The sequence below is a fragment of the Zingiber officinale genome, chromosome 4A, assembly GCF_018446385.1.
Source record: "Zingiber officinale cultivar Zhangliang chromosome 4A, Zo_v1.1, whole genome shotgun sequence".
Lineage (NCBI taxonomy): Eukaryota > Viridiplantae > Streptophyta > Magnoliopsida > Zingiberales > Zingiberaceae > Zingiber > Zingiber officinale.
The window spans coordinates 122,987,491-123,108,512 of NC_055992.1; the positions used below are offsets into that span (position 1 = coordinate 122,987,491).

The following is a 121,022-nucleotide window of genomic DNA, read 5'->3' on the forward strand; positions in this document are numbered from 1 at the left end:
CTAAACTCCCCCTTAATAAAAGCCCTCCTTTTTGTTTTTTGAATTTTCCTACTTTTGAATTTTCCTACTCTCCCCCTTTGCCATATATCAAAATATACCAGTGTGAAAGAAGTTTGAATTTTTCAGAAGAGCAAGTTAGTTTGATGCTTAACTTTTTAAAGAGGGATAAGAGTAGACAAGATTTGAAAATTTATCACCTTTTTAAAAAAATCTGAAATTTTTAAACACTAGTAATACTTAGAAAAATTTGAAATAGCTTTTATAACACTTAGCTTTGTTATAATTAATTTTCATTGTTTAACTTTTTGCTAAGTGAAATAAAAATTAAAAAATAAGAATTTTTCTTTTGAAACATTGACTTTGCTTTTAATTTTCATTGTTATAGAAATCACTTAGCTAAGCCTTTTGCAAACTTGACTTTTGAAGGAGTCTTCAAGGGTGATTTTGAAAAGATGTAAAAGTTAGAAAATGTAGCTAAAGTTTTAAGTATTTTAGCTTAAAAACATTCTCAAGTTTGAAAGATATTTAGTTTAAAGTCTTTTGTTAGCAAAGAGGGAATAGCTAAATGTTTAGTTAAGTTAAATTCAGTTTGTCGTTAAGTCCAAGTATGAGTCAAGTTAATTAAATTTTAAATTTGATTTGATTAGGTATCAGAGCCCTAAATTACAAGCATGCTAAATCTAAATATTTCTATTTGAAAAGTTTTTTCAAAAGATATTTAGTTAAATTTGAAAAGCTCTTCAATAGAAACTTGATAATTAGTTTGACTCCGTTCACTCCCCCTTAACTAATGCAAACATGAATCCCTATAATGAGTCCTAGAGTCCTAGAGTCCAAAAATATAATGGGTATTTTATATTTTGTTGAATTTTTCATCTCACCCATTCTAGGTTTTCAGGCATGTTTGGCGTATGAGTAAGTGTCAGATAAAATAAACTTTGTCAATTAAGATTATTGAAAATATAAGTTTGAATTTCAAATTAGTAAATATTAAACTTGAAGACTATAGTGAAAATTAATTGGAGTTAACATTTGCAGTCATAATATGATTTGAGAAGAAAAGATTTTTAAACCCTTTTAATATTTTGAAATTAATTGAATAATATTCTGAAATTAATTGATTAATATTTTAAAAAAGTTTAAATGATTTTGGAATGATTTTTCAAAGATTTTGAAATAATTTTAAAATGATTTAGAAATGATTTTTCAAAGATTTTTGAAATTAAGTTTAAAATGATTTTGAAATGATTTTTGAAATAAATTTTTAAAAGATTTTGAATAATTTTAAAATGATTTTGAAATGATTTTTCAAATATTTTAAAAGATTTTAAAATGATTTTGAAAAGATTTTAAAAGAATTTTGAAAAGATTTTTAAAATTTTAAAATGATTTTGAAAGATTTTTGAAAATGATTTTAAAATGATTTTGAAATTAAGTTTTAAAAGATTTTTGAAATGATTTTTAAATAATTTTGAAATTGATTTTCAAAAGATTTTTGAAATGATTTTTAAATAATTTTGAAATTGATTTTCAAAAGTTTTTTGAAATATATTTTTTTAAATAAGCGGGGTCGTTTTGAATTGGTGCAACCACCTTTCAAAACAAATTTTTCGCAATTTTTTCCGTTTTCGGAGTTGAATTAGAATTTAGCCTTATAGCTATATTCTAATTTTTTTCCTTCGAATCGACTTTTGCTCGAAGTAGGTGCAACACCACTCGAGTTCGTATTTTTATTATTCTTTATTCCAGCACTACTAATCCAAGACTTAGTCTTGGAACATATTCTGTTGTTTTCTTTTGTTACATAATGGCCCAACAAGAGGGTTTCAGCACTGTACGTCCCCCGCTATTCTCCGGAGAGGATTTTGGCTACTGGAAGGGAAGAATGGAAACGTATCTAAAGATACAATTCGAAACGTGGATGATCATAAAGACGGGACTGAAACTGCCAATCGATGACGACGGCAAAACTACACCCTGCGAGAAGTGGGACGCTTCTTTAATAAAAAAGGTGGAAGCCGACGCCAAAGCTACCTGCACCCTCCAGTGTGGTCTTACCAAGGAAGAACTCAACAGAGTTGGCCCGTTCTCCTCTGCAAAGGAGCTCTGGGAAAAGCTAATCGAACTCCACGAAGGCACTGACGACACCAAGGTAAGTAAAAGAGATCTTTTACTTAATAAATTATATAATCTAAAAATGCAGGAAGGCGAAACGGCGAGTTCTCTTCACGCGAGAATACAAAACATCCTTAACTCTCTTCACGGAATTGGCCAGAAGATAGAAAATCGGGACGTAATAAGATATGCCCTAAACTCGTTTCCAAGGAATACATTGTGGGCATCAATGGTAGATGCCTACAAAGTTTCCAAGGATTTATCTTCTTTAAAACTAGATGAACTTTTTAGTGAATTTGAACTTCATGAGCAGACTAATGCACAGCCTACCGAGAAAGGTATTGCGTTGGTTGCAGGTACAAGCCGAACCCGGGAACCGAGACCACGACGGAGAACCGAACCAGCATCGGAAGCTGAACCAGGCTCTGATACCAATTGTTGGATCGAGACGCGCTAGAGGGGGGGGGAGAATAGCGCTCGTGGCTAAAATCGTTCAATTATCGGAATCGTAAAATCTATCGGAGAAGTAACACAGCGGAAAGTAAACAACCACACAAAAAGACAAGAGAATTTACTTCGTTCGGAGCCTGTGACGACTCCTACTCGAAGGCCCGCGATCCTTGATCGCTTTCCGTGGGCAACAACTATAAGTTCGACAAGAGTACAAGTATTACAGTTAAGTATAATGAAAAAGTACAGTTATACCGACGACAATATCGTAATCTGAAGATTCCGGAGCTCCGGGTCGTCGGTGTCTCGTAGCAGCACTTCGGGATCGTCTCGTGAGCAGCTTGTAGCAGAAAGATTACTTGGAAGTTGTTGTTGTTGAGCTGCTAGTCGAAACCCTTTATAAAGGGTGTTCAAGGCACCTTCTACTGTTCACCAAGGCGCCTTGAACAGCCGAGTCAGCCGGGGAGATGAGGAGCGAACTGGTCGAATCTTATCACAGACTCAAGGCGCCTTCCACTGTTCACAGGGCGCCTTCAGCTGTTCAAGGCGCCTTCCACTGTTCATCAAGGCGCCTTGAGCAGCTTCTCGCAGCCAGCTCCAGCCTTGCATCCGAGGCGCCTCCAAGATCCATGGAGGCGCCTTGGACACTGTTCATCCGAGGCTTTAAGTTGCTCCTTTGCACCTGCAAGATACGTTAGTCCCAAACACTACCCTGCAGCACAAAGTTAGCACATAATACAATAGATATTATAAATGAAGTATTAACAGTCTCCGGACTATCCGAGTCTGACTTTAGGTTTCCAACCGGAAACTCTAGGTCGACCCGACGCCTACTGTTCCCTCTACGGGGAACGCGTCCTCACCTACTCCACTCAGGAGATTTACCTGTTGCCAGTACGATCCTCCAGATCGACTTGCACTCGACGCTTCCGGACTTTCTGCTGGACATCCGCTTCCCGGCTAGTCCAGTCTTTCACCTGGTTCGCGACACCAGGACTTTCCACCTAAGGTTACCACCCCCTAGGACTTTTGCCTGAAGCCATCGACCTGCCAAGACTTTCCGCATAGGGTTACCACCCCCTATGACCTAGGGTTACCACCCCCTAGGGTTTTTCCCTTTGCCTAACCGCAGCTAGGACTTTTCTCCACCTAGGGTTACCACCCCCTAGGACCTAGGGTTACCACCCCCTAGGGTTTTTCACCTGCCTAACCGCAGTTAGGACTTTTCCTGAAATACTCATTCAACATGTTAGATCACAACACACCTTAACTTTGAATCTTTTGCCATTATCAAAACTCAGGTTCGATCGTTAGATGCTTCCCGCACCAACATAAAGGACAGATTAGGAAATTTTCAAAGAAATATGTTCCTAAAAAGTTCTTAATTAATCCAATTGGCTGGAACCTATATTGGGTTCCAAAGTCGTGTCTAACTTAAATTTTAATTTAGACTTAGCGCTTTCAGCGTGAAAATTAAACGCTTAATTTCTTTATGAGACTTTATCTAGAAAGTGGTTGTTGCTCCAATAACCAAGAAGGCTCAGTGCCTCGCCACTGCCTAGAAGCCAAGTATTGAAATAAAAAATTTAATTGACTAACCGATAAAGAATTAAATTGAAATTAAATAATACTTTAAAATGGTTACCCATTTTTTTTTGAAAATTGTCAACAATATTTTTTTTAAAGAAAACTTAGAAAAATTTCTCAAATTTTTTTTCTTCTTTAAAAAAGTTATTCAATTTTTTTTTTTTGAAATCTCTAAGTCTTTTTGCAAAATTGTCTAACTTAAAATTATTGTTTAAACTTAAGAAATTTTTTTTGCTTGATTTTTTGGTATATAAAATTATTGTAAATTTTTTATATCAAAATAATTTTCAAACTTTTTAAAGTTTTCAAAATTAATAAATTTTTCAAAGTTTTCAAAATTGATAAATTTTTCAAAATTTTGTGTTCAACATTATTACCTTTAGATTTTTCTTGGTACCCCATTTTTATGTAATTAAAGGGGGAGAGGGAAAAAATTAAGTCTTGGGGGAGATAGCGTCAAAATTTTATAAAATTTTTATCTTTCGCACTTTATTGCAATATCATTTGTTTTTAGATTATGTTGGTTTACTCTAACTTAATTTGGGTTGCTCACATCAAAAAAGGGAAGATTGTTGGAATTCCAAGGTTGTTTTGATGTGATCAAACAAGTTAAGTTAGATCCTGTGGTGTTTGACCGTGTGTCTAAGTGTGCAGGAACTTAGGAGCACAGGAAGTCGAGTGGAAGACAAAGCTAGCGAGAAGGACGACACGGGAGAGAGTCGACGGGCTTGGTGTGTCTGAGGGATGAGACGCTGCGGAAGAGTACACCGGCGGACGAGAAGGGAGCGTGCAGTGTTTTCGAGGGACGAGAAGCCGAAGTGGAAGATTGCTCAAGGAGCAAGAGACGCAGCTAGCGAGAAGGTCAGCACAGGAGAGAGCTGACAGGCTCGGTGCGTCCGAGGGACGAAGAGCTGCGGATGAGTACGTTGGTGGACAAGAAGGAAGCACGCAATGATTCCGAGGGACGAGAAGCCGGAGCGGAAGCTTGCTCGAGAAGGTAGGAAGTTCGGTTCGGGTGAGCCCTATTCCGGATGGCCTAAATTACCCAAGCAAGCGGAACCGAAGCGGAAGACTCCGACCGAGGTGAACGGAACCGGAGCAAAAGACTCGGGTGGAAAAAGTCAACGCTGTTCACTTTTCCCACCCGGGGTGCCCCAACCATTCCGGGGTGCCCCGACCAGTCCAAGGCGCCCGGACTGGGGGCGCCTGGAACATTCCAAGCGCTCAACACCCTATTTTGACCCTTACGTCGGGGATAAGTTTTTATCCCACTCCAGATGCTTGGAACCCTCCCAGGCACCTCGACCAAGGCTATAAATACAGCCTTGGTCTAGAAGCTTAACAATAACAGGTAATTTTATATTCAACACTTGTGCGTTTCTCTTGTTTAGTTTAGCTTCTCATGTTCTGTACGTCATTGCTGTAAGAGGCTTTTTCCCCTGAAGGAGATTTTTTGCGCTTCAACTTCTTTGGATTAACAACCTCCCCGGTTGTAATCAAGTAAATCCTGTAAGCATGGTCTTTCTATTTATTTAATTATTTATGCAAGTGTTTGTTTAAGTTATAAGTCGAGAAGGGCATTTTATTTTATTTGTGCAGGAGCTATTCACCCCCCTCTAGCTGGCCACCCGAGACCAACAATTTGCACAATGGTTATCATTGCTTACATATACTAATAGAATGAATTTATATTTTATGACATGTTACTTTTGATGAATCTCTATTCCCTTTTTCAGTAACTTCTTCGATCTCTCCTCCAGATATATGTGACACCTTGGTGCCACCTACTATTGTAAGAAGTGATGGCATCCTAGATCCTGCTCTGGAACTCTAATAACTCTCATATACTATCAAAATCACCTCAAGCTGTTGATCCAATCTCTGAAGTTTCACCAGTCAAAGATAATACAAGTCCATGATCAAAATCACCATGTCAGTCTACTTCCTCGTCATCATCAACAAGTAATTCAGATGATAATGCTCCTCGTCACATGCTTCCATTAAGTGACATTAAGTGACCAGTTAAGTGACATCATTCAAACAGAATTTCTCTATTTATGTTGAACAACTAGATTAATAAAAATATATATAGGTTGATGAGTTGAATAGGATTCAATAGAAATGGGAATTATGGTATATGTATTCGGGTTTTTGAATACCAACCATACAGGTTGTTCTTTGACCTGGTTCGACCCGCTCTCTCTGGGTCCTAGTACGACCGGGTTCGATCTGGTTTATCTGCCATCTACAAATCGGTCTTCCTCACAACGCAATCTCTCTATCGCATTCCTTTCTTCCAATTTCTCCGATTCTCTTCGGATTCTTCGATTTCTACCTACAGAATGGGCAAAGTTCAAATTTAGTTTAAAATTTAAGATATTAATAATAATTTCACTGCTTTTAAACAAAGTCGTTGTAGTATAGTGGTGAGTATTCCCGCCTGTCACGCGGGTGACCCGGGTTCGATCCCCGGCAACGGCGTTTTTTTAAAAAATATTCGTTCTATGATTATTTTCTTGCGGCACAGTTAATTCTGTTGGCGTCTGATAAGGAACTCTATACTCTCTTTTAAAGAATATTTTTAGGGTATAATCAATTGAATCACACATTAGATTAATACAAAAGTAGCATTCTTAGATTACCATCTTCCAATTCTGCTTTAGGGAAATGCAGAGGAGAAGTGGTCAAAAGTTGGTATCATTCCTAGAATTCATTGGAGCACTCGAAGATCGCCGGAGGAAGTTCCGGCGACGGAGCCTCAAAGTTGAGAGCACTGATAGCTTGTTCCATGGACGGCAGTGCTTTTGGATCAGGATGAGAGCCCACAACCATCGAGCATTCCATTTCTCTCCGATCACCCCACAACCATCAGGCATTCCATTTGTCTCCGATCAAATTCACCCTTAGCCTCGCATCCGCCGCCTCAAGACTCATCTCCCTCCTGTAAAGCTAAAGCTTGTATCATTTCTAGAATTCATTTGAGAATCCAAACACAACCTCGACCACCGGGCACCCTGTAGCCGAAGCTAAATACGTCCGATTTTTTACTTGCCTCGCCGGTGAAAATGTACTCCGGCGCCATGTGCCCTCTCGTGCCGGCCAACACCGTCGTCATCTGCGCCACGCCATCGTGGTCGAGGAGTCTCGCGAGCTCGAAGTCACCGAGTTTGGTATTGAACGCCGAGTCCAGCATGACGTTGCTCGGCTTGACGTCCCGGTTCACCACGCACTGCTCCCACTCCTCGTGGAGATAAAGCAGAGCCGAGGCCAAGCCCAGCGTCACCCAACTCGTAGACGAGGAGGAGTTCCTGGCGGTCATGGCACATGGGCACCAACCTAGCTATGAGCTGCACCAAGTTGCGGTGGCGCAACCGGCTGATGATCTTGACCTACTACATATACTCCTTCCTCCCCTGTTTTGAGCCCTTGGAGACCCTTTTGATGGCGACTTCAAGCTTGGGCTCTTTCAACACGCCTTTGTAGACCAACCGGAACTCTCCTTCGCCGAGCTTGCCCTCCTCGGAGAAATCCCCGGTGGCACGGGCAAGTTCCGGGTAAGGGAACCTCTTCGGTCCTCTCCCATTTTCGAACTCATTATCCATGGCTTCTTCATCCACGACCCAATCGTCGGTCTTCGATTTCTACCTGCATTTTTTCTCCGGTCGATTCCTTTATTCCCCGCAGCGGCCAGCTCGAGATTTCTCGACGGTGGCGTCGCGATCTCATGGTAGAAGAACAACGGTTTCTGCTTATTCTGTGATCTCTCCTCCTATCGATCGTGCATGTTTATCTGTTCAATGTCTAAATTGTTCGGTTCAACTTCCACGATTTCCTTACTGTTTTATTTTGGGCTTATCATCATGAATCTATTGCGCATATGTAACGAATTGAAGCAATAATCTGAAATAAGGCAAATCTTAGGTTTTGTTGGACATATTGATTGCTAGGTTTCGCAGTTCTCAAAGTGAGTCCTTTTTTTGGCCAACCTATTGTTTCTCAACATATGTGGAGTTTAGGGTTTTTGGTTAGCCATGGATAAGTGCATAGATTAGATTTTAGTGTAAGATTCAAAACTATTATTCATAAATGTGTTAAAGTCATATCTACCTAGTAAATTTCTAAAATAACTGATCCAATGAATTATTTAATAGTCATGCACATAAAAAAACTGAAGCAATCATTCTTACACATTGACATGAAGTAGTTAGTTGATACTTGAAGGTGTTTCATCCTTGCATAAAACAACATTCATTACAATTAACATTTTTTTTTTTTTGCATATTAACTAGAGCTCTCGAGTTTGTTAATTTATTGTTCTCTTTTGGAATGGAATGGGCATACCCTTTCTCAAAGTACATCAAAATATTAGGATTTGAAGAGTAGAATAAGACCTGCATGGACTTTTCCTTTCTATATTGTTCTCATTTTAGCTCAGTTCGATGTTAAAATGTATATCTGTTTCCAAACGATAAGAATTATCTAGCTAAAGTAGATGGGCTAGTAGGCTTCTTATGTTTTCTTTTTCCCTCGTAGCTTCTTACCTGAGATATTTGAATAATCTATTGCTTATGTCCTTTTCGATTGGAAGGACAAAATTGGCTTGGCATGGAAATGAATCCAACACATTCAACCAAACATTATATTAGCTTGCTTATAGTAGAGCTAGTGGAAGCAAACATAACTGTTAAAAAAAAGCTACCTTTGTTTGGCATTCAATTGTCCGTTGAGGATGAGGTTGAAAACATGAAAAAAAAAAAAAATTAAAGCAACAACCTTCGATGAAGTAGTTCGCAATAAAGATGTCTGTTGGTCAACCTCAATTGCTGAAGGATGAGGAATGGAGACCTCCTACGATTGAAGTCTTTCAACGAAGAAGCAGTAGTCTTTAGCGGTCGGTGTCCTCTGTAGAACACGCCAATGAAGAAGATGCCAAAGGAGGGATGCCAACAATGAAGTCGTCTACTGTGACGAAGGAAGCAAGGGAAAGGGAGGTGCGAAACACAGAGTTCTTTAACCCTAAATATATTGTATCGTAATGTTTTAATCGTGGTAAGTTGAATTAAGCCAATTCTTAGAATTGGAAATCACATAGTTTGAACCGAATTGATCAGATTCAAATCTATCGATTATTAATTGATTCTGATTCAACCATGCAGTTCTAATCAAACTGAGTATGAACTATATCAAATATAGTCAAATCTGAGTCGGACGAAGGCTGGTCGCGATGGCCTGATTGTTGACGGAAAGTCGTGGGTGATCCGGCTTCCACGGGCGGCTGACGATGCTGCAGGTCCCTGCACACACTCAGACGATCCCCCCTCACGTTAGAGACTAGAACCCAGGGAAAAAGTCTCCGGGTCAGGCCCTCCGACGCTCAAGTCAGGTACTTTTTCCTCAGAAAACGCAAAGAGAAGGAAAAAAATGACTGAAAGTGAAAAGTTGTGGAAAAAAAGTGACAAGAGAGCGTACCCGCGTACGAAGAATCCTCCTCCTTTTATGCATCGCCCCCGCTTCTAGAACCTGCCAGCATGTCAGAAAGCGTTAGACGCTGGGCTTTGTCGTGTAGTCCCGGACACCTGTCGTGCCGCTATTAGTTGTGAAAGCATCTTCTCGTTTAGGAACCTCCGCCTTTACACATGGGTTTTGTCTTGTAATGAAGGGCATCTGTCAGGCTGCTATTGGTTATGAGGACATCTTTTCGTTTAGAAACCTCCGCCTTCGCACATATCGCTGGTATGTAATGATTACCCCTTGACGGACAATTGTGATTCTCCGACTCCAGCACAGCTTAGCTCATCCGCTCTATTGTGGCCTGCGTCTGCCTTGCATCCTCCGATCAGATCCGGCCTCTAAGCGTCACCTGCGAGTTGGGCTGACTCTGAACAGCTCTGTCGATCTCGACCTGTACCCTGCGCTTTGTATTTCCTGGCCCTCGACCGTGGGCCTGTAGATCGAGCTGTCTCTAAACAGCTCTGCCGATCCCGCCCTGTGATTTGGCCTGCGTCTACCTTGCATCCTCCGATCAGATCCGGCCTCTAAGCGTCACCTGCGAGTTGGGCTGACTCTGAACAGCTCTGTCGATCTCGACCTGTACCCTGCGCTTTGTATTTCCTGGCCCTCGACCGTGGGCCTGTAGATCGAGCTGTCTCTAAACAGCTCTGCCGATCCCAACCTGTGATTTGTACTTCTTGGCCTTCGAATCGCAGGCCTGTAAGTCGAGCTGTCTCTAAATATCTCTGTCGATCTCGACCTGTACCCTGCGCTTTGTATTTCCTGGCCCTCGACCGTGGGCCTGTAGATCGAGCTGTCTCTAAACAGCTCTGCCGATCCCGACCTGTGATTTGTACTTCCTGGCCCTCAATCATAGGCCTGTAGTGTTAGAGTGTATACTAAAAGCCTAGCTTTTGGTATAAACATTTATCTAGAAATAAGAATCACATTGGTCAAATGTCTACATTTGTGATAAATGTAGTTGTTCAATTAATTTATATTGTAGATAACATGGTGTGTGGTGTCACACACAGAGGATCATGTTATCAGTACCTTATAAATTATAAACAGTAGCTCACGACCAAAATGGAAAGGAACAAACCATTAGAAGGTCGTAGTGTAATTAGGTATCAGTTTATCTTGACTGTATAATTACACTAGTACACTTAGAGTGTATTGAGTAGGACCATTTGAGGTCGTTTCTTTTATACTGATTTTATAAAGAAACAAAGACCTCGGTTATTATGGAAGTGTGTGCTCTTAATCCTAATATAATAACAAGCACATATATTTGATATTTATTTCTTTAATTTATCAATGGGTGAGATTTAGTTCGATGAATCAATAAGCCCGATAAGTTGGGAAATGGTATCACTTATAGTGTGTGTTGTTGATTATAGAAGGAAACTGTGTCCTAGAGATACTAGGTTGATAATGTCCTCAAGAGGAGCTCATAAGGATTGTCATGTTAAACCCTGCAAGTGGACCTAGTCCGACATGATGATAAGGTTGAGTGGTACTACTCTTGGACTAAGATATTAATTAAGTGAGTTGTCAGTAACTTACTTAATTAGTGGACATTTGTTATCTTAAACAGGGAGACTAACACACTCATAATAAGAAGGAGCCCAAATGTAATTTGGGATTGGTGCGTAGTTCAATAATAGTTCTCTAGTGGAATGAATTATTATTGATAAAATTGTTGTGTGTTCGGGCGAACACGGATGCTTAATTTTATCGGAGACCAAAACCAATTCCTCCTCTCGGTCCCTATCGTAGCCTCTAGTATATAGAGATTTATACCCACCGATACTCACCTTCTTACCCATCCAATGGGGCCGGCCAAGCTAGCTTGGAACCCAAGCTAGGGCCGCCAAGACCAAGTGGATGAGAAGTTGGTGGCCGGCCAAGGTCCCAAGCTTAGGTGGCCGCCACTAGAATATTAAAAAGGATTTTATTAAAATTATTTCTTATGTGGATATCATGTTTTTAAAGAGAGTTAAAAATTAAAATTTCCTTTTATAACTTTCTACAAAAGATTAAGAGAAGAGATTAATCTCTTTCCTTATTTGTAGTTTAAAAGGATGGTTTTAATTTTGGTAAAAACTTTCCTTATTTGTAAATCATCTACATGATTAAAGAGAGTTTAAAATTTGAAATCTTTCCTTATTTGTTGATTAAAGGAGGATTTTAAATTTTAAGAAAACTTTCCTTTTTAAACATGTTCATGATTTAAAAGAGAGTTTAAAAATTAAATATTCTCTTTTATAAGTTTCTACAAAAGATTAAGAAAAGATTTGATATCTTTCCTTATTTGTAGATTGAAAGAGATTTTAATTTTTAGAGATAACTTTCTTTTATCCACATGTTTAAAAGAAAGATTTTAATTTATTAAATTTCCTTTTTATAAACCAATCATGAAGGGATAAAATTATTGGAGAAATTTTTATAAATTTCCGGAAACAAATTAGGAAGTTTTAATTCTTGTTTAATTAAAACTCTCCTTGATTTGAGGAAATAAGTGTCCGGCCATGTTTTAGTGAGAAGAAAAATTATTTTAATTAAAATAAAATTTTCCTTTTCATGGCAAAAGAATTAAGGAAGTTTTTATTAAAATTTCCTTATTTGCCAAGACCAAGGATTATAAAAGAGGAGGTAGAGGAGCCTTCAAGGGTGAACAACCTCTATTATTTTCTCCCTCTTTTCTTCCTTGGTGTGGCCGGCCTCCTTCCTTTCTCTTCTCTCCATCTTGTGGCCGGACCTCTCTTCCTCCTTGAAGATCAAGTGGTGGCCGGATTTTAGCTTGGAGAAGAAGGAGAGAAAGCTTACATCCCTTGGAGCTTGATTGATGGAAAAAGATCTTCATCTCTTGGAAGCATAGTGCTTGGCCGAAACTTGAAGAAAGGAGAAGAAGGTGCTTTGGTGGTTTCTCATCTCGGAAGATCGTTGCCCACACAACGTCCGAGGTTAGAAGAGGAATACGGTAGAAGATCAAGAGGTTTTTCTAAAAGGTATAACTAGTAATTTTTCTTTCCGCATCATACTAGTTATTTTTGGAAATAATACTAAATACAAGAGGCATACGATTCTAGAGTTTCGAATTTGTTTTCGATATAGTGTTCTTTTGTTTTTCTTTTCCTTGTGATTTGATTGTTCCTTTTGGTTGACCTAAAGTTATTTTAGGAAATTAAATATTAGCTTTCCATAAAAGGTTTTGTCTAGTCGGTGGTGGTTGTTCCCATATCCAAGAAGGCCATGTGCCTCGCCACGTCAGTACTGGGAACCAATTATGGAAATTAATATTTAATGGAATTAATAACTTAGGTGATTTGGATCAAACGTGTTAAGTTCCGCAGGAGATCCAAGTTTAAACCTTAAAGAACAAATAGATTAAGTTTTGGATCAAACGTGTTAAGTTCCGCAGGCGATCCAAAATTTAATTTAAAAGAACACATGATAGCTAGGAAAAGGTTCAGACCTTTGTACAAAATTTTTGTACAGTGGAACCTCTAGGTTTTCCGAGTAGCAACCAACATGTAGATCGAGCTGTCTCTAAACAGTTCTACCGATCCCGACCTGTACCCTGCGCTTTGTATTTCCTGGCCCTCGACCGTGGGCCTGTAGATCAAGTTGTCTCTAAACAGCTCTGCCGATCTCGACATGTGCTTTGTACTTCCTGGCCCTCAATCGTAGGCCTGTAGATCGAGCTGTCTCTAAACAGCTCTGCCGATCCCGACCTGTACTCTGCGCTTTGTATTTCCTGGCCCTCGACCATGAGCCTGTAGATCGAGCTGTCTCTAAACAGCTCTGCCGATCCCTACCTGTGCCCTGTGTTCCGCCTGTCGTCTCCCTTTGTCTTTTTACTGCTTTGCCCCCTTGATCGACAAGTCTGTCTGGCCTCTGACTACCCCATATGCTTGACTTTGACTGCCCAGTCAGCTTGACTATTGACTGCCAAGTCACCTTGACTATTGACTGTCACCTCACCTTGACTTTTGACCGCTATATGACCTTGACCCTTCTCATCCTTTCCTTTTGGGCCCCTCCATTGCCAGCCGTATCACAAGCCTCCCCCACAAGTCTAGTCGAAGGAGGACGACAGTCTGACTGACTAGACCTCAGCACATCTCTAAGGTCTCAGCATATCTTTGTGACCTCAGCATATCTCTGTGTTCTACCATACCTCTGCGCCCTCTGCTTCCTGCCTCACGTACCAACCTTTGACCGTTGTGTCCCGTCACTTGGGATACTATGCCTCATTAATTACTTTACCCGTCGCTTGGGGTACCGTGCCCAAGTAGTTGCTTTGACTTAAAGACGAGCTCCCCTTTTTAAAGAACCTTCCATCCGCTTCTTTGTCATGTCGTTCTTTCCTCATACTTTCTTACTTTCGTTATCTCGCATTCCATTAGTTGCTCCTCAACCTGATGCATTCCCCTTCTTCTGATGAGGTTGATCAGCCATCCCCCCAAATGCGGCGAGATCAACTCACCTTACGCCTTGCCGAGAAGGAACGTGAACTGGAACGTATGTCCCGGGATCAGGCCCGTCTGCTGACCGCCTTGCAGGACATGAACGCCCTGTATCGTCTTGCAAAATCTCGCGTGCATGCGGAAAAGGCGATGAAGGACGAATACCAGTCTAGCCTGCAACACCAACTTAGCCTCCAAGAACGTCTGCAACGAGAGCATGAGACGTTCGCACGTGCCTTAACGTCAAGCAAGACACGATCGCTCAGCAACAAGAAGTCATCGAATCCTTACACGCGGAGCTGGCTCGAGCTTTGAACGCCCCAGAGGCTCCTGAGTCCCCAGACATTTCTTCACAAGACAGTGCTCATGCTCCATAACCAATTCTTTCCCCGAGTTAAAGCTAGTTCGGGTTTTAGTTGTCTCAGTGACTCCTGACCCACGGGACGTTCCTTCTTGTAGCCTCAGCTGTATCACTCACTTACCGAGCTGTGCTGCTATACTTGTATATTTGTCCTTTTCCTGCATAGTCTTTCCTGATCAATTTTCATCTAGCAAGCATTCTTAGAAACTGACCCGTATGTAAGAGACAAGAGTTGCGTCATGACTCATTTTTATGAATTGTGGATAATAAACAAGTATAATACTTGAAAATTAAAACTGTAATGAATGGGCAAAACCTGATTTCGCAGTTAATATCGATGCTTTATGGGTGTGACGGATGAACTCCCGTATTCAGTACCTTGCATATTTGCTGCATATTCGCAATTTGCATATAGGAACTAAAATAAGATCAGCTGTAGTTGACCTGATTATTTGAAGACGCTCGGCTCAGTGTGAGGCATATCAGTCTGAAAGGTCGTTAGGCGTGGGCGTCGGGTTCACTTTTGATTTTCGCAGGGGAGCTGATTTTTGATTCCCGCATGGGAGCCGACCTGAAAGGTCGTTGGGCGTGAGAACAGAGCTCACTTTTGGTTCTCGCATAGGAGCCGACCTGAAAGGTCGTTGGGCGTGAGAGCAGAGCTCACTTATAACTCGCACTGAGGTGAGAGTCTGGGGCAACCGACCTAAAAGGTCATTGGGCGTGAGCACAGGGCTCACTTATGATTCTCGCATGGGAGCTGACCTGAAAGGTCGTTGGGCGTGAGAACAGAGCTCACTTATAACTCACACTGAGGTGAGAGTCTGGGGCTACCGACCTAAAAGGTCGTTGGGCGTGGGCACAGGGCTCACTTTTAATTCTCGCATGGGAGCCGACCTGAAAGGTCGTTGGGCGTGAGAACAAGGCTCACTTATAACTCGCACTGAGGCGAGAGTCTCGGGCTACCGACCTAAAAGGTCGTTGGGCGTGGGCATAGGGCTCACTTATGATTCTCGCATGGGAGCCGACCTGAAAGGTCGTTGGGCGTGAGAACAAAGCTCACTTATAACTCGCACTGAGGCGAGAGTCTGGGGCAACCGACCTAAAAGGTCGTTGGGCGTGAGCACAGGGCTCACTTATGATTCTCGCATGGGAGCCGACCTGAAAGATCGTTGGGCGTGAGAACAGAGCTCACTTATAACTCGCACTGAGGCAAGAGTCTGGGGCAACCGACCTAAAAGGTCGTTGGACGTGAGCACAGGGCTCACTTATGATTCTCGCATGGGAGCCGACTTGAAAGGTCGTTGGGCGTGAGAATAGAGCTCACTTATAACTCGCACTGAGGCGAGAGTCTCGGGCTACCGACCTAAAAGGTCGTTGGGCGTGAGCACAAGGCTCACTTATGATTCTCGCATGGGAGCCGACCTGAAAGGTCGTTGAGCGTGAGAACAGAGCTCACTTATAACTCGCACTGAGGCGAGAGTCTGGGGCAACCGACCTAAAAGATCATTGGGCGTGAGCACAGGGCTCACTTATGATTCTCGCATGGGAGCCGACCTGAAAGGTCGTTGGACGTGAGAACAGAGCTCACTTATAACTCGCACTGAGATAAGAGTCTGGGGCAACCGATCTAAAAGTTCGTTGGGCGTGAGCACAGGGCTCACTTATGATTCTCGCATGGGAGCCGACCTGAAAGGTCGTTGGGCGTGAGGACAGAGCTCACTTATAACTCACACTTCGGCGAGAGTCTGGGGCAACTGACCTAAAAGGTCGTTGGGCGTGAGCACAGGGCTCACTTATGATTCTCGCATGGGAGCCGACCTGAAAGGTCGTTGGGCGTGAGAACAGAGCTCACTTATAACTCGCACTGAGGCGAGAGTCTGGAATACTCCGGTCCGAGACCGGTGGCGATGGCGCTGGTCCGAGACCAGTAATGATACTCCGGTCCGAGATCGGTGGCGATGGCGCTGGTCCGAGACCAGTAATGATACTCCGGTCCGAGACCGGTGGCGATGGCGCTGGTTCGAGACCAGTAATGATGTCCGAGACCAGTAATGATACTCCGGTCCGAGACCGGTGGCGATGGCGCTGGTCCGAGACCAGTAATGATACTCCGGTCCGAGACCGGTGGCGATGGCGCTGGTCTGAGACCAGTTGGACCCCAAATGGTAAAGGCGTAGATGAATTGCTCTTTTCCGCTTTCATCCATCTTGCCTATGCCGACCTAATTGCTTTTGTCGATCTGGTCGTTATTGCTAGCCCTGGGGCTTACTCCTTCGCACCACTCTTCTCCCTGCAATCGCATTATGTATGGTATAGGATTAAGAGTAAGGAAGGGAGCACATAAACCTTACTTGACCCTTGAGCCATAATGCCCTCGTAGTTTGCGATAACCCCGCAGCTCTCGCGATGCGCTTGGTTAGATGATCTAATCAGGCGATACCTACGTAAAACTACTTACTCGGATGATCCGAGCAGGCAACACCCCCACAGGTCTGCTCGCTACTTCTCTGATCTGACCCTTACTCCTGCCGACCTGCCCTGTCTCATTCTCGGCCCTTTTGAATTGCCTGGATTCTGCGGCTTTGCGAAACTTCCCGCTTAGTCTCGGGCCTTTCATGAAAAGTGCATCTTTTTTAGGCCACGCCCCTTCATGATTGCTTTGCCATGTCAATCCTTAATACACTTCTTCTCACGATGACACCTGTTCGAAGCCTTTACTGCTCACGCCTCCTGACGCCAGCCTCTGACCCTTTTTCGCACCCTTCGGCGCTTACTTCCTACCAGACGGCGCCGGGGCGTATTACCCAAAAAGATACTTGGCTCGACTCTCGATGTTTCCTAGGAATGAATGGGCTTTATAAACCCTAAACGCAGTCCGCCATCTTCACTTTGACGCTTCGCTATCCTCTTCCTTTCGTTCATGGCCGTTTCTGGCAGTGCAACTTCTCGCCTTCCTGCTTGCGCCCGATCTGTGACCCTTCTTGTCTTCGACCCCCTCACTTGCTTACTCCTCGTAATCATAGATGGTAAGGAAATCTTCTGGTATTCATGCTACATCTCTGATTTAGACCATCATGACCTATCTTCACTTCAATCCAACTTGGGGCTAGGCGCCGCATATGAGTTTCGTCTTCCTTCGCCAGATGAACATCCTTCTTCTCCTCCCGAAGGCTTTATCACTGTCTTTAGGGATCAAATCTTAGGCGGTCTTCGCTTTCCTTTACATCCTTTTCTCTCCGAGTTGAGTCAATATTGCGGTATTGGTATCTCTCAGCTTGCCCCCAATGTATTCCGAGCTGTCTGCGGAATCATCATCTTGTGCCGCATTTATCAAATTCCCTTGATCGCCCAACTATTCCACCATTTCTATTCCTTCAGGCGGGCTGAGCCGGGGGTGTTCAACATACAGGCCAAGCCGGGCTATAAATTTTTTGATGACTTACCTTCATCCAATAAAGGCTGGAGATCTTGCTTTTTCTTTCTTAAGCCCCCCGTTCCCTTAGCTGGGCCTTCCCAATGGCGTTCCATCCTTCCTTCGGACTTCCCTTCACATGTTCATGAATCTGCCTGCTCCACAGCCTCGGACAAGCTGACTGGTGTTGTTGTTCGCTTGTCCGTGCTGATGCTAGAAGACATTCTGTACGCTTTTGGTCTTAGCCCTGTTTCAACAAAAATCGGAGCTCCTTTTGGTAAGTTGCTATTTTTTATATGTCGTTCTTCGCTAACTGAGGTGTTTTTTCCTCTTATTTTTGTAGTGGCTGCCATTCTCCGTTCTTTTGCCAGCCAGGAAAAACCATCCGTGGCCGTTCTGCAAGCTCTGAACGAAGAGTTAACACAAGGCCTATCTTCTGATCCCTCTGCTTCCGTCGGTCTGCCGCCTTCGGAACCCCAAACTTCTGATGCGGTAGTCACCTCGACATTTATTGAACCACCTGCCCCCAGCCCTGCAGACTCAGCCCTGCTCCGAGTCTCTGATCGACCTGCAACTGAGCCATCGCCAGCAGGACAAGTGCCCTCTCCCCTTCCTACTATGAAGCTGCGTCTTGCACGCAAGGGCAAGAGAGTAGCACCGATCACCGCAACTTCTCCACCACCCCCTCGCCGTCAGCGTGTAGTTGGTATCTCTTCTCCTTCCAGGTCCTCGGATACAAGCTTCGCCCAGGGGAAGGCCTCTGATATGGAAATTGCAGACCTGTCATTGGACGTGACAGCTCCGGTGCCTATCCAGAGCTCATTACCTGCCCCGCCTTCGTCCTCTGGCGACTAGCCCAGGGATCGATGACTCCCCCAGCCTCTCCTCTTCTTATGCCTACAAGCTCGGCCTCACCGACCCATGAACTGCCTTCCACGGAGCTAGCTTTCGAGGCTTCCTGGAGACTTCCCTCAGAGACCGATCCGGCTTATGCACCCGCTGCCGCCCTATCTTCTATCCTTGGTAGGGTTGACTTCTATGGGGACTTGGCTACCTCCTGGCAATCAGCAAATCGTCAATTCTGGGAGAGCAGTTCCCCTTTGGAGGGGTTTGATCAAATTGCCCGTTCCTTGGTAGCGGTAAGCTCCTTTTCTTCTCCTGGGTATTCATGCGTTTCTGTAACCCCCTTTCCCTTCCTATGGCCATTTGCAGACCTGTTTCGCGAGTTTGAGTGTCGTTTAACAAGCGGCCGAGCTTCAGCGAGAGAATGTGGTGCTCAAGGCCCGTCTTCGGGAACTACAGCCTCCTGTGGCTTCCTCAGCCCCTCCTGAGCCTTCACTGGGAAACTTGGATGTATATCTGCATGCCGCTGGGGAATCTGCGGCCTCTGCCCGAGCCATCTCCCATGCCGCCTTCGATAAGCTACAAAAGTTGGAGGCAGCCTTAAAGACGAGTGAGTCCTCATTGGCTTCTGAAGCGGAGGGCCATCGCACGGCAGTTTCTGAACTGAGAAATAAAGAGGCAGAGCTGCTTTCCCTATCAGCTGAGTTGACACTGTTACGGCAAAGTCAGGAACTCTTGCAAATGGGACTGGCCGATGCCCAGGCTCTGGCTCTGGCTCTTGCTTCCGCTGCCCGGGAGGCAACCATGCGAACTCAATGGGAAACTTGCCAAGCTACTCTTCAGTCTTTGCAAGCAGATCTCTTGAAGGCCCAGGAAGCAGCATCTCAGGGCCAAAGCGACTTATCCGTGGCCCGCGCCGAGGCTGCCGAGAACAAGAACAGTTTGGAAGTGTACCAGGCTGGTGAACCAGAGCGGCTGAAAGCCTACAGACTGGCCTATATCCGCTCTTCCTTATTCCTCCGAAAGCTGGGGAGCTGGATGGTCTTGCTGCTATGTCACGGGGCCGCTGGCGGGGTCAGACAGGCATTCGAGCAAGGCTTTCTATGCTCGGCACCCCCTGCCACTTTTCTGGACACAGCTCGCTTATCTAGGGAATTGCCGCAGGAAACTTTTCCTTCTTTTGAAGCGGATGATGGACTCTTCCTTCTGGAGGCTCCTCCCCTCGCGGCCGACCAGACTCCCATTGATATTTCTGCCCGGGCTCTTCCTGCTACTGTTCCTGGAGCGTCTGCTGATCCTGCGTCTTCCTCCACAGTACTGGCCGAACCCGTGCTGCTTCCGTTGGTATCCAATGACCCTGCACCCTCTCTTCTGGATGTTGTGTAACCGGAAATATGCTGTAATGTTAACGTTTATGCGGTGATGCTGAATCTTTCATGACTGTACTTATCTGTGTGATCCTGCTAAACTTTTGATGACTATATTTATCCGCCCTTATATCTGGATGGTCACACTGCTTCCCTTCCATGCATCCTTAGCTTGCCTCTTCTCTTAGCAGGTCGTCCACGACTTTTGTTAATCCGCTGATCTCTAGTAATCAGCTCACCTTTGCTTATTGTGCTTTGCTACGCTGCTTTTCTTCTAATAATTGCTTTTATACTGAGAGCCAGATTTTACTTTTTGTCTCTGGTGCATGTCCACGAAGCCCGCTGATTTGATCTGCCTATCTTTCTGACGACCCTTCTGTACACCTTTGTCCTCATGAAATGCCTCGTATCTCGAGCCTCTGCCTTTCCTATAATGCCCCCTGGTTATATTCTTGAGGATCCTCACAAAGCGTTCCCTGCTTATCTCCGCCCCTACATCCACCGTCCGTGGTCGACTTACGAAAATATCCTTCCTCCGCAATACCTATAAGTATCTTTTTACTCTCTTCCTTCTGTTATGATTCGCCATTACCACGGAGCACTCAAATGTCGCCGCCGCAGACCGACTTCCCTTGAGACTTCCCCGAGATCCTTCCTTTTCTCCAGGCTTCTTCTTTTTGTTTGTTCTTTCTCCCTCCGGAGGTAATCTCTCTTGCAATGACCTCTTCTTCTTGGTTCTCCCTGTTAGCGGAGCACTTCCCGGACGCTTCGACTTTTGCTGAGTTGGATTGGGATGACCTACGGTATACTTATGAAATCCCTACTAGCTTTCGCCCCATCATCCCTACTGGTGCGAACCTATACTTCGATCCTCCGCCGGGTTCTTGTACTTTCTTCACTGAACAATTTGTATCTGGCCTTCGTCTACCCCCACATCTTTTTTTATCTGGAGTGTGCCGCTACTTTAAGATCCCCCTAGGTCAACTGACTCCCAATTCCATAAAGATTTTGTGTGGCTTCGTAATACTCTGCGAAGTTTGTGAGGTTTCCTGGTCAGCTCCCCTTTTTCACTGCTTCTTCGCTCTTGCTCGGCACGCTGACGGTCTTTTTTATTTCCAAGCTCGCAGTCACACTGCTTTCTTCTCTCCTCTTCCTCCTCCTAGCACTAACTGGAGGAAAAAGTTCTTTTTTCTCCGGTTTCCAGAGGAAACAAGCTGGCCTATGCATTGGCAATCTGAGCTGCCTCTACCTCCGGCACTGGAAGAATTCCATATGGACCTCCCCTTTACTATGGCTGCAACTCAGATGGAGGATTGGCGCCTGAATCTAACAAGACTGTTGTCCGGTGACCTACTTTCTTATTTCAGGCTGAGCCCCCCTTCTCCTGAAACACCGCACTCCTTAGGTAAGTTCGTGCTGAGCTCCCCCTTTCGATCATTTTCTCTGTTAGAATGACCTTTAGTGTTGGTGCCCACAGCTGAGGTTTTGTATCGCGTATCAGAGGCTCTGCCTTTGCCCCTCTGTGATCTGGAAATACTGCGGCGCGGTCGGGTGATCTTGGAGAGGAGGCTACTCCCTCATCTTGGATCCACCTCATTTGGGGCAGCGCCTCAGCCTACTTCCAACCCCGCCTCACACAACGCTTCTCCTTCACCTGCCGCCCCGAGCCGAGGTCGGGGTCGTGATCAAGCCGGCCGTCTGGCCAGACGCGTCTTCCGAGGAGCCCCCCGGGCCTCTAGACGTGCTCGCGCAGCCCTTCATCGTGTAGGTTGAGGCTCATCCGGTCGGGGCGCCACAGACAGGGGTGCTCCAACCTTTTCACGGGGTCAGCCTTGCTCTGATAATTCTGACTCTGACCACCAGCCCCTGCTTCACAGACGGCGTCGAAGACCAGGTCTGACTTCACAAACGCTTGATCCTGTTCCTTTTACTACCATATTGCTCCCCGCTGCCACCGTGGCTGGCCCTAACACCACTCCCCTCTTCATTCTTGTTTTATTTATCTGGCAGCCTCTCCCAACCCCTACAGGGGAAGACCAGCGGCATTCCGCTCTGCCCCTACCCCTGCTGAGGAAACTAGCTCAAGCGAGCATCATGACACAGTGCCAACTGAGCACATCCCAGAGCCACCTCCTGCTCCTCCTAGTTCTGTCGCCGGCCCTTCTCAACTTTCCTCCTCCGCCCGCTATCGTTACAAAACCACTATCCCTTCTGAAGCTGCTTTAGCTCGGCGACATGACGTCCCCACGAGCATTCTGATGATGAAAGGCTGTCTCGGCAGTTTATGGGCAGAGAGCATGAGTCAAATGGGTAGCGCGTCGCCATTAGTCCAGATGGAGAGGTTCTCGAAGTCCTGGGCTAAAGTAAGTACTCCTTACTTTACACTTGCTATTGGTTTGTTTAACTGAAGGTTATATCTTCCATCCAGACTCATGCTGAATCTTTAGTTCTAAATCAATCTTTCCACAACCTCCATCATGAAAGCAAAGAACTCCGAGAGAGAGTCTCTGAATTAGAGCTGCAACTGAATGACCCAGCCTAAGCTAGCTATGCATTGCGGGCAGAAATCCAAGCCTTAACCAATCAGACCAACCGGCAGAAAAGGTCCCTGGTACAGGTCAAAGATGAGCTCCAAGCTTTGAAGGAGGAGAGAGATGCATCTGAAGCAGGGTATTAGCAACAACTAGCCCACCAGGCTCAGGAAATACAGTCCAAAGATACCCTTCTACAAGAGAGGAACAATAAATTGGAGGTTCAGGCAGCTCAGTTGGAAACTCAAGGAGCTGAACTGAGGGCCCTGAGGGCGGAACTATCCCAGTCTCGGGCGGCTTTGACGGGAGTATCTACTGCCCTGGCGGTCTATCAAGAAGGAGAGAACGATCGTTGCCTGCGAAGTCGAATGTCCTATCTGAGTTCTCCTGAATTTTTATCTCAGGCTGGGGCACGCTTTGCTGTGACCGTACCCTACACGGCGGCTGGAGTTATCCGACAACTTCACGCACGGAACTTCTTGAACTCCATCCCTCCCGCAGACTTCTTGGATCAAGACAAGATCATTCAAGGCTTTCCGGATGAGATCTTTGCCCCTTTTAAATGATCTGTACCAACTGATTAAACTGATGAGATTTTTACATGTACATACGTGTCTTTGAGTTTCTACTTGACTATCCTGCTATCTGCAGGCCCTTCGCCTGACCTGGCTTACAAAGTCAGCCCCCTCAAACGCGATAGGGCCGTAAGTAATTAGCACTCCAAGGTCGGTCTAGCTTCCTTCCTTGAGCATCCTGCAAATAATAGGCCCCTGATGCCAATTTCTTGATAACTTTGTATGGTTCGTCCCATTGAGGCGCCAACTTTGTCACTTCCCCTAAAGGTTTCACCTGCTTCCAGACTAGGTCTCCTTCTCCAAAGAATCGGGGGATCACCCTTCTATTATAGTTATGTCTCATCCTCTGTCTGTAAGCTTCCAACCTAGCAGCTGTTTGTTCACGAATTTCACTGATGAAATCTAGTTCGGCCAACCGTCGCTCTGTGTTCCCTTCATCATACATCATTCTTTTGACGGATGGTATCCCAACCTCCAGAGGTACCACTGCTTCATTGCCATATACTAGATGGAAAGGTGTCAAACCTGTACTTTCTCGGGGTGTCGTACGATAAGCCCACAAAATGCTCGGCAGCTCGTCCACCCAATTGCCTCCCGAGTGATCCAGCTTGTATTTGAGCCCTCGCACTATTTCTCGATTGACTACCTCTGTCTGACCATTGCTTTGAGGATGAGTCATCGAAGTAAAGGCCTGAGTTATGCCGAACCCCTTGCACCAATTTTGTATCTTGCGTCCTTGAAATTGTCTGCTATTGTCCGACACTAACTTATGAGGCAAGCCGAATCTGCAAAAGATATTCTTCCACAAGAACTGGATCACCGCATCTTCAGTAATTCTGGCCAGAGCTTCCGCCTCTACCCACTTGGAGAAATAATCTACTGCTACCAACAAAAAACGTTTCTGCCCTGTAGCCATTGGGAAAGGTCCCACAATATCCATACCCCATTGGTCAAATGGACAAGACACTATAGAAGTTCTCAACAGCTCTGTGGGTCGGTGCATCAAGTTCTGATACTTCTGGCATGACAAACAAGTATTCACCAGCTTCTGTGCATCCTTTTGCAGGGTAGGCCAGAAATACCCGGCCAGTAGTACTTTCCGAGCCAGCGTTCTTCCGCCTGCATGATTGCCACAGCACCCCAAGTGTATCTTCCGCAAGGCCTGATCTGCTTCTTCCATACTCAAGCACTTGAGCAGAGGTCTAGAGAAAGACCTTTTGTACAGTTGATCTCCAATCATAACATAAGAATGGACATGTCTCCTGAGCATACGCGCCTCTTCTAAGTTGGTTGGTACAATTCCTTGCTGGAGGAAATTTATTATGGGCGCCCTCCAATCAATTACTCCTCCCAGGTTATTTTGTAGATCTATTTAAGCTATAAGGAAGGTCTGTGCTATAGATCTGTCAAGTACCCAAGTGGTCAGGGAACTGGCCATCTTGGCTAATTCATCCGCTCTTTTCAGCCCTGGGAATCTTAGTGACTGTGACCTCTTTAAAATCTTTCTTCATCTTCTCATAAGCTTCCTTGTAAACTTGCATCTTTTCGTTGTTTACCTCAAAATGTCCGGTTACTTGTTGAGTTACTAGCTGTGAATCTGAATATATTACGACTAGGCTCGCCCCCACATGTCGAGCTGCTTGCAGACCTGCTAATAGGGCTTCATATTCTGCCTCATTGTTGGTAGCTCTGAAATTTAGCCGCACAGCCAGCTGCATAATGTCTCCCTGTGGAAATATTAGGAGTGCGCCTACACCACTTCCACGATGGGTAGCCGACCCGTCTACATAAACTTTCCAAACCTCCTCCGAATCCGCTTGATAAACCTCTGTCAAGAAATCCGCCAGAGCCTGCGCCTTGATCGCTGTTCGGGGATGATACTGTATATCATATTCCCCTAGCTCGGTTGCCCATTTGATAAGCTGACTTGCTACCTCCACCTTGGTGAGAGCTCGACCCATTGTACTATTTGTCAGGACGGTAATAGGATGCGCCAAAAAATACGGTCGGAGGCGCCGAGCCATGAGAACAAGTCCGTAAAAACTTCTCCAGGGCTGTGTACCGAGACTCAGCCCCCTTCAATAGATGGCTGAAAAAATACACTGGTCGTTGTACATTGTCCTGCTCTTTAACCACGGCCTCAGGGGTGACTGATAAATAGACCCAAAGGGGTTCTCCAACAACAGGCTTGAACAGCGATGGTAAAGATTCCAGGTATTGCTTTAGCTCCTCAAAGGCATGTGTGCACTCTTCCGTCCACTGAAACTTAGCTGCTTTCCTGAGCACTTTGAAGAAGGGCGCGACTCGATCTGTAGATCTGGAGATGAATCTGGACAGCGCCGTTATCCTGCCTACTAACTTCTGCGTTTCCTTCAGATTCTGAGGGATCTGCATGTTTCGGAGTGCTTGAACCTTCTCAGGATTGGCTTCTATCCCTCATTCAGTCACCAGATATCCCAGAAACTTCCCTCCTTTGGCCCCGAACAGACATTTCAGAGGATTCAGCTTTACACCATATTATCTCAGGGTCCCACAGGTTTCTTCTACATCTTTTATTAGATTGGACGCCAGGGGGGACTTGATCAAGATGTCATCAACATAGACTTCAACGTTCCGCCCGATCTGACTCTGAAAGATTTTGTCTATCATCCTTTGGTAGGTGACTCCAGCATTCCTAAGTCCAAACGACATGACCGTATAGCAGAAAGTATCATCGGCCGTTATGAAGCTAACCTTCTCCTGATCCTCCCTAGCTAAGGGTATCTGATGATATCCTTGATAAGCGTCCATCATACATATCCTCTCACAGCCAGCAGTTGAATCCACCATCTGATCGATCTGCGGGAGGGGATAACAGTCTTTGGGGGTAGCTTTATTGAGGTTGCGGAAGTCTATGCACACCCTCCACTTGTTGTTAGGCTTCTTTACTAATACAATGTTAGAAAGCCAGGACGGGAATTGCACCTCCCGAACATGTCCCGCCTTCTTGAGCTGATCCACTTCAGCTCGAATAATTTTATTCTGGTCGGCAGAGAAATTTCCCTTCTTCTGCTTGACTGGCTTGGCTTCAGGTATTAAATGCAGCGCTCAGCTATCTCTGTTTGATTCCGGGTAGTTCTTCCGGGGACCAAGCAAAAACGTCCTTATTGCGGATCAGGCACTGTATCAGCTCCGACTTAAGCTCCGATGGTAAGTCACTAGCAATGCGAGTGATGCTCTCTGCTCTGTCAGTATGCAACTGAATCTCTTCCCAAGGGATAGGCTCCTCGGCAATAGGCAGAGGATCCTCTTGGATAGGGTGCACACCACCGTCCTGAGTCCTCCTGCTCTTGCGTGCCTCTACCCGGACCATATCAATGTAGCTACTACGAGACACCTTCTGCTCTCCCCTGACTTCTCCGACCCGCTCGCTGACCGGGAACTTAATCTTCTGGTGAAAAGTGGAGACAGCAACCCTGAACTCATGCAGAGCTGGCCTTTCCAGGATGACATTGTAGGAGGAAGGAGAATCTATCACTATAAAGGTGCTCCTCCTGGTGCGCACCAGTGGCTCAGTGCCCATGGATATGGCTAGCTTGATCTGACCCATGAGCTTGACCTCGTTACCCGTGAACCCGTATAAAGAAGTGGTTACGGGTTGGAGCTCAGCGGCATCAATCTGCATCTCCTCGAACGCGGCTCTAAACAAAATATTGACCGAGCTCCCGGTATCCACAAAGACCTGAGCCACTCGGCTGTTAGCGATAACGGCCTTGATTATGAGAGCATCGTCGTGGAGTAGTTCCAGACCCTCCAAGTCTTGTGGCCCAAAGCTAATAACAGGGCCAGACGCCTGCTCGTGGCTGCACCCCACAGCTCCCACATATAATCGCCGACCGTGTGACTTACGGGCTCGGCCTGAGTCCCCGTCAGTGGGCCCTCCTGAAATCATGCCGATCTCTCGTACAGCAGCGTTACTCCGGTTTTCCAGCTCCCCGACATATCTTCGGTCTTCCACGGACCACCGAAGGACCGCTAGGTCGGGCCGGGTCCGACGGCACGTCCCGGGTCCGCTCTTCCTCCATTCTCAGATGGGGCGCTAACTCCGGGAGGCAAGCCTCGCCTCGCCTCGAGTCACGGCGAATTGAAGAAGCATCGAGATCATGCGCCCGGACCGATGATATGTGCAATATGGTACTCCCCTTGGTCCAGCCTCGAGCGCTGTATGGCAAAGAATCATGAGCCGGGTCTCGACTCGAGCGGGCCGAGGGGGCCGGTTGAACGCTACCAAGAGGCCGAGCTGGGTGGTGCTCCTTTCGTGCCTGCCGTGAGCCACTGTCTTTTCGACCTTCCTCCTAGCTACCTGCGCTTTCTCCACTTTGATGTAGCAAGAAGCTTTCTCCACCATATCATCAAAACTTCGGGCGGGGTTTTTGATGAGGTCTCTGAAGAATTCCCCTTCTAGCAATCCGTGGGAGAAGACGCTCATCAATATTTCTGAGGTGGCGGAGGGGACGTCATTGACCACCTGGCTGAACCGATTGATATAGCTTCGCAGAGGCTCGGTCGGACCCTGTTTAAGAGCAAAAAGACAGTGGTCGGTTTTTTGATACTTACGACTGCTGGTGAAACGACGTAAGAAGGCCGTTTTGAAATCCAAGAAGCGATTGATGGACTCTGGGGGCAATCCATCGAACCACTTCTGCGCCGAACCCGACAGGGTATGTAGGAATACTCGGCATTTGACAGCATCGCTGTATTGATACAACATAGCCGCGTTTTTGAACTTTCGCAGATGCTCTTCCGGATCTTTACTCCCATCGTATTCTCCAATGTTCGGGGCTCGATAACCCCTTGGTAGGCTTTCCCTCAAGATCTGAGCCGAGAAGGGTACCTTGTCATCCGGGTCTTCGGGTAGATCTTTGGCAGAGATTATAGCTTTTCCCTTTCCTGAATCCCGGGGTGGAGGCAGAGAGCTTTCCGCCACCGACGCCTGTGGCTCTTCTTTCTTCGGACTATGCTCGCGAGGTCCAGGTTGATGATAGTTGCAGCGAGGCTCTCAGAATGAAGTACGAGGGAGTTCTTCCTGTTGCTTCCTTTTTGAGCCCCGGTTGGAGACAGGAGCTGGTTCTTTGGATGCTTCAGGCGCTAGGCGAGGTCGTGAAACTGTTCCTTGTTTTTCAGAAGCGGCTCGCTTTTTGACCTCCTTGAAGAGCTCGTACTCCCCCGCAGTCATGGTAACATTAATCCTCCTGCTGGAACTTCGACCAAAGTCCTCCATCTTCACACTTCGGATCAGGCTGTTGTGTTTCCCACAGACGGTGCCAAATTTGATCCTGTCCGAAAGCTAAGTCGAACGAAGGCTGGTCGCGATGGCCTGGTTGTTGACGGAAAGTCGCGGGTGATCCGGCTTCCACGGGCGGCTGACGATACTGCAGGTCCCTGCACACACTCAGACGATCCCCTCCCTCACGTTAGAGACCAGAACCCAGGGAAAAAGTCCCCGGGTCAGGCCCTCCGACGCTCAAGTCAGGTACTTTTTCCCCAGAAAACGCAAAGAGAAGGAAAAAACTGACTGAAAGTGAAAAGTTGTGGAAAAAAAGTGACGAGAGAACGTACCCGCGTACGAAGAATCCTCCTCCTTTTATGCATCGCCCTCGCTTCTAGAACCTGCCAGCATGTCAGAAAGCGTTAGACGCTGGGCTTTGTCGTGTAGTCCCGGACACCTGTCGTGCCGCTATTGGTTGTGAAAGCATCTTCTCGTTTAGAAACCTCCGCCTTTACACATGGGTTTTGTCTTGTAATGAAGGACATCTGTCAGGTTGCTATTGGTTATGAGGGCATCTTTTCGTTTAGAAACCTCCGCCTTCGCACATATCGTTGGTATGTAATGATTACCCCTTGACGGACAATTGTGATTCTCCGACTCCAGCACGGGTTAGCTCATCCGCTCTATTGTGGCCTGCGTCTGCCTCGCATCCTCCGATCAAATCCGGCCTCTAAGCGTCACCTGCGAGTTGGGCTGACTCTGAACAGCTCTGTCGATCTCGACCTGTACCCTGCGCTTTGTATTTCCTGGCCCTCAACCGTGGGCCTGTAGATCGAGCTGTCTCTAAACAACTCTGCCGATCCTGACCTGTGATTTGTACTTCTTGGCCTTCGAATCGCAGGCCTGTAAGCCGAGCTGTCTCTAAACAGCTCTGTCGATCTCGACCTGTACCCTGCGCTTTGTATTTCCTGGCCCTCGACCGTGGGCCTGTAGATCGAGCTGTCTCTAAACAGCTCTGCCGATCCCGACCTATGATTTGTACTTCCTGGCCCTCAATCGTAGGCCTGTAGATCGAGTTGTCTCTAAACAGCTCTGCCAATCCCGACCTGTACCCTGCGCTTTATATTTCCTGGCCCTCGATCGTGGGCCTGTAGATCGAGCTATCTCTAAACAGCTCTGCTGATCCCGACCTGTGCTTTGTACTTCCTGGCCCTTAATCGTAGGCCTGTAGATCGAGCTCTCTCTAAACAGCTCTGCCGATCCCGACTTGTACCCTGCGCTTTGTATTTCCTAGCCCTCGACCGTGGGCCTATAGATCGAGCTGTCTCTAAACAGCTCTGCCGATCCTGACGTGTGCCCTGTGTTCCGCCTGTCGTCTCCCTTTGTCTTTCTACTGCTTTGCCCCCTTGATCGACAAGTCTGCCTGGCCTCTTATTACCCCATATGCTTGACTTTGACTGCCCAGTCAGCTTGACTATTGATTGCCAAGTCACCTTGACTATTGACTGCCACCTCACCTTGACTTTTGACCGCTATATGGTCTTGACCCTTCTCATCCTTTCCTTTTGGGCTCCTCCATTGCCAGCCGTATCTTTAATTATTTAAAGCGTGAGACGCCCAAAAATGCATAGGTGCTATGGGGCCTAAGATGCACGACACAAGGTGACACACATGTCTTATCGAAGTAAGGCGCTCTAGTATAAATTTTACAATTCAACAATAATCCATAAAATTCAATAGCAAATAAATACATTATACGCATAATTCAATTTTTTTTTTAAAAAAAATCAAATATCTAAATCTTCATCATCTTCTTCAATCATATCATTATCATCATCACCTTATAGCTGAATCTTCATCAATTTCCTCAAGACTGACTTCTTTCTACTCTCACAAGACACACACTTAAGGTGCATAGGCAGAAGAGGCTCACCTGGCTGCGTCTTGCGCTTGGGCGCAGCTAGGTGAGCGCCTTTAATAACTATGAGTCAAACTATTTGAACTCCTTTGCGATTATGATATTCTACTTGTAACTCTACATTGATAATGACATATTTCATCTTTCTCAACTTTAGCGTATATACTATATATTTGATCAATTATAGATCTTCTTACAAGTAACATCTGTATAGATCTGCCAGAAGTTGAAGAATAATGCTTGTGGAATAGTTGCATCATTCTCTTTAGATATTCCAGATTTCAAAGATTAATGCTTCTGTAATAGTTGTCTACTATCAATTTCCCAAATACACAACTAAGCCATTTTTACATAGTTGACCTTCATAGCAAGCGCCTTTTGTTTCTGATATGCTTTTACATGTAAATAGTAATAACTGATGTAAGAACATTATTGTAGTGAATTTTAAAAGCAGAAATGCCCCATCTCCTTTACTGCTTGTCTGCTTGTCTGCTTCATCTAGCTTTAAACAATTGATAATGGATTTTTGGAGTTGTTTGAATCGATTGCATTGCAATTTGTATGTTTATTTTTATTTGGAAATGAGAATTTTTTTTATCAATTCAGGTTCTCAGATGGATGGCGAATCCCAGGACTTCTCCCTTGAATCACCATTGTCTCAAGAACGTTCACCACGAAACCAAAGTTTATTTCCTTATCAAGCTCAGCAGGAGTTCGATGCTTGATACGCAGAAGAACTTTTTCTTTGGAGGCAGATGTAAATGATGGTTTTGAAGCAATACATATTTGTAGAGAGTGTAAAATTATGATCCTTGATGATAATCAGACAAATTTGAACATAAAAGATATTCACTGACTAAGGCGGCAAAGCAGAGATAGGTTTAGAAGTCTAGAATCAATGGAGGATTCATTCTCTCGCAGATTTTCACAACTGATTAATTTGGCAACCCATAATGATGATGAAACACAAGTTGGAGGCAGTGGTACTCCTATTACTTCTCATCGACATGTGAGCTATTATGCAGCTCGAAGCAGGTCCAAGAGACACAAATTACATTATTTGATAATGACAGTGATGTTCTTGAGCAATCAAACTCCATGTTCGGAGAATCTGACTCAAACTTAAGTTTTGGTAGTTATGGTGGAGACTCAGATACCTCTATGGATCGTCATAGTTTATTTGACAGACTTATTTTTGCAACTTGAGAATGGAAGCTCTGCTTCTAGTGACATAGGCATCGACCCAATGCATGCAGGACTGGATCAGTGGAACTCTGATAACCAAGTCGAAGAAGATAGAGATTGGGAAGAGGCTATTTGGAAAGGAAACAGATCGGTTGACATCACAGGAGTTGCTCAAGCACAATATGCTGATGATTTTGCTGACTTCAAAGAGTCAAAGTTTCGAATAACTTACATTGGGAATCCAGAAGACTATGTCGATGCAAGGGGGTTTGATGAACTACTCGAGCAGCTTGCAGAGGCCGATAGCTCAAGAAGAGGTGCAGCTCCTGCGGCTGCATCGATTGTGAGAGATCTCCCATCTGTAGTCATTGCAAATGAACATGAGATTTGTGCAGTCTGCAAGGACCCATTGGTTGTTCATACAAAAGCAAATAAGCTTCCCTGCAACCACCTATACCATCCTTTCTGCATCTTGCCATGGTCAATGGCGAGGAACTCATGCCCGGTTTGCAGGCATGAGCTTCCAACCGATGATCCAGAGTACGAAGAGGGGACTGAGGAAGCTCATGACTTCAACGATGCAAGGACTGAGCCAGGTAGTGTGGAGGAGCACCGTCAGGTGCCAACTCAATCGAGGGGTGGAGGTAATGGAGTCTGCTGGTTGTTTTTAGCTGCGGTTCCAGCTATTAGTATCGTCGGAATCACTCTTGCTTGTTGAAGAAACCTACCGGCAATGTACAAATCACTGTGGGCATAAATAGGAGGTGGTGGTGGTCTTTCTTTTAATTCCATTCGTCTCTTTCTCTAGTTCTGGTCTTTCTTCCCCTTTTATTGTAACATCGATTTAATGATATAAGTTTCAGATTTTATCTTATTAAATCTTGTATATATGAATCCAAGATGAGATCACAGAGCTCGATAACACTTGATGATTTGTTTGTATTTGGCTTATTTTTGTGTGAGATTTGTAACAGATCCCTCAGTCGATCCATCTAATCTAATGGGATAAGGCTAGTTGATGTTGTTGTATTTGTAATAGACCACTCATGGTTCGGGTGTTTGATAGGAAATTCCACTCAGAGTTCTTATATGATTTTTATATTGCCATGATTATTCCTTAACATGGGAGTGAAAATGAAACTTTTTCAGTTCTTTTCTTAATTTTATGAAAATGAAGAAGGGTACTACTGAACTCGAAGAGTGGGAGGTCGAGGAGCTGAAAGTAGAGAACTTGGGAACCCATAATCGAGAATTTGAGGAACCAAATTCAACATAGTTGATGGTGTTAAATACTGATTTAGGGATAGCAATGAGTCAGGTCTTGACTGAATTTTATATCCTCCATCTCTATATCTATCGGAGATCGGAGATCGGAGATCGGATATCCATTTTCATTCATACTCATTAAAATATTATATATCTCTCTCCATCCAATTATCATTACTAGTGATTATGCACATGCGTTGTGTTAATATAATACATGAATACATATAAATTTTATAAAATAAATATTTTCTATCAAGTAATTAAATAACATTATTTAATGATAATATGATTTATTCTAAATTCTCTTAATATTAGATATTGAATTGATAAGAACAAATACTATACTTAATCTTAGCAAAAAGATAAGAGTGTCACTCGAGAACAACTACTATACTTAATTTTAGCAAAAAGACAAAGTGACACTCGAGAATCCCAGCAACAAGCTATTATAACAAACTCCCTCTTATAAAAAATCAATTTAATATCATACTTGATCATAGCCAAAAAAAATATGTTTTCTAATGTCGTCGACCCAAGGTATTTATAGAAGTTTCTTCATTCGTAATATTATCAATTTTAAGATGTGAGACTGAAGACAACACAAGTTAAGTTAATTAGTTAAAATGAAAAGTTAATTAAAAGAAAAAAAACCAAAATAAAGAAAAAAGGGGAGCAATAAATATATATATAATGTAATTATTTACTTTTATCTAGAATTTATTATCTATAATTTGTCATTTCCCGTTATAGGAATTCAGCAACAAATAAGGAATTAATCCAACAAAAATCTTTATTTCATTTATTTTAGTTTTTATTCATTTTATCACCATTCTAATCATATTTATATTAGCTGAGTTTCGAACTCTAAATTCCTAATTGATTAATGTGAAAATTTTTAATAATACATCATAGCTGAGTCCCGAACTCTAGATCCAAAAAATTCTCAATAATATACCGCAGCTGAGTCTCAAACTCTAGATCCCTGATTGATGGGTCTATGGAAATTACTAATAAACCTTGAAAATATTTTCGGTGTGAAAAGAAAAAAAGATATTAACGTAATTTAATTTTGAGCTTCACTAAATTAATTGAAAGTTAATTAATAAAGAGTCTGAATTCTTAATAAAGTTGGATAAGGGTGCGTCATACTCATGTAATAGTGCAATGCAAAGGTGACGCTCGAGAATTCCAACAGCAAGTTACTGTAATGAACTCCTCTTATAAAAAATTAATTTAATATTGATCCTGTCCGAACCAGGGGTCAACGAACGCTGGGGATGTGGCGCTCCCTGCTGGATCCTCGAGTCCTCCGGCGAACCTGCAACAAAACCGAGCCGGGAGGGGTGTCCCGGCGACGACCCTCCGACGCTCAAATCAGGCGAGGAAATAGATGAAGAGGTGTCTGAGAAACAGAAGATCTGTCCTCCTCCGATGAAGAAACGGAGACCTTATATAGACCTCTCCAAGGAGCCTGGGCGTGCCAATCGAAGCCATCTACTGTTTTCGACCATGCCCAGGTATGGGTCTGTCAGAAGGACTATGCCCAGATATGGGTCTGTCAGAAAGACATTCATAAGGCCATACCGCTACTGTATCAACCTCTCCATGATGTGACGGCGAGATCCTCCATCGTGCACTCTTGTGTACGGCATAATCATCAGACATGCCTTTGCTGACATCCCATATTCTGAGCCGAACGGATAGGCCGCTCGGCTAACCTTCGTACCCTCACCCTTGTCCTGGCCGAACGGACCACCCGCTCGGCCCTTCGGTCCCAGCCGGGCAGACGCCCCGCTCGGCCATTCGGTTCTCCCGCCTTGGCGTCGGAAACCCCAGCCCATGACTAGGTTATCTTTGGTTCCGCTCGGACCTACTCAGCTGCTCGGCGCGGCCATTAACCACTTAGCCCTCCATCTGTCCTTAAGCTGAGACCCTTCAAGAAGTGGATCCCCCATTCTTACCGCCGGATCAAATATCATACTTGATCTTAGCAAAAAAGCTGAGAAAAGTATATTTTCTAACGTCTCTGGCCCAAGGTATTTATAGAAGGTTCTCCGCTCACAGTGTTGTCAATGATAAGATATGATATTAAAGAGAACCAGAGAAAATTATTGATAAGAAAAATTCTCAATAATATGTCGTAATTGAGTTTTGAACTCTAGATTCTAAATTGATTAATGAAAAAAATTCTTAATAATACGTCACAGCTGAGTCTTGAACTCTAGATCACCAATTGATTAATGAGAAAAATTTTCAATAATTCACCCAACTAAGTCTCGGACTTTAGATCCTTGATTGATGCATGCATCTGTGGAAATTACTAATAAACCTTAAAATTATTTTCGATGTGAAAAGGAAAAAGAACATTAACGTAATTTAATTTTGGGCTTCACCAAATTAATTGAGAGTCAGTTAGTAAAGGATTCAGATTCTTAATAAAATTAGGCAAGAGTGCATCATACACATGCAATAGTGCAATACAAGGGTGACGTTAGAGAATCCCAACGGCAATCTACTATAACAAACACCCCCTTATAAAAAATTAATTTAATATCATACTTGTTCTTAGCCAAAAAGTCGAGAAAAGTATACTTTCTAACGTCGTCGACATAAAGTATTTATAGAAGTTTCTCAGCTCGTAGTGTTGACAATCCTAAGTTGTGAGATTAAAAAGAACCATAAAAAATTACCGATGAGAAAAATTCTCAATAATACGTCACAATTGAGTTTTAAACTCTAGATTCATAATTGATTAATAAGAAAAATTCTTAATAATATTCCACAGCTGAGTCTCGAACTCTAAATCTCTGATTGTGTGTCTGTGAAAATTACTAATAAACCTTGAAAGTATTTTCGGTGTGAAAATAAAAAAAGAATATTAACGTAATTTAATTTTAGGCTAAAGCAGAGTCATTAGTATAAAGTAGGGGGCTCACTAGAGCAGCGAAAAAGGAAAAAAAAAGCACCGCCAGAGGCTTCTCGTTCTTCAGCTCTATCGTCATCAAATCGTCGCCCAAAAATGAAAAAAAAAAAAAGAGATATGGATTAAACACACAACCTTCAGATTTTCAGTCTGGCGTTCTCCCAACTGAGCTATCCCAGCTGATGACTTTATAGTAGGAATTCTATTTTAAATACTTTTATAACAGCTTCCAGTAAATGACTTTTCTTTTAGAAGATTGTATGCATAATTACGAAACATATTCACATATAAATGGGATTGGAATGCTTTGTGGACAAATCTGGACTAACAGTTCTGCTTAAAGGATTTGATATTTAGTTATGTTGAGTGCTATGTAGTGTGGATAGTCTAAAATTTTATATTTTTGAAGTATCGGATACGGATACTATATGGATAGGGATATAATACGTAAATACGCATATCAGATATGGCCAATCATGGACATTTTTGAGGTTTGACCATGTTGGTATGTCTTGGACACAGCAAGGATACGACTAGGATACGTTTTTCCAAATGCGTTTGGGGAAATTGCAAGTATTTAAAATTTATAGGGGTTAATTGAAAAAACATAAAAATTTCTAGGACTAATTAAAAAATATTAATAAAAATAAATTGGGTTGTGGACTTTTAAACCTTAATCTTTTTCTACTCGCATCTCATCCTACTCGTCTCTCATCGCTTCTTTGGCATCGTGGTTGGTGGAATTCTCCCTAGTTCAAAGTTGGTCAGTTTGACTCAAACTTGAGTTTTGATATTTGACAATATATGGAGATTGTAGGTATTGTCCATTTGGGAGATTGTTGGAACAATTCTCCACTGGTCAAAAGTTAACCAGTTTGATACGGAAAAGTAGTTAATAGGTCAAGGCTAATTAGATACTTGACTGGAAAAGTTTTAACTAAAGACTAAGCAAGGTAAAAACCAAAACCAACTAGATGGTTGGCAGAAGCAGAAAAATCATGTGGGTCATAAAGAAACGGACACTTAGTATGGAAAGTCCTAGTGAGTGAAGTCAGGGGATGGAAAGTCTCAGTGAGTGAAGTCAGACAAATGGAAAGTTCTGGTGAGTAAAGTCAGATAATTGGAAAGTCCTAGTGAGTGAAGCTAGGTAGAAGAAAATCTTAGTTAGTGAAGTCAAGCAGTTAGAAACTCCTCGTGAGTGAAGCTAGGCAGAAGGAAACATTGGTGAGTGAAGTTAGGTGGAAACAGTTCAAGTGGGTCATGAAGGACTGGACATTTGGCATGAGGAGAAAAATCAAGGTGGGTCAAAAGTTGATCGGACACCTGGTGTCTTGAACTCTAAATCCCTGATTGTGCATCTGTGGAAATTACTAATAAACTTTGATAGTATTTTCGGTGTGAAAATAAAAATATATTAATGTAATTTAATTTTAGGCTAAAGCAAAGTCCTTAAAATAAAATAGGGGGCTCATTAGATCAGCAAAAAAGGGGGAAAAAACACCATCAAGGGCTTCTCGTTCTTCAGCTTTATCATCATCAGATCGTCGCCCGAAAATCAAAAAAAAAAAAAGAGATATGTGATGAGTGTCGATCAAACACACGACCTTCAGATATTCAGTCTGACGCTCTCCCAACTGAGTTATCCCCGCTAATGATTTTATAGTAGGAATTCTATTTTAAATACTTTTATTACAGTTTCTTGTAAATGACTTTTTTTTTTAGAAGATTGTATGCATAATTACGAAACATATTCACATATAAATGGGATTGGAATGCTTTGTGGACAAATCTGGACTACTAGTTCTGCTTAAAGGATTTGATATTAAGTTATGTTGAGTGTTATGTAGCGTGGATAGTCTGAAATTTATTATTTTTGATGTATCGGATAGGGATACTATACGGATATGGATATAATACGCAAATGCGTATATCAGATATTGACAAAAATGGATCATGGACTTTTTTGAGATTTGACCATATGGATATGTTTTGGACACAACAAGGGTACGATTAGGATATGTTTTTCCGAATGCATTTGGGGAAAATTACAAGTATTTAAAATTTATAGGGGTTAATTCAGAAAACTTAAAAAATTTTAGGACTAATTAAAAAATATTAATAAAAATGAATTGGGTTGTGGGCTTTTAGACCTTAAACTTAAATCTTTTTCTACTTGCATCTCATCCTACTCGTCTCTTGTAACGACCCAATTTTCCCTATTTTGAATTCTGAATATCTTTAAAAATATTTGAAAATGCTTTTAAAATATTCTAGAGATTTTTAGGAATTTTTAGAGTATTTTTATGCAATTTTTGGAGTCCGTTTGGTATTATTACCGAGTGGAGAAAGTTTAAAAAAAAAAGAAAAAAAAAAATTGCAAGAGCTAGGATTCGAACCCAGCTTCTCGGGCCCAAGCTGTAATCGGCCCAACCAACCAACTGAGCTACACGATTTCTGTTAACCTTATATGGAGCGAATAATATCTAAGCAGTGGTTAATGAATAGAGAATAAATAGGAAGAAAAATAGTGGCAGCTGAGACTCGAACCCGCGAGCCGCGTATTAAGCAGAACGCAGCCAACCAACTGTGCCAGCGGCTATAGTTAATTAAGGAGAGAACGGACAATATTTAAGGGTTAACAGAGAACAATTTACCTAAGTTATAAAGAGAGGACTTTAGTGATTTTCGGACAAAAAAAAACCTAAACTCCTCTTCTCTCTCGCGACGGCGCCGACTCTTTCGGGCGGAAACAGAGCCGAATCTAGGGCTCGTCTTCGGCGGCCGGCGAGGACTTCTTCCGACGAGATCTCCACACCTTCGTGATTCCCTCGTCGAGAAGAACAAGTAGATACCAAGAGATCGTTGAGGAAACAACTTCTCCGAACCCTAGCAGCCCTATCTCTTCGGTTGTAAGTCCAAGAACCCAAAGTAAGTGCTTCTCACCTGCGGTAGGAGTAGCTCTCGGGTTGTTATCTTGCGTTTTGTTGTAAAATGATAACAGTAGCCTTTCATCTTAGCATATGGTTTCGGATTTGATCCTTGCTCTAGCCAATTCGGTTTAAGTTGATTTTAATCTGTTAATGTGTTTTATTTAGGGCACGAACAGAAGTTTTGAGGGTTTTCCTTGATTACTACAGCATGCTAGTTAGGTGTATTTACCTTACACATTAAGCATGTTTAAGTAGATATATTCTAGTTTAAGCCTGTTGTGTTACCACTGGAATTATACTATCTTGCATTACCTGGAATATTATTGTTGATAGAATTGGCTAACCTCATGTATTAGTACCGAATTAGAAATGCTAGTGCTGATGTAGTAGTGCTTTGTTTGGATGCCATTATCCTCAGATGTTTTCTATTGGAAGCAAATTTTAGTTCAATAGAAACTAGTTGTAGTGATGAATGCAGTAGGTTCGAACTTTAGTCTTCCTAGCAATTCAATCATGTTAAAGCATGCAAATTGATCATAATTGGTTATGGATAGTTTCGCAGTAGAAAACTGATTTCTTGAGATGTGATATATATTGAGTTGATTCAGCCATGTCTCATGAGGCTATATTTTTGGGTTATTTCTAGAATTCTTACCTTTACATCTGTTAGGTATGAAAAGTTGGTATTGGGGTTAGTTCTGTAGCTTAAAGTGAAACAGGGATATGCTTAAATTGCTTAAACCCTTAATGTGAACGTGGCATGTGAGTGAGCTGCTAAATGAGTTGCTTAAATTGCCTCTAATAAATGCCAAGGCATTTTTATTAGAAGAAGTATTAAAAGAAAGATATAAAGAAAAGTATTTTACTTTTAAAAGGCATGTACCGGACACAATGTCCAAGGGATGGGCTCTAAGTTGCCCCTAGACATAAGGTCTAGAAGTGTCTTAATGGTTTTGGGATTAGCTACCTCAATTCTCATTAAGAAAGGCGCGCAAAGTGGTACAATGCCGGGCCCAAGTTAAGTTGAATATTATTTTAAAGTATAAAAGTATAAATTTGGAAACAAATAGAACGAGTTCCTTTATCTAAGTTGCAAATTTTAGCTAGTTAAATTATTGTTTCCTTTAGAGATGCATGATGTAGTTTAATTGCTATTTTTCATGTTGAGCATGTATTTCCCTGCTTTCTTTTATGCTTATGCATTCCGTATCGGATTTTGTGAGTAGAAAGCACTTACTAAGCTTTATGCTTATAGATACTACTTTTTCCTCCTACTGCAGATATAGATAAAAATAAAGGAAAGGCTAAAATGGCATAGAAGAAGGCGACAAGGAGACACTGGTGATGTGTGTGTGGATGGCGGGGATGGAAGATTTGGGGACCTGGCTTTTAAATTTCTGCAAGTTAAGTTATTTAGGTTTCTTCATAAATAACTAGGAGGATTAATAAAAAATTCAGATTCTTTATGCTCTCCCTATTTTACTGTTTTGAAGTTGATTAAATACGTTGGTTCTGTTGAGTACAATAGGAATTGTTTGAGTTATATGGAATTCGGTTTTGGTGCATTGCTTAAATCTGGAGTTTTAGTTTGTTGCCGTGGAGTTTGGTAAATTCAGATCCTTCATGTTGCTTAAAACTGTAAGGTTCTATATTATTGTAGCCTGATTTGCATTGCTTAAGCTTGGGAACTATTTCGGCTGTGATACTTATCTGCTATTGTGTTATCTGTTGCTGCTGGAAATTTGGTTTTTTTTATTTGCAAAGAAATTTCTGTGAACACTGATATGCCATGAGTTGCTAAAGATGAGTAATAGCCATATATGCTAATCTGTTAAAGGATTGTTAGATGTTGCTGAAAGTGTGTCCGGACTTGATTGCTTTGGTTGCATGCTAAAATTTGGTGCAGTATTGTAATTCCTTGCACTAATGAAGTTTAGTTATTTCTGAAATTTCTTGCATTTGAGCTGCCATGTACGTGTTGTACTGTTATCAACGTTGTAGCATTATTTGTGTTGGGATACACTGCTGCTTAAACACAGAAAAATCTGCATGCTCATTTGCCATACCAAATAGAAATTGCATGATATATGTGTGCTGATCGGTTTTGTTGGAATGAATGAACAGAAGGTTTAAGTAATTTCTTTTCATTCCTGTTAAGATTTAGAATGATATAAATGCAATATAGTTAAGGAAGTAATAAGCAGTAGAGACACTTGAGCATTAGTTGTCTATATGTTATACTTGCTGTTACACATGTTGCATGTTAAATCTTGAAAAAAAAAAAGTATCAAGAAATTTTATGCTACTAATAAGAGGCATGTTCTGATATGTGATATGTTCCCAATAGTTTAAATTTTCCCTAGTCTTAATGCAAGTAGTACAAGTTACAGTAGTTAGTAGAAACAGTAGCGGTCACCCTCAGAGTAGTAGGAAAAGAATTGGGTGGTTGCTACATCTCTCATCGCTTCTTTGGCATCGTGGTTGGTGCAATTCTCCCCGGTTCAAAGTTGGCCAGTTTGACTCAAACTTGAGTTTTAATGTTTGACAATATATGAAGATTGTAGGTATAATTATCCATTTGGGAGATTGTTGGAACAATTCTCCACTGGTCAAAGGCTAACCAGTTTGATACGGGAGAGTAGTTAAATATGTCAAGGCAAACTAGATACTTGATTGGAAAAGTTTTAATTAAAGGTTAAGAAAGGGAAAGACCAAAACCAACTGGATGGTTGGTAGAAGAAAAAAAAAATAAAGTGGGTCATAGAGAAACGATCACTTGGTGTGTAAAGTCCTAGTCAGTGAAACCAGGCGAATGGAAAGTCCTAGTGAGTGAAGTCAAGTAAATGAAAAGTTCTGTTGAGTGAATCTAGCTAGTTGGAAAGTCCTAGTGAGTGAAGCTAGGTAAAAGGAAATACTGGTGAGTGAAGTCAGACAGTTAGAAAGTTCTAATGAGTGAAGCTAGGAAGAAGGAAACCCTGGTGAGTGAAGTTAGAAGGAAAAAGTTCAAGTGGATAATGGAGGACCGGACATTTGGCATGAGGAGGAAAATCTAGGTGGGTCAAAGGTTGATCGGACAACTGGTGTCTCGAACTCTAAATTCATGATTGTGTGTCTGTGAAAATTACTAATAAACCTTGAAAGTATTTTGATGTGAAAATAAAAAAAAATATTAACATAATTTAATTTTAGGCTAAGGCAAAGTCATTAGTATAAAGTAGGGGGCTCACCAGAGCAGTGAAAAAGGAAAAAAAAAAAAAAAGCTTCGTCAAGGACTTCTCGTTCTTCAGTTCTATCGTCGTCAAATCGTCGTTCGAAAATGAAAAAAAAAAAAGAGATTGTAGGTATAATTGTCCATTTAAGAGATTGTTGGAACAATTCTCCACTAGTCAAAGGCTAACCAGTTTGATACAGGAGAGTAGTTAAATATGTCAAGGCTAACTAGATACTTGATTGGGAAAGTTTTAACTAAAGGTTAAGAAAGGGAAAGACCAAAACCAACAGGATGGTTGGTAGAAGAAGAAAAACCAAGTGGGTCATAGAGAAACGGTCACTTGGTGTGGAAAGCCATAGTTAGTGAAGTCAGGCGGATGGAAAGTCCTAGTGAGTGAAGTCAAGTAAATGAAAAGTTTTGTTGAGTGAATCTAGATAGTTGGAAAGTCCTAGTGAGTGAAGCTAGATAGAAGGAAATCCTGATGAATGAAGTCAGGTAGTTAGAAAGTCCTAGTGAGTGAAGCTAGGCAGAAGAAAATCTTGGTGAGTGAAGTTAGATGGAAAAAGTTTGAGTGGATAATGGAGGACCGAACATTTGGCATGAGGAGGAAAATCTAGGTGGGTCAAAGGTTGATCGGACACCTAGTGTCTCGAACTCTAAATTCCTGATTGTGCGTCTGTGAAAATTACTAATAAACCTTAAAAATATTTTCGATGTGAAAATAAAAAAAATTAACATAATTTAATATTAGGCTAAAGCAAAGTCATTAGTATAAACTAGGGGGCTCACCAAAGAAGCGAAAAAGGAAAAAAAAAACACCGTCAAGGCCTTCTCATTCTTTAACTCTATCATCGTTAAATCATCACCTGAAAATGAAAAAAAAAAAAAAAAAAAAAGATATGCGGTGAGTGTGGATCGAACACACGACCTTCAGATCTTCAGTCTGACGCTCTCCCAACTGAGCTATCCCCGCTAATGACTTTATAATAGGAATTCATTTTAAATACTTTTATAACAGTTTCCAGTAAATGACTTTTCGTTTAGAAGATTATATGTATAATTATGAAACATATTCTCATATAAATGGGTTTGGAATGCTTTGTGGACAAAGCTGGACTACCAGTTATGCTTAAAGGATTTGATATTTAGTTATGTTGAGTGATATGTAATGTGGATAGTCTAAAATTTTTAATTTTTGAAGTATCGACACGGATACTATACGGATATGGATATAATACGCAAATACACATGTCAGATACGCCAAAAATGTACCATGGACTTTTTTGAGGTTTGACCATTTGGATATGTTTTGGACACGGCAAGGATACGACTGGGAGACGTTTTTCCAAATGCGTTTGGGGAAAATTACAAGTATTTAAATTTTATCAGGGTTAATTGAAAAAACATAAAAATTTCTAGGGCTAATTAAAAAATATTAATAAAAATAAATTGGCTTGTGGGCTTTTAAACCTTAAACCTAAATCTTTTTCTACTTGCATCTCATCCTACTCGTCTCTCATCGCTTCTTTGGCATCGTGGTTGGTGCAATTCTCCCTGGTTCAAAGTTGGCCAGTTTGACTCAAACTTGAATTTTGATGTTTGACAATATATGAAGATTGTAGGTATAATTGTCCATTTGGGAGATTGTTGGAACAATTCTCCATTGGTCAAAGGCTAACCAGTTTGATACGAGAGAGTAGTTAAATATGTCAAGGCTAACTAGATACTTGATTGGAAAAGTTTTAACTAAATTTTAAGAAAAGGAAAGACCAAAACCAACTGAATGAATGGTAGAAGAAGAAAAATCAAGTGGGTCATAGAGAAATGGTCACTTGGTGTGAAAAGTCCTAGTGAGTGAAGTCAGGTGGATCAAAAGTCCTAGTGAGTGAATTCAAACAAATGGAAAGTTCTAATGAGTGATGTCAGGCAGTTGGAAAGTTCTAGTGAGTGAAGCTAGGTAGAAGGAAATCCTGGTGTGTAAAATCAGGTAGTTAGAAAATCCTTTTGAGTGAAGCTAGGCAAAAGAAAACCCTGATGAGTAAAGCTAGGTGGAAAAAATTTCAAGAGGGTCATGAAGGAGCGGACATTTGGCTTGAGGAGGAAAATCTAAGTGGGTCAAAAGATGATCGAACACCTGGTGTATATTCGGACTCTAAATACCTGATTGTGCATATGTGGAAATTACTAATAAACTTTGAAAGTATTTTCGGTGTAAAAATTAAAAAAATATTAATGTAATTTAATTTACGCTAAAGCAGAGTCATTAGTATAATGTAGAGGGCTCACCAGAGCAGCAAAAAAGGAAAAAAAAAAAAAAAGCACCGTCAAGGAATTCTCGTTCTTCAACTCTATCGTGGTCAGATCATCGCAAAAATATGGAAAAAAATAGATATGCCAAATGGAAAGTTCTAGTGAGTCATGTCGAACAGTTAGAAAGTCCTAGTGAGTAAAACTAGGTAGAAGGAAATCCTGGTGTGTGAAATTAGGTAGTTAGAAAGTCCTCATGAGTAAAGTTAGGCAGAAGAAAATCCTGATAAGTGAAGCAAGTTGGAAAAAATTTCAAGTGAGTCATGAAGGACCGGGTATTTGGCATGAGGAGAAAAATCTAAGTGGGTCAAAGGATGATCGAACACCTGGTGTATCGAACTCTAAATGCCTGATTGTGCGTCTGTGGAAATTACTAATAAACTTTGAAAGTATTTTTGGAGTAAAAATAAAAATAATATAAATGTAATTTAATTTCTGCTAACGCAGAGTCATTAGTATAAAGTAGAGGGCTCACCAGAGCAGAGAAAAAGGAAAAAAAAACACCATCAAGGGCTTCTCATTCTTCAGCTCTATCATCGTCAGATCATCCCCAAAAAATGGAAAAAAAAAAAGATATGCGGTGAGTGTGGATCGAACACACGACCTTCAGATCTTCAATCTGACGCTCTCCCAACTGAACTATCCCGTTTAATGACTTTATACTAGGAATTTTATATTAAATACTCTTATAACAGTTTCCCGTGAATGGCTTTTATTTAAGAAGATTGAATGTATAATTACGAAACATATTCACATATAAATGGGGTTGGAATGATTTTTGGACAAAGCTAGACTACCTGATTGTGCGTCTGTGGAAAATACTAATAAACTTTGAAAGTATTTTCGGTGTAAAAATTAAAAAAATATTAATGTAATTTAATTTACACTAAAGCAGAGTTATTAGTATAATGTAGAGGGCTCACCAGAGCAGCAAAAAAGGAAAAAAAAAAAAACACCGTCAAGGACTTCTCGTTCATCAGCTCTATCGTCGTCAGATCATCGCCAAAATATGGAAAAAAAATAGATATGCCAAATGGAAAGTTCTAGTGAGTCATGTCGGACAGTTAGAAAGTCCTAGTGAGTAAAGTTAGGTAGAAGAAAATCCTGGTGTGTGAAATTAGGTAGTTAGAAAGTCCTCGTGAGTGACGTTAGGCAGAAGAAAACCCTGACAAGTGAAGCTAGGTGGAAAAAATTTCAAGTGAGTCATGAAGGACCGGGCATTTGGCATGAGGAGAAAAATCTAAGTGGGTCAAAGGATGATCGAACACCTGGTGTATCAAACTCTAAATGCCTGATTGTGCGTCTGTGGAAATTACTAATAAACTTTGAAAGTATTTTCGGTGTAAAAATAAAAATAATATAAATGTAATTTAATTTATGCTAAAGCAGAGTCATTAGTATAAAGTAGAGGGCTCACCAGAGCAGAGAAAAAGGAAAAAAATAAACACCATCAAGGGCTTCTCATTCTTCAGCTCTATCGTCGTCAGATCATCCCCAAAAAATGGGAAAAAAAAAAAGATATGCGGTGAGTGTGGATCGAACACACGACCTTCAGATCTTCAGTCTAACGCTCTCCCAACTGAGCTATCCCTGCTAATGACTTTATAGTAGGAATTTTATTTTAAATACTCGTATAACAGTTTCCAGTGAATGACTTTTATTTTAGAAGATTGTCTATATAATTACAAAACATATTCACATATAAATGGGGTTGGAATGCTTTTTGGACAAAGCTAGACTACCTGATTGTACGTCTGTGGAAATTACTAATAAACTTTGAAAGTATTTTCGGTGTAAAAATTAAAAAAATATTAATGTAATTTAATTTACACTAAAGTAGAGTCATTAGTATAATGTAGAGGGTTCACCAGAGCAGCAAAGAGGGGAAAAAAAGCACCTTCAAGGACTTCTCGTTCTTCAGCTCTATCGTCGTTAGATCATCGCCAAAATATGGAAAAAAAATAGATATGCCAAATGGAAAGTTCTAGTGAGTCATGTCAGACAGTTAGAATGTCCTAGTGAGTAAAGCTAGGTAGAAGAAAATCCTGGTGTGCGAAATTAGGTAGTTAGAAAGTCCTCGTGAGTGTAGTTAGGCAGAAGAAAACCCTGATAAGTGAAGCTAGGAGGAAAAAATTTCAAGTGAGTCATGAAGGACCGGGCATTTGGCATGAGGAGAAAAATCTAAGTGGGTCAAAGGATGATCGAACACCTGGTGTATCGAACTCTAAATGCCTGATTGTGCATCTGTGGAAATTACTAATAAATCTTGAAAGTATTTTCGGTGTAAAAATAAAAATAATATAAATGTAATTTAATTTATGCTAAAGCAGAGTCATTAGTATAAAGTAGAGGGCTCACCAAAGCAGAGAAAAAGGAAAAAAAAACACCATCAAGGGCTTCTCATTCTTCAGCTCTATCGTCGTCAGATCATCCCAAAAAATGAAAAAAAAAAAAAAAGATATGCGGTGAGAGTGGATCGAACACACAACCTTCAGATCTTCAGTCTGACGCTCTCCCAACTGAGTTATCCCGTTTAATCACTTTATAGTAGGAATTTTATTTTAAATACTCTTATAACAGTTTCCCGTGAATGACTTTTATTTTAGAAGATTGAATGTATAATTACGAAACATATTCACATATAAATGGGGTTGGAATGCTTTTTGGACAAAGCTAAACTACCTGATTGTGCGTCTGTGGAAAATACTAATAAACTTTGAAAGTATTTTCGGTGTAAAAATTAAAAAAATATTAATGTAATTTAATTTATGCTAAAGCAGAGTCATTAGTATAATGTAGAGGGCTCACCACAGTAGCAAAAAAGGGGGGGAAAAAAAGCTCCATTAAGGACTTCTCGTTCTTCAGCTCTATCGTCGTCAGATCATCGCCAAAATATGGAAAAAAAAATAGATATGCCAAATGGAAAGTTCTAGTGAGTCATGTCGGACAGTTAGAAAGTCCTAGTGAGCAAAGTTAGGTAGAAGAAAATCCTGGTGTGTGAAAGTAGGTAGTTAGAAAGTTCTCGTGAGTGAAGTTAGGCAGGAGAAAATCCTGATAAGTGAAGCTAGGTGGAAAAAATTTCAAGTGAGTCATGAAGGACCGGGCATTTGGCATGAGGAGAAAAATCTAAGTGGGTCAAAGGATGATCGAACACCTGGTGTATCGAACTCTAAATGCCTGATTGTGCGTCTGTGGAAATTACTAATAAACTTTGAAAGTATTTTCGGTGTAAAAATAAAAATAATATAAATGTAATTTAATTTATGCTAAAGCAGAGTCATTAGTATAAACTAGAGGGCTCACCAGAGCAGAGAAAAAGGAAAAAAAAACACCATCAAGGGCTTCTCATTCTTCAGCTCTATCGTCGTCAGATCATCCCCAAAATATGAGGAAAAAAAATGAGATATGCGGTGAGTGTGGATCGAACACACGACCTTCAGATCTTCAGTCTGACGCTCTCCCAACTGAGCTATCCCCGCTAATGACTTTATAGTAGGAATTTTATTTTAAATACTCGTATAACAGTTTCCAGTGAATGACTTTTATTTTAGAAGATTGTCTATATAATTACGAAACATATTCACATATAAATGGGGTTGGAATGCTTTTTGGAGAAAGCTAGACAACCTGATTGTACGTCTATGGAAATTACTAATAAACTTTGAAAGTATTTTCGGTGTAAAAATTAAAAAAATATTAATGTAATTTAATTTACGCTAAAGTAGAGACATTAGTATAATGTAGAGGGCTCACCAGAGCAACAAAAAAGGGGGAAAAAGCACCTTCAAGGACTTCTCGTTCTTCAGCTCAATCGTCGTCAGATCATCGCCAAAATATGGAAAAAAATAGATATGCCACATGGAAAGTTCTAGTGAGTCATGTCGGACAGTTAGAAAGTCCTAGTGAGTAAAGCTAGGTAGAAGGAAATCCTGGTCTGTGAAATTAGGTTGTTAGAAAGTCCTCGTGAGTGAAGTTAGGCAGAAGAAAACCCTGATAAGTGAAGTTAGGTGGAAAAAATTTCAAGTGAGTTATGAAGGACCGGGCATTTGGCATGAGGAGAAAATTCTAAGTGGGTCAAAGGAAGATCGAACGCTTGGTGTATCGAACTCTAAATGCATGATTGTGCGTCTGTGGAAATTACTAATAAACTTTGAAAGTATTTTCGGTGTAAAAATAAAAATAATATAAATGTAATTTAATTTATGCTAAAGCAGAGTCATTAGTGTAAAGTAAAGGGCTCACCAAAGTAGAGAAAAAGGAAAAAAAAAAACACCATCAAGGGCTTCTCATTCTTCAGCTCTATCATCGTCAGATCATCCCCAAAAAATAGAAAAAAAAAAGATATGCGGTGGAAAAAATTTCAAGTGAGTTATGAAGGACCGAGCATTTGGCATGAGGAGATAAATCTAAGTGGGTCAAAGGATGATCGAACACCTGGTGTATCAAACTCTAAATGCCTGATTGTGCGTCTGTGGAAATTACTAATAAACTTTGAAAGTATTTTCGGTGTAAAAATAAAAATAATATAAATGTAATTTAATTTATGGTAAAACAGAGTCATTAGTATAAAGTAAAGGGCTCGCCAGAGCAGAGAAAAAGGAAAAAAAAACACCATCAAGGGCTTCTCATTCTTCAGCTCTATCGTCGTCAGATCATCCCCAAAAAATGGAAAAAAAAAAAAAAAGATATGCGGTGAGTGTGGATCGAACACACGACCTTCAGATCTTCAGTCTGACGCTCTCCCAACTGAGCTATCCCCGCTAATGACTTTATAGTAGGAATTTTATTTTAAATACTCTTATAACAGTTTCCAGTGAATGACTTTTACTTTAGAAGATTGTATGTATAATTACGAAACATATTCACATATAAATGGGGTTGGAATGCTTTTTGGACAAAGCTAGACTACCTGATTGTGCGTCTGTGGAAATTACTAATAAACTTTGAAAGTATTTTCGGAGTAAAAATTAAAAAAATATTAATGTAATTTAATTTTCGCTAAAGCAGAATCATTGGTATAATGTAGAGGGCTCACCAGAGCAGCAAAGAGGGGAAAAAAAGCACCTTCAAGGACTTCTTGTTCTTTAGCTCTATCGTCGTTAGATCATCGCCAAAATATGGAAAAAAAAAAAAAAGATATGCCAAATGGAAAGTTCTAGTGAGTCATGTCGGATAGTTAGAAAGTCCTAGTGAGTAAAGCTAGGTAGAAGGAAATCCTGGTGTGTGAAATTAGGTAGTTAGAAAGTCCTTGTGAGTGAAGTTAGGCAGAAGAAAACCCTAATAAGTGAAGCTAGGTGGAAAATTTTCAAGTGAGTCATGAAGGACCGGGCATTTGGCATGAGGAGAAAAATCTAAGTGGGTCAAAGGATGATCGAACACCTGGTGTATCGAACTCTAAATGCCTGATTGTGCGTCTATGGAAATTACTAATAAACTTTGAAAGTATTTTTGGTGTAAAAATAAAAATAATATAAATGTAATTTAATTTATGCTAAAGCAGAGTCATTAGTATAAAGTAGAGGGCTCACCAAAGCAGAGAAAAAGGAAAAAAAAAATACCATCAAGGGCTTCTCATTCTTCAGCTCTATCGTAGTCAGATCATCCCCAAAAAATGGAAAAAAAAAAAAAAGAGATATGCAATTAGTGTGGATCAAACACACAACCTTCAGATCTTCAGTCTGACGCTCTCCCAACTGAGCTATCCCTGCTAATGACTTTATAGTAGGAATTTTATTTTAAATACTCGTATAACAGTTTCCAGTGAATGACTTTTATTTTAGAAGATTGTATATATAATTACGAAACATATTCACATATAAATGGGTTGGAATGCTTTTTGGACAAAGCTAGACTACCTGATTGTGCGTCTGTGGAAATTACTAACAAACTTTGAAAGTATTTTCGGTGTAAAAATTAAAAAAATATTAATGTAATTTAATTTACTCTAAAGCAGAGTCATTACTATAATGTAGAGGGCTCAGCAGAGCAGCAAAAAAGGGGGAAAAAAACACCTTCAAGGACTTCTCGTTCTTCAGCTCTATCTTCGTCAGATCATCGCCAAAATATGGAAAAAAAATAGATATGTCAAATGGAAAGTTCTAGTGAGTCATGTCGGACAGTTAGAAAGTCCTAGTGAGTAAAGCTAGGTAAAAGAAAATCCTGGTGTGTGAAATTAGGTAGTTAGAAAGTCCTCGTGAGTGAAGTTAGGCAGAAGAAAACCCTGATAAGTGAAGCTAGGTGGAAAAAATTTCAAGTGAGTCATGAAGGACCAGGCATTTGGCATGAGGATAAAAATCTAAGTGGGTCAAAGGATGATCGAACACCTGGTGTATCGAACTCTAAATGCCTGATTGTGCGTCTGTGGAAATTACTAATAAACATTGAAAGTATATTCGGTGTAAAAATAAAAATAATATAAATTTAATTTAATTTATACTAAAGCAGAGTCATTAGTATAAAGTAGAGGGCTCACCAGAGCAGAGAAAAAGGAAAAAAAACACCATCAAAGGCTTCTCATTCTTCAGCTCTATCGTCGTCAGATCATCCCGAAAAAATGGAAAAAAAAAAAAAAAGAGATATGCGATGAGTGTGGATCGAACACACGACCTTCAGATCTTCAGTCTGACGCTCTCCCAACTGAGCTATCCCCGCTAATGACTTTATACTAGGAATTTTATTTTAAATACTCCTATAACAGTTTCCAGTGAATGACTTTTATTTTAGAAGATTGTATATATAATTACGAAACATATTCACATATAAATGGGTTGGAATGCTTTTTGGACAAAGCTAGACTACCTGATTATACGTCTGTGGAAATTACTAATAAACTTTGAAAGTATTTTTAGTGTAAAAATTAAAAAAATATTAATGTAATTTAATTTACGCTAAAGCAGAGTCATTAGTATAATGTAGAGGGCTCACCAGAGCAGCAAAAAAGGGATGAAAAAAAAAAGCACTTTCAAGGACTTCTCGTTTTTCAACTCTATCGTCGTCAAATCATCGCCAAAATATGGAAAAAAAATAGATATGCCAAATGGAAAGTTCTAGTGAGTCATGTCGGACAGTTAGAAAGTCCTAGTGAGTAAAGTTAGGTAGAAGAAAATCCTGGTGTGTGAAATTAGGTAGTTAGAAAGTCCTCGTGAGTGAAGTTAGGCAGAAGAAAACCCTGATAAGTGAAGCTTGGTGGAAAAAATTTCAAGTGAGTCATGAAGGACCGGGCATTTGGCATGAGGAGAAAAATTTAAGTGGGTCAAAGGATGATCGAACACCTGGTGTATCGAACTCTAAATGCCTGATTGTGCGTCTGTGGAAATTACTAATAAACTTTGAAAGTATTTTCGGTGTAAAAATAAAAATAATATAAATGTAATTTAATTTATGCTAAAGCAGAGTCATTAGTATAAAGTAGAGGGCTCACCAGAGCAGAGAAAAAGGAAAAAAAAAACACTATCAAGGGATTCTCATTCTTCAACTCTATCATCATCAGATCATCCCCAAAAAATGGAAACAAAAAAAAAGATATGCGGTGAGTGTGGATCGAACACACGACCTTCAGATCTTCAGTCTGACGCTCTCCCAACTGAGCTATCCCCGCTAATGACTTTATAGTAGGAATTTTATTTTAAATACTCGTATAACAATTTCCAGTGAATGGCTTTTATTTTAGAAGATTGTATATATAATTACGAAACATATTCACATATAAATGGGGTTGGAATGCTTTTCGGACAAATCTAGACTACAGTTCTACTTAAAGGATTTGATATTTTGTTATGTTAAGTGCTATGTAGCTTGGATAGTCTAAAATTTTTTTATTTTGGAAGTATCGGATACGGATACTATACGGATATGGATATAATACGCAAATATGCATATCAAATATGGCCAAAAAAGTGCCATGGACTTTTTTGAGGTTTGACCATGTGGATATGTTTAGCTTGAGAAGGAAAATCTAGGTGGGTCAGAGGTTGATCGGACACCTGGTGTCTCGAACTCCAAATCCCTGATCGTGCATCTATGGAAATTACTAATAAACCTTGAAAGTATTTTCGGTGTGAAAATAAAAAAAATATTAATGTAATTTAATTTTAGGCTAAAGCAGAGTCATTACTATAAAGTAGGGGGCATACCAGAGCTGCGAAAAAGAAAAAAAAAAAAAGCATCGTCAAGGGATTCTCATTCGTCAACTCTATCGTTGTCAGATCATCACCCGAAAATTTAAAAAAAAAAAAAAGATACGGTGAGCGTGGATCGAACACACGACCTTCAGATCTTCAGTCTAACACTCTCCCAACTAAGCTATCCCTGCTAATGACTTTATAGTAGAAATTCATTTTAAATACTTTTATAATAGTTTCGAGTAAATGACTTTTTGTTTAGAAGATTATATGTATAATTACGAAACATATTCTCATATAAATGGGTTTGGAATGCTTTGTGGACAAAGCTGGACTACCAGTTCTGCTTAAAGGATTTGATGTTTAGTTTTGTTGAGTGCTATGTAGCGTGGATAGTCTAAAATTTTTGTTTTTGAAGTATCGATACGGATACTATATGGATATGGATATAATACGTAAATACACATGTCAGATACGGCCAAAAATGTATCATGGACTTTTTTGAGGTTTGACCATGTGGATATGTTTTGGACACGGCAAGAATACGACCAGGATACATTTTTCCAAATGCGTTTGGTGAAAATTGCAAGTATTTAAAATTTATCGGGGTTAATTGAAAAAACTTGAAAATTTCTATTACTTATTAAAAAATATTAATAAAAATGAATTAGGATGTGGGCTTTTAAACCTTAATCTTTTTCTTCTCGCATCTCATCCTACTCGTCTCTCATCGCTTCTTTAGCATCATGGTTGGTGCAATTGTCCATGGTTCAAAGTTGGCCAGTTTGGCTCAAACTTGAATTTTGATATTTGGCAATATATGGAGATTGTATGTATAATTGTCCATTTGGGAGATTATTGGAACAATTCTCCACTGGTCAACGATTAACCAGTTGGATACGGGAGAGTAGTTAAATAGGTCAAGGATGATTAAATACTTGACTGACAAAGTTTTAACTAAAGGTTATGTAAGGGCAAGACTAAAACTAACGGGATAGTTCGCAAAGAAGAAAAACCAAGTGGGTCGTAGGGGAACGGGCACTTGGTGTGAAAAGTCCTAGTGAATGAAGTCGGGCGGATGGAAAGTTCTAGTGAGTGAACTCAAGCAAATGGAAATTAAAGTTCTGGTGAGTGAAGCCAGACAATTAGAAAGTCCTAGTAAGTGAAGCTAGGTATAAGGAAATCCTGGTGAGTGAAGTCAGGCAGTTAGAAAGTCCTCGTGCGTAAAGCTAGGCAGAAGGAAACCCTGGTGAGTGAACTAGTGGAAAAAATTCAAGTGGGTCATGAAGGACATGAGAAGGAAGATTTAGGTGGGTCAAAGGTTGATCAGACACCTGGTGTCTCAAACTCTAAATCCCTGATTGTGCGTCTGTGAAAATTACTAGTAAAGTTTGAAAGTATTTTTGATGTGAAAAAAAAAACATTAACGTAATTTAATTTTAAGCTAAAGCAGAGTCATTAGTATAAAGTAGGGGGCTCACCAGAGCAGCGAAAAAAGAAAAAAAAAAAACACCGTCAAGGGATTCTCGTTCTTCAGCTCTATCATCGTTAAATCGTCACCTGAAAATGAAAAAAAAAGATATGCGGTGAGTGGGGATCGAACACACTTACTTCAAATCTTCAGTCTGACACTCTCCCAACTGTGTTATCCCCGCTAATGACTTTATAGTAGGAATTCATTTTAAATACTTTTATAACAGTTTCCAGTAAATGACTTTTCATTTAGAAGATTGTATGTGTAATTACGAAACATATTCTCATATAAATGGGTTTGGAATGCTTTGTGGACAAAGCTGGACTACCAGTTCTGCTTAAAGGATTTGATATTTAGTTATGTTGAGTGCTATGTAGCGTGGATAGTCTAAAATTTTTTATTTTTGAAGTATTGATATGAATTCTATATGGATATGGATATAAAGCGCAAATACACATGTCAAATACAACCAAAAATGTATCATGGACTTTTTTTATGTTTCACCATGTGGATATGTTTTGGACACGGCAAGGATATGACCAGGATATGTTTTTCCAAATGCGTTTGGTGAAAACTGCAAGTATTTAAAATTTATAGGGGTTAATTGAAAAAAGATAAAAATTTCTAGGACTAATTAAAAAATATTAATAAAAATAAATTGGGTTGTGGGCATTTAAACCTTAAACCTTATTCTTTTTCTACTCGCATCTCATCATACTCGTCTCTCATCGTTTCTTTGGCATCGTTGTTGGTGCAATTGTCTCTTGTTCAAAGTTGGCCAGTTTAACTCAAACTTAAATTTTGATATTTGACAATATATAGAGATGGTAGGTATACTTGTTCATTTGGGAGATTATTGGAACAATTCTCCACCGGTCAAAGGTTAACCAGTTTGATACGGGAGAGTAATTAAAGAGGTCAAGGCTTACTAGATACTTAACTGACAAAGTTTTAACTAAAGGTTAGGCAAGGGCAAGACTAAAACCAACGAGATGGTTGGCAGAAGAAGAAAAACCAAGTGAGTTATAGAGGAACAGACACTTGGTGTGGAAAGTCTAAGTCAATGAAGTCAGGCAGATGAAAAGTCCTAGTGAGTGAAGTCAAGCAAATAGAAAGTTCTGGTAAGTGTGCCAGACAGTTGAAATGTCCTAGTGAGTGATGTTAGATATAATGAAATTCTGATAAGTGGAGTCAGGCAGTTAGAAATTTCTCATGAGGGAAGCTAGGCAGAACGAAACCCTGGTGAGTGAAGCTAGGTGGAAAAAGTTGAAGTGGTCATTAAGGACCGGGCATTTGGCATGAGGAGGAAAATCTAGGTGGGTCAAAAGTTGATCGAACACTTGGTATCTCAAACTCTAGATGCCCGATTATGCGTCTGTGGAAATTACTAATAATATTTGAAAGTATTTTCGGTGTGAAAATGAAATAAAATTAACATATTTTAATTTTTGGCTAAAGCAGAGTGATTAGTATAAAGTAGGAGGCTCACCAGAGCAGCAAAAAAGGAAAAAAAGCACCGTGAAGGGCTTCTAATTCTTCAGCTCTATCGTCGTCAGATCATCGCCCGAAAATGAAAAAAAAAAAAAAAAGAGATATATGCGGTGAGTGTGGATCAAACACAGAACCTTCAAATCTTTAGTCTGACGCTCTCCCAACTGAGCTATCCCCGCTAATGACTTTATAAAAGGAAATACTTTTTATAACAGTTTCCAATAAATGACTTTTCTTTTAGAAGATTGTATGTATAATTACGAGACATATTCAAATATAAATGGGTTTGGACTGCTTTGTGGGCATGCTAGACTACTAGTTCTGCTTAAAGGATTTGATATTAAGTTATGTTGAGTGTTATATAGCGTGGATAGTCTAAAGTTTTTTATTTTTGAAGTATCGATACGGATACTATAGGGATATGGATATAATACACAAATACGTATGTCAGATACGATCAAAAATGTATCATGAACTTTTTTGAGGTTTGACCATGTGGATATGTTTTGGACACGGCAAGGATACGACTAGGATACATTTTTTCAAATGCGTTTGGTGAAAATTGCAAGTTTTTAAAATTTATAGGGGTTAATCGAAAAAAATTGAAAATTTCTATGACTAATAAAAAAATATTAATAAAAATGAATTAGGTTGTGGGCTTTTAAACCTTAATCTTTTTCTACTCGCATCTCATCCTACTCATCTCTCATCGCTTCTTTGGCATCGTGGTTGGTGGAATTTTCCATGGTTCAAAGTTGGTCAGTTTGACTCAAACTTGAATTTTGATATTTGACAATATATGGAGATTGTAAGTATAATTGTCCATTTGGGAGATTGTTGGAATAATTCTCCACTGCTCAAAGGTTAACCAGTTTGATACGGGAGAGTAGTTAAATAGGTCAAGACTGACTAGATACTAGATTGACAAAGTTTTAACTAAAGGTTAGGTAAGGGCAAGACTAAAACTAACAGGATAGTTGGCAAAGAAGAAAAACCAAGTGGGTCATAGAGGAACGGACACTTGGTGTGAATAGTCCTAGTGAATGAAAACAGGCGGATGGAAAGTTCTAGTGAGTGAACTCAAGCAAATGGAAAGTTCTGGTGAGTGAAGCCAGAAAATTAGAAAGTCCTAGTAAGTGAAGCTAGGAAGAAGGAAATCCTGGTGAGTGAAGTCACGCAGTTAGAAAGTCCTCGTGAGTAAAGCTAGGCAGAAGAAATCCTGGTGAATGAAGCTAGATGGAAAACGTTCAAGTGGGTCATGAAGGACCGGATATTTAGCATGAGGAGGAAAATCTAGGTCGGTTAAAGGTTTTTCAGACAGCTGGTGTCTCGAACTCTAAATCCCTTACTGTGCATCTGTGAAAATTACTAATAAACCTTAAAAGTATTTTCGGTGTGGAAATGAAAAAAACATTAACGTAATTTAATTTTAGGCTAAAGCAGAGTCATTAGTATAAAGTAGGGGGATTACAAGAGCGGCGAAAAAGGGAAAAAAAAAACACTGTCAAGGGCTTCTCGTTCTTCAGCTCTATCGTCGTCATATCGTCACCCGAAAATGAAAAAAAAGATATGCGATGAGTGTGGATCATACACACGACCTTCAGATCTTCAGTCCGACACTCTCCCAATTGAGCTATCGCTGCTAATGACTTTATAGTAGGAATTCTATTTTAAATACTTTTATAACTGATCCGGTGGTAAGGATCGAGGGCCCACATAGGAAGGGGTCAACGACACGGGAGAGTCAAAGTCCTGGCTGAGCGGGGTAGGGAAGTCGACTGGCCGACTAGCCAGAGTAAATCCCGGGCCGGCGCGTGACAACTTGACCTAGGGTCGAGCTTCCGACGCTCACAAGCTCCCTTATTGAGGAACCGTCGTGCCGAGCAGATGATCCGCTCGGCCGAACCGCGGATCAACCATATCGTACTCCCGTCCGAGTATTTGACCGAGCGGCCTTCTCGCCCGGTCCAATGCGCGTACGCACCCATGCGCCCTGGAGGCCGCACGTGCATCCCGTCTGACCTGGTAAGAGACAAAAGACTTAGAAGAGGACAAAAGGGTAGCTAGTGATATCCTTCTCGAGACACCTGTCGCCGACAAACAGCATGGTCGACGGTCGGGTCGTACTGATGATCATACGGTGGAAGTTTCCACTGTCGTGGCAGAGATATACTCAGATAGTTGCGGTATGGCGTCAGACACGCTTTTCTGACACAACCATTGTGAGGTATGTTTTGAGGAACGTGCATGCCTCGGGAAGTGTGCACGCGCCTCTCCGAGGTCCTATATAAAGACCTCCGGACTTCGACGGAGGTATGGTTTTTCTCCTCTACTGTAGCCACAATCTCTTTATTTTGCCTTTGCTTCATCTTGCCGCTGCCTGACTTCAGTGTCGGAAGGTCGTCGCCGGGAACCCCTTCCCGACCCGGCTTTGTTACAGGTTCCCCGGAGGTGCACGTCACTGAGGAGATCACTCGGAGGCAGCAGAGAGTGCCACGTCCCGAGTCTTCATCGACTCAGCGTTCGAACAGGATCAAATTGGCACCGTCTGTGGGAGATGACCCTTAGCCTTCAAATAAGCAGTTGTAGCCTGGATGGCTTCCTCAAAGCCTAGAACTAGTCGATCACTGAACTTCTCGCCGAACTCGTCCGAGCGGAAATAGTTCTGCCTCATCATCGCGAAACGGTCTGATTCGCCGTCTTGATACTCCTTGAAGGCAGCTCGGGCAGCTTTGAGGGCGTCCTGGAGATCCTTCTTGTCTCCTTGAAATTTAGCTTCATCAGCCGAGCGACTTTCTCGCTTGGTGGACAGCAGGCCAGTCAGTTCTTGGACACGTTGCTCCAGCGCTCGGGCCTGCACATTCTTTGCCTCTAAATCAGAAATGACCATATTCTTCCTGTTAGTCGCCAGCTTGATCTTCTGGTCGTGAGACTTAACTTGGGCTTCAAGCCCAGCTACCCTGGTTTCCAGGCCAGAAGACTTGTGCCGCTCGGCCACCAGCAGTTTCTCTGTTTTGTATAGCTCGGTCCGAAGCATGGCATACGAGGACCCCTGAGTCGGCGCCCCTCCAGAAATCTGAAGTTTCTTCAACTCTTCCTCCAGCACCGCCAGGCGGTTGCTGACCGCGATGTTCTCCACCTAATTCTACGCTCAGACGAAATAATATCAAGAACCAAGTAAAATAGTCATATAGTAGTTTGAGGGACGTACCTCGGTCGCCTGCTACAAGTGGCTGTCGCCGAGCTGACCAGGAGTCATCAAGGCAATGCGGGCCCTCGCATCCTCCCATATTTTGGCAAGTGGCCCGCGGATGGTGATCTGATGTTCGGGGGCAGTCGGCCGATCAGCTGCCAGAAGGAATTCTTCTGTTGGGAGATGTAGAACAGCTTTAATCACTCGACGGCCGCTCGGATCAGACTGGGCTGAAGTTGAATGACTGGATGACTCGCCAAGCGGAGCGGAGATTATGCCCGAGCGCCTAAGCCGACGAGGGGCTCAGCGAAGAGAACTGACGGGTTGTGCTTCGAGGGAGGCCACTGGTAGATCGAGTTGTGAGGGAGTTCGATCCGAGGAAATTGCCTCGACCGAAACAGGGGCTGGGTCGACTGCTGTAGAAGGATCGCCGACCTGCTCTGACACCAGTTCCACAGATGTGGTCGAACGGGCAGGGGGATCCGTCCAACGCCGCTTGCGTGTCACCAGCGGAGCGTCGTCGATCGAGGGCCCAGCGTCCTCCGGCGTAGGATGTCCAACAGACGAAGTAACATCGCCGACCGCCTCGGCTGCAAGTTCCTGAATGGCCGACTCTCCGACGACAGGTGGATCTTCTTCGCTTTCACCCTCGTGTGAGCCGACCGGCTCAATACCCCGGTCGGCCATCTCCTTAACTGTTGCCGCCTCTATCTCAGCGGCCCTCAACTTCATCCGATCGGCGGCCTTGGCGCGCCACATGATGTCGGCTGCATAAAAGAAGAATAAATCAGTTAGATCAAAAGGAAAGGGGGCGAGGAAAACGCTTACCCATGCTGCTCAGAAGCTTTGTTCGGATCGGACTTAATTCGAATATGTACAGCACACCCTCACAAAGCAGCTTATGGATGTTGAACTTCTGCCCGACCAGTTGGTTGGCTGCATGGAGGTAGGCTGGCTGGCTCTTGTATTTACCTAGGTCCGGCGGGGTCGGCACGACGATCTGCCATTTGGTTCAGAAAGCTGGCAGCTCGGGAAGACAAAGGTAAAAGTAATACTCCTTCCAATGTTTATTTGAGGTCGGCATTTTCTCGAAGAAAACAAGGCCGATCCACGACTGGAAGAGGAAGGTACCCCACTCGGACTGTTTGGGATAGTAGAAATAATGAAAAATCTTGGGGGACTAAGGGGATGCCGTGCAACCTAAAGAGCGACCACTCCACACAACAACCTGAATGAGTTTGGGATGAGTTGGCCAAGCGGAAGGCGGAAGTAATTACACACTTCAAGGATAAACGGATGTAGAGGAAAGTGCAAATCGGCCACAAACTGGTCTTGGAAGAAACAAGTAGTGTCGGGCGGCGGGTCGTCTGGCCGATCAGATGAGGTAGCTAATATTAATCTATAGGTGAATGGGAGTTCGAAGTCGCGGACGAAGTTCGTCGCGTCACCCTCATCGAACCGGCTCTCCATGGTCGTATACCAAAGGCCGGGAGAGGGATTAGATGGTTGCGAGGTGCTCGCCATCGCCGGAATAGTAGAAAAAGTGAGAACCAGAGAACAGAAGGATGGGTGAAAGAGAAGGTCGGAACAGTATCGAACGAACAGAGGTTGCTAAAATACTAAAGAAAGCACAAAGATGAAGATAAAGGACAGGGATTCCCTATAGGAAAGGATGGTGGAGGCAAAGGATTGTCGGAGCGCTGAAAAGCGAGTTCGCCGGAGCACTGAGCAAGATGGAACAGAAGCCTTCGGATGCGCGCACGCGATAACGCGAAGCGGCTGGGGGGAGAAGAGATGTCCTTATAAACGTTGAGCTCGATCGACCGGAGTCGTCCGATCCAGGTCACGGGATCCGACGCGCAGATCTTACCGTCGAATTCAAAAGGCCAAAGGTCACATCAGCCCTGACAGCTCGAGCGAGCGGTGACGGCTGCGTGACCACGTGGCGCCCACTCACGGGTCGCATTTAATGAGCACCATTACGCAGGCGTGGTCGCGTGCTCGGCCTTAATGGCGAGGATTTGCATGAATTCCGAGGAGATTCTAGGGACATCGGCGTTGACCAATGTCGGAGCGGTGGGACAACCGTTGGCAAACAAAACTTTCCAAGTGCCAGCAGGGGTCGTGCCGAGCGGCATCGCCCACTTCCGTAGTTCCCGATCGGACAGACACCAACATCGGTAGCTGAGCGGCAGACATATCACCAAGCCAATAGTCCAGTTAGTCGGACTTGCGGCCTCCTTCGACTAGACTTGAAGGAAAGGCACGTGATCCGGTGGTAAGGATCGGGGGCCCACATAGGAAGGGGTCAACGACACGAGTCAAAGTCCCAGCTGAGCAAGGTGGGGAAGTTGCCTGGCCGACTAGCCAGAGTAAATCCCGGGCCGGCGCGTGACAGCTCGACCTGGGGTCGAGCTTCCGACGCTCGTAAGCTCCCTTATTGAGGAACCGTCGTGCCGAGCGGATGATCCGCTCGGCTGAACCGTGGATCAACCAGATCGTACTCCCATCCGAGTATTTGACCAAGCGACCTTCTCACCCGGTCCGATGCGCGTACGCACCCAAGCGCCCTGGAGGCTGCGCGTGCATCCCGTCCGGCCCGGTAAGAGACAAAAGACTTAGAAGAGGACAAAAAGGGTAGCTAGTGATATCCTTCTCGAGACACCTGCCGCCGACAAACAACATGGTCGACGGCCGGGCCGTACTGAGGATTGTACGGTGGAAGTTTCCACTGTCGTGACAGAGATATGCTTGGATAGTTGCGGTATGGCATCAAGCATGCTTTTCTGATACAGCCATTCTGAGGTATGCTTTGAGGAACGTGCACGCCTCAGGAAGCGTGCACGCGCCTCTCCGGGGTTCTATCTAAAGACCTCCGGACTTCGACGGAGGTATGGTTTTTCTCCTCTACTGTAGCCACAGTCTCTTTATTTTTCCTTTGCTTCATCTTGTCGCTGTCTGACTTGAGCGTCGGAGGGTCGTCGCCGGGAACCCCTTCCCAGCCCGGCTTTGTTACAGGTTCCCCGGAGGTCCACATCACTGAGGAGATCACCCGGAGGCAGCAGAGAGCGCCACGTCCCCAGTCTTCATCGACTCAGCGTTCGGACAGGATCAATAACAGTTTCCAGTAAATGACTTTTCTTTTAGAAGATTGTATGTATAATTACGAAACATATTCACATATAAATGGGTTTGGAATATTCACATATAAATGGGTTTGGAATGCTTTGTGGACAAAGCTAGACTACCAGTTATGCATAAAGGATTTGATATTAAGTTATGTTGAGTGTTATGTAGCGTGGATAGTATAATTTTTTTTTATTTATGAAGTATCGGATACAGTTACTATACAGATATGGATATAATATGCAAATACGCATATCAGATATGGCCAAAAATGTGTCATGGACTTTTTTGAGATTTGACCATATGGATATGTTTTAGACACGACAAGGATACGATTAGGATACGTTTTTCCAAATGCGTTTGGGGGAAATTACAAGTATTTAAAATTTATAAGGGTTAATTGAAAAAAGATAAAAAATTCTAGGACTAATTAAAAAATATTAATAAAAATAAATTGGGTTGTGGGCTTTTAAACCTTAAACCTTAATCTTTTTCTACTCGTATCTCATCCTACTCGTCTCTCATCGCTTCTCTAGCATCGTAGTTGGTGCAATTATCCCTAGTTCAAAGTTGGCTAGTTTGACTCGAACATGAATTTTAATATTTGAAAATATATCGAGATTTTAGATATAATTTTTCATTTGGGAGATTGTTGGAACAATTCTCCACTGGTCAAAGGTTAACCAGTTTGATACGGGAGAGTAGTTAAATAGGTCAAGGCTGACTAGATTCTTGACTGGCAAAGTTTTAACTAAAGGTTAGGAAAGGACAAGACTAAAACCAATGGGATGGTTGGCAGAAGAAGAAAAATCAAGTAGGTCATAGAGGAACAGACACATGGTGTGGAAAGTCCTAGTCAGTGAAGTCAGACAGATGGAAAGTCCTAGTGAGTGAAGTTAGGCTAATGGAAAGTTCTTGTAAGTGAAGCCAGACAGTTGAAATGCCCTAGCGAGTGATGTTAGATAAAATGAAATCCTGGTGAGTGGAGCCAGCAGTTAGAACGTCCTCATGAGAGAAGCTAGGCAGAAGGAACCCTTGGTGAGTGAAGCTACGTGAAAAATGTTGAAGTGGTCATTAAGGATCGGACATTTGGCATGAGGAAAATCTAGGTGGGTCAAATGTTGATCGAACACCTGGTATCTCGAACTCTGAATGCCTGATTGTGCATCTGTGGAAATTACTAATAACATTTGAAAGTATTTTTGGGGTGAAAATAAAAATACCATTAACATATTTTAATTTTTGGCTAAAGCAGAGTCATTAGTATAAAGTAGGAGACTCACTAGAGCAGCGAAAATGGAAAAAAGCATCGTCAAGGGCTTCTCGTTCTTCATCTCTATCATCGTCAGATCATCGACCGAAAATTAAAAAAAAAAAAGAGATATGAGGTGATTGTGGATCGAACACACGACCTTCAGATCTTCAGTCCGACACTCTCCCAACTGAGCTATCCCCGCTAATGACTTTATAATAGGAAATACTTTTTATAACAGTTTCCAATAAATGAACTTTTTTTTATAAGATTGTATGTATAATTACGAAACATATTCACATATAAATGGGTTTGGAATTCTTTGTGGAAACGCTAGACTACCAGTTCTGTTTAAAGAATTTGATATTTAGTAATGTTGAGTGCTATGTAGCGTGCATAGTCTAAAATTTTTTATTTTTGAAGTATCAAATACGGATACTATACAGATATGGGTATAATACACAAATACACATATCAAATATGGCTAAAAATGTGTCATGGACTTTTTTGAGATTTGACCATGTGGATATGTTTTGGGCACGGCAAGGATACGACTAGAATACATTTTTCCGAATGCATTTAGGGAAAATTTTAAGTATTTAAAATTTATAAGGGTTAATTGAAAAAAGTTGAAAATTTATAGGACTAATCAAAAAATATTAATAAAAATGAATTGGGTTGTGGGCTTTTAAACCTTAAACCTTAATCTTTTTCTACTCGCATCTCATCCTACTCGTCTCTCAACGCTTCTTTGGAATCGTGGTTGGTGCAATTGTCCCTAGTTCAAAGTTTGTCAGTTTTACTCAAACTTGAGTTTTGATGTTTGACAATATATGGAGATTGTAGGTATAATTGTCCATTTGGGAGATTGTTGGAACAAATCTCCACTGGTCAAAGGTTAACCAGTTTGATACGGGAGAGTAGTTAAATAGGTCAAGGCTGACTAGATACTTGACTGGCAAAGTTTTAACTAGAGGTTAGGTAAGGGCAAGACTAAAACCAATGGGATAGTTGGCAAAGAAGGAAAACCAAGTGGGTCATAGGTGAACAGACACTTGGTGTGAAAAGTCCTAGTGAGTGAAGCCAGATGGATGGAAAATCCTGGTGAGTGAAATCAGACAAATGGAAAGTTCTGGTGAGTGAAACCAGACAATTGGAAAGTCCTAGTGAGTGAAACTAGGTAGAAGAAAATCTTGGTGAGTGAAGTCAGATAGTTAGATAGTCCTAGTGAGTGAAGCTAGGTAGAAAGAAGCTCTGGTGAGTGAAGCTAGGTGAAAAAAAATCAAGTGGGTCATGTAGGACCGAACAATTGGCATGAGGAGGAAAATCTAGGTGGGTCAAAGTTTGATCGGACACCTAGTGTCTCAAACTCTAAATCCCTGATTGTGCGTCTGTGGAAATTACTAATAAATCTTGAAAGTATTTTCAATGTGAAAATAAAAAAACGTTAGCGTAATTTAATTTTAGGCTAAAGCAGAGTCATTAGTATAAAGTAGGGGGCTCACCAGAGCAGCGAAAAAAGGAAAAAAAGCACCGTCAAGGGCTTCTCATTCTTTTGCTCTATCGTCGTCAGATCGTCACCCAAAATGAAAAAAAAAATGCGGTGAGTGTGAATCGAACACATGACATTCAGATCTTCAGTTTGACGCTCTCCCAACTAAGCTACCTTGCTAATGACTTTATAGTAGGAAATATGTTTTAAATACTTTTATCACAGTTTCCAATAAATGACTTTTCTTTTAGAAGATTGTTTGTATAATTATGAAACGTATTCACACATAAATGGGTTTGGAATGCTTTGTGACAAGACTGGACTATTAGTTCTGTTTAGGAAATATGTTGAGTCCTTTGTAGCGTGGATAGTCTAAAATTTTTTATTTTTAAAGTATCGGATACGGATACTATACGGATATGGATATAATACGTAAATACACATATCATATACGACCAAAAATATGTCATGGACCTTGTTAAGGTTTGACCATGTGGATATGTTTTGGACACGACAAGGATACGACTAGGATACGTTTTTCCAAATACGTTTGGGGGAAATTACAAGTATTTAAAATATATAGGGGTTAATTGAAAAAACTTGAAAATTTCTAGGACTAATTAAAAAATATTAATAAAAATAAATTGGGTTGTGGGCTTTTAAAATTTAAACCTTAATCTTTTTCTACTCGCATCTCATCCTACTCGTCTCTCATCGCTTCTTTGGCATTGTGGTTGGTGCAATTCTCCCTAGTTCAAAATTGGTCAGTTTGACTCAAACTTGAGTTTTGATGTTTAACAATATATGGAGATTGTAGATATAATTGTCTATTTCAGAAATTGTTGGTACAATTCTCCACTGGTCAAAGGTTAACAAGTTTGATACAAGAGAGTAGTTTAATAGGTCAAGGCTAACTAGATACTTAATTGGGAAACTTTTAACTAAAGGTTAAGCAAGGGAACGACCAAAACCAACTAGGTGGTTGGCAGAAGAAGAAAAACCAAGTGGGTCATAGAGAAACGGTCACTTGGTGTGGAAAGTTCTAGTGAGTGAAGTCGGGAGGATGGAAAGTCCTATTAATTGAAGTCGGGCAAATTGAAAGTTCTCGTGAGTGAAGCCAGATAGTTGGAAAGTCCTAGTAAGTGAAGCTAGGTAGAAGAAAATCCTAGTGAGTGAAGCTAAGCAGTTAGAAAGTCCTCGTGAGTGAAGCTAGAGAGAAGGAAATCCTGGTGAGTGAAGCTAGATGGAAAAAGTTCACGTGAATAATGGAGGACCAGACATTTGGCATGAGGAGGAAAATCTAGGTAGGTCAAAGGTTGATCAGACACCTGGTGTCTCGAACTCCAAATCCCTGATTGTGCATATAGGGAAATTACTAATAAACCTTGAAAGTATTTTCGATGTGAAAATAAAAAAAATATTAACGTAATTTAATTTTAGGCTAAAGCAGAGTCATTAGTATAAAGTAGAGGGCTCACCAGAGCAGCAAAAAAGGAAAAAAAAACACCGTCAAGGGATTCTCGTTCATCAACTCTGTCGTCGTCAGATCATCGCCCGAAAATTTAAAAAAAATAAAGGGATAATGGAGGACCAGACATTTGGCATGAGGAGGAAAATCTAGGTAGGTCAAAGGTTGATCAGACACCTGGTGTCTCGAACTCCAAATCCCTGATTGTGCATATAGGGAAATTACTAATAAACCTTGAAAGTATTTTCGATGTGAAAATAAAAAAAATATTAACGTAATTTAATTTTAGGCTAAAGCAGAGTCATTAGTATAAAGTAGAGGGCTCACCAGAGCAGCAAAAAAGGAAAAAAAAACACCGTCAAGGGATTCTCGTTCATCAACTCTGTCGTCGTCAGATCATCGCCCGAAAATTAAAAAAAAATAAAGGGATGCTGTGAGTGTAGATCGAACACACGACCTTCAGATCTTCAGTCTGACACTCTCCCAACTGAGCTATCCCCGCTGATGACTTTATAATAGGAATTCTATTTTAAATACTTTTATAACAATTTCAATAAATGACTTTTCTTTTAGAAGATTGTATGTATAATAACGAAACATATTCACATATAAATGGGTTTGGAATGCTTTGTGGACAAAGCTAGACTACCAGTTCTGCTTAAAGGATTTGATATTAAGTTATGTTGAGTGTTGTGTAGCGTGGATAGTCTAAAATTTTTTTATTTTGGAAGTATCGGATACGGATACTATACGGATATGGATATAATACGCAAATACACATATCAGATATGCCCAAAAATGTGTCATGGATTTTTTTTAGGTTTGACTATGTGGATATGTTTTAGACACGACAAGGATACAACTAGGATACGTTTTTCCAAATGCATTTAGGGAAAATTTTAAGTATTTAAAATTTGTAGGGGTTAATGTAAAAAACTTAAAAATTTCTAGGACTAATTAAAAAAATATTAATAAAAATGAATTGGGTTGTGGCCTTTTAAACCTTTAACCTAAATCTTTTTCTACTCGCATCTCATCCTACTCGTCACTCATCGCTTCTTTGTCATCGTGGTTAGTGCAATTGTCCCTAGTTCATAGTTTGCCAGTTTTACTTAAGTTTGAATTTTGATGTTTGACAATATATGGAGATTGTATATATAATTGTCCATTTGAGAGATTATTGGAACAATTCTCCACTGGTCAATGGTTAACTAATTTGATACGGGAGAGTAGTTAAATAGGTGAAGGCTGACTAGATACTCGACTGGAAAAGTTTTAACTAAAGGTTAAGCAAAGGATAGACCAAAACCAACGGGATGGTTGGCAGAAGAAGAAAAACCAAGTGGGTCATAGAGGAACGAACACTTGGTATGGAAAGTCATAGTGAGTGAAGTCATGCAAATGGAAAGTCCTGGTTAGTGAAGTTAGGCAAATGGAAAGTTTTGGTGAGTGAAGACAGTTGGGAAGTCCTAGTGAGTTAGGTAGAAAGAAATCTTGGTCAGTGAAGTCAGACAGTTAGATAGTCCTAGTGAGTGAAGCTAGACAGAAGAAAACTCTGGTGAGTGAAGTTAGGTGGAAAAAGTTCAAGTGGGTCATAGAGGACCGGACATTTGGCATGAGGATAAAAATCTGGGTGGGTTAAAGGTTGATCGAATACATGGTATTTAGAAGTCCAAGTGGATCATAGAAGACCGAACACTTGACACGAGGAGAAACGTCTAAGTGGGTCAAAGAATTAACCAAAGACTTAGTTGAGAAGTCCCAGCGGATCAAGGTGTCGGATCGGAAAGACACTAGAGGGGGTGAATAGTGATCGTCAAAAAATCGTGACTAAAAATAGGTACGCAGCGGAAGAATAAAGGACAATGCTTACAAGGCCAAGTTTTACTTGGTTCGGAGCCTTTGCCGACTCCTACTCCAAGGCCCGCACTCATAGAGTGCTTTCATTGGGCAATCACTATCAGTTCACAAAAAGTGTTACAAACGTTGAGTACAAGGACTATTATAAAAAAGTTACTAACAAATAGAAAGGAAACAAAATGCGGTCTCTCGTTCCGCGAACTTCGGAGTAGCCTTTCAATGTTATCGGAGCCTTTTCGGAGCAGCACTTGAATATGAAAGTTGTAATCATTGATGTTTTTAAGCTCCTAGTCAAAGGCTTTTATATAGGCTCATTCTGGGTGCTTGGAACCCCTCTGGGCGCCTGGACCAAGTGGCTCGGCCATTTGACGCGCTCCACATCAGCTTTAGATATTTTTTTGGGTCCGAGCGCCTAAACCGACTCCAGGTGCCTGGACCGTCCGGGTGCCAACGACACTCTCCTGGGAGAGCCTGGTCAGGACGCTCGGACTCTCCTTTTCTTCAGCAGCTTCTTCCCTGCAAAAAGGTTAGTCCATGCAATAGTAAATATATTTACCCTGTAAAACAGAGTTAACACAACATAATAAAATAGTAGTGGTAATTAGATCTTATCTCCTTGTGACCAGGATCTAATTAAGGTCTCAACTTAGATTTCCTAAATGGACTTAAGCTAGATTGACGCCTATAGTTCCCTTATCGGGAAGCACATCCTCACTGGATCTCTCCGCTAGTTGCTTACCTCCACTTACCAACTATAGTCGCTTGACTTACCTTTGACCCACCAGGTTTTCCCGCCAGTTGTCAGGTCTGTAGACCCAATTAGACTTCGACTGATTGTCAGATCCCATGGACCTAACCAAATTTCCCGCCAGATATTGGGTCCCGCAGACCAATCTAGACTTCGTACTAGCTATCGGGTCCTGCGGACCTAGCTGGATTTCAGCTTGATGTTAAGTCTTTTAGACCAGTTAACTCCTACACACTTGGTAGAAAGGTTAAATAAACACCACATTTAACTTTAACCTATTTGTCATCCATTAAAACTATAAGTACCCCATGGAGATTTTGATATCAACCGAGTCAAGTTAGATCCTGTTGTTATTTGATGTCTTATGTCTAAGTGTGCAGGAACTTAGGAGCATAAGAAGTCGAGTGAAAGACGCAGCTAGCAAGAAAGATGACACAGGAGAGAGCTGATGGGCTCGGTGCGTCCGAGGGACGAGATGCTGCGGAAGAGTACGCTGGCGGACGAGAAGGAAGCGTGCGACATTTCCGAGGGACAAGAAACCGGAGCGAAAGACTGTTCGAGAAGGCCGGAAGTTGGGTTCAGGTGAGCCCTATTCCGGATGGCCGAAATCATCCAAGCGAGTGGAGTAAGAGCTGAAGAAGCGGACCGAGACAAGTAGAACCGGAGTAGAGGACTCGGACCAAAAAAGTCAACCATGTTGACTTTGTGGGTCCGGGCGCTCGGACACATTCCAGGCGCCCGGAGTCCAGGCACATGGAACCTAAATTTTATCACCATCAACGTGGACTTGATCGACGTGTCGGGGATAGAATTCTATCCCACTCCAGACGTCTGAAACCCTTCCAAGTGCCCTGACTAAGGTTATAAATACAATCTTGGTCCCAAAAGCTAAAACAACGAGAATTTGGATAAACAACACTTGTGCGTTTCTCTTTGTTAGTTTAGCTTCATTTTCTGTACGTTAATTTCTGTAAAGAGGCTTCTCTGCCCGAAGTAGATCTTCATAAATGCGCTTCATTTTCCTTGGATTAATTACAAACCAAGTAATTCTCTTTGTGTCTCTATCTTTTTAATTAGTCTCTTAATTCTTAATACAAGTGTTTATAATTAAGCTATAAGTCGAGAAAGGGTTGAGTTTGTTTTGCAGGACAATTCACCCCCCCCCCCTCTTGGCGATCATCAAGGGATCTACAATTGGTATCAAAGCGAGGATGCTTCAGAAGGACTAACCGTCGACCGAAGCAAAGAAACCAATGGACGGACCAAGCATCGTTCCACCAAAATTTGAGGGAGAATTCGCACACTGGAAACGTTGAATGGAGGTATTTCTAAAAAATGACTTTGAGATTTGTTTAATAATCAAGTACGGTTTTGTAGTTCCTACAAATCAAAATGGAGAGGAGAAGGAGGAGAGTCTTCAGACAAAGAAATAACAAAATGATTCTGTAGAAAATAACAGAGCGGAGTATCACTTGCTGAGTGTGATGCTGCCTCAAGAAGTCAACCGTATCGGAAGCTACTCGTCGGCCAAAGAACTCTGGAAAAAATTCCTGGATCTCCATGAAGGCACATCCGAAGCCAAGCTAACAAGACGAAACATACTTTGGAACAAACTGATGAATATTCGTATGGAAAGAGGTGAGAAGGTAGCCGATCTACACACGAATGTCAAAGAACTAATCACCGGACTCAAAAACCTCGGTGAAACGGTAACCAACCAGGACTCGGTACACTACGCACTCAATGTCTTTCCCAGGACTCCAGAATGGACCTCGATAATCGACGCCTACTACATCTCAAAGGACCTGGAAGTAAGTACCCTAGAGGAACTATTTTCTACTTTAGAATTACATGAAATCAAATGTGCAGGTACAATAAAAGAGTCAAGCCAGATTCTAGCACTAAATGCAACCAAGAAGGATGAACCCGAGTCAGACTCAGAAGGAGATCAGAAGCTTACATGGTAAGAAAATTTAGAAAATTATTTACATCTAACAAATTAAAGAAATATAGAACAGGAAAAATTCAAGAAATAGAAGAAAGGTTCGATGCTACTAGTGTTAAAAGGAAGTATACATAAAAGAGGACTGCCCAGAACTCAAAAAGGAAAAAGACAAGATGCTCAAGCAAAACAAGCGCAAGAATCTAAAGGTTACTTGGGACGAAAGCTTATCATCTGAGTCAGAAATAAAAACATATGCCGGACTAGCACTAATGGCGAGCCATAAAGAGCAAAGCACCTCAGAAGTCAGTATCGATGAAGGGGGAGTGACTTTAGATGAATACAGCGAAGCAGGGGGAGACTCAGGCTTCAAGTCTGATATGGTAAGTGAGGTATACCTCTTACCTCCCAATCAACTCTATTTTGGTATTAAATTTATGGCAAATCAATGTGCAAGTTAAAAAGTAAAAACGATAAATTTAAAAATAAAAATTTAGAAATAAAAATAATTTTAGCAAAATCATGTCTAATAGAAGATTTTGAAAAAGTAAAACTTGAAAATACTAAATTAAAGGAACAAATAGAAAACTTAAAAAATTCTGCATGTTCAAATATTTCTGTTTTAAATGTTAGAAACTATAAAGGATTAACCTGGTACTATAGATTTCACAAAGGTCAAATCAGAAAAGTGACAAAAACTTATATCCCTAGAAAATACTTAATTAACCTAGTAGGTAGAAACCTATATTGGGTTCTGAAATCATGCCTAAATTAAATTATTCGCATGCTCTACGTACTTTTTTTAAATAGTGTCAAATAAATTTCTTAGCATGTGTTCTATTAGAATTTAATTTTCTGAGAAATAAGATTTCATTACACAACATCGACAAAAGTTAAAGTTATTTTTGTTTACTTTTTCTATGAATTTCTGAACAAAAATCACATTTTTTTAATTTAAAAATATTTTTATGTACTATTTTTTTTTTTGCAAAATTCATTGTTTTTGTTCCAAGAAAAATAATTTCAAAATTTTGTGAATTATTTATACTCATTTTTTAATATTTAAAATTCTCGATCACTAAGCTTCTGAAAGTTTAATTTTTCTGCATGACTACTTAAATTTATTTTAACTTAAAAATTAATTTAACTTAATTTTGTTTTTTTACCCTAAAAATTTATTTAAACCTCCAATTTTTTCCCACTTAAATTTATTTTATGTTCTCGTGAAAATTTTATCTCTATAATTAATTAAAATTTTCACCAACTAGACTTTCTTGTAAATTTTCTTAATTATTTTAAGCTTACCCCTATTTTGAATGTGATCAAAGGGGGAGAATTAGAAGTTAAGTTTAAGGGGGAGGTATATTTTTCAAACTATTACATATCTAAAAGTCTTAAAATTCGAATATTTATTTCATGTCTTTAATTTATGTCTTATTTTACCCTAACTTAACTACGGTTGATTCACATCAAAAAGGGAGAGATTGTAAGTATCCCGTGGAGGTTTTGATATGATCAACCGAGTTAAGTGAGGTCATGTTGTTATTTAGTGTCTTGTGTCTAGCTGTGCAGGAACTTAGGAACACAAGAAGTCAAGGGAAAGAAGCAACTAGCGAGAAGGACGATATGGGAGAGAGCCGACAGGCTCGGTGCGTCCAAGGGACGAGAAGGAAGCGTGCGACATTTTCGAGGGACTAGAAGTCGAAGCGGAAGACTGCTCGAGAAGGCCGAAAGTTGGGTTCGGGTGAGCCCTATTCCGGATGGCCGAAATCACCCAAGCGAGTGGAGCGAAAGCGGAAGACCCGAACCGAGGTGAGCAGAACCGAAGCAGAGGGCTCGGACTGGAAAAGTCAACCATGTTGAATTTGTGGGTCCAGGCGCTCGAAACCTAAATTTTATCACCATCGACGTGGACTTTGACCGACGCATCGGGGATAGAATTCTATCCCACTCTAGGCGCCTCGACCAAGGCTATAAATACAGCCTTGGTCCCAGAAGCTATAACAACGAGAATTTTGATAAACAACACTTGTACGCTTCTCTTTGTTAGTTTAGCTTCATTTTTCTGTGCGTTAATTTCTGTAAAGAGGCTTCTCCGTCCGAAGAAGATCTTCATAAGTGCGCTTCATTTTCCTTGGATTAGCAATCTTCTGATTGCAAACCAAGTAATTCTCTTTGTATCTCTGTCTTTTTAATTAGTCTCTTAATTCTTAATATAAGTGTTCATAATTTAGGTATAAGTCGAGAAAGGATTGAGTTTATTTTTACAGGACAATTCACCCCCCCCCCCCCTCCCGCCGGCCATCAAGGGACCTATAAAAACTAGATTATTAGTGCAACCTGCACCAATACAAGGGTTACTGGATGCTAGGCAATGAGGAGTCCCAACAGGTCACGGTTGACTGTATGTTGGGCAAGAGAACCTAGACTTATATTAAGCAGGTTAGAGTTGGTCAGTCGATTAGAGCAATTGATTGACTCTAAGCTAATCAATTAGGAGGTTCTTGAGAGAACACAGAAAGGGTCCGAATCAATTGGTCAATCTATTGGGTCGAACCTAATCGATTGGGTCGAGCCTAATCGATTGAACAAATTGATTAGGGCCAGGAGATTCGTGAAGAAGAAATTGTGAAGATAATGGCTAAATCGATTGGCAAATCTATTTAGCCACTGCTAATCGATTGGGTCAATCAATTAAGTAGTGTTTTGTCGTGAGGAGAGGAACTTGATTGAGGCAATCGATTAAGAATGCTTAATTGATTGGGCTAATCGATTATGACCTTTTTGCGAGTAAACAGAGAGTTGCAAAATTGATTAGATAATTGATTAAGGCTCTCTGAATTGATTGGGATGACTTAGAAATCGATTAAGGTTTGAAAAAAGAGTTATTCTGCAGGTGTTAGACGATCAGATGATGTGGCAGTCGATTAAGAAAAAGCTGAATCGATTGGAAGACATCGAAGAACTCTAGAAAAGGGATTTTGTGAATTCTTTCACAATATCTCTCACACAACACTCAACGTTGGTTCTTGGGAGACTTAGTGTGAAGTGCATGTGCATTTCCAAGTTGATTAAGAGGTGGTTTCAAGCAAGAAGAGAGTAAGCTAGGGTTTCATTATTATAATCTTGTAAGATTTTATTTGTATCAGCTTCTCATCTTCTTCTTCTTGTATTTTGTGATGTGAGCTTGTATGAGGCTTCTCCGCCTCCAGATTATTTTTGAGGAGTGTTTCCATAGTATAGATGTGTGCACTGTGTGGATCATTGGATTAGTCATCTCAAGGAGGTGGATACCAAGTAAATCATTTATGTTAGCATTGGAGAGTTCTTCGCTTCAAATTATTTCACTGCAAGATCATTTTTATCACCCTCCTCTCTAGCTCCCCTTGATTTTAACAGTCTTCCACCTCCCTTTCTACCGTCGCCACTCACCATGTAAACCCTAAATTATTGTTTCTTATTTTGTTCTCCTGATTTAGAAATTTGAATATAAATCTTAATCTTTCATATATTTTTTCCTTTCCATTTTTTTTATAAACAACATATAAAAATCTCAATTTTGATTATCTTATATATATATATATATATATATATATATATATATATATATATATATATATATATATATATATATATATATATATATTATCTTACTATTTTTTTATTAAGAATGTGTACTCTTTACTAACTAACTCTCAATTAATTTGGTGAATTCCAAAATTAAATTACGTTAATATCCTTTTTTCTTTTCACACTGAAAATAATTTTAAGGTTTATTAATATTTTCCATGGGCGCATGAATCAGGGATCTAGAGTTCAAGACTCAACTGTGGTATATTATTGAGAGTTTTTTTCATTAATTAATCAGGGATCTAGAGTTCGAGACTTAACTGCGGCGTATTATTAGAAATTTTTCTCATTAATCAATCAAGGTTCTAGAGTTCAAAATTAAGCTATGACGTATTATTGAGAATTTTTCTCATAGGTAATTTTCTCTAATCTCTTTAGTCACGCATCTTAGGATTGACATCATTATGAGCGAATAAGCTTCTATAAATACGAGCGGAGAAAACATACTTTTTTTGACTTTTTTGTTAAGATCAAGTATGATATTAAATTAATTTTTTATAAAGAGGAATTCGTTATAGTAACTTGTTAATTCTTTAGCGTCACCCTTGCTTATTAGTTCAATATCTTATATAAATAATTAAATTAATTTTTTATAACTTTTTACCAAACCATGTAGGTAAGTTTCTAAAATTATCAAATTACGTAGAGTAATTTCAAAATTATCAAATCACATGCCCATTTTTTGTTTTACCCCTATTAGTCGATTGATTTTTTTGATCAGTCGAATCAATTTTACTCTATACCAAAATGTCAAAATTTTAAGCAAATTAGTCGACTGATTTATTAAATTAATCGAATCGATTTTACTCTATGTTGAAATATCTATATTTTAAGCAAATCAGTCGACTAATTTTTTTAATCAGTCGACTGAATTGCTTTTTATCAAAGTCAATTTTAGATAAAATCGGTTGGTGAGTCAAACGACCTCGAATTGATATGAAACTAGTTCCTATGTGTTTGTCTACCTCTCCTAATTATATTAATGTCCTCAAATATTAATTTGACCTAATATATTTAGAGCAATAATTTTTTAAACACAAATATATTTAAAAAATTTAATTCATGTTTAAAAAAATTATTGCTCCCAACATATTAGGTCAAATTGAAGTTTGAGAGAATAGATATAATCAGGAGAGGTAGACGAGCATATAAGAACTAGTTTCATATCAATCCAGGTTATTTGGTTCATCAGTCAGTTTTGAGCAAAATCGGCAAATGGACGAAACCACCTCGAATTGAAATGAAACTATGTCCTATGTGTTCGGTTAGTTCTCATGTTTATATTCATGCCCTCGAATTGATTTTTCTCTATGCTGAAACGTCAAAATTTTAAGTAAATCAGTCGACTAATTTATATATATATATTTTTTTATCAAAGTCAATTTTAGATAAAATCAGTTAATGAACCAAATGACTTCAGATTAACATGAAACTAGTTTCTATTATTTATCTATCTCTCCTAATTATATTCATGCCCTCAAATATTAATTTGACTCAATATATTAAGAGCAATAATTTTTTAAACTCAAATATGTTTGAAAATTTTAATTTATTTTCAAAAAAGTATTGCTCTCAATATATTGAGTAAAATTAATATTTGAGAGCATGAATATAATTAGAAAAAATAGATAAACATATAGAAACTAGTTTCATCTCAATCTGAGGTCATTTGGTCCTTCAATCGATTTTGGACAAAATCGACTGATGGACCAAATGACCTCATATTGACATAAAACTAATTCCTATGTGTTCATTTCTCTCTCTGTCCTCAAACATTAATTTGACTCAATATATTTAGAGTAATAATTTTTTAAAATGAATTAAAATTTTCAAACATATTTGGGTTTAAAAAATTATTTCTCTTAATATATTGAGTCAAATTAATATTTGAGGGTATGAATATAATTAGGAGAGATAGATAAATATATAGGAACTAGTTTCATGTCAATCCGAAATTCATCAACTGGTATATATAATCAGATATTCGGATTCGATATCGGATAGTCCTTTCAGATCCTTCTCTATTTGGATTAGATATCGAATTTTCTATAAGATTCAGAGAAAATTATCATCGCTACTTAGAGCATTGGAGAGCTCTATATGATTTTTTTTTTAGTCTTTAATATATCATTTTAATGTCGCATCAAAACATAAAAATCTATTACCAAACTTCCTAGTTTTTTTTTTTTATGAATCCTATATTTTCAATTTTTTGCTACATCATTAATTATCAGTTCCACTCTTATTATTAATTTTGAGATGCAAAAAAAACACATAGACTTAAAATTTCACTTCAACTCTTCAACTCCAAATCTCAAACCTTATATAATTTTTTTCCTTTAACTTTTTTATCTTACAAACCTATATAAAAACCTTCCAAAGAGATGCCTTTAGTCCGAGAGGTTGCCCTTTTAGCCCAGGGTCTTGGAACTTTTAAGTCCATGGTTTAGTAAATTGCTCAAAGTTTAGAATTGAAGTTCGATACCCCACTTCGAATTGATACCCCTCCAGTCGAAGCAAACCAAAGAAGAAAAAAAAAATCTCCACTCGAAGCGCCGTTAGGGACTGCTCGACGGCTTAGCCATGATTTGGTGGCTAGCTCTCCGCAGACGCCTGACCATGAAATCGCAATCGCACGGTTGAATGTCCAGCTCGACCGCGAATTTGCAGCCATCTCGATTGGTCTATTCAAGATAGATGGCAAAAGCATATTTTAGCAAATTAATACATAATTTAAAATTTTAAAAACAAAAATGTATAATTTAGGTATTTAGAAAATATAGGTCCTTCCTGTAAAATCAAGTAACACATTTTCAAGCAGAAGAGAAGAAAAGAAAAGAAAAAGTTAAAGGAGTTGGCCAACTACCCCGTACGCGTGGGGTCGTCTCCTCTCCAAAGTCAAAGTTTGACTAAATCCCATTTCCGTCCCAAATTTTCCTCCTAGATTACGTGACGATATCTAATAAAAATAATAATAAACTACTGCAAAAATAGAAAAAGAAAAAAGAAACTTTCGATATCAATCATTCAAATACTTACAATAAAAAGATCAAAAAAGAAAAAAAAAATGTATTAGACTTATTTTTCCACTCCCTGCGTGAGAAAGGGGAAAAAAACAAATAAATACCAATTATACGTATTCTTCGTCTTCTTCTAGTTCCGGTGGCCGTCGATTCCCGGGCCCGGCCCGGCCGGCGGCTTTCTCCCTCTGGGAAGAAAGTTGAGCAGCAGCGGCTTGTACTTCTCGGCCAGTCGCTCCGCCCCCGGCGGAACCGTCAGTCCTCCGTCGACCGGCAAAGCCATGATCAGGGGCCGAGAAGCGGTCGACCGCGGAGCGAGAAGGAGGAGGAGGAGCAGGAGGATTCCGAAGACGGAGACTCGCGCCATGAGAGCGGGGAGAGAGAGAGAGAGAGCGCTAACTGTGAAGAGGAGAGAAGAGAGGAGGCGGAGGTGGTTATAAAGGGCAGAGAGCAGAGGAAAACAGAGGGGATTGAAGGAGACGTTTGTAAATTTGTGTGAGTAATTTGGAAAGAGTGAAACCAAAATTAAAAAGAATACATATTTATTCACACTGTGTTTAGCGCCGGGTAAAGGTCAAGGGGTAGGATGTTTTTTTCATTTTTTTTTAAGTATTTAAAAATTAAATTTATTTTTATTAATGAACAGTTGGCGTATAAATACTTGATTGCACAATGAAAAATTCTATGATACTTATTCATGCTGCATTGCACACCTAAAAACTTAAAGGCGAAGAAAGCCGGTGGATAAGAGTAGAAATAATCTTTTTTCTCAGCTGAATAATTGTTTGAAAAATGAAGAATAATCCCACAGTGAATTAAATTGGATTTTTTAAAGTCAAATTTAAGCATAAAATTGGATTCGATTTGAATGATACAATAGTTTTATTAGAGTTTCGACTTTTCGTGCTGACATATCTTATTTATATTGAATCATAATTTATAAAGTTTGTGAATGATGAAAGATCCTCTCTTTCTCTGCATATTTAATTTGCCATGGATGATCAATGCGTTACTAATGTATAAAACCATTGAATCGCTCATTCGAACATTTAAGCGTTGCTGAAGAAAACACGAATCTTTCCGAGTCATTTGGCATCTGGACCACTTAACTCAGCCTCCCAGCTAACCTAACTTGTCCAACAATTCATCAGACAGATCTTAAAAAAAGATTGTCCTTGGCTCTTTTTATATATATATATATATATATATATATATATAGATCAAAGTTCAGTCCATTGAATTTTTAGATTCATCCCTACCTTTAATATATATTTTTAAGATTGTGTATCCGGTCAAAATCAGATCTAATGGATCGAAAATCAAATAAATCGAATTTTTTTTTTTAAATTAATCGAATCGATTGAATTTTTTTATAAAAATCAAATCAACTGAATGATTAATTTAATTTTCGACCGAATTTACTAAAAATTTAAAATCTTATTCAGTTTTAACTAAAAACTCATGATTTTATTTAATTAATTATATTTTTAAATAAAAAATAATTAAATTAATATTTTTATTTGATTTATTCGATTTAACTGAATTACAAAATTTAAAACTAAGATAAAACCAAATTAATCGAAAAATAAACTATTTTTAAAAAAAAATTGAAAATCAAATTAACTAAATTTCTAAATTCAGTTGGTTTAATATAATTAATTTAATTTTACTCAGTTGGTTTTATTCATCCTATGCTTAAGCTCGGGACCCATCCAAGGATCAAGGATCATTTTAATTTTATTTTTTATATCCAATTAATCACTCCACCATCAGTTATCTCTCGTCTATTACTCTTATATATTGTTGGTCGCCTAGCAATAGTGAGAATTGGTGAAGAGATCCGTGGAACTTAGATAGAAAATAAAATGGTAGCTATTCCGACGCTCGAATTAATTTCTGATAGAGGAAGGAGAATAAAAAGAACAGTTTGGGATTTTTGATGTGTATATGCATGTACCATGCCTATAGTATCGATCTACCATTTATAGAGTAGTAGTTGCATTACGATATTCTCCATGTGTTCCGAGATTCTCAATAACATTATCCACGCCTCCTAAATAAATAAAGGCGTTACCCATCATTTTGGATAATTTTCAGACTAAACAATTATACTATCCAATCTTCCGTGAGCGGTGGCTAACATTCACCTATGAATGGGTTCTCTTCAAAGTCCGAGAATCTTTCAAGGATTCTGGGAGTTAGGGACCCGTTTGGGGTCAGAATCCTTTCAAAGTTATCTTTCAGGGAGTTCCGGACACATCCGGAATGACAGATCCCTTCAAAATCAGAGAATCTACCAGGGAGTCTGGACACTGTAGAATTAGAAAATAACTCCCAATTGATCTAACTGTTAACTGAATAGGACTATTAACTTTTGGTGCCGTGGCCCCGCTAATTATCTCCTGCATCGTATATTTCTCTGGTAATTCAATAAATGACATATCTCACTACTAACCTTATCACCATCATCGTGGCGTGCTTCAGGCACCACGAAGTCAAAAGGAAGGCAGAGAGCGGTGCAGGGTTGGTGGGGCATTAAATACGCTCGATCGAGTCCAGTCACGGCGACGTGAACAAATGGAGACTTTCCATGAAATGCTATGCTATGCTGTGCCATGCTAGGCTATGGAAACATTGGGCTTAAGTAATCAATTAACGAGTTTGTTTGTCAAAGATTAAGACAGGTGCTATGTCTGCGTAATTAATAGTTTAGAACTACAATTCCAAATGGCAGCATCTTTTCTTCAACAATTCAATAAAATACAACAATTAATTCTTCACACAGCATGGATACCACATGCAACACAAAATGGTATAACTTACAATACGAGAATCACACATGAATGAATGCATGAATAAATGAATGAATGTATATGAAAGGAATGTGGCCGGTGGCGACCGTGCTTACGGAGAGATCTTCTGCTCGAGACGTACATGTCTGCATTGTTCCTACTTGTCTACTTTGGTTAGTTGAGATCATTAATGCATGTCTTAGGTCTCCATTTTTTTTTGCCTCCCACGTTGCTCTTGATGAAGGGCAGGATGTCGGTTGAATTTTCAGAACAAAATTAAGAAATGAAAACCATATTGAAATTTATATGTTTGCAAAATTATGAAAAAAATAATAAAATAAAATAAAATTATTATTAAAGTCCTGAAGTTTAATTGAATCTCCGGGCAGTTTTCTACTTTTTAATATTATGTCTCGAAAGAAAGGTTTACTATAATATATATATTAGAATAAGAGATTTTAGACTATGTTTCGGCTCTAAATTCATTTTTTTTTATTAATCATGAATTAATTTACTAAACACATCCAAACTATACTATCATGATGCATGTTCTTTGTAAATAATATTATTTTGATAATCAGAGAGCAAAATGATAAATTTTAATTTTAATGGACAATATGGAAAATAAAAGATTTTAGATTTAGTAAGTAAAAATAAAATATACAAAATTTAACTTTAGTAATATTAATTATGGTAATATATATTGTTAAGATAAAAATAGCAAATTACTTATAATTGAGAGCTTTAAGTATATAAAATTATTTTTACAAACAAATTAAAAATTGATAGAAATATTTTATATAGGATACAAATTAAATAGTTGAAATGTAAGATAGTGTTTTCTGTCATGGTCAGATCTCATCTAAAGTTTAAAAGAAAATTTTATAAAATGAAAATTAACTTTTTTTATTATATAAAATTAAAGGGGGTCAAGTTGTCACTCATATATCTATTGTTCGATACCCAATTAGATTTTTAGGCTGTTGAATAATTAGATTATGAAGTAATCACATGAAAAAAATGGAAATTATAAAGATAAATCGTTAAAGTGAAGGTGGGAAGATAAGATAAAAAATAAAAATATTTAATAATATGGAATACTGTAAAATTGAGAAGTCTCTCCTCTCTTCTCTGGGAAAAAAAAATGAAAAATTATTTCTTTTCACTCTTCTCTTTAAGTTTTTAGGCCAAAAATAAATAAATTAAATTATAGTTTTCATCCTTCTTCTCATTCTCTCTAATTTACTTGTTCCGTAATTACAATTAAAATTACAGAAATGTCCCTCACGCAGTCAAAGTCCGTAAACACGAAAACTTGACCATAGCCGCCATGCCAGCGCCGGCATGGCGGCGATTCTCTCTGCCTTCCGGCGACCGCCTAACTCTTACCGCTTCCCATGCCCGCTAAACTCCTCCAAGTTCACCGCTTCCTCCTTCCCAGATGTCTCCATGCCCGACAGTGGCGGAGCCGGCGGCGATACCATCGACCGCGTCATCTCCCTCCTCCCAGCCGCCGCCCACTCTTCCCACCTCCACCAAATCCATGCACTCATTATATCCGCAGGACTTCACCACTCGCCCTTCGTCGCGGCCAAATTCCTCCTCGCCGCTCCCGCTGCGCACCAACTCCCGCACGCCCGCCGGGTGTTCGACGAGATGCCCCACCGAAAGGACGTCCTCCTCTTCAACGCTATCATCCGCCTCTGCTCCTACCACAACGCTTTCCGAGACGCTCTGCATTTATTTGCCGAGATGATTCGCTCCGGCGTCATCCCCGATGCCTTCACCATGCCTCCGGTGCTTAAGGCCTGCGCTGCACTCCCGTCCCTCGCCGCCGGCCGCGCCGCCCACGCTCAGGTGCTATCTCTCGGCTTCGATTCCGACGTATTCGTCCAGAACGGCCTCATCTCCATGTACGCCAAGTGCGGCGACATCGCCTCCGCCCGTGCCACATTTGATCTGCTAAGTGTTCGAAATGTGATCTCTTGGACTTCGATACTCTCAGGTTGCACTCAGAATGGATTCCCACTTGAGGCCCTTAAGGTGTTCGACAGAATGCGAAGAGAATCGAATGCTCCTCCGGACTTCATAGTTATCGTTAGTGTCCTAAAGGCTTACATGGATGTGGGTGACCTGGAGCTCGGAAGGTCTGTCCATGGTTTGGTGATCAAAAGTGGGTTTGAAGATGAACACGACCTGATCATTTCTCTCGCCGCAATGTATGCGAAATGTGGGGAAGTTCTCGTTGCGAGGTTGTTGTTTGACAGTGTTCGATCGACTGATATCATCATGTGGAACGTGATGATCTCTGGTTATGCCAAAAATGGTCATGCTGCTGAAGCCTTCCAGCTCTTCCGCGAGATGGTCTCAAGAGAAATCAAGCCCGATTCGATATCGCTTGGATCGGCGATCTTGGCTTGTGCACAGGTGGGATCTCTAGAGCTGGCAAAGTGGATGGAGGACTACACGAACAGCACTGAGTTCAAAGATGACATTTTTGTGAACACTGCCATGATCGACATGTATGCTAAATGTGGAAGCATAGCTCACGCCCTCAGGATGTTCGAGCATGTAGTCGACAAGGATGTAGTTGTTTGGAGTACCATTATAAAGGGTTACGGATTGCACGGCTGTGGGCATGTAGCTATCAGGTTCTTCAATGAGATGAAGCATTCCGGAGTGAAGCCAAATGATGTTACATTTATAGGATTGCTATCGGCTTGCAATCATGCTGGGCTTGTGGAGGAGGGTTGGGGTTATTTCCACTCCATGAGAAGCCATGGGATTGAACCTCGACATCAACATTATGCATGTGTTGTCGATCTCATTTCTCGTGCTGGGAAGCTCGAGCAAGCGTTTGAATTCATCAAGGGAATGCCGATGGAACCCGAACTGACGGTGTGGGGTGCATTGTTGAATGCGTGTAAGATCCACGGGAATGTGAGGTTGGGGGAGTATGCAGCCAAACATGTTTTTGCTCTAGAGCCTCTCAATGCTGGGCACTATGTGAAGCTCTCCAACATCTATGCCTCTGCGGGCATGTGGAGCGATGTTGCCAAGGTCCGGGTGCTGATGAAACAGAGGGGTGTGGTTAAGGCGATTGGGTGCAGCACCATTGATCTAAAAGGCGAGCTCCATTCGTTCCGTGCTGGGGACAGGTCGCACCCGAGAATGAATGATATACTTGCGATGCTCGGTGAAATGGAGAGGAAGTTGAAGGAGTCTGGATTTGTTCCTCACTTGACTTCTGACTTGCATGACTTGAACATGGAAGAGAAGGAAGTTTCTTTGTACCATCACAGCGAGATGATTGCGATCGCATTTGGTCTCATAACAACCGATCCTGGATCAACGATCATGATCATGAAGAACCTTCGCTCTTGCATGAATTGTCATTCTGCTACGAAGCTCATATCTAAACTGACAGCGAGAGAGATAGTTGTTAGGGATATCAACAGGTTTCATCATTTCAAGAATGGCCTTTGTTCTTGCAGGGACTACTGGTGAAGCCTGAAACAATGACAATGAAGAGCTCATTCAAACTGTTAAGCAAGTATAGTCATATACACCGAATTTGCAGCTTCATAATTGTGATTTTATAGTTATTTCGATACTAACCAAAATGTCTTTGTTCCACAGATAGCTGCAGCAGCGGGCTCTGCCCAGGATTCAAACAATTCGAAACTAAATTTTTTCTCAAAGGATAAGTGCTTCTCTCTAATGATCTGAGTGCAAATTTCAATCCAAGATATAACAAGGTAAAGCATGTAATAGGAAAAAAAAAACTCCAATAGTATTTTGAACATTTCTCCTACAATGAACTTAGATCTTGAATACAAGAACACATAAACAAGAACATGGTTTGCATGATCTAAATTATGTAAGAGAAGCATGTTGTTTATTAGTAAGAGCAATGTCTTAACTTTGAAATATTGTTTACCTTTCAAGGTGATCTAAACATAATCAACATAAATTTATCTAAAGTTGACTTGCCTTAATTTGTTTATTTAATTATCTTAAGTTGACTTGCCTTAATATGTTTCCTCTAATTGACAACTATTGCTCAATTGATTATCAGGTTTTAAAATTGAGATATTGGTTGAAACAATTGCAGTTTATGCTTTTTCGCCTTTTGCTATTGCCAATTTTTAATTGTTATACCATCATTCATATAAGTTTTTTTTTTATTTAATTTATCCTTTTTATAATGCATTTACAAGATTAAACATGTGTTGTTGGCTATTGGTGAAGCAAATAGTCGACATCAACCATGTGTTGTTGGCTTGACTTGAGAAATATACACTATTGCTTGCTCATTATTGTAGCCCTCTATTAAATGCTAAATCCATCGCCTCAATTATTGAACTGTGAGATAGTGAGATTATACTCTTAGTTGTTTAACACTGTTTTAAATTGAAGATGTCTCAACCATACTCGGTTTGGATACAAGTCCACAAAGGTAATTCTCAATATGTGCTTTGTCAAGAGGTAGGCCACCTATTCTTTGAATGATATATAAAATAGAGTTATCATCATCCTGTGCTTTGTTCATTTACAAAATATATTGATAGTAAAGGATTGTTCCTCTTAGTTGTTGGCTAATATAGTTTATTTTCGTGGTAGTTAGTTTATGAGGAACTAACGCAACTACTATTAGTGAGATTTAGTAGTTGCTTTTGGCTTCTTTTGCCCATAGATGAGAATCCAAATGCATGGATGGTTGTGATCACATGGGTTCGAGGGGTAAATTGGCTCTGTTCGATTTGATTTATTGACTCATCACGATCATCACTTATTAAATTCATTTGAAAATAATTGTTAATGGTCATTTGTTCCATGAGTTGTTAAAAGAAACTCAGAAAAAGATGGTGCATTTAGTAGGAACATGACTATTTGGTATCTTCATCCATGTGCATTCCATATCTTATACCAAGTCTCTTCCACCATGTGATGCCAAAGAAGAATCCATTCTATTTCTACTCTCCCTCAATTACAAGTATTTCTTCTTCTTCGTCCTTTTTTTTAATAATTGATTTCACCAAGCCATTCCTTTTCAAAATGCTAGTTTTTAAAAATTATCAAAAATTAAATGGCCATCTTAGAACAGTTATGCTCAAAGTTTGTCTATCTTATAGTAATATCAGAGTTGGAATCTTAGTATGAACGAATATTTTGAAGGTCTGACTCTAAATGTACAAGTTGTATTTGAAGACCATCTACTTTAAAATTAATCCGACTAAACCTAAGCATTTGAATTATAAAAAAAATAATACTGTTTTAATAAACTTTTTTTAAAAAAAGTTAATACACATTTTTTAATCCCTCAGTAATAATTGAGAAGTCATGTGCCCCTGTCAACACAAACAGAAGTTTCCTTGCAGAAATCCTCACTGGGATCTCACACACAAAATCCAAGACCCCAACTTGAACTAAAATAATATGATAGAAAAGAAAAAAAAGAAAAAGAAAAAAACAAAACATGAAGAGATTGGTCTCCAACTTTCTCTATGTTGTAATAGTAAATAAATTAAAACCAATATAGTAGTTCTATATGATTTCCTTCCCCTGTTTTCTAACTTGGCATTTATTTAGAAATAACATTTACAAATTCATTTATCTGATTCAAAAATTAAAATTAAAATACATGAAAGAGCATTGATGATCCTAGACAAATGTGCATGAGAATTGCACAATGCCCCTGGACCTAGAGTTATAGTGCAATGATAAAAGATTGGACATCTCATCCCGAGCACATCATACAGTTTGAAAATTTTATAATACTGAATCATCCTCCGAAATCATTTGTACTTTCTGATTTATGGTCCGTGAAAATTTTTCATAAAATCTAAAAAAAAATGAGAATTGCACAAAATGTATCACATTATTGTTTTTCAAAGACTACTATAAATGTTCGCTGCGCCTGTTTTTTAGTTGTTAGCGGGGTGATTCTTGCGGGTTTTCTTTTTCTGCATTAATTAGTTGGTTCCTGGTTCAGTGTGCTGATTGCCCTGGCTTTACTTTCTCCATCTCCGATCCCCATTTTCCGTCGCTCTCCGACTGATCGGCATCTTCTTCCCCGCCTTCATCTCCGTCGGCGGTGATGTTGAGCTCCAAGGCTCGGTAAGTTTCCGTTTCTTACTGGATCTGATCGATCGTTCTGCACAAGCTGCCATCTTTCTCTGATTCTAGTTTTTTCTTTTTAATCTCTTTTGTTGGTTTCTATTGTACCTCTGATTCGTTTTCCTTTTTCATTGTTCAATGCTGAGTTTATCTATTCCCATTTAGCCTTCAATTGTGATATCTATCGATCTTGATATGATGAGCTTGTTAGATGATGCACCGGTGCATGAAATGAATTGCATTCTACTTCTTGTTTGTCATTTGGGTGCGAGAAGAACTCATTGAATATACCATCGAACAGATCTAGCATACCTGAGGCCTCAAATGGCAAGCCTCCATCATCGACGACCACCAGGGTTGGCAAGGTAGCTGGAAATGGATCGACCACCAAGTCCGATTCCACATCGCCTTCTTCTGTGGCAAAGCTATCTTCTCCTCTTCCAAAGTCACATACTTTTGACCGATTTTCTACTTCACCAAAGCTTCACGCTTTGCTTGAGCGATCATCAAAGGCAGTTGACTCAAAAACGACAATCAAGAGCAGCATGCCTTCTCATTCTTCTCCTGCAGTGAAGCCTCGCCCTTCGGTTGACAGATCGCCAATTTCTGTCGATTCCAAACCAACAATTAAGACCACTTTCTCTCTTGATGTGAGAATTCTGATTCCATTCTTTAGCAGTGTTTTTCATAGCTTTAATGGAGATCACAAATTTTGTTTCAGAAGCCACAGCGATCATCATCGAGAGGCACCGAGCTGCAGGCAAAGTTGGATGCTCTTGAGGAAGAATTGCTGAAAGCAAAGAAGGAGCTATCTCATGCTGAGCAAGAGAAGATCCGCATCACTGGGGACTTGCTTGAAGCTACGAGATTGGCTAGTAAGGCCGATGAGAAACTCCAAGAGGCAATTATTTCTAAGGATAGTGCTGAGAAGAGCTTGGAGATTCAGAAATTCCGCACCGATGAGTTGGAGCAAATGAGCATTGAAGCTGCACAAAAAATGGAGGCAGCGCATCAGGAAGAACTTGCAAGTATCCAAGATCAACGTGCTATGGATATTTCAGCACTGCTGTCTATGACCAATGAACTGCAGAAAGTGAAGCTTGATTTAGCTAATGTTACAGATGAAAAAGATGCTGCCCTGCGTGAAGCTGATGGTGCAAATAAGACTGCTAGATCGAACTCGGAGAAGGTCAAGACCTTGTCAAAAGAAATGAGCCACTTAAAATCCTTGCTTGACTCCAAGCTGGATAATATGAATAAAGAAGCAGGAGAGCGTATTAAGAAGTTGAATGCTGATACCAATGCTTTGCAAGTTGAGCTTGAAAGAGCTAAGACAGCTGAAGAGAAGTTACCCGAGATGGAAGCACTAGTTGGACAGCTCCGAATGGAGATAACTGATGCAAAGAAAGCTACAGCAGATGCATCCAAGGAAGTTGGAGAACTGAAAGAGGCAGTGACTTTGTTGGAAACTAAGTTGAAGGAAGCTGATCAATCTAAGAAATCTGCAACTGAATCTCTTGAGACTGCAAGAGAAAAGATTCATGAATGCACCACTTTATTGCAAGATGCTGAAACTGAGATTGCTGATCTCAAAAGGAAAGTCAAACACATGGAGATTGAAGTAGCCAATTGCAAAATTGGACTCAAGGATTCAGAGAGAAAGCTTTATTTGTCAGAAGAAGAGGTAATGAGCCTGAGTGAGACGGTTACAGTGCTAAAAGATGAGGTTAAGAAACTGGAGGAGGAGAAATTGCAGGCGCTCGGCAAGGACAAGGCTGCTGCTTTTGGCATTGAGAAACTGTTGAAGGAGAAGGACAAACTCAATGATGAACTTAAGACCAGTAAAGATGAAGTGGAATCTCTTAAAAAGGCAATGGAAGATTTAGTTTCAGCATTGCATGACAAGTCTAGTGAAGCCAGAGAAAATCAAGAAAGGCTTCTAGCAGTGCAAACTGATATGGATGATTCTCGGGTGCAGATAGAGCAATTGAATTCAGCTTTCAAGAACACTGAAGAGAGATACGAGGTCATGCTCGATGAAGCAAGATACGAGATAGTTTGCCTCAAGAAAAATATAGAGAAATTTGAAACTGGAATGGATAATTATAATGCTGAATTGGGTGCAAAAGAGCTAAAATTTATCAATGACATCAAAAAGTTTGAAAATGAAGTTGCTTCCCTCAAGATTGAAATGGAAAAGGTTCTCACTTCACTCAATGCAGCAGAGAGAGAAGCACAAGCTGCAAAGGCAGATGGAGCCGAGATGACAAGCAAGTTGAAACAAGCTGAATCTGCAGCTGCTGCTGCATATCAAGCAACAGAAGATGCAAAGACGGAGACTTTGGGATTGAAGGAAAGGCTGTTGGACAAGGAGAATGAGTTACAGAGCATCGCTCAAGAAAATGCCGATCTTCAGATCAAGGAAACTGCTGCCCTGCAGAAAATCAAAGAGCTTTCTTTGTTGCTCGAGGAGACCATGGCCAAGAAAACTGATGTGAAGATTGAGCTACCGGAGAATGAAAATGAGCACAATACGCTACCAATCATCATTTCTCAGGATGGACCAAAAATGAATGAGGAGAATGATAAAGGAAACTACAACGACGATGACGAAGATCACACAGATGTCATGCCCAAGGACTTCAAATCAGAAAAGGATCATGAGACAGAAACTGACGACGACGATGATGAATCAAGGATTCATAACTATTATGGTAGCCTTGAACAGACAAATAGTATGGCAGAAAGCATTGGCCCAGGGATACACTCATTCTCCAACATGCAGCAGCAGCCCAAGAAAAAGAATGGAATGCTACATAAGTTTGGGCATCTGCTGAAGAGAGGAAGCCAGAAAGACAAAAGCCATAAATAGTACGTATATCTCATCGAATCAAATACTCTACCTCTCATGCTTTCAGGTTTAAGGATGGATTGGGCTTTCTGGTGCTTGCATTGAGTTACTGAAGTGCTTGTCTGAAAGCCTGTTACAATCAAAAAAGAAAAGAAAAAATTAGGTTCAGAAAGAAGGAACATCGCTACTCTGCTTCCATAACATATTCAATGAATGGAATGTAATAAGTGTTTGTTGTATGAACAGTTGTGTTTTATTTATATATTACAGTCTGAAGTTATTCGTTTCCACACCCAAATATTCCAAGGGATTGATCTATTTTCATTTGCATGATTCAAAACTACAGATTATTTATTTGGGAAAAAAAAGATAGAAAAGATTTAAGAAACGCACAATTCAGTCTCGGGATAAGATGAAGTCTATTGCTTGATTCTTGGAGAAGACCTTGTCATTTTCGTATTCAATTCCTTCCTCTTCTTTTTTTTATAGATCCCCTTTGCCTTCCTCTCCTTTCGGGACCTTCAACGGCTCCAGCACAATCCTGTCGAACTTATCCTTGATCTTCCTCGCCCTTTTCATTTTTCTCTCAGCGGATCCACTCACAGATGGAAGAGCATGGTTGCAAGGCTCCTCGTCCTCCTCTCAATTCGCCATCTCCGCTCCACCATTCTGAGATGGGCTCTCGGAGATCGTCGGAGGCGAGATGGTCCGACGCTGCTGGATCTCCTCTCGCTGCGCTCGTAGCCTCTTGACGGAGCCCTCGATGCGTCCCTGGAGGCGATGGCGATGGCGATGGAAGCTGAGGCCACCCATGGACCAGTGGGCCTCGTTGGCCCACACGAGGAGGGGATCCGAGATGGGCACCGGGGGGTCGACTCTTTCGTCGCCGTGGGCGTAGAAGCGAGGGCGCGGGAGGCTGCTCCCGTAGAACTTCCCTGAACCCAAAACCACCACCATCGCGACGCAGAAATTGCGCCAGCGACGGAGAGAATGGAGAGAAATGTAGCAGTCGAAGGAACTGGATCGGTGGCTTAAATAGGGGAGTTGTTGAAACGGACGGGAATAATTGGCGCCCATAACGATGGCGGGAGAAGCTGGGAAGGCGCGGGAAATAGGTAGGTTTCAGTTAGGGCAAAAGTCAAATTGTATTATTATTGTACACTTTAATTTTTATTGAGCATTTCCTCCTATTATTGAGTGTATATAATTATCCGGTTATTCTCTAATAATTCTCAGACTGTTTCCCTTTCACCTCAATCTTTCATTTAAATCTGGAATCGGTCGAATGCGTTATAGACTTATAGTATTTATGATTTTGTAACTATGGCATATGTTGTAGTAAAATTATAATTGTTTATAATATATAGTCGAATGTATTATAGCATTTATGATTTTATAACTATAGCATATGTTGTAGTAAAATTATAACTGTTTATAATATATATACTTACTCGATTCAAAGTTGGTAGAAATTTACTTTTCGTATAATCGATATCTAGTGTTTTGATATTTATTTAATAATATGTTTAATAAAATCTAATCAAATCAAGATTAACGGATGAATAAAAAAGTAAGAAGTCTTGGAGGAGTAAACTTCAAGCAATAGAAAAACTTTAGGGGAGTTAACCCTTGATAGTGAAAAGTCTTAAAGAAATGAACTCCAAGCAAAGAGGAAATCCTAAGCGAGTAAATCCTAAGTAGTGAGAATTCTTGGAAGAGTAAACTCCAAATAAAGAAAAATCCTAACGGGCCGCTCTTGAATACTGCTAACACTGGTTTACTTTACTATTTTATTCAGTGTTACGAGAAAGTTTTAGAGGATTGGATCAATTACATTAAGCGGCCAGATGAAGTCCAAACAGGTCTGGAGGACCAGATATTTGGCTGGTAAGTTAAGATAAGCACCTAGAGTGAGTGTAATGAGGTCGTGTCCCAATAAGGACAAGCCTTAGGCACAGACCTAACTGAAGAAACCAATAAAGTTTTCTAAATTAAGATCAAGACAGTCCTAACTATCTTTGTCATGCATATATTTATTCTAACACTGTTTTGTTGGGTAAATATTTTATTTGTTCTAACCTTGTTTTGTAGGATAAAATGCTCTAATTATGTTTTATAGGTGTTCCGTCGACTGAAAAATATGTTTAATCGACGAATCCTCAGTTTGTTCAGTCAACATAACAAAGTAATCAGTTGATGGATAAAACTATTTGACGGGTCAAAATAGAGAAATAAGTGTTGGTGCAATTTCCAGTAGGTCAAGGTTGACCTAGTTGACCAAGCGTAAACCTTGGTCATGGTTTCGATATTTGACAATACAGAAAGGCATGTAGACATGGACAATACAGGTGTAGTTGCCCATGCGGAGAGATACTGATCAGAGTCTGATCAGGTTGAATGAAGAAGAGTCAAGTAGGTCAAGGTTGACCGGATACTTGACTGGGAAGTCCTAACTGGGATGTTAGGCAGAGTGAAAATCCTAATGAGTGAAGCTAGGTGAGAGTGAAAGTCCTGGTGAGTGAAGCCAGGCAGTTGGTGAAAGTCCTGGTGAGTGAAGCCAGGCAGTGGGAAAGTCCTGGTGAGTGAAGCCAGGCAGTTGGTGAAAGTCCTGGTGAGTGAAGCCAGGCAGTGGGAAAGTCCTGGTGAGTGAAGCCAGACAGTGGGAAAGTCCTGGTGAGTTAAGCCAGGCAGTTAGTGAAAGTCCTGGTGAGTGAAGTCAGGCAGTGTGAAAGTCCTGGTGAATGAAGTCAGGCAGTGGGAAAGTCCTAGTGAGTGAAGCCAGGCAGTTGGAAAGTCCTGGTGAGTGAAACCAGGCAAGGGAAATCCAGATGGGTCAAGGTTGACCAGACATCTGGTGAAAAGTCCAAGCAGGGAGCTTGGCATGGGAAAAGTCCAAGTATGGAGACTTGGCACGGAGATGGCACGAAAAGTCGGAGAGGGCTCGGTAGCTCGTTCTCCGGACTGTGGTCAGAGAGGGCTCGGTAGCTCGTTCTCTGGACCGGACGAAGTCGGAGAGAGCTCGGTAGCTCGTTCTCCAGACTAGGTCAAGAGAGGGCTCGGTAGCTCGTTCTCAGGACTATTTAGGGTTTAGGGCTGGATCTCTAAACCTGGATCGGTCTGGTGACCTATCCAGCGATACGAGTGATCGGTCTGGTGACCGATCAGTAACCACACAGTGAGCTTCTGTGTGTTATCTGATCGGTCTGGAGACCGATCAAAAGGTCGATCAGAAGGAGGCAACAGGCTCGGGAAGGAACAGCTGATCGGTCCCCATGACCGATCAGATAGGCTCTGGACCAATCAGGGTGGAGCCTGATCGGTCCAGGCCTAGCCGTTGTGACTCAACGGCTAGGCTATTTCGGGCTTTTGTGCTCTGGCCTTTTTGTCTTGCAGGTTCGCAGGTTAGCTCAGGATATCAGAGGTTATAAAAGGATCGAGAGGCACTACAGAACAAATCTTCTTCCTTCTTCTTCCTCCTCTAAACTGAGCTGCTGTTCTTCTGAAAGCTGTGCTCTTGAGCTTTGCTGAGCTCCGAAGCTTCGTGTGAGCTTCTTCGACTGAGTTGCTTGTTGGCATTCGTCCGTGAAGTTGGTGCTTCATCCGGGACTTCAGTCGACGAGAAGGCAAGCGAGTATTTGTACATTCATTGTGTATTTTGTTCTTGCTCTTCTTTGTATTTCCATATTGCTGTTGCAAGCTATTGTGGCGAGGTTTCTCCACCCACAAGGAGTATTTATTAGCCGGTTCTCTGGGCACTCATCCACCGACGGATTGGTAGGCTTCGTCCACCTTACGGACACGCCGAGGAGTAGGAGTTTCATCTCCGAACCTCGTTACATCGTCGAGTTCGAGTTTGAGGTTTGATCTTTCCTTCTTGCGTTTCTATTTAGTTATTTCCGCTGCGCTAACCCTAATCGTAGGAAGAAACGCGAAGATTTGGGGTCGGCTATTCACACCCCCCTCTCTAGCCGCGACCATCGATCCTAACAAGTGGTATCAGAGCAAGGTTGCTCTTCGCCGGATTAACACCCGAGGGAGCACAAGCTAGAGATGGATCAACTCGGAGAAGACATTACCATTCCACCTTTCTATGACCGCGACGACTTCGCGTATTGGAAGGTAAGAATGAGGTATTTTCTTATGACTAACCTTGAAAATTGGAGTTGTGTTCAATTAGGTTTCAAGCCTCCAATGGATAAGGAAGGAAAACCACTCGAGAAGAAGAAGTGGACAAGGGAACAAATCCACCATTCCACAATCAACGATGAGGTAATGAAAGTATTTGAATTCTCATTACCTAATGACATTATATGTAAGATAGGTGGATACAACAATGCCAAGGAATTGTGGAACAACTTGGCTAAGTTCCATGAGGGGAACTCCACTTCAAGCCATGAAGAGGAGTCAAGTGAGCCAAGGAGTTCACATCATGGAGGGATGGATTTAGAAGTTGAGGGCTACTCAACATCTAAAGAAGAAGAGGAGGAGAGTTCCTCTTCAAGTTAGGAGCAAGGAGAAGAAGTTCTACCTCCGGAAGGGATGAAAGAGAGAGCTTACATCCCACCTCAACCCTAGGTAACTCAAGCAATTTAAGTTCTAGTAAATTGCATATATTATGCTTTGAGTGTAGGGAACTTGGACATTACAAGAGTAAATGTCCAAAGAGGGTTAGGAAGACTCCACCGACGCCAAAGATCAAGGAAGCCGGAGTCCCGATACGCAAGAGCAAGGAGCACGTGGTGTGCTTCCAATGCAAGCGAAAGGGACATTATCGGAGCCAATGTCCGAGGGGGAGGCAACCTCACAAGGACAAAAAGACGAGCACATCGATAGGGGGAGCTAAGGCAAACCCTAAGGTAATCTCTAAGGCACATTATTGCAATAATAATAAGACACATGCTAGTAGCCTTATTGCTATTGTTAATAATGGTAAGCATGATAACATTAGAAATCGATACACATGCTTAGGTGCCAAACATGTGAGCCTAGATAAGGACAACTCTAGAAATGTCAACCCTAGGATTAACTCATCTAAGGTTAAGGGAAACCTAGATAGGAATCCCAAAACTACTAGACATATGCCTAGGAGTACCTCAAAGAACAATGACAAATTAAAACTTGAGGTATTAGAAAAGGAGAATCAAGTCTTGAGGTCAAGACTTGACACTTTAGAAAAGACCCTTAAAAATTTAGAGAAGTCAACTCTAGGGTCTAAGGGTCAAAAACCCAAGTCCAAGGACATGAAAGGTTTGGGTCACAAACCTAAGTCCCAAGTGGTCAAGCCCACTTATCATAATGTTCCATTTGATTATGGAACAAGACCTAGGGCTAGAAAGACCATCACCAAGGTCACAAGGGGAGTCACCCCTAGAGTTGATCTTGATGAGTCCCAAATGACCAAGGCTTCAAAGCCTAGGAGGGTCATTAGGAGGGTTGCTAGGGAAGTCATCCCTAGTGAATATTTAGTGAACCCAATGAGCTCAAATAGGTATTGGGTTCCTAAGAGCGTGATTCCATCACGCTAGATGGTTTAGGGTGTGCCAACCTTACTTGAATAGGTAGTTAACCTAATCATGGTAAAAGGTGGCACTTTAGGAATTTTCAAGGTGTAATCAAGCCTTGAAAATGAAATGAAAAGTTATTCCTAAAGTGATTAGGATGTGTCAACCACATTTGAGGAGTTTTCTAGAGTCCATCTAATTGGCACATAGTGATCTAAAAATCTTTGGTATATGATTTTAGGTCTATTACACTTAGGAATATAGAATTTATGGCAAAATGATCAAAACTATCAAAAATGACAATTAAGGCTAGAATTAAGTATCTTCTATACCTTTATATATTATTTGTCATGTATTGTTTGTCATATTCCATGTCATGACATCATATTTATTTTATGATCATTTAAAATATCATGATAATGCTTAGGTTAGTTAAATGTCATGCTTTATTTAAGTTTCATACTTTATGTCATGACATCATGACATTGGCACATGTTTCCATTTATGATACAATTATATGTCATGTCATCATCTTGTGCATTAATGATCAATGAAATTGATTTAAGGACTAAAACACAATTTGATATGGAGATCAAATTGTTATTTAGAAAAATGCATGAGAACTTAGATTAAGCTAACCTAAATCCATATCTCACATCAAAATTGACTTGGATGTGTTTGATACACCTTAGATGTGTGTGAGATATTAGGATTGTGAGTTAGGATCAAGGTGCATAGTTCTTGTACCTAGATGAGCCTAATTCTAATTGGAGGATCATAGGGAAAGCTTGTGTACAAGTCATGTACATTTAGCCCTAAGATTGTAGTCCTAAATTAAATGGTTTAAAATCATTTTAAAATTGATTTGAAAAACCTTGATGAAGCTTTTCTAGTGATAGCTCTCATCATTGAGCAAAATGATACAAAGATGAGTTAACTTTGAGCTATTTCAAAGACTTTTGAACTTTGTATCAAGATTGAAAAATGGAAGATATTTTCATAGAAAACTATTTTTCCTTGATAGTATATGTTATGAGGAATGTATCCTCAAAGTTTTATAATTTTCTGGAATTTTGTAGGGGTTTCTGAATTTCGGAAGGAAATTCAGAAACTGATATCAGAGGTTGTGGACCGATCAGAAGGGAGTCTGATCGGTCCAGGGAAGACCTGATCGGTCTGGTGACCGATCAGGGCGTGCCAGTTTCGACTGTGCTGTCTGAAATTTCTGAAATTTCAGCAATGAAGTTGGTGTTTTGGATTTCTAAAGGGTTGAAACTCTCCAAGACATTGTTGGTGCAATGGTTAAGGGGGAGTTGACCTTTAGGGGGAGTTTTACCTATTAGTCAAAGGGGAGTTGACTTTTAGGGGGAGTTTTTACTCCTAAAGACTTGAGTGATATGGGATTATCACTAAGTTGATTGTTGAATTTAGTATCAAGGGGGAAATTAAGGGTTTCAATGAAAGGTATGGGACTTTCATTAGGAAGAAACTCTTGACCTTGATTCACTCCTTTTGATGTGTGTCAAAAAGGGGAAGGATGTCTAGAGAATGTTCAAGGAAGAACATTGGAGTTAGTGGGAGAGTTTGTTGATCACAACGAGTGAAGTTGTGAACAACGATAACTTACTCTTCAGGGGGAGAGTTTGTTGATGTGTGCCAATAGGGGGAGAATGAAGGGTTTAAGTTAGGCCTTCATTATCTAAGAAGGAGGTTGTCTTCTTAGAAGGAGAACGTAAGGTAGTAACTTATGTTTCACTACCTAGTGGCATGAAGGAAGTTGAGGATATTGGATTAGCCTAACTTAAAGGTATTGTCAAACATCAAAAAGGGGGAGATTGTTGGTGCAATTTCCAGTAGGTCAAGGTTGACCTAGTTGACCAAGCGTAAACCTTGGTCATGGTTTCGATGTTTGACAATACAGAAAGACATGTAGACATGGACAATGCATGTGTAGTTGTCCATGCGGAGAGATACTGATCAGGGTCTGATCATGTTGAATGAAGAAGAGTCAAGTAGGTCAAGGTTGACCGGATACTTGACTAGGAAGTCCTAACTGGGATGTTAGGCAGAGTGAAAATCCTAGTGAGTGAAGCTAGGTGAAAGTGAAAGTCCTGGTGAGTGAAACCAGGCAGTTGGTGAAAGTCCTGGTGAGTGAAGCCAGGCAGTGGGAAAGTCCTGGTGAGTGAAGCCAGGCAGTTAGTGAAAGTCCTGGTGAGTGAAGCCAGGCAGTGTGAAAGTCCTGGTGAATGAAGCCAGGCAGTGGGAAAGTCCTAGTGAGTGAAGCCAGGCAGTTGGAAAGTCCTGGTGAGTGAAACCAGGCAGGGGAAATCCAGATGGGTCAAGGTTGACCAGACATCTGGTGAAAAGTCCAAGCAGGGAGCTTGGCATGGGAAAAGTCCAAGTATGGAGACTTGGCACGGAGATGGCACGAAAAGTCGGAGAGGGCTCGGTAGCTCGTTCTCCGGACTGTGGTCAGAGAGGGCTCGGTAGCTCGTTCTCTGGACCGGACGAAGTCGGAGAGAGCTCGGTAGCTCGTTCTCCAGACTAGGTCAAGAGAGGGCTCGGTAGCTCGTTCTCAGGACTATTTAGGGTTTAGGACTGGAGCTCTAAACCTGGATCGGTCTGGTGACCTATCCAGCGATACGAGTGATCGGTCTGGTGACCGATCAGTAACCACACAGTGAGCTTCTGTGTGTTATCTGATCGGTCTGGAGACCGATCAAAAGGTCGATCAGAAGGAGGCAACAGGCTCGGGAAGGAACAGCTGATCGGTCTGGGGACCGATCAGGCTAGGGCCTGATCGGTCCCCATGACCGATCAGATAGGCTCTGGACCGATCAGGGTGGAGCCTGATCGGTCCAGGCCTAGCCATTAAGTCTGTGACTCAACGGCTAGGCTATTTCGGGCTTCTGTGCTCTGGCCTTTTTGTCTTGCAGGTTCGCAAGTTGGCTCAGGATATCAGAGGTTATAAAAGGATCGAGAGGCACTACAGAACAAATCTTCTTCCTTCTTCTTCCTCCTCTAAACTGAGCTGCTGTTCTTCTGAAAGCTGTGCTCTTGAGCTTTGCTGAGCTCCGAAGCTTCGTGTGAGCTTCTTCGACTGAGTTGCTTGTTGGCATTCGTCCATGAAGTTGGCGCTTCATCTGGGACTTCAGTCGACAAGAAGGCAAGCGAGTATTTGTACATTCATTGTGTATTTTGTTCTTGCTCTTCTTTGTATTTCCATATTGCTGTTGCAAGCTATTGTGGCGAGGTTTCTCCACCCACAAGGAGTATTTATTAGCCGGTTCTCCGGGGACTCATCCACCGACGGATTGGTAGGCTTCGTCCACCTTACGGACACGCCGAGGAGTAGGAGTTTCATCTCCGAATCTCGTTACATCGTCGAGTTCGAGTTTGAGGTTTGATCTTTCCTTCTTGCGTTTCTATTTAGTTATTTCCGCTGCGCTAACCCTAATCGTAGGAAGAAACGCGAAGATTTGGGGTCGGCTATTCACACCCCCCTCTCTAGCCGCGACCATCGATCTTAACAATAAGAAAGGTGAGGTTTGGTCGATGGATAAGTTGGATCCGTCGACGGAACAACTTGATTTACAGGATCATGCAAATCGAATCACAACATACAAGGAAGGAGTTGATGTTATCTCAATGGATCAGGTTGATTAGTTAATGGGCCAATGAGATTTTCGAGATTGGACGGATCTGATCGCATTAAACAAGGAAGTAACAGGGATAAATAGACGGATAAACTTATAAGCCGACGAAACAATTTATCCGTCGACTAAACAAAGCCTATAAAAGGAAGCCTTGAGATCCAAGCGAAATATAACTTCTTTGTTTGAATCAATTCAACCTATGCTTTATTCCGTCATTGCTACATGTGCAAACTCTGTTCCTATGATGTTGGAAATCTCACTAACAACCAACACTTTATCTTATTTAATTATTGTCAGTATATTGTACTTACATTTCATAATATTGCTTGTACAATCATTCATTTATTAGTTTGCCCAACAAAAATGATCAAGGATCGCAAACCTTAGAGTAAGAGTCAGTTGGGCTCTGAATCAAGTAAAAAAGGATATTGTCTTTTGTCTTTATTTATTTATTTTATTCCACTACATACTCGAGTTTTCCGAAAGATTTTGTTAAAGAAAAAAAAAGTTTTAAGCGATGAGATTCACCCCTCTCTCGTTAAGCTTAATGATCCTACATTACATTATAGTAGGTAAGATTTTATACTTGCTATAATGTGAATTCGACACCCACAGGACTACGGTGCAACGAAAGGATATCCAGTTATCACCCAAGCACTCACCCGTGATTTGATTTCCAGCTATAATGCATTTGTAGAGATTTTTCCTCCAAATATGATACACAACCATGAGATGTTGGATTTTTTGGGTCATTCATCGTGAATACTTCTCGATTTACCCTGACGACAGTTAAAAAATTTCCATGGGTCAAGTCGATCACCCCAAATTTAGTGTTACTTAGTTCAACATTTACTCTCGGGGACATGATTCAGTAGTAACTGATTGGTATAAGATTATAATAATTAGGGAGTCAAAACTCAATTAAAGGATTTAACTATCTTTGTAGATCCCAACCTAAGTACTTGTCATTTGAACTTTTCTACTTTACCTCTCTCTGGAGGCTTGGGCGGTTAGGTTGAAAGTCAAAAGATCTCCTTTTGTTTTTTTTTCATATCATTAAAGTGACATTTCATTTTAATATTTTTATAAAAGCTGTCCTATCTTATTAGTTAATCATGTAAAATTATCCAACTACTTTATGGCATTATTTAATATTGTTTTATCTTCCACCCAAATCTTTACTTAATACACTTAATCGTGCTATAATGCTACACATGTTGCAATAAAAATGCAATAGAAGATGTAAAAGTAATAAAATTTAGAGTAACTCGGGCATATTGAGTTGGAACCTATCAATATTTAGAGTATCAATATATCTTTTTTAAATTGTTTTTCTACAATTTAATGTAAGTATTGCATTATAGAAAAGCTATTGTACAGCACAACCTTGCCTAACTATACTATTCACTACATTACATTTGAATAATACTTGTAATTGATTGATTTCGACCTCACAATTGATCTACTAGAGGTTAAAATCAAGCATGATCTTTCTCAAATTGAAGTCGCGGTATAAATATCATGGTAAACAAAGCAACCCCTAGTTAATCAATGAGTTAAACTTTCATGGTCTTTCCTTTTTTTTAAAGAAAAAAAGAGAAAAGCATTGAATTAATTCTTGAATCCCCACTTTATTTTGTCTTGTTTCGCAAAAGTTAAAAGAACGTCTATATTTTTTGGAATCTATCACATTAATATTTCTCTTTCATTTTTTTTTAATCAAAGAGCATTCCATTCTACTAGCACTTATAAAATGATATCATTGTTCTTAAATTACACCATTTGATATTATTATCTTTTGTCATATATATTAAATCCTGAATTAATCGGTTAATTGTATGAATATGATAGGGCCATATTATAATAACTATGAAATCATAGCGGTTACAAAAGTTGTAATAGTTACTATAATTATAGTAACTATAGTTTCATAATTGTTATAGCATGAATGCTATTGAACATGACAAATTTAAGTTGTAACAAATGCGATTTTTAGTTGCTATAATATGAATATTATTGAACAAGATAAATTTGAGTTGTATCAGTTATGATTTTATAACTGCTATAATATGAATGTTAAGTGAACAAGTCAAATTTATGTATGTAGCAGTTATGAAATTGTAATTATTAATACATGAATATTTTTTAATAGGTTGAGTATCGTCGTGACAACTATAAAACTATAACTATTACAATCAAAGACGGATTCAGGTAAAAGATGTCTTAAGCTATTGCCTAGTCCTACTCTAATACCTATTGTCCATGGTTGCTTCCGTCGAGCAACCACCGCCTCCCCAATCTATAATGGCCAATATACCTAAGGGTGGCTATGTGATATTTCCTTTCTATGAGTTTTTGAAGTTTTCCTTGGTTTTGTCGTGAGGGAGAAACGAAGGGGAAAAAAGAAAAGCAATGCGAAGCTAAAAGGATGAAAAGAAAGATATACAAATTAATTAATTAATTCCTTTAAATCAAAAGGTAACAGTTTGATTTGATTGATTGAAAATAATTTTAATTCATTAAATAAGAATTAGCAAGATAATTAAAATATGAATTTAAGTTGTCAAATAATTAAGAGGTAATTGTAAATTATTTAATCATATTAAAATTAAATGATTTAAATTGACTATACCATTTGATTAATTTAAATAATGTTGATTAATTTATAACTTAAATTAAATTTACCCTTAGTACTTTAGTTGCTTGAGACTATAGACACATTCCCAGCTCAATTCTAATTTAAGATTTTTTTTTGTCTATAATGTGAATATTGTTAAATAGATCAAAGTCCGCTTGAACAGTTTGGGATTTGAATTTAAAATTGAACTATAAAAAAAAATTAAAATTATGTGTCAAAAAGTTAAAATTGGTCAAACAATATATTTGAAGGTAGCCGTGTTATTTTACAAGGAGAACTGATGAGGTGCCAAGTCCTATTAATAATAAAAAAAAAAAACAAAGGACGCCATTTTTTTATTACTGCCCTTGTTTCAATAAGTGCAAAAGCCTTTTTTTTTTTCTATAGGTAAGCATGGAATTAATTCTTTGATTCCCACATAGTGCCACTCTGACACTGTAAAGATGCAAAGCAGAGGTGAACCATACATTGCCAAAACAAAACAAAAGAAAGTAAATGAATGGATATTAATATATTATTATTTCCCTTTTATTGATCTTTTTTCTTCACAAATTAGGTGGAACAAATCTAAGTGGATGGCTATTTACCAAAAAAAATAAAAATAAAAAAATGTAATCCCTTACTTGAACGACAACAATAGTGGCCATCACTTTCTTGCTACATCATGAAATTTTTATTTTCTTTCTTTCTTTTCAATCCAATCAAATTAAATTAAATCACTTGTCATTGCAAAGTGACACAAATATTATAAGGGAATTGATCCAATTTAAAAGCGATGAAAATGACGTGTTGAATAGATGATTTTATTATTGTCGGAGAGAAAATCTTGAACTAGAGAAAAATGATTCTTTTTTCTCTACACACGTCATAGAAAGGACAAAAGGAATGTTAGAACAAGAACTAATGAGGGAGTCCTTGACACAGATCCTTCGACGCTCAAATCAATATGATGATCGAGCGAAAAGTGGAAAAGAGATTGAATAAAATTTTCAACAATAAATAAAATTATATTTAGCAGTAATAAATTATTTTATACAAAGAGATATATTTGTTGGATCCTTTATTACTGATGCAAACTAAATGTAGGCAGAATGATGGTATACCACTGTTTTTTGCTAAGTCAAGGCTAGAGTTAGACTCTATCTCTTTAAGATGAATTTACCCCGCACACGGTGCCCACGGAATATAGCAATTGTCTTGCAAGATACAACGACTTTTATCTTGCGATAGCAGCACTGCAAATCGCAAGACCTCCGAACCGAGGAAGCTTCTTGAACTCTCCAATGTAAGAATGCAATGCTTGCTTTGTTTGGAAGGAAGTGAGTGAATGAATGAGTATGTGATGAACTTTATTTATACATATGAAAGGGTATAAGAACCTCTTGATTCAATTAAATCTCATCCATCTATTTCAAAATGAGTGATGTAGATCGTATTCTTTCCTAAGAGGCATACTACCTCTTCATTAGATGCACACTTTAATCATCCAAAAGGCATTTAAACCTTTTTGATTATTTTTTCATTTATAATTTCTAACAATCCCCCATATAAATGAAAAATAATGCATGCATGTTATCACCTAAGGAGAGTTCAATCGATAAGTCAATGCATCGGGAAAGATAGCTTGTGGCTTTGAACCTTCCTTAGTGAAATGCTATCGAGCATACTAGGGTGTGCAGTGAACGTGATGTCTTAAACTGCTCAGCTATTTGTATATACTAAGACAATAACACCCACACAAAGATTTATCTCACTTACTTTTGGGTTCTCATGGTTGGTTCCGTTTTGGCCATGGATATCATCTTGGATTCATGAGTGTTTCATTGAAACGACTAGTTTTCACACTCACATAGGTGACACTTCTATCAAGAGTATTCTACCATACTCCACCTTATAAATGTATAGAAGTCATTAAAAGCATAAGCTTATCCTCACTACATGTGATAGGACAACACAAGTTCATCCTAGAATTGGGATAGAGATAATGATAATATATCTCGTGTGTTATAACACAACTTCTGTAACTTCGTTGTCCCATTGAACCAAGATCTTGGGATCTCTAGTCAACAAGGTTGGGTTACCGCTATAGTCGTTTTTAGTTGTAGATTTTTAATCTCATTCCTCTCGATGAGCAGTATACTTGATCTCGACCTAGCACCTTCGTAAGAGGATCTGCCAAATTATCTTTGGACTTAGCATAGTTGATTGCAATCACTCCATTCGAGATCACCTGCCTAATGGTATTGTGTCTACAACATATATGTCGAGATTTACTATTATACATACTACTCTGTGCCCTTCCAATCGCCGATTGACCATCAAAGTGTATAAGTACAACGGGCACAGGTTTCGTCCAGCTCGGAATATCTTCCAAGAAATTTCGCAATCATTCAGCTTCTTTAGCTGCTTTGTCTAATGCTATAAACTCGGATTCCATAGTTGACCGAGCTATAAATGTCTGCTTTGTGAATTTCCAAGATACCGCTCCTCCACCGATTGTGAATACATACCCACTAGTGGATTTGGAATCTTTTATATCTGATATCCAATTAGCATCACAATATCCCTCTAAGACAGTGGGATACTTTCCGTAATGTAATCCATAGTTCATAGTATATTTCAAATATCTAAGAACTCACATCAATGCTTTCCAATAGGTGTCGTTTGGATTACTCGTAAAATGACTCAGCTTGTTGACCGTACAGGCAATATCCGGAAATGTGCAGTTTGTGAGATACATCAAGCTGGCTATTATCCGAGAATATTCCAATTGCGATATGGGCTCACCATGGTTTTCGCTAAGTGTTGACTTAGATCCATAGGTGTTTTCACTGTAGAGAGATCGTTTGCATTGAACATTTTCAATACTGACTCTACATAATGGAATTGTGTCAAAACTATCCCATCGAATGCCCTGAGAATTTTAATTCCCAATATAACATCTGCTAGACCCATGTCTTTCATATTGAAATTCTTGGTCATTGTACTCATGATTACCTCATGATTATTGTCCATTATAAGCATGTCGTTTACATATAGACAGATCATTACATGACCTTCAGGTGTGTTTTTGGCATAAATGCATTTGTCACGTTCATTTATTTTGAATTCGTTTGACAGCATTATTTTGTTAAATTTTTTGTGCCATTGTGCTTGTTTAAGTCTGTACAACGACTTAATAAGTCGACACACCTTTTCCTCTTTTCCTGGAGCTACGAACCCCTTGGGTTGATCCATATAAATTTCTTCTTCCAACTCACCATTTAAGAACACAGTCTTAACATCCATTTGGTGTATTTCAAGGTCATACAATGTTGCAATGGTTATCAGCACTTGTATGGATGTAATCCTTGTCACCGGTGAGTAGGTATCAAAGTAGTCAAGGCATTCCTTTTGCTTGTACCCTTTGGCTACAAGTCTGGCCTTATACTTGTCAATTGATCTATCAGCTTTATACTTACGTTTTAGTATCCACTTACAACCTAATGGTTTGGTACTAGAAGAAAGGTCTACTAGTTCCCAAGTATGGTTATTCATGATAGATTCGATTTCACTATTGACGGCTTCTTTCCACATTGGGGCGTCAGGACTAGAGAGAGCTTCGCTTAATGTTCTTGGGTCCATTTCTGACATAAAAGTCATGAAGTCTGGCCTGAACGATTTCTCAACTCTAGCTTGTTTGCTCTGACGTGGCTCTTCGCTTTAATTGTCAATAGTCCTTTTACGACAACTAAGTTCAGAAACGTCATTTTCGTTAGAACTTCCGTTGTTATCACTTTAAATGTTTCCCTTCTTATTTGGGAATATGTTTTCAAAGAATATCGCATTCCGAGATTCTATGGTTGTTCCCACATGAATATCAGGAATGCCTGACTTGTAAACTATGAATCGATATACACTACTGCTATGGGCATATCCAATAAATATCGCATCGAATGTTTTAGGTCCGATCTTTACTTGCTTTGGCTTAGGTACTTCGAATTTTGCTAAGCACCCCCATAACTTTAGGTATTTATACGATGGCTCACGGCCTTTCCATAGTTTATATGGTGTTTTATCATTTTTCTTCTGAGGGATTTTGTTGAGAATGTGGTTTGCTGATAGTATAGCTTCCCCCCACAAGTTCTGAGGTAAGCTTGAATTTATCAATAGAGCATTCATCATTTCTTTTAGTGTTCGATTTTTATGTTTGGCAACACCATTTGATTGAGGCGAGTAAGGCGTCGTTGTTTGATGGATAATGCCAGATTCTGAACAAAACTCATCAAACGATGCACCATATTATCCTCCTTTATCGGTACGAATTATTTTAATTCGTTTATCAAGTTGATTTTCAACTTCTGTTTTATAGGTTCTGAAAGCTTCTAAGGCTTCATCTTTACTTTTTAAAAGAAAGACATAATAGAACCTTGTGCAGTCATCGATAAAAGTAATAAAATATTTTTTACCTCCTCTAGTATGCACGAATTTTAAGTCACATAGATCACTATGTATTAACTCTAGAGGAGTCGTTCACCTTTCCACCGAATGAAAAAGTAGTCTCGTCATTTTTGCTTCCACGCACACTTCACATTTGTGTGTTTCGTCAACATTGACGTTTGGTAATAAATTTAACTTGACGAGACGTTTCAGAGTATTATTATTGGCATACCCAAGTTGATCATGCCACAAATTAAAACACTTAACAACATAGCTGGAAGCTTTTATTTTATTATCATCAAAGTCACGGTGTACAGTAATTACAACCATTTTGAACAGACTCTGTTCTAAGTACCCTTTGTTGATACAGTCTGACCTAGCTGTTGTTTTGATGTTGACACTGATTTAAGTTTGTATCAGATATTAATTAAACTCAGATTGATTACTGATCAAAGTTGATCAGGTGGAAGGGAAAAGTCCAAGTATGAAAACTTGGCACGCGAAGTTGGAGAGGGCTCGGTAGCTCGTTCTCTGGACCGGACGAAGTCGGAGAGGGCTCGGTAGCTCATTCTCTGGACCGGACTAGGTCAGAGAGGGCTCGGTAGCTCGTTCTCCGGACTAGGTCAGAGAGGGCTCGGTAGCTCGTTCTTTGGACCGGACGAAGTCAGAGAGGGCTCGGTAGCTCGTTCTCCGGACTAGGTCAGAGAGGGCTCGGTAGCTCGTTCTCTGGACCGGACGAAGTCGGAGAGGGCTCGGTAGCTCGTTCTCCGGACTAGGTCAGAGAGGGCTCGGTAGCTCGTTCTCTAGACCAGGAAGGCTTTAGGGTTTAGGACTGGGAAGCTCTAAACCTACATAGGCATTGGATCGGTCTGTGGACCGATCCACCTATAGCCTGATCGGTCCACAGACCGATCAGAGCCCTCCTGGACCGATCAGGCTGTAGCTTGATCGGTCAAAAAGGCTGTGGATCGGTCTGCTGACCGATCCACAATAATGTCTGTAGTCTCTGCTGTTTCTCTGTAACTTCTGATTCGTCTGATTTAACCATCTGCTGTGAGCTTTTTAAATCTGCAGGTTGCAGGTATCATGCCAATGCTTAAATTCAAATCAAGCTCCATCAGAAGAATAAGACAAAGTGTTCTTTCTATTGTGTTTCGCTGCAAATGGTGCAATTGGAGCATCAACGTTTACTGGCTGCGATTTGGCTGCGATCAGCTGGCAATCAGCTTGACTCCTGCTTATTGGTTCAAGCTCAGAGACACCTGTGAAGACCATGGGTTCTATTGGTGTGAGTTCAGAGAACCAGATGAGGAGGAAGAGTGATTGGCGACGCCTTAGCTTGCAGCAGTGATTCGATGCAGGTTGACAGCGATTCGGTACAGGCTGAACGCAGTGGAAAAGCAGAGGCATAAGAAGAAGGATGAAGAGATGTTCTAAAAAAAAAAAAAGTCTTTGTCGATCAAGCGAGTGTGCTAAGCTTTGAGCTCTTGGCTGAGAAGCTGCTTCCTTCTTGCGCTCTGCTTTTACTGTCGTCTTCGCGTGGCTGTGAGCATATTCTTCATTCTCTTTAGCCACTGATCATTGTAAGTCTTGTGCTTTATTTACATATCTTCTGAGACTCTGTGGAGAGGTTACTCCACCGAGAAGGAGGAAATCTTTAGCCGGAATCTATCCGGGGTGTGATCTACCGAAAGATCAAGGGATCGTCCACCTTACGAACACACCGAGGAGTAGGGGCAAGTTATCCCCGAACCTCGTACATACTGGTGTTAGTGGTGTTTGTCTCTTTTTCTTGTATTATATTTTCGTTTGCATATTTCCGCTGCGCTAACGACTTGTAGGAAGAAATTTTTTAAGATTTTAGAGGAGACTATTCACACCCCCCCTCTCTAAGCCATCCGAAGATCGTAACAAGTGGTATCAGAGCAAGATTCTCTTCATCCGGATTAACACCCTAAAGAGCAAGAAGATGGCTATGAAGGAAGGGTTTAGCACCAATCGTCCACCCTACTTCGACGGAGCGGACTTTCAATATTGGAAGAGCCGCATGGAATATTATCTCAAGACCGACATCTCAATGTGGTTCTCTGTCAAGGAAGGGTTTACACCTCCGAAGGACGAAGAAGGTAAGGAACTAGACTCATCAAGGTGGTTCGTCGAGCAAACTCGCAAAGGATAAGCCGATGCCAAGGCAGTGGTCACTCTACAATGTGGGATAGCCAAGGATCAACTCGTCAAGGTAGGTCCATTCATGAGCGCAAAAGACTTGTGGAACAAACTCATCGAGCTCCAAGAAGGAACTCGAGACTCTCGGATCGCCAAGAGAGATTTATTCTTAAATCAATTACAAAACCTTACCATGAAGGAGAACGAGACAGTAAGTGAACTACACGGAAGGTTCAAAGAAATTATCAATGGTCTTTGATCCAGTGGATAGAACAGGGGGCCCCCGTTTTGAGGGGTCGACACCACGTGGAAGTCAAAAGGCCAGGTGGACCGAGCAGCTGACCGTAGAAGGATGGGCTGACCTCCCGGCTGGCCGGATAGGAGTCGAGATTCCGGCGCTCGATTGAACAGTAATGAGGGGCCGAGCGGAAGTCATGCTTGGCTGAAGATATAAGGTAACATAGTGCTAACAGTCTCTACATAGCTCCCTACAGAAAATCTCCCCAGCATATCGATACAAACGGCAGGCCGGACGTGATGGGAGTGCCGTCCGGCCGGCGGATAGAACAGGGGGCCCCCGTTTTGAGGGGTCGACACCACGTGGAAGTCAAAAGGCCAGGTGGACTGGGCAGCTGACCGGAGAAGGATGGGCCGACCTCCCGGCCGGCCGAATAGGAGTCGGGATTCCGGCGCTTGATTGAATAGTAATAAGGGGCCGAGAGGAAGTCATGCTTGGCCGAAGATATAAGGTAATATAGTGCTAACAGTCCCTACATAGCTCCCTACCGAAAATCTCCCCAGCATATCGATACAAACGGCAGGCCGGACGTGATGGGAGTGTCGTCCGACCGGCGGGTAAGATGAGGGCCGTCCGGACGGCACTCCCCGTCCAGCCGGACGGACGGACGCCCCGGCCTGTGGTAGGTAGAGAAAGACAAGAACATCTTATGACAGCTGTCAAGTCCTAGGGCTAGGCCATACTCCAAGTCTGACAGCGAGGTGTTCTCTTGTCCCATCGAAGACGTGCTTGGACTGTAGCAGTATGGCGTCAGGTAAGCTTTCTGACAGACACATACCGAGGTATGGGCTGCGGACACGTATGCACCTCGGTGGGCGTGCAGAAGCTCTTTCACCGCTCTATATAAAGAGCCTCATACTTCGCCGGAGGTACGCGTTCAATACCTTTGGAGCCACTTTTTTCATTGCTTGCTTGCCTGACTTGAGCGTCGGAGGGTCGCCGCCGGGAACCCCTTCCCGGCCCGACTTCTGTGCAGGTTCGCCGGAGTTTCGTACGACTAGCCGGAGATCTACATCGGTGACTAGGAGAGCGCCACGTGCCCAACGTCCGTTGACTCAGCATTCGGACAGGATCAATTTGGCGCCGTCTGTGGGAACGCGCCTGATCTGGAACGTGAAGATGGACGATGCCGGAGAGTTCTGCTATTCTCATGACCCCGGTCAGTTTTCCCGTTATTTATTCTGTCAGTTATATGATTTGCATTAGTTCCTCGGGAGAAGACCCCCGAGCCGATCGGCCAAGCGGATTATATACGAGCCACAGGCTCGATGGCGAAGACCCCCGAGCCGATCGGCCGGGCGGATTATATACGAGCCACAGGCTCGATAGCGAAGACCCCCGAGCCGATCGGCCGGGCGGATTATATACGAGCCACAGGCTCGATGGTGAAGATCCCCTAGCCGATCGGCCGGGTTTGAATTAGCCCTCAGGGCCGTCTAGCCCAGACGTTAAACCGTAGAGTCGAACCGGCGACTATAAAAACCCCGGCTTGAAGACCGTCTAGCCCAGACGTTAAACCGTAGAGTCGAACCGGCGACTATAAAACCCCCGGCTTGAAGACCGCTGCATGGACTAGTTATCAGATATTCTATCTCCCCCGTTCGGGGTCGAGCGATTATCGCTGGCCTCGAGCCAGCTTATCAGCATATCATATTTCTTATCTCCCCCGTTCGGGGTCGAGCGCTTCTCGCTGGTCACAGATCAGATTATAAGAGCATCTTATCTCCCCCGATCGGGGTCGAGCTATCTCCGATGGTCGCGAACAAAGAGTATCTCTACTGGTTTCAAACCAGAATATAGGTTATGCGCCCGTTCGGCTCGTGACTTTCGCCTCCACGAGCCTTCGATTCACGGGCTACACTTCCGATCGACTCACGAGTGATGCGGTCACTCGGCATCATTCTATTTAGTTCACTCGATTGCTGGGTGGCACCTTACGATCGCCCGTGGACTATTCTTGAGGCTGCGCAGTCAGCACTTTCATAGCCGTCCGATCGGCATCATTTCGATCGCTCGCACGACAGCGTCCGTCTAGCATCTATCCATCTGATCGACATCATTTCGATCGCTCACACGACAGCGTCCGTCTAGCATCTATTCATCCGATCGGCATCATTTCGATCTCTCGCACGACAGCGTCCGTCTAGCATCTATTCATCCGATCGGCATCATTTCGATCGCTCGCACGACAGCGTCAGTCTAGCATCTATCCATCCGATCGGCATCATTTCGATCGCTCGCACGACAGCGTCCGTCTAGCATCTATCCATCCGATCGGCATCATTTCGATCGCTCGCACGACAGCGTCCGTCTAGCATCTATCCATCCGATCGACAGCACTTCGATCGTCCGGTCGGTATCTTCGCAGCTGCGCACTCGGCATTGGTCCGATTACAGACTTGGTCCGCTCGGTATCATTACCATCTCCTACGACACCACTATTATAGCGACCGCTCGAGAGACATTATATTATTGGTTCAGCGATTTGGCTTTGACATCGAGAGCGGTTCAATTCTTTGCAATAGACTGTCCAGTCAGTCGGACTCACGCCTCCTTCGACTAGACTTGAAGAGGAGGCTTGTGATCCGGATATAGTTGAGTGGCAGAGAGGAAATTAGGAGGAAAAGACAGGGGCACTTAGGTCTTTTTACAAGCTAGGGCTTTAAAGGGAGAGGCGGCTCGTGTTTTAGAGAGGGAGGGGGTTTTGGGGGAACGCCGCCAGCCGAGGAGGATGGTTCTCCTTTTGGTGCCCGTCGCCGGCGACGACGGAGAGGCCGACACTTTCTTTCCTTTCTCCTCTATCCTCTTCCCTTTAGCTTCGTCATTCTAATGTCGCCGCAAAGAAGAGGAGGACGTCTTTTGGCCGCCGTCAGATTTGTAGACGGGAGATCTCCCCCTCCACGCCCACGGTCGCCGCTTTCTCTTCTCGCCGGCAGATACCCCCAGTTGACATCTCTGCAGGTCGTCGCCTGCCGGAACTGAGAGGGTACCTTCGTTACTGCCGACACCGGCCATGTCTGCTGCCTCAACATGTGTTGCCTCAGGCAACCGCATTCGCCTTCCCCAGCTGCTAGCGGCATCTTTCACCATCACTCCCGCCTCCGGCGGCTGTGGGTGACGTCGCTGCTTCTCGTAGCCGTCTCTGTCACCCACAGGACAGTCGCCATCCGGCGGACTCAGGTTTGCTTCTTCTGGCCATCGCGCCGAGATTATGTCCGGCCATCGAGCCGGGGTATTTCATTCGTCACACCATTATCATGCTTGTGAGTCATCTGCACTATCCGACCTGCGTGCTGTACGCCGGCCTATGAGCCGTTGTGATATTCCCGCCGAGGTGCTGTTACCATATCCGGCCTACAAGCCGTCTCTTGGGACCCTTGCTGCATTAGATCCCATGTCGCCACACGATGACTAAATCAGCACCATGATCAGCTCACCGATCCATCCGAGGGCGCCCCCCTGGGCCAGGGTATGTCATTGCACTCGTTTCATGCTTATTTTGTTATCCTGTTATTATGTGGCTGCTTATGCATTTGTGGGATCCGCCTCGAGCACCGAGGTACCAGAGACCGGGGCAACCCGGTCACTGGCTGCAGGTACAGTTGCCCGGAGGACTTCAGACGACTTGGTCAACGCAGCGGACAGATCATCAACCGGGTCATGGGGATGCGGTCAACCTTCCAGACACGTCATTCCGGCAGGTTCGTCTTCTCAGCTTCCCGACAGGATCAGTCTTCATTCCGTAGATGAACGCGTAGAGAATCACGATCTTGTAAGGTATGTTCTCAAAGTCTTTCCGAGGAATGCCTTGTGGTCAGCTATGGTAGATGCCTACAAGGTCTCCAAGGATCTTTCAATTGTTAAATTAGATGAATTTTTTTGTGAAATGGAACTCCATGAATTTGCTAACAAGGGTCAAAAAGAGAAAGGTATTGCCTTAGTTGCAGGAGAAAAGAGCAAAGATGGAAGAAGGAAGAAAGAAAAGAAGAAGGAAAAAGAGATTCCTTCATCCTCATCCTCCTCCGAGTCCGATGATGAAGGTGGATCATCATCAAGCGAGATGGCCAACTTTGTAAGGAGAATCATGAGAAGGAGTCAGAGATACAAAGGGAAAGGTAAATCTATCGATCAAAATGTTGATAAAACTAATGTCACTTGTTTTGAGTGTAGCAAGAAAGGACACTATCGGAGCGAGTGTCCAAAACTCAAGAAGAAGGAGGAAAGGGTCAAGAAGAAGAAAGCTCTCAAAGCTACTTGGGATGAATCCTCCTCAAGCTCATCGGAGGAAGAGAAGAAGGAGAAAAGCACACGTCAATTAGCGTTCATGGCAAGGGAGGAACCGGATTCCGGGAGTGATGGTGACACGAGTGATACCTCAGCCGCGACTTCATCATCTTCGGATGATAAAGAGGTAACTTCTCCTCATTTAGAAAAATGTTATAAAACCATTGCACATTTATCTACTTTACTTAAGAAATCAAAAACTCAAATTAAATCATTAAAAGATGAAGTAGAGCACTTGAGGGCCCTTAGGGAAGATGAGGTTGATGACCTACATCAAGAGGCCCTTGAGGATGAAAACAAAGCCTTAAAGGGTGAAGTTGAGAAACTCAAGAAAATGCTTGAAAAATTCTCAACTAGCTCTAAGACCTTAGATATGATTTTAAATGCCCAAAGGGCGGTCTACAACAAGGCTGGGTTAGGATAGCAACCTAAGGAGTCTAGTTTCATTTCGCTAGTGTCTAGAACCCAATTTCATAGATCACATGTTTCTAGGGTTCATGAGACTAGGAAGGTTGTGACCAAGGGATGGGTTCCTAGGTCGTTCATTGTAGATGCATTAGGTCCCAAGATTTGGGTACCTAAAACGTCTATCTTTCGTGTCTTGTAGGCATTGGTCAAGGGGGAGCATCTATCAACTTGGTTTGTTGATAGTGGATGCTCCAAGCACATGACCGGGGATAAGTCACTCTTTACTACCCTTCAAAACAAAAATAGAGGTAATGTGTCATTTGGTAATAATGGTAGCCTTAAGGTTATAGGAGTTGGAGACATTCATATATCCGAATGTCTCCAAATCAAGAATGCCCTTCTAGTCAAGGGGATGACCTTTAATCTCCTAAGTGTCAGCCAATTGTGTGATACTGGTTACACAATTGAGTTTCATTCAAGTCAATGTCTGGTCAAACACATTGACACACTTGACACGGTACTAGTAGGTACAAGGGTAGATAACATTTATCAAGTATATTTTAAAAGTGCTACTAATGCCTCTGCTAAGTATTTCATGTCAAAAGAAGAAAAATCATGGCTTTTGCATAGGAGGTTGGCCCATGTGAACATGAAGAATATTCGAAAGCTGGCCAACAAAGGATTAGTGCGAGGCCTACCAAGCATCAAGTACCAAAAGACAAAATTATGTGATGCATGTCAAAAGGGTAAGCAAACAAAAGCGTCTCATAAAGGTAAAAGCGCTGTAAGTACATCTACTGCTTTAGATTTATTGCATATGGATTTATTTGATTACAGTAATGTCATTTCATTCAATGGAAGTAGATACTGCTTAGTGATCATTGATGATTTTACTAGATATACATGGACTTTCTTTTTGAAAAATAAGGATCAAACCATAGATATTTTTGTTTCTTTTTATAGAAGAACTGAAAATGAAAAATCAACAACAATTAAAACAATTAGAAGTGATCATGGTGGAGAATTTCAAAATCATAGATTTTTAGAATTTTGTCAAGAAAAAGGATATATGCATGAGTTCTCTACTCCAAGGACCCCACAGCAAAATGAGGTTGTGGAGAGAAAGAACCGAGTCTTGCAAGAGGCTGCACGAAGCATGCTCAATGAGTACTCACTACCGAGCTACCTATGGGCTGAAGCTGTAAATATAGCTTGCTATGTGCAAAACCGAGTCTTGATACATAGGTTTTTAGGAAAGACTCCCCATGAACTTTGGTTTGGGAAACCCCCTATAATTAAACATCTTAGGGTGTTTGGTTGTAAGGTGTTTATCTTGAACACCAAGGATCATCTTGGAAAGTTCACGGCTAAGGCTGATAAAGGGATACTGGTCGGGTACTCTCTCATCAGCAAAGCCTATCGAGTCTACAACAATAGGACTAAATTGATTGAAGAGTCCTCGGATGTAGCATTTGAAGAAATCCCTAAATCAAATGATCAATCGAGGGATGTAGGAAAAATTCAATTTGAACTTAGAAGTCTAAGTTTGAATGATCAAAACATAGAAAGAGTCGAAGTTGACTCCGATGATGATGAGCAAAGGCAACAAAGGGCTCAAGTTGATCCTTTGCCTGATACTGAGTCATTGCCTGTGCCTAGTGAGACCACTCATGAGACACCGCCAACACCAAGGCAATCTAGAATAGCGTCTAGTCATCCCCAAGACCAGATTGTTGGAGACATCCAATAAGGGGTTAGGACTAGATCATTCTTTAGAAATGAGTCTAATGAGGTCGCTTTGATCTCAAAAATCGAACCAAAATTAGTTGGTGAGGCATTACACGATCCTGACTGGATCATAGCTATGCAAGATGAGTTAGGTCAATTTGAAAGGAGCCAAGTGTGAGACTTATTTCCTAGACCTAAGAAGACCACCATTATTGGAACCAAATGGGTCTTCAAAAATAAGTTAAACCAAAAGGGAGAAGTCGTAAGAAACAAGGCAAGACTTGTAGCCAAGAGCTATAGTCAAGTCGAAGGCCTCGATTATGATGAGACTTATGCTCCCGTGGTCCGATTAGAGTCCATTCGTTTAATGCTAGCTTTTGCTGCACATAGAGGCTTCAAGCTCTATCAAATGGACGTTAAATCGGCCTTCTTAAACGGTTTCATTAAAGAAGAGGTCTTTGTTGAACAACCACCGGGGTTTGTGAATACCGAAGCTCCAAACCACGTGTACAAGCTCAAGAAAGCTCTTTATGGCCTTAAACAAGCACCTCGAGCTTGGTACGAAAGGTTGTCAACTTACTTACTAAAAAAGGGTTTTGTAAGAAGTCAAATAGATCCAACACTATTTCTGCGTAGAGATGGTGAAAACATATTTGTAGCCCAGGTGTATGTCGATGACATAATTTGTGGCTCAAATAACAAGGGCTATTTGAATGAATTTATCACTCACATGGAAAGTGAGATTGAGATGAGTCTGGTGGGAGAATTGACATTCTTCCTTGGACTTGAAATCAAACAAACTCGAGATGACATTTATGTCCATCAGACAAAATACACTCAAGAGATGCTCAAGAAATTCAAAATGAGTGACTCTAAGGAAGTATCCATTCCAATGGCGACAAACACTCGCCTTGACAATGATGAGAATGGAAAACCAGTTGATCTAACGCAATATAGAAGCATGATCGGTAGTCTTCTATATCTCATAACTAGTCGACCGGACATACTTTTTGCTATGGGCATGTGCGCTAGAAATCAAGTATGTGTCAAGGAATCTCATTTAATTGCAGTTAAGAGAATCCTGAGATACCTTAAGGGCACAATTAGAGTAGGTCTCTAGTACCTGTTAGGATGTATACTAAAAGCCTAGCTTTTGGTATAAACATTTATCTAGAAATAAGAATCACATTAGTCAAATGTCTACATTTACGATAAATGTAGTTGCTCAATTAATTTATATTGTAGATAACATGGTGTGTGGTGTCACACACAGAAGATCATGTTATCGGTTCCTTATAAATTATAAACAGTAGCTCAAGACCAAGATGGAAAGGAACAAACCATTGGAAGGTCGTAGTGTAATTAGGTGTTAGTTTATCTTAACTATATAATTACACTAGTACACTTAGAGTGTATTGAGTAGGATCATTTGAGGTCGTTCCTTTTATACTAACTTTATGAAGGAACAAAGACCTCAGTTATTATGGAAGTGTGTGCTCTTAATCCTAATATAATAACAAACACATATATTTGATATTTATTTCTTTAATTTATCAATGGGTGAGATTTAGTTCGATAAATCAATAAGCCCGATAAGTTGGGAAATGATATCACTTATAGTGTGTGTTGTTGATTATAGAAGAAAACTGTGTCCTAGTGATCTAGGTTGAGAATGTCCCCAAGAGGAGCTCATAAAGATTGTCATGTTAAACCCTACATGTGGACTTAGTCCGACATGACGATGAAGTTGAGTGGTACTACTCTTGGAGCTAGATATTAATTAAGTGAGTTGTCGGTAACTTACTTAATTAGTGGACATTTGTTATCTTAAACACAGGGAGACTAACACACTCATAATAAGAAGGAGCCCAAAATGTAATTTGGGATTGGTGCGGTAGTTCAATAATAGTTCTCTAGTGGAATGAATTATTATTGATAAAATTAAGCTGTGTGTTCAGGGCGAACACGGGATGCTTAATTTTATCGGGAGACCAAAACTAATTCCTCCTCTCGGTCCCTATCGTAGCCTCTTAATTATATAGTACTATACCCACCTATACCACCTTCTTACTCATCCCATAGGGGCTGGCCAAGCTAGCTTGGAGACCAAGCTAAGGCCGGCCAAAGTTTGGTTCATGGGTGCTTCAAGGTGGCCGGCCCTAGCTTGGGTTCAAGCTTGGTGTGGCCGGCCCAAATTAAAATAAAAGGATTTTTATTTTTTTTAAAATTTTTTTTCTTATGTGGATAACATAATTTAAAAGAGAGTTTAAAAATTTAAATCTTTCCTTTTATAAGATTCTACAAAAGATTAAGAAGAGCTAAATCTCTTTCCTTATTTGTAGATTAAAATTTTGATTTTAATTTTGGTAAAGACTTTCCTTTTAACCATGTTCATGATTTAAAAGAAAGTTTAAAAAAATTAATAATTCTCTTTTATTAGTTTCTACAAAAGATTAAGAAAAGATTTGATATCTTTCCTTATTTGTAGATTGAAAGGAGATTTTAATTTTTAGAGATAACTTTCCGGAAATTATTCACATGTTTAAAGAAAGATTTAATTTATAAAATTTCCTTTTAACCAATCATGAAGGGATAAAAATTATTGGAGAAATTTTTTATAAATTTCCGGAAGCAAATAAGGAAGTTTTAATTTGTGTTTAAAATTTTATTTGCTTGGAAATTTTATGGTGTGGCCGGCCATTGTAAATTGAAAAGAAAAATTATTTTTAATTAAATAAATTTTCCTTTTTCAATGGAAAAAGAATTAAGGAAGTTTTTATTAAATTTTTCTTATTTGCCAAGACCAAGGATTATAAAAGAGGGGGTAGAGAAGGCTTCATGGCGAATAACTCTATTCTATTTTCTCCCTCTTTTTCTTCCTTGGTGTGGCCGGCCATCCTCTCCTCCTCTCTTCTCTTTGATGGTCGAACCTCATCCTTCTTGTGGAGACTCATATGGTGGCCGGATCAAGTTTAGAGAAGAAGAAGAAGAAGGAGAGAAAGAAAGTTTTGTTTCTAGCATCCCTTGGAGCATGGTGGTGGTGGCCGAACCTCTTCATCCTAGGAGAAGTTTTGATGGCCGAAACTTGTAAGGAAGAAGAAGGTGCTTGGTGGTTCTCATCTCGGAAGATCGTTGCCCACACAACATCCGAGGTTAGAAGAGGAATACTGTAGAAGATCAAGAGGTCTTTCTAAAAGGTATAACTAGTATTTTTCCTTTCCGCATCATACTAGTTATTTTTGGAAATAATATCAAATACAAGAGGCATGCGATTCTAGTATTTCGAATTTGTTTTCGATGTTGTGTTCTTTTGTTTTTTCTTTTCCTTGTGATTTGATTGTTCTTTTCGGTTGACCTAAAGTTATTTTAGGAAATTAAATATTAGCTTTCCTTAAAAGGTTTTGTCTAGTCGGTGGTGGTTGCTCCCATATCCAAGAAGGTCATGTGCCTCGCCACGTCAGTACTGGGAACCAATTATGGAAATTAATATTTAATGAAATTAATAACTTAGGTGATTTGGATCGAACGTGTTAAGTTCCGCAGGAGATCCAAGTCAAAACCTAAAAGAACAAATAGATTAAACTTTGGATCAAATGTGTTAAGTTCCACAGGCGATCTAAGTTTAATTTAAAAGAACACATGGTAGCTAGGAAAAGGTTCAGACCTTTGTGCAAAATTTTTGTACAGTGGAACCATTAGGTTTTTCGAGTAGCAACCAATAGTACCCTCGTACTGAGTCTTTTAATTTGATAGGTTATACCGACTCCGATTATGCTGGGTGCAAATTGAATCGGAAAAGCACTAGTGGGGGTTGCCAATTTTTAGGTTCATCATTGGTTAGTTGGTCAAGTCGGAAGCAACATTGCGTTGCTCTCTCCACGACCGAGGCTGAATACATGCATTGCCATGGGAGAGAGTGTATCACAATTGTTGTGGATGATCCACACCCTAGAAGATTATGGGCTTTTGTATAAGGGAGTACAAGTGTTGTGTGACAACATCAGCACAATAAACCTAACGAAAAATCCAGTCTATCATTCAAGGACTAAACACATTGAAGTGCGTCATCACTTCATTAGAGATCACGTAGCTAGGGGAGACATTGCGCTCACATATGTTGAGTCAAAATCAAACCTAGCCGATATTTTCACCAAACCCCTTCCGGAAAATGAATTTAGTCATTTAAGGAGAGAATTGGGAATGTGTTTGGCTCAATAGGCCATTAGGACTTCATCATGATCAATAAGGACAATTAAAACGACAAGAGAAATTGAGAAATTAATTTGGACAACTTGGGGACATCTCACACAAACTATAAGGTTTAACAAATTATTTTTGTTTGTTAGAAATGGGGTGAGATGCTAGGATCAGCCAAATTATTCAAAATGTATCATGCATCCCTTGAATAATTAGGTTGAAGAGACATAAATCGAGTATGGGGAAGACCATTACATAATTCATGTGTATTTGGTTCCTAGATCTTACTCAAATATTCCAACCAAGGAAACTTGGTTGGACCTTTACCTAGAAATTATCTAACTTTGGTTGATGTGTTGATTGATACCTTTGATCGATACCTTTCATGATTTTGATTGAAAATAGGACAAGTTGTTGAAGTAATGATAGTAATTTGGATATATTTTAACAAACTCGAAACTGATCATAGAAAGGATGTGTTTTGAACCAGGTAATAAATAGCCTGAGTCTTGATTAATACCTTGGTTCACTATAGATCATAGTTTCAGAAGTTTTTCTGGTTTTGAAACCTTAAAGTTCAAATCGTCTGAACTCTATACATTTGGAGTTGGTCTGAGTTTTTTAATGTTTGGAACCTTCCGGTTCTGAACAATTTCAGACCGTAAGAGCTCATCTTTCGGAAATATTTATGTTTGTAGATTCTTCAGGTTCTAGGTTCTGAATTTGGAAGTTTCTGAACTTCTTGAGTTCTGAATCTTCAGAATTTTTGATAGAAAACTTCTACGAATTTCAGTTACTGAATGGAGAATCTTCAATTTGTCAGACACTGATCGGTCTACAGCCCGATCAGGAGAGGCTGGATCAGTCTGTCGACCGATCCAGAACTCTCTGTTTGTTTACTGATCGGTCTAGGGACCGATCAGGAGGTTCCCTGATCGGTCAGGATCTCTCCTGATCGGACAGCCGTCTGATCATATCAACACCTGGATCGATCACCCATCCCTCTTAACTCTTCTCGATTCCTTCTCTTCCCATTGCACGCCGAAGCCCTAGCCGACACCCTCCTACGCCTCAACTCTTCTCTCCTTTATCCGAAAGATACATAAATGGCACCAAGGTAACTCCATTCTCCCCGAGCTCTACTCATTTTGGCACTTCATTTTCATTTCTCACCGTATCTTTGTAATTTGGCTTGGTTCTCGGTTGTTGGTGGCTTCCGTGCTTACCTATTTGCCCCGTTCGTGTCACATTTTTAACCTTTAGGAAGAAACAAGTTAGTGAGGGAACCTCTAAGTCGTCAACTGAGAAATCTAAATCTAAGGCTCCCTCCCGACCTCAACCATCCGTTTCTGGAAGATTTCCAAACCATCACTTTGAACAAGCTTTTCAACAAAGAACCTTCAAACTGCTTCCTTGAAGGTCCGTGGATCAAAAATTCATGGATGAATTTTGTCCATCTGTGTCGGAAATACTTGCCTATTACAAACTTGATTCTCTAGTCTATTTAGAACGGGACATCAATTACGACTTAGTATCTAAGTTTTATAATAATCTTCATCAAACTAATGATGTTAATTATAGAACTAGAATTGCTAAGCAAACTATTGATTTCCCTTTCTCGACCTTCTTTGATTATCTAGCTTGCCGGAGGTGTTCAGGAAATGTCTTTTCTATATATCATGATTTACCAGACCCCTTACCTTCTCCCTTTGATGTCTCATCTAACTCCATTTATGAGTATTTCTTCGGACATCCTAGACCGGGTGGACAAGATGAGTTAGATGTTGATTTTCCTACCTTTGCAGCCCTGAGACTATCTGTCCCAGATTACATTCTCTTTAAGATTGTCACAAATTACCTTCTGCCAATCACATCTAAACCCTTGTCAGAGATCCGACCATATCACTGCCTGATGCTTTATGGATTGCGTCGGCGTCTTGATTTTGACATCATGTCGAGCATTTATTCGTCTATCATCTCCTATAGTGAGTCTAACAGCTTCACCGTTTATATGCCTTATGGGCATATAATTACGGATTGGCTCGAGACCCTACAGATTGATGTCTCCAAGGGAAGGATAGTTAAGATGGTGAGGCAGGACTGCAGACTTGGAAAACGTGCATTTTCCAAGTCTGGCATCATAGGACAGTATGGGGCGGTTCGTTGGAAGGACGGGAGAGCACTGGATGAGTTACCACGGGCACCTCCACGACAGGTTGATGCTGCTCCTGTTGCTGCTCCTCCTCCTGCAGCTGCTGAGTATGGAGAGGCAGATCCTAATCTGCACTGGCAGATCGCTGAGCTGGAGAGCCGCATCGATCAGCACGATGAGCTGCTGGCTGCTGAGCTCCATGGGCTGCCCGTTCGGATTGACTAGCGTTACGATGATCTACGCAGTCAGCATTTGGCGACGCAGCAGGTGCTTCTGGGATGGATGGCCAGCTACCCACCTCCGCAGTATTACTCGTGCTATCCACCCTCGAGCAGCAGCATGCCGCCTCAGGGACTCATTCCTCCAGCTGATGATGATGATGCTCCTCATATTGAGGATGTTGATTGATACACCTTGTTTTATGTTGGTCATTTTGATTGTCTATGTTTCGGATACTGTTTGATAGATACATGTGTCTGACCTGGATATTAGCTGTTTTCATATATTTATGCTACTCGTTTTTCTATTACTTGCTTCTCTTTATGTTTCAGTTCTTATTGGCTATTTATATGCTTTTCATATGCCATATCTTGATTGTCTCTTATTTACTGTCCGATAATACACTTAGAGGGAATTCTATGTGGATTAAGAAAGAGACAGTATGGGTTAAGGGGGAGTCCTTTAAGTCTTATTACCTAATTCGCACCTTTTCAGTGTTTGACAAAGGGGAAGAAGATGACTAAGTTTATAGATGAATAAAGTTTTGATTTTAGGGGAGAGGATAACCTTGAGGATTATTGACTTC

At 40.7% G+C, this 121,022-nt stretch overlaps 3 protein-coding genes, 1 long non-coding RNA gene, 9 other non-coding genes and 2 pseudogenes across 13 annotated transcripts; 4 read left to right on the forward strand and 11 right to left on the reverse strand.

The window, feature by feature from the left end:
• Positions 1 to 6,561: 6,561 nt before the first annotated feature.
• On the forward strand, positions 6,562 to 6,633 carry TRNAD-GUC. The gene has a single exon. It is a non-coding gene; the product is annotated as a tRNA-Asp (tRNA).
• Positions 6,634 to 6,927: 294 nt separating this feature from the next.
• LOC121972727 lies at positions 6,928 to 7,754 on the reverse strand (annotated as a pseudogene).
• Positions 7,755 to 31,507: 23,753 nt separating this feature from the next.
• Positions 31,508 to 32,272, forward strand: LOC121972728 (E3 ubiquitin-protein ligase CIP8-like). Its single transcript, XM_042524371.1, has one exon. It carries the CDS (start codon positions 31,508 to 31,510, stop codon positions 32,270 to 32,272), a length of 765 nt encoding a protein of 254 aa, XP_042380305.1.
• Positions 32,273 to 35,266: 2,994 nt separating this feature from the next.
• On the reverse strand, positions 35,267 to 35,410 carry LOC121974108 (annotated as a pseudogene).
• A 7,374-nt stretch (positions 35,411 to 42,784) lies between these two features.
• TRNAF-GAA lies at positions 42,785 to 42,857 on the reverse strand. Its single transcript has one exon. It is a non-coding gene; the product is annotated as a tRNA-Phe (tRNA).
• A 2,855-nt stretch (positions 42,858 to 45,712) lies between these two features.
• On the reverse strand, positions 45,713 to 45,785 carry TRNAF-GAA. Its single transcript has one exon. It is a non-coding gene; the product is annotated as a tRNA-Phe (tRNA).
• A 1,812-nt stretch (positions 45,786 to 47,597) lies between these two features.
• On the reverse strand, positions 47,598 to 47,670 carry TRNAF-GAA. The gene has a single exon. It is a non-coding gene; the product is annotated as a tRNA-Phe (tRNA).
• Positions 47,671 to 48,879: 1,209 nt separating this feature from the next.
• Positions 48,880 to 48,952, reverse strand: TRNAF-GAA. Its single transcript has one exon. It is a non-coding gene; the product is annotated as a tRNA-Phe (tRNA).
• Positions 48,953 to 50,769: 1,817 nt separating this feature from the next.
• On the reverse strand, positions 50,770 to 50,842 carry TRNAF-GAA. Its single transcript has one exon. It is a non-coding gene; the product is annotated as a tRNA-Phe (tRNA).
• Positions 50,843 to 51,715: 873 nt separating this feature from the next.
• TRNAF-GAA lies at positions 51,716 to 51,788 on the reverse strand. The gene has a single exon. It is a non-coding gene; the product is annotated as a tRNA-Phe (tRNA).
• A 3,594-nt stretch (positions 51,789 to 55,382) lies between these two features.
• TRNAF-AAA lies at positions 55,383 to 55,455 on the reverse strand. Its single transcript has one exon. It is a non-coding gene; the product is annotated as a tRNA-Phe (tRNA).
• Positions 55,456 to 66,236: 10,781 nt separating this feature from the next.
• TRNAF-GAA lies at positions 66,237 to 66,309 on the reverse strand. Its single transcript has one exon. It is a non-coding gene; the product is annotated as a tRNA-Phe (tRNA).
• A 9,978-nt stretch (positions 66,310 to 76,287) lies between these two features.
• Positions 76,288 to 77,513, reverse strand: LOC121973619. The gene is made up of 2 exons (XR_006109684.1): positions 77,115 to 77,513; positions 76,288 to 76,671 (listed from the first exon to the last, which is right to left on the reverse strand). It is a non-coding gene; the product is annotated as an uncharacterized LOC121973619 (long non-coding RNA).
• Positions 77,514 to 81,086: 3,573 nt separating this feature from the next.
• On the forward strand, positions 81,087 to 85,823 carry LOC121970892 (pentatricopeptide repeat-containing protein At3g12770-like). Its single transcript, XM_042521891.1, has 3 exons — positions 81,087 to 83,352; positions 83,439 to 83,557; positions 85,795 to 85,823. The coding sequence occupies exon 1, from the start codon at positions 81,144 to 81,146 to the stop codon at positions 83,304 to 83,306; it is 2,163 nt and encodes a 720-aa protein (XP_042377825.1). The 5' UTR covers positions 81,087 to 81,143; the 3' UTR covers positions 83,307 to 83,352; positions 83,439 to 83,557; positions 85,795 to 85,823.
• On the forward strand, positions 85,795 to 89,060 carry LOC121970890 (WEB family protein At3g02930, chloroplastic-like). Its single transcript, XM_042521889.1, has 3 exons — positions 85,795 to 85,919; positions 86,221 to 86,569; positions 86,641 to 89,060. The coding sequence occupies exons 1-3, from the start codon at positions 85,900 to 85,902 to the stop codon at positions 88,789 to 88,791; spliced, it is 2,520 nt and encodes an 839-aa protein (XP_042377823.1). The 5' UTR covers positions 85,795 to 85,899; the 3' UTR covers positions 88,792 to 89,060.
• Positions 89,061 to 121,022: the final 31,962 nt, after the last annotated feature.

Excerpts from the sequence above, each read along its gene's own strand:
- LOC121972728 (XM_042524371.1), top strand. The coding sequence starts at position 31,508 with ATGGTGGAGACTCAGATACCTCTATGGATCGTCATAGTTTATTTGACA.
- LOC121970892 (XM_042521891.1), top strand. The coding sequence starts at position 81,144 with ATGGCGGCGATTCTCTCTGCCTTCCGGCGACCGCCTAACTCTTACCGC.
- LOC121970890 (XM_042521889.1), top strand. The coding sequence starts at position 85,900 with ATGTTGAGCTCCAAGGCTCG. Across the intron at positions 85,920-86,220 it reads ATGTTGAGCTCCAAGGCTCG|ATCTAGCATACCTGAGGCCT; the intron begins GTAAGTTTCCGT and ends ACCATCGAACAG. Across the intron at positions 86,570-86,640 it reads AGACCACTTTCTCTCTTGAT|AAGCCACAGCGATCATCATC; the intron begins GTGAGAATTCTG and ends ATTTTGTTTCAG.